Below are 144,179 nucleotides of genomic sequence, written 5' to 3' on the forward strand. Positions count from 1 at the left end.
TTTCTCTTTGCTCACCATTGTAGCGATCCCTCTTTGGTGGGGCCACAGGGTCTCTCCTTCTGGACCAGACCTTTTTAAATTCCCTATCGACTTCAAGTCCACGTTCTGCAGGCATAGAACAGGGATGGGAGGACAATGGCTATATTAATAAGCATCTTGCTCTCTGGGATGTCCCAGCCCTCAAACACTCTCTGCACCCGCAGAGCTCAGATGGTGTTGTATTTCAGCATCAACATTCACTTTTGTGGAGAGGTAGCTTCCAAGGGGGTGGAAATGGTCAAACTTTTCTAACAGTGCACAATTAAGCTGTATTTCCAGCATTGCAGAGGGATTGACTGGTGCCTTTTGCTGGAAGAGCACTTTGCTTTTCTCCATGTTCAGTGCGAGTCCTTCTTTGGACCTCAGCTTTTGCACTAGTGTAGATCTCTTTCATAGCAGCGCAGTTGGTGTCTCTCTGTCGTGGGTTGTTGTAGGTTTTTTTCGGGCTATATGGCCATGTTCTAGAGGCATTCTCTCCTGATGTTTCGCCTGCATCTATGGCAAGCATCCTCAAAAGTAGTGAGGTCTGTTGGAAATAGGAAAATGAGTTTATATATCTGTGGAAAGACCAGGGTGGGACAAAGGACTCTTCTCTGCTGGAGCTAGGTGTGAATGTTTCAACTGACTAACTTGATTAGCATTTGATCGCCAGGAAGTGCCTGGAGCAATCTTGTTGAGAGGTGATTAGATGTCCCTGATAGTTTTCCCTCTGCTGTTTTGCTGTTGTAATTTTGGAGTTTTTTTAATACTGGTAGCCAGATTTTGTTCATTTTCATGGTTTCCTCCTTTTTGTTGAAATTGTCCACATGCTTGTGGATTTAAATGGCTTCTCTGTGTAGTCTGACGTGGTTGTTGGTGTGGTCCAGCATTTCTGTGTTCTCAAATAATATGCTGTGTAGGAGAATCAGGTGACCTCATTATTATTATTATTATTATTATTATTATTATTATATAATGCAGTTCAACTGTGTTGAACCCTGCCCATAGCTGTGTGGAGAGGGAGGTAACTTATCATCATTATCATCTTTATATACAGAGCATGGGAAATAAACAAGACGAACTCCAACTTTTAGCACAACACCACACTTACAATGTCATAGGCATTATTGAAACCAGTTGGGATGACTCCTATAGCTGGAATGTAGACATTGAGGGCTATAACCTCTTTCACAGAAACAGAACAAATGGGAGAGGAGAGGGAGTAGCCTTATATGTCAAAAACAGTTCCAGAGCAGAAGAGATGCAAGACTGCTGTCTGGGAAACCAGCTTGAAAGCATCTAGATAAGAATCAAGGGAACCGGGACTCAAAAATATCCATCCTGGGTGTCTACTACAGACCTCTGAGCTAGGATGAAGAACTCAATGAAGCTTTCTGTCAACTAGGCATGGTTAGGTTCAGTCGGAATCTTCATAATTCAGAATAAATTTGGAAAGATTTGCTTTTTGAAATAATTTTGAAGTTTTTAAGGAAACCGGAAATTCCTTTGCCCTTCCGAAGCTTTTTCCGCCATTTCTGTTACGAAGCAGTAAGTGAATCGGAAATTATTCAGCTTTTCCCTGCTTCTGGTCCCTGGCCTTGGCTCAAGTTTGAGAAGCCGTTTTAAACGAGTGGATTAATTTCCTCCCTTTCCTCTCCCCTTGCTTCTGTCTCAAGCCTGGGAAGTGTTTTAAACCAGAGTGGATGAATTTCCTCCCTTTCTTCTCCCCTCGCTTCTGTCTCAAGCCTGGAAAGCGTTTTAAACCAGAGTGGATGAATTTTACCCCCTTTACTTCCCCCCTCCCCCCATCTGGAGTAAAACAACTACTTTCAAAGTAAAGACCACCCAATGAAACGGGAAATAACACTTTCAACCTTTAAGGAAGGATTCGGAAGTCTCTGAAGTTTTGACTTCGGAAGGCCGGCATGTAAGGCGTTGTGTTCTGGCACGGTTGTACCAGGAGCTCCAACTTTATTTGCTTTGTATTAAATATTTGCTTGCAGTCCAAGGTTTCAGGGATTCTGCAGATAGGTGGCTTCCTTTGGTTGCAGTCGTAGAGCAAGTCACCTGTCCATCATCGTTAAGTTTTGGTTCCGCCCCTTGTTCAGGGCAATTGGGAAGGGAAGGGAGCCATTTTTAGTTAGTCTCAGCAAGGAAAGCTAATTTAAAGGATGTGGACAAGCTTCTCCTGTACAAAAGCTTCAACCCGTAAGACTTTCTGGGGGAGAACAGTCTTAAGAGCATCCAAAGATTTCCAGGGGAACAGCCCTAAAGCTTTGAGGAATTTCGGAGGTTAAACAGTTTGGAAGACCAAAGAACTCCAGCTGGAGAATCTACTGGCCTTACTGGTAGGTCCACTCGGTGCTCGAGACGCAGTTCGATCTGGTAGCGGAGCCCACATCAGTAAGGATTAGATTACAGTCAGCCTGGGAGAAGGTAAAAAGGGGATTTTCCTTAAAGAAACAGTTATTGAAGACAATTGCCTGTCCATCGTGGACATGATTAGGAAGCCACCAGTTGCATAAAAGCCTGGAAGCATTTGTTTAACTTTATTGAAGACAAGAGAAGTTTCTGTTCGATTATTCATTAATAAAGGACTTTGTTATACTTCACAAGCCATCTAAAGACCATTTGTGGTGGGAAATCCTTGAGAACTTCTCTTCGGTGGGCCCTGCCTTCCCACTGGGCTCAAGTTGCACGTCCTATTTTAGAGGCAATTCTTTACAGGCCCAGCGCGTGACAGAACACGTTGCAATAGTCCAACCTAGTGGTGACTGTTGCGTGATCGCTTTCCAAAAATAATGACATCTCCAAAAGGTTCTGGAGATTTCCATTTTCCAAAACTGATCCCTCTGAAAGTGCCCTCCCCCCAAAAGACAGACACATAGAGACTTGGCTGGTGTGACCCTGCAGAGAGGGAAGGCAGTACAGGGACAATGCAAGTGCCGGTGCAGCTGTGCTCCTTTTGTCCTTTTGCGCTCCTCAGTCTCATCCGCTTTCACTGGAAACAGCTGCTTCCTCTGTGCAGCCACAGCATTAGGAGGAGCCCTCCCCCCATCCGCCCCCACCCCCATGCAAACAATGCCAGGGTTCCCACAAGGGAAAGAAAGCCTTTGAAGCAGCAGCAGAAGCAATGTTGCTTTGAGCTCAAAGGGCTACATTCAGCAAAGGGATCCTCTCACCATTATTATTATTATTATTATTATTATTATTATTATTATTATTTCTTGCATTTATTAACCGCCGCTCTCAGCCCTAGGGCGACTCGTGGTGGTGTACAGTACATAAAAGACAATTTACAATGAAACCAAGACAACAAAACTAACATATCACTAATACACAACATCTAAATTACATTAAAATAATCCGCTTCGTCTTATCGTGGAATCATAATCAATCTCGTAGTCGTAATCCATTCCGGTTGTCATTTCCAGTAACATGGCCCTCAGTTGAATGCCATCTCGAAAAGCCACGTCTTCAGGCCCTTGCGAAAGGCCATAAGGGAGGGCGCCTGTCTGATGTCAGCAGGGAGGGAGTTCCACAGCCGAGGGGCCACCACCGAGAAGGCCCTCTCTCTCGTCCCCGCCAGACGTGCCTGTGAGGCAGGCGGGATCGAGAGAAGGGCCTCCCCAGATGATCTCAAGGTCCTCGTGGGCTCATAGGCCGAGATGCGGTCCGCAAGGTACTTTGGGCCGGAACCATTGCAGGAGTCTACTGCATACCGTGCTGCTGTGGACAAGAAGTCTACATAGGGACCCCGAAACGCAACAGCAGCAGCAGCCTTCCTTGCCCAGGCACAAATCAAGGAACACAAAAGGCAATGCAGACTCATTCAACCAGAGAAGTTGGCTATAGCAAAACTAGGACTGGGCAGTTTCATTCGTTAATTTCGTAATTCGTTATTGATTCGTATTTAAATTAGCTTACGATCCGATATTGAGCCATGCAGGAGCAACTAGAAATCGAAACGAATTTTTCAATTTCTTTCGTAATTGGTTCGTAATTGGTTCGAAATCGTTTCGAAATTCTTTCGAAATTGTTTCGTTATTATTTCCGTATGTCTGGTGCAAGTTTTATAGTTGTTGTTTGTTTTATCAGTGATAAAAAAATAAATTATCACACCAACAGTCAACAACAGAGGGAGAGGGAAGCTTCAGAAGTTCCCCCTGTCCCATTTGGAGGGTTTTTTAGCGTATTGCGCAATCACGTCCGCCATTAACGAATCAATTCAAAATTTACGAAATTTCGTAAATAACGAAATTTTTTAAAGAAAAAAATCGGAATTCTTTTAAAAAATGAAATGCAATGGACCCCCTAAAAACGAAACGAGTTTAGAAACAAATTTTTCCGTTGTTACCCAGCCCTAAGCAGAACCCTTGATGAACCAAGGTGGACACAGAAGACTATTTGAGAGCACAGAAATTATAGACCACTCTGACAACCATCATTCCAGGATACACAGAGAAACTACTGAAATCCACCAGAAACATGTGGACAGTTTTAACAGAAAGGAGGAAACCATGGAAATGAACAAAATCTGGCAACCAGTATTTAAAAACACCAGAATCAAGGCAGTTAATAAATAATGAAAATCTCTCAGAAACCTGGCTTTTCTGATGTGCCTATGGAGAGTGACCATCCATCCCAACTTTGTTGCCCCATCTATAGTGTTGCCCTTATGATGCACTTTCCCCCATTCTAAACTGAAAGCCTTACCCCACTGTTTTGTTTTCTTAGGCTCACATCAATTACATATTTTCTATTCCTACCTCACCCACGGTTTTATCATTTTATCTTGTTCATTTGACCTGCCCAGCCTGTTCGATTTTATACTGGGTGAATTTGCTTTATTATTTCATTTTGTTATTGTAATTTATTTTCTGATGCATTTTTGTTTTTTGTATTCTGTATTTTACTGTGATGTATTGCATTTTTAAAAGGGCTTGGCCTCATGTTAGCAGCCCTAGAGAAGACAATTATGCTGGGGAAAGTGGAAGGCAAAAGGAAGAGGGGCCGACCAAGGGCAAGATGGATGGATGGCATCCTTGAAGTGACTGGACTGACCTTGAAGGAGCTGGGGGTGGTGACGGCCGACAGGGAGCTCTGGCGTGGGCTGGTCCACGAGGTCACGAAGAGTTGGAGACGACTGAACGAATGAACAACAACATATCCCACTTTTCTCTTCATTAAAATGCATGACAATACAATTTAAAATATACAAAATTTAAAACTGAATTAAACATCATTAGTATTAAAAATAATTGAGATGAGGAAGCTTCATTAGAATCATAGTATAGGGACCAAGAAACCAAAAGTAGAGTTACCCCTCCCTCATCCTAGGGAGGCGAAACAGAGAAGAGATTATTGCTAGGCTACCGCATTCATGTCACTCCTTCTCACCTGTCACCAAGGAGGCTGTCCAGACCTTGAATCGGTGTCTAGCTGCTGTGTCGGACTGGATGAGAGCTAACAAATTGAAATTGAATCCAGACAAGACAGAGGTCCTACTGGTCAGTCGCAAGGCCGAACAGGGTATAGGGTTACAGCCTGTGCTGGATGGGGTTACACTCCCCCTGAAGACGCAGGTTCGCAGCTTGGGAGTGATCCTGGACTCACAGCTGAGCCTGGAACCCCAGGTCTCAGCTGTGGCTGGGAGAGCTTTTGCACAACTAAAACTTGTGCACCAGTTGCGCCCGTATCTCGGGAAGTCTGATCTGGCCACGGTGGTCCACGCTCTTGTTACATCCCGAATAGACTACTGCAACGCTCTCTACGTGGGGTTGCCCTTGAAGACTGTTCGGAAACTTCAACTAGTCCAACGAGCGGCAGCCAGATTGCTCACCGGAGCGACATACAGGGAGCATACCACCCCCCTGTTGTGCCAGCTCCACTGGCTGCCGATTCAGTTCCGAGCACAATTCAAGGTGCTGGTTTTGACCTACAAAACCCTATACGGTTCCGGTCCAGTGTATCTGTCCGAACGTATCTCCCTCTATGTCCCACCCCGGAGTCTGAGATCATCTGGGGAGGCCCTGCTCTCGACCCCACCACTGTCACAAGTGAGGCTGGTGGGGACGAGGAGCAGGGCTTTCTCAGTGGTGGCCCCCCACCTGTGGAACTCACTCCCGGGGGAGATTAGGGCATCATCATCCCTCCTCGCCTTCAGGAAGAGGGTGAAAACGTGGCTCTGGGACCAGGCCTTTGGGCACTCTGGTAATTAAATCAGTCAATCAGGCAAGTAAGACCAGCAGGATGGATAAATGGAATGAAAAACTAGATCTAGGTGTTAACAAACACTGACCATGTAAGAGGAGAACTGGGTTTGTATTTGGTTTTAATGATTTTATGGTTATATTGTATACATGTCAACTGTAAATTGTTGTAATTTTGTGTAATTTTGTGTACGATTGTTTATGATGCAGGCACCAAATTGTGCCTTGCTCCTGTAAGCCGCCCTAAGTCCCCTTCGGGGTGAGAAGGGCGGGGTAAAAGAACCCCCAAATAAAAAAATAAAAAAATAAATGATGAGCGAATACACTCATAGACAGTAGGCATAGGTGAATTGTAACCAATCAGAAGTTGCTTGAGTGTTGTTTTTTTAATAATTGGAGTATAAAGGCTTTGTTTGGAACGTAACAAAGGGCAGGCAATCTTTGTTCTTTGGCCTAAATGGTCAAGGGCTGTTCCGTCTCAATGCTGATCAGCTTGAAAATAAAAGACTTGTTGAAAACCTCATCGGATCTCATCTCCTCCCTGCCCTCTGGGCCCGTCGCCCTAAATTGGACCCTAACAATAGAATCATAGAGTTGGAAGAGACCTTGTGGGCCATCCAGTCCAACCCCCTGCCAAGTAGCAGGAATATTGCATTCAAATCACCCCTGACAGATGGCCATCCAGCCTCTGTTTAAAAGCTTCCAAAGAAGGAGCCTCCACCACACTCCGGGGCAGAGAGTTCCACTGCTGAACGGCTCTCACAGTCAGGAAGTTCTTCCTCATGTTCAGATGGAACTACAACTCCCAAATGACAAAATCATACTTTTTTGAGTGATGGTCACTCCTTGTGTTGTGAGATGTTTCGTTGCCAAATTTGGTGTGATTTTGTTCATTGGTTCTTTTGTTTTTAAGGTACTCATTATGCACAGATCATGTATATAAAGAAAAATGTAATGTTCGTTTGTGAAACCATCAGAACTCAAAAACCACTGGGGGAATTGACACCAAATTTGGACACAAGACACCTAACAACCCAATGTAAGTCCTCCACTCAAAAAAATTGATTTTGTCATTTGGGAATTGTCGTTGCTGGGATTTATAGTTTACCTACAATCAAAGAGCATTCTGAACTCCACCAATGATGGAATTGGGCCAAACTTGGCACGAATATTCCATATGCCCAAGTATGAACACAGATGGAGTTTGGAGGAAATAGACATTTGGGATTTCTAGTAATGTAATCAGAGCCATCCAGTCATAAATATAGATAGATAGATAGATATGATTCTCTCTCTCTCTCTCTCACACACACACACAGATATAGTATCATAGATTTGAAAGAGACCCTTATAGAAGGACTATGATATGTTGCATATTCCAGAGTAGGCAAACCAGACAATCTCCACATCAACACTGACAAAGAAACTGCAAGAAATACTATTTACTCACAAGCATAAAGACATTACATATATTAGAAACCAACACTTTCTCATTACTTTATTTTCCAGATCACCAGACTGGTCCACAGCAACACGTGGCAGGGGACAGCTGGTTGATATATAGATAGATATAGATAGATAGAAAATAAGATATATAGAGAAGATATATATATATATATATATATATATATATATTGTTGTTCATTCGTTCAGTCGTTTCCGACTCTTCGTGACCTCCTGGACCAGCCCACGCCAGAGCTCCCTGTCGGCCGTCACCACCCCCAGCTCCTTCAAGGTCAGTCCAGTCCCTTCAAGGATGCCATCCATCCATCTTGCCCTTGGTCGGCCCCTCTTCCTTTTACCTTCCACTTTCCCCAGCATCATTGTCTTCTCTGGGCTTTGCTGTCTCCTCATGATGTGGCCAAAGGACTTCAACTTTCCCTCTAGTCTCCTTCCCTCCAGTGAGCAGTCCAGCTCTCACATCCGTAGGTGACTACAGGGAATACCATTATTATTATTATTATTATTAAACTTCATTTGTACCCTGCTAGCATCTCCTGAAGGATTCGATGCGGCTTACACAGGCCGAGGCCTCAACACACAACACAACAATACAATCTAAGCAAATCAAACATTTAAAAACAGAATAAAGCAAAATAAACACCAGGCAATAAACAATACACTAAAACACAATAAAACTGGGCCGGGCGGATCTTTGTTGCCAGTCTGATGTCTCTGCTCTTTACTATTTTATCGAGACTGGACATTGCTCTCCTCCCAAGAAGGAAGCGTCTTCTGATTTCCTGGCCACAGTCTGCATCTGTGTATGTATGTATATATATATATATATATACACACACACTGACACACAAATACACAGACTGTGCCACAGCAACGCGTGGCAGGGGACGGCTAGTAAATATAATAAAGAAAATGATACACAATCAATAACTATAAATAATTGAATGATGTAAAATATAAGCAATGACACATGTAACTAATGTAACTATGGTATTAGCATCTATGCTCCCAATATCGGGTCTTCCCAATATTGTATTGGGAGAAAGGCAGGACCACCTTAAAGGACCACGTTCTTTGTGGGAGAAAAGCAGCTCACACCAATCCGTCCCCAGCTGACCTCCTTGCTTTCCTTTTTTGCCCTCCGACCCACTCCGCGCTCCCTCCCTGCCAGCCCTACTGCCCTGGTCGTGACCCGGGCGTCGCCGCCTGCCCCTTTAAGGGAAAGAGGAAGGAAGCGGGCAGCGGCCCCTCCCTTGGCTGAGGAGGAACTCACCGCGCGTGCGCAGCCAGCATCCTCATTATCATCAACAACAACACTGCCGCCGCCGCCTCCACCCTTTCCCCGACGTCACGTGACGGAGGCGGGGACTCTCTGGAAGGAAAGGCGTGAGAGCGAGTGAGGGGCGACGTTTGGGAAAGAGGGCGTGGCGGAACAAGGAGAGGGGGCGTGGCTTGTAGAGAGCCGGGGAAGGAGAGAGCGGGAGGCGGGCCCTCCTCTCGCTGTGTCGCCTCGGATTGGACAGAAGGCGGGCGTTCGCTTTCTGGGTCCGCGCATGCGCAGGGGGCAGCTCCTGATTGGGCGGCGGGGACTCTTGTGAGGCGGCCGAGAGAGAGAGAGAGGTTCTTGTTCTTCTGAGGGACTTTTGGTGGCCGCCGCCTGAGGAGAAAGAGAGGGCGAGAGAAGAGAGGAGAGGCCGAAGGGAAGGAGAAGAAGGAAGGGATAAATAAAGGAAGGCCGGCCTTCTCTTTCCTTCCTTCCTCCATTCCCTCCGGCGGCGGCGGCCTGGGCGGATGCCTCGTCGCGGGTGAGAGAGAAGAGGCCTGGCGGGGGGCCCCGGGCAGGCCGAGGAGGAAGAGGAAGAGGAAGAAGAGGCCGGGGGAGGAAGAGGAGATGGCGCTGCTCGGGGTCCTCGTCCTGCTCGGCTCCTGGGCCGCCGGGGCCGGAGGTGAGCCCGCCACGGAGGAAGCAAGCAAGGAAGGCCCTCTCTTCCCTCCCCTGCTTCCTCCCTGCCCTTCTTCTCTCTTCTTCCTGTCATTCTTTGCTTTCCTGGCTCTCCTCCTTTCCTGCTTTCTCCCCTCCTTCCCCCCTTCATTCTTTCCCTCTTGTCATCTTTCCTTTCCTTCTCTTCTTATTCTTATTCTTGTTCATCTCTTCCTTCCACTCATTCCCTGCTTTCCTTTCTTCCCTTCATCATATTCTTTCTTTCATTTCCTTTCTTTCAGTTCTCTCTTCTTTCCTTGTTTCTATTCACCTCTTCCTTCCATTCCTCCCTTGCTTCCCTTTCATTTTATTTCCTTCTTACGCTTTTTCTATATTTTTCTTTCCTTTCATCTCTTCCTTCCATTATTCCCATGTTTGCCTTTCTTCATATTCATTTATTTCCTCCTTACGTTCGTTCTATATTTTTTCTTTTTGTTCATCTCATCCTTCCATCCCTCCCTTTCTTCTCTTCTTTTAATGGAAGCAAGCAAGGCCCTCTCTTCCCTCCCCTGCTTCCTCCCAGTGCCTCTTCTCTCTTCTTCCTGTCATTCGATGCTTTCCTGGCTCTCCTTCTTTCCCGCTTTCTTCTCCCCCCCTTTTGCCCTCCATTCTTTCCCTCCTGACATCTTTCCCTCCTTTCCTTCTCTCCTTATTTCTGTTCATCTCTTCCTTCCACTCCTTCCCTGCTTCCCTTTCTTCCCTTCATCATATTCCTTCTTTCAGATCTCTCTTCTTTCCTTCCATTCTTTCCTTGTTTCTATTCACCTCTTCCTTCCATTCCCTCCACTGCTGCCTCCCAGCCCTTCTTCTCTCTTCTTCCTGTCATTCGTTGCTTTCCTGGCTCTCCTTCTTTCCTGCTTTCTTCTCCCCCCTTTCCCCTCCATTCTTTCCCTCCTGACAACTTTTCCTTCCTTTCCTTCTCTCCTCATTTCTGTTCATCTCTTTCTTTCACTCGTTCCCTGCTTCCCCTTCTTCCCTTCATCATATTATTTTTTCTTTCCTTGCTTTCAGTCCTCTCTTCTTTCCTTTTATTCTTTCCTTGTTTCTATTCACCTCTTCCTTCCATTCCTCCCTTGCTTCCCTTCCTTTCATGGAAGGAAGCAAGGAAGACCCTCTTCCCCCCCCCCCCCCCCGCTTCCTCCCAGTGCCTCTTCTCTCTTCTTCCTGTCATTCATTGCTTTCCTGGCTCTCCTTCTTTCCTGCTTTCTTCTCCCCCTCTTTCCCCTCCATTCTTTCCCTCTTGTCATCTTTTCCTTCTTTTCCTTCTCTCCTTATTTCTGTTTATCTCTTCCTTCCATTCGTTCCCTGCTTTCCTTCTTCATATTTTTTCTTTCCTTCCTTTCATTCTTTCCTTGTTTCTATTCACCTCTTCCTTCCACTCCCTCCCCTGCTTCCTCCCAGCCTTTCTTCCTGTCATTCATTTCTTTCCTGGCTCTCCTTCTTCCTGCTTTCTTCTCCCTGCTCCTTCCTCAAGTTTCTTCCATTTTTTTTCTTTTCATCTCTTCCTTCCATTCCCCCCTTGCTTCCCTTTCTTCATATTCTTTCTTTCCTCCTTACGTGTCTTCCATTTTTTTTCTTTCCTTTCATCTCTTCCTTCCATTCCTCCCTTGCTTTCTTTCTTTTCATGGGAGCAAGGAAGGCTCTCTCTTCCCTCCCCTGCTTCCTCCCAGCCCTTCTTCTTTCTTCTTCCTGTCATTCATTGCTTTCCTGGCTCTCCTTCTTTCCTGCTTTCTCAGCCCCCTTCCCCCTTCATTCTTTCCCTCCTGACATCTTTTCCTTCCTTTCCTTCTAACTCACCTCTTCCTTCCATTCCTCCCTTGTGCTCCTTTCTTTCTCTCATCACTCTTACTCTTTCTTTCTTTTCACTCTTTCCTTGTTTCCATTCACCACTTCCTTTTAGTCTTCCCTTGCTTTCCTTCCTTTCATTCTTTCCTTGTTTCCATTTGCGGCTTCCTTCCAGTCCTTACCTTTCTTTCATGGAGGGAAGGGAGGGAGGGAGGAAAGGTCTCTTCCTTGCCCTTCTTCCTCTCAGCCCTTTTCTCTCATCTTCTTTTCATTCATTGCTTTCCTGGCTCTTCTTCTTTCCTGCCTTCTCCTCCCCCCTCTTTTCCCTCTATTCTTTCCCTCCTTACTTTCTCTCCCTTTTTAAAATTTATCTCTTTCTTCCATACTTTCCTTGCTTCCCTTTCTTTCCTTGCTTTCCCTTTCTTTCCTTCGTCTTTTCTTTCTTTTCATTCATTCCTTGCTTTAATTATTTCTTTCATTCTTTCTTTCCATAATTTCCTTCCTTTCATTGTTTTCTCATTTTGATTCACCCCTTCCTTCCATTCTCTCTTCCTTCCAACCTTCTGTCTTCTTCCGTTCATTCATTACTTTCTTGTATCTTCTTCTTTCCTGCTGTCTCTCCCTCCCTTTCCCTCAATTCTTTTTTATTTCTTCCATTTTTTCCTCCTTACATCCTTTCCTTCCTTTCACTCTTTCTTGTTTCCATTCACCTCTTCCTTCCATTCTCTTTTCCTCTCTTCTCCCGTTCATTCATTACTTTCCTGGCTCTTCTTCTTTCCTGCCTTCTTCTCTCCCCCTTACATCTTTTCCTCTATTTCTTTCCTTGTTTCCATTCATCTCTTCCTTCAATTCTTCCCTTACTTCCCTATCTTCCTTTCATCATGCTCTTTCTTTCTTTCTTTCTTTCTTTCTTTCTTTCTTCCCATCCAGCCTTTCTTTCATTCACTCTTTCCTTGCTTCATGCACTATTTCCTTCCATTCCTCCCTTGTTTCCCTTCTTCCTTTCATCATTTTCTTTATTTCCATCCTTTCTCTTCTTTCAACCTTCCCTTTTATTCTTTCTTTCACTCTTTCCTTCCTCCCATCTTTGTCTTCCTTTCATTTATTTCATTGGGGAGATGGTGGCGGGGTATAAATAAAGTATTATTATTATTATTATTTCTTTGTTTCCATTCACCTCTTCCTTTCCTTTCATTCTTGCTTTCCTTCCTTCCTTCCTTTCATTATTTCCTTGTTTTTATTCACATTTTCCTTCAATTCCTCCCTTACTTCTCTTTCCTCCTTTCATCATACTCTTTCATTCTTTCCTTGCATTTATTTCTTTCTTTCATTATTTCATTTCATCTCCTTCCATTCCTCCCTTGTTTGCCTTTCTTTCATCAACTCTTCTCTGCTCTGTTTTGCTAGCCTGGCCCCATTTTGAGGTCACTTGCTCAGAAAGAGGGGAAAGGAGGGGGGCCCAATGGGAGTCTGTCTGTCTGTCTGTCTGGACTGATTTCCTCTTCCTGTTTTCCCTGCTCAGTTTTTCATGCATTGCAATCCAAGCGCAGAGGTGTTCCTTACCTAAAGAAACTCTATGAAAGCACTCATGGGCTCATGGGAGTTGACAGAGAAGTGAAGGCACATCAACATGCACATCCTCTCCACCCCCCACCCTCCCCAAGTTTGTGAAGTATAAAGGTAGTAGAGAGAGTGACATCTTTTCACATTTACCCATCTGGGGTATAGGGGAAAGCAACCATTTCCACTCGGCACCAAGATTTATGTATCTGTGCAAAATAAAAGTGCGGGCAGTTCCCATTTACGAACAAGAGAAGTTCTGTAGGTTTGTTCTTTAATTGAGTTTTTCTGTAAGTCGGAACAGGCACATTTTATCAGCGTAACTTCAGCTGAAGATATTATATATATATATATACTAGCTGTTCCCAGGCACTTGTTGTTGTGGCCCAGTCTGTTGATCTGGAAAATAAAGTAATGAGAAAGTGTTGGTTTCTAATATATGTAATTTCTTTATGCTTGTGGTTAAACAGTATTTCTTGCTGTTTCTTTGTCAGTGTTGATGTGGAGAGTGTCTGGTTTGCCCACCCTGGAACATGCAACATATCATTGTTCTTCTTTAAGCGTCCCTTTCAAATCTATGACACTATACCTGTGTGTGTGAATCATATCTATCTATATCTATGGCTGGATGGCTCTTTTTCAGGAGGGCTTTGATTACGTTTTCTTGCCCTGATGAAGGGAGTTAGATTGGATGGCCTTAAGTATTTTCTGTTGGTCATGGGGGTTCAGTATGGGACGTTTGCCCCGATTCTGCACTTTAGCAGAGATTTAGGATATCTGCAAACCCATCCCTCTCCAAACACCTACCCTTTTCTCCTGGTCATGCCCAGCACTTTTTAATTTTAATGATTACATTTGGCCCTGCCATAGTTTTTAATTGTGTCATTGTGTGTTATTAATGTTATTGCTTTGTTTTGATTTATTTTGCTGTATTGTTGTTGTATTATTGTTATATTTGGGCTCGGCCTCTTGTAAGCCGCACCGAATCCTTTGGGAGATGGTAGCGGGGTACAAATAAAGGTTTATTATTATTATTAGTAGGGTTCAGAATGCTCTTTTATTGTAGGTGAACTGTGAATCCCAATGACTACAACTCCGAAATGTCAAGGTCTATTTCCCCCAAACTCCATCTGTGTTCATATTTGGGCTTATTGAGTGCTTGTACCAAGTTTGGCCCAGATCCATCATTGTGTGAGTCCACAGTTCTCTCTGGATGTAGGTGAACTACAACTCCCAAACTCAAGGTCAATGCCCACCAAACCCTTCCAATATTTTCTGTTGGTCATGTGAGTTCTGTGTGCCAAGTTTGGTTCAATTCCATCATTGGTGGAGTTCAGAATGCTCTTTGATTGAAGGCGAACTATAAATCCTAGCAACTACAACTCCCAAATGACAAAATCATAATTTTTGAGTGATGGACACTCCTTCTGTTGTGAGACGTTTTGTTGCCAAATTTGGTGTGATTTCGTTCATTGGTTCTTTTGTTTTTAAGGTACTCATTATGCACAGAGCATTTATATATATAGAGAGAGAGAGTGCAAGCTAGCTTTGGATGGTGTAAGGAAGGGTGAATACCTCTGTGGTGTTCCCTCTGTTGTCTGTACCACTGTTCAAAATATTTTCCCTCACTTTCTGTCCCTGTGAGAATTGGATTTTGGAAAATGTGGCCTGTTCTGGAAACAAGGATTGGAGATAAGGCTTCAGTGGCAACCCCCTTTCCCCTGATAATAGCTCTTCCAAGAGTGGGTTTCCCTTTTGAGGGAACGATTCCTCTTATTTCCTGTTATCTCAGCCCCATTAGGAGTAGTTTGTAAGTCGGATGTCTGTAATTTGGGGAAAGCCTGTACTAGAAGCAAATCCATCTTTTTCCCCACCCAAGCCTGGTGTGTATTCATTCATTGGAAGTAGCACAACTATTCTTCCTTTTCTCCCCTGCCCCAATATAAATAGCAATTCCTTCCACTAGATTTGTGAAATATATACCCTATATGGCACCGGTCCAGCGTACCTGTCCGAACGTATCTCCTTCTACATCCCGCCTAGGAATTTAAGATCTTCTGGAGGGGCCCTGCTCTCAGCCCCGCCCTTGTCACATATGAGGTTGGCGGGGATGAGGGACAGGGCCTTCTCGGGGGTGGCTTCCCGCCTGTGGAATTCACTCAGTGGGGAAATTAGATCATCATCATCCCTCCTCTCTTTCAGAAGGAAATTAAAACATGGATATGGGACCAGGCCTTTGGGTAATCTGGCAGACTGACAAGGACAATGATGACTAAAGCTTTGGAAACGGACTGTGATAAGTGGAATGAATGTATTAATTGGCGAAACGATGGCCACCAGGCTGGCTTTTTATTGTATTAACTAGCTGTCCCCTGCCACGCGTTGCTGTGGCCCACATGGGGGTTCTGTGTGGGAGGTTTGGCCCAATTCTATCGTTGGTGGGGTTCAGAATGCTCTTGGACTGTAGGTGAACTATAAATCCCAGCAACTACAACTCCCAAATGTCAATATTCTATTTTCCCCAAACTCCACCAGTGTTCACATTTGGGCATATTGAGTATTCGTGTAGAGTTTGGTCCAGATCCATCATTGTTTGAGTCCACAGTCATCTTTGAATGTAGGTGAACTACAACTCCAGAACCAAAGGACACTGCCCACCAAACCCTTCTGGTATTTTCTTTTGGTCATGGGAGAACTGTGTGCCAAGTTTGGTTCAATTCTATTGTCGGTGGGGTTCAGAATGCTCTTTGATTGTAGATGAACTATACATCCCAGCAACTACAACTCCCAAATGACAAAATCAATTTTTTTGAGTGAAGGACATACATTGGGTTATTAGGTGTCTTGTGTCCAAATTTGGTGCCAATTCGTCCAGTGGTTTTTGGGTTATTTTAATCCCACAAACGAACATTACATTTTTATTTATATAGATGTAATATTTTTAACTGTTTATAAATATTGTTACTATGTATTTTATTGTGTTGAATTGTAGGCATCAAACGCATGCCGGTTGGAAGCTGTCCTGAGTCCCTCATGGGGGGTTGAGAAGGGCGGGGTAGAAGTACCCGAAATAAATAAATAAAAAGAAATATATAGAGGAAGAGATTGTGCATCTTCCTCTCCCCTTCATAAGTTTATTCATTCATGATATTATTATATCAATTCTCCATGTAATGCTGCCTTGGATCATGCTAGGAGAGTTTTTAATTATTTCTCCACGCACAAATCCGAGTGGGGTCCTTGCAGGCGTTTCCACCCAATCTTTCGCTTTCACCTTCTCTTGATCTGGCCACTCCCATATGGTTCACTTCTGAAGCTTCCTGTCTTTTCTTGTTTCCTGCCCCTTTCTCACAGATAAATAGAAGAAGAAGTAAAAAGAGGGGGGAGAAGGGTGGGGTAGAAATGCATGAAATAAATAAAGGGAGAGCAGGTGGGCTTTTGCGCGCATACAATTGTAATACCCTTTGTAGAGCTCTGCCATGTATGGGACACTTTCCAGGAAGTTTCCTCAATCCAGTCTGGTTGAACTTTGAAATGAGAAGAACCTCTCAGTCCTTTTCCCAAGCACCTCCAAGAGGCTAGATTCCACCCAAAAGTTGCCTTTTTAGTCCAGGAATCTAAACAGCATAGGATTCGAAATGAATGTTTTATTAAATGGATTTCTTAAGTAGAGTGAAAGCAAGGAAGGTGCAGGTAACATGAAGTACTCAAGTTTACCACTTTCTTCGTGAATGTATGTATGTAGGAAGAGACAAACTAGATTTCTTGGAAAGTTTTTCCTTGTACTTCTGCTGATTGTCTAGTTTTGGGTAGCATTTTTTTGTCCTTAAGAGTCCATCTTTCATGCTTGGTATTTGTACTTGTGAAATAGTCCTTGAGATTGGAAGCTGTAGCTTTCATCCACATGAATGAAACAGGGTGTAAATAAACTATGACTTGTGACTGGATCATCTATATCAGTGGTTCTCAACCTGGGGTCCCCAGATGTTTTTGGTCTACAACTCCCAGAAATCCCAGCCAGTTTACCAGCTGTTAGGATTTCTGTGAGTTGAAGGCCAAAAACATCTGGGGACCCCAGGTTGAGAACCACTGATCTATATAAATAAAAAAGTAATGTTTGTTTTTTGGATTAACAGAACTCAAAAACAACTGGACGAATTGGCACCAAATTTGGACACGATACACCCAACAACCCAATGTATGTTCTCCACTCAAAAAAAAAACTATGATTTTTTTCATTTGGGAGCTGTAGTTGCTGGGATTTATAGTTCACCTACAATCAAAGAATATTCTGAACCCCACCAATGATGGAATTGAACCAAACTTGGCACACAGTTCTCCCATGACTGACAGAAAATACTGGAAGGATTTGGTGGGCAGTGTCCTTTGGTTTTGGAGTTGTAGTTCACCTACATATAGAGATCACTGTGGATACAAACAATGATGGATCTGGACCAAATTTGGAATGAATACTCAATATGCCTAAATGTGAACACTGGTGGAGTTTGGGGAAAATAGAATCTTGACATTTGGGAGTTGCAGTTGCTGGGATTTATAGTTCACCTACAATCACAGAGCATTCTGAACCCCACCAACGATAGAATTGGGCCAAACCTTCCACACAGAACTCCCATATGGGCCACACCAACGTGTGGCAGGGGACGGCTAGTTCATACATAACACATTGAAAGGGCCATACAGGGGTGTCAATTTTGTGGATTAAGAGCTTGAAAAGGTGGGGAAAAGGCTGTAAACCTGAATTGCAATCTCAGTGGGCTTCAGTCAACACAAAGTTGTGCCTCCTTATTGTTTGGTGCCAGAGCGTTCCTTCCTCCTCATTCATGTTCATATTTGAAAGTGCAGGAAGGTGTGGTTTAGATTTTGCAAACTCTGAGGTGATGTAACAGAACTTTCTGGATGAAACTGTTATCAGGAAGTACAGAAGGGTGTGTGCCTTGGAAAAAAAGCAGCTGATAAACACGGTATGAGTTGATTTGTAATAGAGTGTGCACATTGTTGTTCCTGGAGGCTTTCCAGGCCCGAAACTGATGTTTAGTTTTGGTGGTCATAAATGTTTTAGCACAAAATGTTTGCTTTCTAAAGAAAAAGCAGAAGGGAAACTTTGTTAAATCCCATGGGGTTTTGGTCAAAAAGCCAGTAGATAGTTGGTTTCAGTCAAGGTAACTGAGAACGGGGAAGTTCCTGCTTAAAGTGAGAGTTTTACAGAATTCATGCTTTTGTGATTTTGGAATATTTTAACTAGAGAAGGTGGGCAACTTGGCTTTTGTCCTGTTCAATAGTGCAAGATTTGCTTATAAGTAAACTATAATTGGTTTCAAACTCACAAAATAATAAACTGCTTCAAACAAAACAAATACTGGAATCACGCATTTTAGCTGTGCTGTATTTAATATTGGCACAGATGTAGGGTTTTTTCCCCACCTGTACTTAAAAATCTTCATCAGAATCCATCTTTATTATGTTGAGCGTAAACTGGCATTTACTAGGACACATTTAGAAGCTGCCTCCTCAGGGTCTGAAACTATTCTTGAGAAAGGATGAACTATACCAGGGATCCTCAAACTAAGGCCTGAGGGCCGAATACAGGCCTCCAAGGTCATTTACCCGGCCCTCACTCAGGGTGAACCTATGTCTGCAATGACTTGAAAGAACACAACAACAACAACAATCCTATCTCATCAGCCAAAAGCAGGTCCACACTTCCCATTGAAATACTCATAAACTTATATTTGTTTAAATTGTTCTTTTTAATTATTGTATCGTTTTAAAGTGTTTTTTCTCTCTACAAATAAGATATGTGCAGTGTGCATAGGAATTCATGTTTTTTTCAAATTATAATCTGGCCCTCCAACAGTTTGAGGGATTGTGACCTGGCCCTTGGTTCAAAGGTTTGTGGACCCCTGAACTATACTATTGGGGACCCCACGCTCTGGTGGCACAGCAGGTTAAACTGCTGAGTTGCTGAACTTGCTGACCAAAAGGTTGGCGGTTCGAATTCGGGGAGCGGTGTGAGCTCTCACTGTTAGCCCCAGCTTCTGTCAACCTAGCAGTTTGAAAACATATAAATGCGAGTAGATCAATAGGTACTGCTCTGGTGGAAAGGTAACAGTGCTCCATGCAGTCATGCTGGCCACATGACCTTGGAGGTGTCCATGGATGACACCGGCTCTTTGGCTTAGAAATGGAGATGAGCTCCATCCCCAGAGTCGAGCACGACTAGACTTCATGTCAAGGTGAAACCTTTACCTTTATACTATTGAGGATAGAGGTGAGGTTAATAGCATGGCAGCCCCAGTTTCACCTTTCCTGATAATAATATAGAGGAGGAAATCCATGATTCTAATTATGCATGTGTGCTTTGGCCACTCTTGAGTCTTACCAGTCTCCAATATAAAATATTGGAACTATCTAGCCTATAAAAGTCAAAGCTTGCAAGTCGTGTGCCATGGATTTTCCTTGAGTACAGTATGTACAGGCAATTACTATCTTGGACACCGGTTTTCTCCTTACCTCTTCTCTATGGGAGGGAAGAAGAGTGGAACCTTCTGCTTTTGCTCTAATAGAAACCCACATTCCTGGTATGTTGCGAGGCCTGAACAATGGGCCGTTAGAACTGAAGTGAGTCGAAACAAATTGGGACAATAGGGCTGCCTTAGAGATTAGTGGCTAAGGCTGCCAGTTGGAAATCTCAGTTCAGGTCTGTGAACTCATTAAGGCAGTCCATCTCAAGCCTTTCTCTCATCTGCAAGCAGTGAAATAATAATAGTAGTAATAATCGTCATCATAATTTTAATTTATCATTCACCTCACATTACTTCTAGGTTTTGTTTAATAGTCATGGCAAAAGGAGGAAGTGAACAGGTAACTTGAGATGCTCAAGTTCACTAGGCCTGTAACTAAATGACGCACAAGAAGACACCCATTAAGGATGAATGTTTCAAAATACAGTTTCAATTCCTGTTAAGAGCGAACCATGTTGAGACCTGACACAAAACCCATTTCATTCCGAAGAGGCGTAGAGCTTTTTCGGCCTATGCTCCAATTCTGTGGAACTCGTTGCCTCCATATGTTAGAGCAATATTGGAGTTGCGACCTTTTGTAAAAGCGCTCAAGACTTGGCTGTTTGGTTGTGCATTTAAGTAATCAGATCTAATTTGCCAAACAGTCATTGTTGAATGTTTTATATTGTGAAATGCTATTTCAAATTGTAAGTCGCTCGGAGCACCTTGGTGGAGAGCGACTAATTAAGAAATAAAGTGATGATGATTTTGTTTTCCTGTTATGTGCAAAAGAGAACACTTTTGGGCATCTTATTAAGATTTCTAGGGAATCTTTGGGGTGGATCTTCATACCCTAACCCCATGTTGTCTGTGTATAAAGGAGTGTGCTCATATTCTCCAGAAATGGGTAGAGTTGCAGCTAGGAAAACATGCAGGCTTTCCGGACAAGATCATCCTTGGGAGTGTTTTCTCACTTTGAGCTCAGGCTGAAAACTTACTTCACAGCCATCCAGTTCTTTGTGTGTTTCATCCGCTTGAGTATTCCCTCCGTCAGAGGCATTTCCGGTAATCGCTGCATGGGACAAGTTGGGATGGAGGGGTGTGTTCTTGGCCTGTAGCCTTTGGCTGTGGAGAATGTGTTTTTGTGGCTGTATATTATCCCCAGTGTCAAGTTGGTGGGGAACATTGTGTTGAAAGGGTTTTACTTGCGCTTGCATACCAGTTGTGTTTTGGTCTCATCCGGTCACAGTCAGGTTAATACAAGATGCTGATGAAGGCAAAACGTGATAGGAATCTGATGGAGGGAGATAAGCCATTCAATGATATATGCACTCTTTCTGATGATATAAATCTGAATTTTACTCACATATTCAAGGCTGGGATTTTGAAGGCTCCTTTTGCAATTGATCTATTTTGCTTTGACTGCCCCAGACTTGTGTGTTGAAAGAACAGGCTATTGGGGCTGTTACACAATCATAGAATCATAGAGTTGGAAGAGACCTCATGGGCCATCCAGTCCAACCCCCTGCCAAGAAGCAGGAATATTGCATTCAAAGCACCCCTGACAGATGGCCAGCCAGCCTCTGCTTAAAAGCTTCCAAAGAAGGAGCCTCCACCACACTCCGGGGCAGAGAGTTCCACTGCTGAATGGCTCTCACAGTCAGGAAGTTCTTCTAATGCAGCAGAAAACAAGTTCGCTCTCCAGCATATATAGGTCAACATTAACCAAAGGCCTGATGTGTGGGATGTTTTCTTCCTCTAATTGTTTCTGAATTAAGCATTTTATTTTCTTGCCTCTTAGCCTTATCAAAACGAGTGGGATATTGTGTTTTGTGTCTGCGACGCATGTTTACAAAACATTACAGGAAGCTTTGTCACTGCTTATAATATATACAGGCACTTTTTAAGTAAAGACATTCAGTAACTGTTATGGGCCCATTGGGAATGTTTCTCCTTTGTGTGTTTCCTCACTGTTCTAACAATCTGAGACTTTGCTTAGAACTTTGATCTAAGAAGTTTCTTTGGTCTTGCCTTGTCTTTGCCTCCCAGGAATTCCCCCCCCCCCTCCAAAAATATTACTCATAAGCTGAGCTTAATTCCCAGGCTGGAAAGGGTTTCCTCCCATTTGCTTCAGTGTAAATTGTTGAGCATTCCTGTTGTCGATAGGTTATCTTTCCTTTCCCCTCTTGAGTCATAATAATCTGTGCTTGCGCTGGCAGATCCAATAACTGCCTTTTCAAATGATATCTTACCGAACTTCTGATTACTCTGAGTCAGTTTGGGAAGACAGAGGTGCGACTTGGGGGGGGGGGGGGGCGGAGAGGAAGGAAGGATCCTTCCAGATGAATAGAGCCTCAAAGGGCACTGGGATTAGAAGAGTCAGCTTCTTGGTCAGAAAACATTAAGGAACTGGATGTGTAATGTGATGCTCAATTGTGTTCCATAAATCTGATAACTTCCTTGCCTTTTTTTGATAGAGTGATCCCCAGATTCAGTTAACTTTGATTTTAAAAAAAGCCCAGACTATCAGAAAGATAGCAGCTGTACAAATGGAAGAGCTGTGTAATATTTTTTTATTTATTAAAAACTTTTATATCCCGATCTTCTCACCTCCGTAGAGGGACTCAGACCGGCTTACAGCAAGGATTCAATGCTACTAATACAAGTTAAAACATCATACAACAATACAAGATTAAAATACATATAGATAAAATACATATATACCAAATCGCCAAGGTAAAATCATGTTCAACTCAGTCCGCATATGGGATCACTCACTTCGGTCTGTAATCAGTCTAAGCCATTATTCATTCCATAACCAGGATTTCACTAACCTCCTGAAGGACAAGAGGGAGGGGGCAGATCTTATCTCACTCGGGAGAGAGTTCCATAGCCAAGGGGCCACCGCAGAGAAGGCCCTGTCTCTCGTCCCCACGTGCTTGCGAAGGTGGTGGGACCGAGAGCAGGGCCTCTCCAGAAGATCTTAATGTCATTGATGGTTCATAGGGGAGAATAGTCTGTTAGGAATTGTGGGAATTAAAGTCCAAAACGCCTGGAGGACTGAAGTTTGCCCAGGCTTATTTTATAGAAATACGTCTCTCCTTCCACAAAGGTAGAGTTAGAGCTGAGTTTTATATACACCCATCCATAGCATACTCTCGAAATAAAAGCATTAGTAGGATGGAAGTTGGCTGCCACTGTCTCCTTTCCCAGGCCTTCAAAAAGGCCAGTCGTGGGGCCATGGCAGAGAGAATAAAGGGGTCAACGATTCTTTTAAGTTTTCCCAGGGCAGGTTGGACTCTTACCATTACTTCCTTATTTTCAGATTTGAGGCTCAATACTTCCTTTGACCTGTGGATAAGTCAATTTTTTAAAAAACTAAAATTTATCGACTTACACGTGAGCACATTGGGGAGTTTCGGGGCTTGAGAGGGGACATTGTGTCCTGTGAGCAGCTTTGTGCCATTTGTCAGGGGGAAACGTTGATGTAATAAATAATAGAGCCGAGTAACATTGGCAGAGGTGAGATGTGATGGTGGTGACTGGGTCCCAGATGAGAAACCAGTTGGGCCAGGGTTCTTGCTTCAACTCTCGTTGGGGATGCAGCTTTCCCAACAGTCTAGCAGTCTCTGCACCCAAGTCGACAATGCCCGAGGCCAAAGGAAAGCCCTCCTTCTTCCTGTCTAGCCTGCCCATCTCCTTGGCCTGTTTCCCTGGGCTTGGCCCTGCCTTGAATGGGCAGGTATTAGTGGCGGATTACCCCTGCCCTCTGTTTCACCTGTGCTGCCTTTGGTATGTGCAGATGTTGCCCAGGCAAAGGGTTGGTTTTGGTTGGTTTGAAAGCTCCAGAGGTTGGGAGATTCTCTAATGAGGCTGCTTCGCAAAAGAAAACAGAAGAGAAGCCGCCTTTCCCACCTGAGTCAACACAGTTGCCGGCATGTGCGCACTTGTGCGTTGTCTGCCTTTGAGTCGTCCCTTTTCTTCTGCCGCTGTTGTCAAAGCCACGGAAAGGCCAACGAATAGACCGGCAGCAGTCTTGTACGTTTCTGATAACATCAGAGGCCAAGATAAAGGAGCCATTTCCCTGGCAGCCAGGCCTATGAGGCAGCAAGGCAGCGGTCTCTCATCTGGCTTGGCCTGCCTTGCCAGCCCTGCACCTGCGCTGTTGTGTCTTGGGTTCTGTTGTTCGGTATTAGACACCTGATTAAAAATTAAACAAGGCACAGAACGTGCCTCAAACAAAAGCAAAATTGAAACATTAAAGCTTACATCTTGCAGGTCTCAGGTTTTCTTTACCACACCAAGAGAATTACATGTATCATATGTGAAACTTAGTGGCAACATAATTTTGCAAAGTGAGGAAATGTGGCTTCTCTTTGTTTGGTCTTTAAACAAAAATAGCCAAGGGCTGGATGCTGCTTGGATCCTCAGATCCTTAAGCATGTAGCTTTACCAGCTGGAAAATAAGAACAAATCAGAGCCAGAAAGGAAAGTGCAAATGTTGTGGCGCCAATTACCTGGATACATATATACAGAATACATTGTTTTTGCAAGCCTCCTTGGTTTGGAACAAATGCTATCAAGCGAAGCATGCACACTCATCCGGGGCTGACTCATTCTCACAGTCGGTTTTGTCTGTAAACGCAGACTTCCAAAATAAAATACTGCCTCCATTCTTCTCATGGTTAAGGGCTTTATGATCTCTTTGTCTATATTGGCAGGTTTTTTTAAAATCCCCATCCTAAAACATTTCTGGTTCAATGTTGCTCTTTTCGGCCAACTTCATTAGACTGTTTTTAATTAGGGGTTAACTTTTTTGATAGTTTTGGTAGTACAGGAAAATGAATATGCGCAAGACTCGCTTTCTTGGTTTTTGAGGGCAGTTGCCTTCTGTGAAGCTGGTCTATCACCCCAAAATTGTCTGAACACTTTCCCCCCGTTTTGCTAGGTCCTTCCAACTAGAAATGCCAGAGACAGGGCTTGGGGCCTTTCCCATGCAAACCCTTGAGCTGCGGCCTCTCCCTTCTTGAGATCAAAGTGTGGCTTTTAAAATAACGTTGGCGCCCTTTCACCAAAGGAGCAGATTAGCCCGCTGTGAGCCTGGGTGAGGCTGATCAACAGTGACTGACTCCACCAAGGTTGCCTTGCAATTTCAGCTGGGCTGGAATCCACATCCCGCTTGCTTTGTGCCTCCGGATGTACAACTTGGTCATGGCCACACTGTGTGTTTTCCAAGCGGGATGAGGAAAAGGGTTGCCCTATTTTGGAAAAGCACAGATTGTCCAGCAGTTGCCTTGAAGGCAATAATGTCAACATGTGAGTAGTACAGGCAGTGCAAGAGAACTTCTGTGGGATTGTTCATTGGCTGAATTTGTTTGTAGGTCAAACAGGCACCTGTCTCAAGTGTAACTCCAATCAATATATATTCTTTTGTCTTGGATCACATAGGGAAGCATTAATACCCCTGTGGTGTTTCCCTTACTGTCTGTGCCCCTGTTCAAAATACTCCCCCTACATTTCTGTCCCTGTGAGAATTTGAAAAATTGGCTTGTTGTGGAAACAAGGATTAGAGACCCCCTTTCCCCCTGATAATAACTCTTCCAGGAGTGGATTTCCCTTCCGAGGGGTCAATTTCTCTCACTTCCTGTTTTCTCAGCCCTGTTCTTACCTATGAGTTATTTGTAATGGATGTTTGTAACTTGGGTACTGCTTGTAGTCTCAGACAGAGTCAACACTATCACAGAAAGGTCCTATCAAAGTATGGAGTTCCCCAAGTGTTCTTTGTCTGAAAGACATAACATTCAAGACGATCGCCACCACGCAGTACTAGCTTTTGCATGATCTGAATTCCTTTTGGCAAACAAAAAGTGTTCTTGTAGAACAGGAATGAAAGGTCCTTTCGTAGAAGGGTATCTCTGTTTCTGAAATGTGCTCGAGCTGATGCCGTTCCTCACCGTGTTTCCTCCACAGGTCAGTATGGGAACCCCCTCAACAAATACATCCGGCATTATGAAGGACTGTCCTACGACATGGACTCCTTACACCAAAAACACCAGCGTGCCAAAAGAGCTGTCTCTCATGAAGACCAGTTTCTGCGCCTCGATTTCCATGCTCACGGGAGGTACGTGCTGCGCCTGGCTCTCCACTTCGCATCCATTAACCTTTGTCAAATATGAATGAATAGGGAAATGCAGTGCCTATATTTAGTTGAAACTTGAAGTTTGGGTTCTTAACTAACCTTGTTTAAATCACTTAAGGTTTTTTTTTTTTTAGGTGCAGAGCAGCATCGCCCTCTGCAGTTTTCCCTTTTAAAAGGAACCTGATTATCTCAAGTTTCTCAGAAAGTGGGCAATCTGTGGTTGGATCTAAACTGCCTTATGCATTGGACTGGGATATATGAGTTTGCACTGCCATATAAAATCCAGTTTGATGCAGTTAGTATAATCTATTCTGAAACTGCATTATATGGCAGTGTAGTTTCATCCTGTGACTAGTCCAATTTGGGGCTTGCAATGTCACTTAGACCAAGAACTCTTGAAAGGCCTTCTCAACAAGGAGGCAAAGTGGAGAAAGGAAACACACACACATGCTGGGCAGATATGTAAATTATTCCTTCCTTTCACGTCCTCCCTGAGGTGCACATGGGGCTGATAGTCTCTCAAGTCAGGACATGTTAGGTCGAACCAAAACACTGTAGAGTCTGTATCTGTAGTTAGCCTCTCACCTTGTTTGCCACTCACCTCTTTAATAAAGCACTTGAGTTCTGGCTTTCATCCAAACTCTTTTCGGAGGCTTTATTCTTCACTCATTGCTATATGTACAACTATTTACACATCTGGTCTGCTATCAGTTTATACTGATACAGAAATATACTCACAACCACACAACAAGAACTGAAGCAAAGAATCATGGTGAGAGATCCACATGGGAAGAGAGCATTATGGCAAGAAGAGTGTGCACATTCCAAAAGAGCATGCACATGACAAGAGAGTCTGCCACTTCCTTCTATACCCACAAGGACCACAGGAAATGATACGATTTTGGTCATGCTTGTCACATGGTCATGACTCAGCTGTCCCTCTAGATCCACGTCTCCAATTTCTTAAGCTTTCGGTGGAATGTGCTGTGACCACATGTCCATTAGAACTGTATTGTTTCACATGCACGAGTTACAAACAATGCAGTTCTTTCTAACACAACATTATCAACCTACCAACTTTGACACCAAGGAAGTGTCGGTAGAACAACAGCAATATCTGCATTTAATTGTTGAAGTAAATTGGGACTGATTTTTGTTGAATTTGGGCAAAGTACAGCTGTCTCCCTGTATAAGACAGCAGTGGAAGATGTCGCCTTCAGTAAAGAAAAGGACCTATTAGTACTTAGGAGGGCTTTTAGCCTCTTCCCTGGTGCTGGCTGCCGATGCCCCTTCTCTGGCTTGCTCTGGCCTTGCTTGCCTCTTGGCTTATTTCCTTTTTATTAGAATTACTCACAAGCAGATACAGCCCCGGCTGGGTAATAGGGCGGATTACAGCTAAAGATCTTTATCCCATGCTTGGCTGTCTGCCGGAAATGAAGGAGAGCAAGTTGCCCCTCTTTTCAAGTGACTAATAGAAAGGCTTGGTTTTATCTAAGGTGTATAGCTAAACCACAGAGGGGTTTTTTAATGAATCTCTTGCAAAATGTTCTTTGAAGGAAGGGAACTATCTCCGTAGATCCTTTTGCAGCTGTTTTGGCCCAGGCGGCTTTGGACTTTTCCCATCCCTTCAATGGAGATTTTGCTGGTTTTTCTTCTTCCTCTTCCTCTCTGTATAATATTAGGATCCAAACTCAAGTTCTGTCTTCCCCTTTTACAGGCATTTTAACCTTAGGATGAAGAGAGACATGTCTCTCTTTAGCGAAGACTTCAAGGTAGAGATGTCGAATAAAGAAATTGATTACGATACCTCCCATATTTATACTGGGCATATTTATGGTAAGTTTGGCCAATTTGAATTTCTTTTTAAAGGTACTGTATATACTCGAGTATAAACCTAGTTTTTCAGTCCTTTTTTTAGGCTGAAAAAGTCTCCCCCGGCTTATACTCGAGTCAATGCTATTTATTATTTTACTTTGTTGTTATTATTATTATCATCACATTTATGATTTTATTATTGTTATTATTACATTTATTATTTTACTCTATTATTATTATTATTATTATTATTTTACTTTATTATTATTGGAGAACATGTAAGCATATTTACATTGAAGAAGGTTAGAATAATGGTTTAATCAGAGTTGGACAGTCTTATCTTGAATTACAGTTTTATGTAAATATTCAAAAACATTTAACCCACTGATGCCTAAATTAATATAATTTTATTAGTATCTATTTTTATTTTGAGATTTACCAGTAGCTGCTGCATTTCCCACCCTCGGCTTATATTCGAGTCAATCGATTTTCCCAGTTTTTGGTGGTAAAATTAGGTGCCTCGGCTTATATTCGGGTCGGCTTATACTCGAGTATATACGATACTTTTGAGTAACACTTATCTTAACTATTTTGTCGCAGACCTAGAGGGCCATTCTCAGTAGAGGAAACAATGCTTTCTTTGAAAACTTCACTTCTCTTCCAAAATTGCCAAGCGGATGAACTGACTTTCCAAAATTGCTTTACATAATTTATATAGTTTTAACATATATAATCCACAAAAGAGCGATCCCTTTATCACCTAATTGACAATTGCGATGCAGGCAGAGACAAAGGACGGGGAAACCCAGACTCACTCCGTTAGAAGCCGCAGAGTCACTCCTCTTGGGATCCAAGGCTCTGCTGTCCTTTTACAATGTGAATAATTCATCATTTGGATCATTTCAAATCACTGCGAGTGTGCAAATGGTTTCGAATATGCCCCAGCCAGAATCTGATTTCTTATTTTTGAACAGCGACCTATAATTTTGAAGGCATCCTGAGGTTTTACTTACAAAAAATCAACAACCAATATGCATCACTTAGCCATAGTCCAGCGGTTGGTGGCCAGGTTGTTAACTGGAGCTGCGTACAGAGAGCGAACCACTCCTCTGTTGCGCCAGCTCCACTGGCTGCCAATAAGCTTCCGGGCACAATTTTAACCTTTAAAGTCCTGAACGGTTTTGGCCCAGATTACCTGTCCGAACATATCTCCTGCTATGAACCATCACGAAGCTTAAGATCATCAGGAGAGGCCCTGCTCTCGATCCCACCACTCTCGCAAACACGGTTGATGGGGACGAGAAACAGGGCCTTCTCGGCAGTGGCCCCCCGTCTGTGGAACTCTCTCCCTAAGGGGACATCAGGTTGGCCACCTCCCTCCTGTCCTTTAGAAGACAACCGAAGACCTGGCTCTGGAGCCAGGCGTTCGATTAGAGGCCAGCGGCAATAGGAAAAGGAAATTTGGATTTTGCGATATGGATTTTCCCGACTCGGCTTGGTTTTACTAGCACGTTAATCTATTAATTTATTGTTAAATTTTACGGATGGTGTGGTATAATGTTTTAAAATGATTTTATTGTGAATTGTAATTTTTATGGCATTTATGCTGTTAGCATCCTCTGATGCTCGTGTGAGGCCGTGCTGAGTCCCTCTTGTGGAGAGAAGGGCTGGATATAAATATATGAAATAAATAAATAAATAATAAATAGAAGCACCTTTTAATATAATAGGGTGCTTCCACAGCTTAGTTTCTAAGGATAAGGGCACACGGAACACGCGTTGCATCTTCTGCAAAGCCCTGTCAGTGGATGGATCAATATCCAAATGTTGAAGGATTTTCATTATTCAAGGCCAGTGTGACGCGAACCTTGGCCCTCCAGAATCCCTTGCAGTAAAAATGTGCTCGGTCTTTGTAACTTTTTAGGGTACATCCTGTCAGTAGGGAGCTCTGGTGGCGCAGCAGGTTATACCGCTGAGCTGCAGAACTTGCTTACCGAAAGATTGGCAGTTTGAATCCAGGGAGTGGGGTGAGTTCCTGCTGTTAGCCCCAGTTCCTGCCAACCTAACAGTTCAAAAACATGCAAATGTGTGTAGATCAATTGACATGGCTCTGGTGGGAAGGTAACAGCACTCCATGCCTAAGGCCAGATGACCTTGGAGGTGTCTACGGACAATGCCGGCTCTTCAGCTTATTTATTTATTTATTTACTTACTGTATTTGTATACCGCCTTTCTCAGCCAATCGGCGACTCAAGGCAGTTTCCAACAAATCAGTACATATAAAAACATAATACAGATTAAAACATTAAACAATTTAAAACACCACAAAAGCAATAAAAACAACATCATTAGCGTCTCATTATTATCAAGCATTGTCCAGTTCCATAGTCAAATCGTTAGATTTCCTATATTAGATACTCTGCATTTGTAAACGCTTGCTCAAACAGCCATGTTTTAACTTGCCTCCAAAACGTTAAGAGGGAGGGGACAGATCTAATCTCCCTAGGGAGGGTGTTCCATAGCCAAGGGGCCACCACTGAGAAGGCCCTGTCTCTCGTCCCTGCCTAACGTACTTGAGACGAAGGCGGGACTGAGAGCAGACGATCTTAGAGTCCTTGATGGTTCGTAAGGGGAGACACATTCTGACAGGTAAGTTGGGCCAGAACCATTTAGGGCTTTATAGGCCAAAGCCAGAACTTTGAATTGGGCCTGGTAGCAAACTGGCAGCCAGTGGAGCTGGCGCAACAAGGGGGTTGTATGCTCCCTGAGCGCCACTCCTGTTAGCAACCTGGCTGCTGTTCGTTGGACTAGTTGAAGCTTCTGGACCGTCTTCAAAGACAACCCCACGTAGAGAGCGTTGTAGTAGTCTATACGGGATATAACCAGAGCGTGGACTACCGTAGCCAAGTCAGACTTCGCAAGGTACGTGTGCAGCTGGCGCACAAGTGTTAGCTTAGAAATGGAGATGAGCACCACCCCCCAGAGTCAGACATGATTGGACTTAATGTCAAGGGGAAACCTTTACCCTTTACCTGTGAGTAGACCTTCAATTCTGAATGTTTCTCCCCCCGTCACCCCCCGAACAGGTGAACACGGAAGCTTTAGCCATGGGTCTGTTGTTGATGGAAGGTTTGAAGGCTTCATCAAGACTCACGGGGGGATCTTCTACATTGAGCCAGCAGAGAGATACATCAAGGACAAAGCGCTGCCTTTTCACTCCGTCATGTACCACGAAGACGACATTCGTAAGTGGTTCAGCTTCTCTTTGCTTTCTAAAGGCAGAGTTGAGAGGAGTTTGCTTTTTAAAGATAAAGCTGATAGCAAATCTTGAGGATTAACCTTAAGATTGGTCTAGGATACTCGTGTGGTCATCTATTCTATTGTTGAAGCAAGATAAGGATATTGGGAGTTGGAAGACTAAATTTGTGTTTATTTCTCACTTGGAAACATTGTTTAGGGTATGTATAAGGCTCACGACTCTTGGGCAAGAATGTAGTTGGGTGTTTTGTGTATATTTTCATGCAAAATTATCAGCTTTGAGGATTGTTGGAGGCCTCTTGTGAAGTCCAATACAATCAGTGTGCCTATGAACACTAGAAGGAGGTCTTGCAGGAAGGGCAGGCAGTTCAGCTCAGTGTGTTAACATTGATCCTACAATTTTCAATCTTTCTTCTCCCAGTGTTTTCAACATCTTTGGATTCTCCCTCTTTTTTGTCTGCATTCTTCCTTGATTCGACTCTCTTTCCACATACTTTTCCATCTGCTTTGAGCCGTGGAGTATTATGGATTATTCCTTGCCAAGCCTCAGCTCAGCCGGTCTTTGTTAGATGCCTCATTGTCATGGTCGCAAGTGTGGTGGGTCTTGCAAAAGTGAGAGAGAAGCCAAGGGTTGAGTTGGCAAGTGGTCACGATTCTCTGTCTGCAGTGCATGGCTTTATATAGACTTAGTTCTATAGCAGAAGTTAGTGAATAGCAAAGGTGTCTTTTCAGACACTGGTAGGAGTATTCATGCACATCCATTCCAATGCACTTTTCATAGAATCATAGAGTTGGAAGAGACCTCATAGGCCATTTAGTCCAACCCCCTGCCAAGAAGCAGGAAAATTGCATTCAAAGCACCCCCCAACAGATGGTCACCCAGCCTCTGTTTAAAAGCTTCCAAAGAAGGAGCCTCCAACACACTCTGGGGCAGAGAGTTCCACTGCTGAACGGCTCTCAAAGTCAGGAAGTTCTTCCTAATGTTCAGATGGAATCTCCTTTCTCGTAGTTTGAAGCCATTGTGTCCTAGTCTCCAGGGCAGCAGAAAACAAGTTTGCTCCTTCCTCCCTGTGACTTCCTCTCACATATTTATACATGGCTATCATGTCTTCTCTCGGCCTTCTTTTCTTCAGGCTAAATAAACCCAGCTCTTTAAGCCGCTCCTCATAGGGCTTGTTCTCCAGACCCTTGATCATTTTAGTCGCCCTCCTCTGGATACATTCCAGCTTGTCAACATCTCCATTCAATTGTGGTGCCCATTATGCATTGGTTCCCAAAGGACATCAGTCGCTTGGTTGCGGCCTCACCTAATAACATCACAATTGCTTAATACAGATCTCATGAAATGGGTTGATTCCATTTCCTGAAGACGTGAGCCCATTTACAAAGACGTATGTCCCCAAGTGAATTCCTACTGTTAATTTTGAGCAAAAATGCCTTGGGAATAAATAGCTTCATGTCTGTGTGTTTGGACGGTCTGAAAGATCCGAGCTAAATCTTGGCTTCTCTAATTTTGTTTTTGTTTGCAGTCTTCCCTTCCAGATGCCTCTCATTTAATACGAGGTTCATGGAGTGAGACAAAAGGAAATAATTCACATTTATAGCTTCCACTGTCAGTATGTAAAGCGAGATTGCACAGGATCTCTTGTGTGTTTTGTGTGTGTTTTGCTGGAAACTCCTTGACGCTGCAGGGGAGTAACAAGAGAGTAACAAGGCCGGCCTGGGTTCCAGCAAAGGCCTGAGACACAGAAGAATCTGTGTTTTCTAATGAGCAGCCTGTAGGTTGCCCATCCTTTGGTTTCTGGCATGAAAAGGCTTTTAGCGGCTTTCAGGCACAACAATGGAACGTATGTTTAGCATCACAATGGAGTCTTATTCAGAACTTAAACAAAAGCCTGTTCGGCAGCAAGTTGGGATCATCTTGTTCGCTTCCCACAAAGCCCTTTGTCTGCCTTGCTGTCGAATGGGTCAACCCTTCTGTTGCTGTTTCAAAATATGCTAACGTATTTTAGATCCACACTCTTGATCTGCGTCCCTGCCTTTTGATAGAGGCAGCGATGATAATTATTGGAACGCGTGGATCCTTTCACTCTCTTCTCCTTTCCCCCTTGAGAGGAATGGTCTCAGTCAGATGCTGCTTTGGCTTTGCAAAATGCAGAAGGGACTGGAACTTAGTGGCTAGAGCAAAGCTGGCTGAAAAGTTTTGGCAGTAAAACATAGCTTTAATACATGGGGTGCTTTTGCCACTAAATCAGCATTGAAGAGTGGTAAGAAATAGGGAGTTTGTGGGCCCATTGGATTTTCCCTGGGGTATGTTGTGTTCTTTACGTTGATTCCAATATAGTTATCTCTCCTTCTAGTGAGTCCCTCTTAGGCCTTTCCCTTTGTCTCTGGAGCCCCATGGTTGGTTATGCCTTAATTTAGCACCATTGATGCACATGGGACTTTGCATGGAAAGTGACCCTGCCGAGACATGCAATTTGTTGTTTTTGCTGATGTGTTGTTGGGCTTGGCCTCGTGTAAGCCGCCCCGAGTCCCCTTGGGGAGATGGTGGCGGGGTATAAATAAAGTATTATTATTATTATTATTATTATTATTATTATTATAGGACAGGCACACATTGACACATATATAGCACAAGGAAGAAGGGATGCAAATATAAAGCTATACCATGCACATTGTATAACAAATTATAGGTGGGCGGGGATGCGATAAACACAATGCTCAGGGTGGCATTTTGTAGCTAATGTCAGTGTTAAACGGCATATCCTTAAAGGCTTCCTAAAAACTGAACATGAGTCATTCCTTCACACAAAGATACACATCAGAGGTTTTTTTTTATTTTGCTTTATAATGCTTGGGATATATTTGTCTTTCTTACATCCTGTCCTCAGAAAAAGAACAGTCACCATTAGGTAGTTTAGAGCAATATATTATTATTACTGTTAATGGTTTAAATGGTTATTAACTGTGGAATTATTATTATTATTTTATTTATTATTGTATTTATTTCTACCCTGCTGTATCTCTCCCGCAGGAGATTCAAAGTGGCTTAACACAAAAGCATTTGCATACAATGAATATCAGGGGTCCACAAACGTTTTAACAGAGAGCCAGGTCATAGTCCCTCAAAGTGTTGGAGGGCCAGATTATTTATATATTAGGGTTGGGCGGTTTCGTTCGTTAATTTCATAATTCGTTATTAATTCGTATTTAAATTAGCTTACGATCTGATATTGAGCCATGCAGGAGTAATTAAAAATCGAAACGAATTTTTTCAATTTATTTCGTAATTGTTTCATAATTGTTTCGAAATCGTTTCGTAATTGTTTCGTAATTATTTCCGTATGTCTGGTGCAAGTTTTAGGGTTGTTGTCTGTTTTATCAGTGATAAAAAATAAATTATCACACCAACAGTCAACAACAGAGGGAGAGGGAAGCTTCAGAAGTTCGCCCTGTCCCATTTGGAGGGTTTTTTTTAGCATATTGCGCAATCGCGTCCACCATTAACGAATCGATTCGTAATTGTTTCAAAATCGTTTCGTAATTGTTTCGTAATTTTACAAAATTTCGTATATTTCGAACTTTTTTAAAGGAAAATTTCGGAATTCTTTTAAAAAACCAAACACAAAAACCCCCTAAAAACGAATCGAGTTTAGAAACAAATTTTTCCGTGGTTACCCAGACCTAATATATATATTTAAAAAACCTTAAATGAATTCCTATGCACACTGCACATATCTTATTTGTAATGCAAAAAACACTTTAAAACAATACAATAATTAAAATGAACAACAATTTTAACAAATATAAGCTTATTAGTATTTCAGTGGAAAGTGTGGGCCTGCTTTTGGCTGATGACATAGGATTGTTGTTGTTGTTGTGTGCTTTCAAACCATTTCAGACTTAGGTTGACCTTGAGCGAGGGCCGGGCAAATGACCTTAGAGGGCCGTATCTGGCCCCCGGGCATTAGTTTGAGGACCCCTGATCTATATAAATAAAATGTTATCTTCGTTTGTGGGATTAACATAACTCAAAATCCACTGGACAAATTGACACCAAATTTGGACAAAATACACCTATCAGGCCAATGAGTGACCATCACTCACAAAAAAGACTGAAAACACAGCAGAAGAGACTTAAAAATCCAAAAAACAAAAAATAAATTACAGCACATGCGCAAAACCACGTATATACACAATTACACACATAAATACACCCACAAAACACACAGACTGGGCCACAGCAATGCATGGCAGGGGACGGCTAGTATATAAATAAAAATGTAATGTTCGTTTGTGGGATTAACATAACTCAAAAACCACTGGACGAATTGACCCCAAATTCAGCAGCAAAACACATACTAATCCAATCAAACAAAAAACCTTTAAAAATGAAGGGTAAATAACGTAAAACTCCCCAAAAAGAAAAATACCTTACAGCAAACACACACACACACACACACATTTATATGTACACACACAAAAACACATACACAGACTGGGCCACAGCAATGTGTGGCAGGAAACAGCTCATTTAAAATATAACTATACAAATATTGAAACAGAATTAAATATAAACAGAACTGCAAATTCCAGGGTTAAAAACTATTAAAACTATAAATGGTGGCCTGTGGGCCAGTGGCATTTTATGACACTTTTGGCCCATAGCAAACTTGAATAAAATGATCTTCAATTGGCATAAATATTGTATGAGTCACTGGCAAATTAAGGGGGGGAAATTGCTTGTACGCACATCGGAACACAGAATAAGTTCTGGGACTATTGTTGTTGTTGTTGTTGTTGTTGTTGTTGTTATTATTTACAATGAATGACAATCTGTTCTGAAATGTAGTTTTTGCCAAGAGAAGATGGACGCAATCTTTGGCCAAGGCCTTTTCTTTCCTTGTTTTCCTCCTGATTATAGATGAGCAGAACTCATATGTTCAAATGGCATCAATATTCTTAGTTATCCCTTTCCTCTTTTGCAAATGGGCAATGCTGTGACTTTATGGGCTTTCATAGCACCCCAGTACTAGAATTCTTACTCATGAGCAATTCTTATGACAAAATATTGGACTTATTTAGAACATCTTGCCGTGTTTTTTCAAAGAAAACCCAGTGAAAATAATGTGCTGCGTTCCTCTGAGATAGATGACAACTGTTATGTGTTTTGAGACATACTTTGAGATTGACTTAAAAAAAAGGCAACCACATGCAAGGATTGTGCTTTGCTTCCCAAGCCGCCCTTTTCCTGACAATATGCCGGAGGAGGGATGTATCAGAATGCCTGAGCCGATGTCCGTAATCTGCTTTGGCCTTCCCACCCCTCTTTAAAATGGGAAAGGCTAATTGGGGGTTGATAAACAGCTTATATTTAGGCAGCTTGTGTCTTCAATGCTTATCGACGTCTGTGGATTTGGACAGGATCAGGGCTGCTTTTGAAAATATATCCGTCTCCGAGTGAAACCAGCCCAAAGAAGGCTGTGAATCAGGCAAGGAATTGGTCATCTTTCTCCTCTGAAAGACACCAGAACTTTGGGGTAGCTGTTCTCTCTTGGTGTTGTGCATATACAAGTGTTCCCTCGCTACTTCGTGGTTCATTTACCACGGACTCGCTGTTTTGCGGACGGACACACACACATATACTGTATATACTCAAGTATAAACCTAGTTTTTTCAGCCCTTTTTTTAGACTGAAAAAGTTCCCCTCGGCTTATACTCAAGTCAAGGTTGTTTATTATTTTACTCTATTTATTATCATTATTACATGTATCATTTTACTCTATTATTATTACATTTATAATTTTACTTTATTATTTTTGGTATTATTACATTGATTATTTTACTCTATTAGTACATGGATTATTTTACTCTATTTGTTACTGTTATTATTATATTTCCATTATTTTACTCTTTTATTATTTTTATTACATTGATTATTTTACTCTCTATTATGATTAGAAGGACACGTAAACACATTTACATTGAAGAAGATTAAAGTAATGGTTTAAACAGAGTTGAGCAGTCTTATCTTAAATTACAGTTTTATGTAAATATTCAAAAACATTTAACCTATTCATGCCTTAATTAATTAATTAACTACATTTATATACCGCACCTCTCAGCACGGGGGCGACTCGGAGCGGTTTACAATTGGCAATAATTCAATGCCACACAATTATAACAAATAAAACCATGTAATTGTATTGGTATCTATTTTTATTTTGAAATTTAGCAGTAGCTGCTGCATTTCCCACCCTCGGCTTATACTCGAGTCAATCCATTTTCCCAGTTTTTTGTAATAAAATTAAGTATCTTGGATTATATTTGGGTCGGCTTATACTCAAGTATATACGGTATATATATGTAGCGAGGGAACACTGTATGCCCTGGCAATGACCAGGAGGAGGGAGGTAAAGAGGGCGGGGGGAAGGCTCTTCCTCCCTCCTTGCCCTCTTTACTTCCCTCCTCCTCTTCATGGTTGCCTCTTGCCGCTCCTTGGACCCCGCAACACCTCCACCATCTACTCAATCGCAGAGCTCAAGCAGCGGCAAGAGGCCTCGGTGGTGACAAGGAAAAGGAGGAAGATGAAGGTAACGAGGGTGAGGAGGGGAGGGGGCATCCCTATTTTGCAGTTTTTCACTTATCGCGGGTGGTCCTGGAACATTACCCCCACGATAAGTGAGGAAACAGTGTACCCCCAAGAACATGGGCCAAAAAGTCTTCAACTATCTTAGGTGGGAAACAAACATTTTGGATGGGTTATTATGATGGTGGTAATGATGATTACTATTTAATTAACATTTCTAGTCATTGCTGTGGAGCCGTACTGGCTGTAAAATGTGGCTGGCACGGCTTTACGCAGATTCAAATGCTTGGCTCCAAGGAACTTTCCCAGGCATTTAGGACACAGCTGGCTTTAGAGATCTCTGCATTGCTATTTTCTCCCTTTTTGAAAGATATGAACCAGGCATTTGTTGGTGGCAGCCTTGCCAAAAGTATACGTGAAAGACCTATGGTCTAAGCATTAAACAAATTATTATTACTGTTGGGTTGTTGTAGGCTTTTTCGGGCTATATGGCCATGTTCTAGAGGCATTCTCTCCTGACATTTCTCTCCTGACGTATTATTACTGTTATTTCTTGCCCGCCTCACTCAGGGCTTGAGGTGGGTTACAACTTTGCTAGAACACATTCATCTTTAAAACATCTTTAAAACATTCTTTGAAATGGACATATGCATTTTGTGAAAATACGCTTTAATATAGAAGTATACAAAAGTATACAAAACAGAGATTAAACTTAAGATGCAAGTTTCAAATTTGTCACTAAAACCAGGGGTCCTCAAACTAAGGCCTGGGAGCCGAATGCAACCCTCCAAGGTCATTTACCTGGCCCTCGCTTAGGGTCAACCTAAGTCTGTAACGACTTAAAAGCACACAACAACAACAATCCTATCTCATCAGCCAAAAGCAAGCCCACGCTTCCCATTGAAATACTAATAAATTTGTATTTTTAAAATTGTTCTTCATTTAAAATAAGATATGTGCAGTGTGCATAGGAATTCATTCATGTTTTTTTCCCCCAAATTATAATCCGGCTCTCCAGCACTTTGAGGGACTGTGACCTGGCCCTCTGTTTAAAAAGTTTGAGGACCCCTGGTCTAGACACTCCTCATTTCCTTCTAATGGGTTGCAGTTGTGTGCAGGTGGCCCTGTTTTGATTGCAGCCGATAAGCAGGTCTCCGAGGCACATAGTTGCGCGGCTGCCAGGTTTATGGCCGGCGTCCTCTTCTCATGATCTCGCTTTTCTGTCCAAAAACAGCTGCCCGGAAGGAGCCATGCTGTTGCTACTCACCTGCAGAGAAGCAGGGAATTCAAAGCCTTGAAGCTCTGGCTCCTTCACAGCTGGACTCTCTGTGATGCGTCCATCTTCATGTTTGTACTGGAATGTGCCTCAAGTCTGTGCCGTAGCCTCTCTGATGTTCATTTCTGCTTCGAGAAAGGCTCTAGAACAGGCCTGGGCCGGCTTTGGCCCTCCAGGTGTTTTGGACCTCAACTCCCACAATGTCTAACAGACTATTGGCTGTGAGGATATTTTGTAAGATCCAGTACAAGTCCCGTGGTTTGCCTTTTAGGATATTCACATAAATACGGGCCGCAGGGCGGTTGTGCCGACCATTCTGTCTTCGAAAGAATGATGAAGTACCAAATGACTGGAGTTGAAGAGCCAACGAAACAGGTATGTATGGAGCCTTTGGGAAGCTGTTGGGTATGTTCAACAGACCCTCTCCAACCAATCAGACCTTTCAGAGATTTTTTGCAGTCATTGGTTAGGTTTCAAAGGACTGTTAGAGGCATCTTTCAAAAGCCATGCCATTATCGCACATTGCTTCCGAATGCTTCCTCAGGTCGAGTTTGTTGTGAGTCATGGATGCACCTCTGCTCTTATACACATGGGGTCCGAGATTATCCCAAACATAGGACAATAATATAAACTTTCCCCATCATCTCATCACATCATTTGATAATGCAGCTGACAATGTATTTCTGCCCTAAAAGAATTTAAAGTCCTGAGGCTATGGATTTTGAAATCGCATTTGATGTTTATCGTGTTTTCACTTTTTGTTCTATGTCTCTTAGTGCAGTGGTTCTCAACCTGGGGTCCCCAGATGTTTTTGGCCTACAACTTCCAGAAATTCCAGCCAATTTATCAGCTGTTAGGATTTCTGGGAGTTGAAGGCCAAAACCATCTGGAGACCCCAGGTTGAGAACCACTGTCTTAGTGTGTGTATATTTTAATATATGGTTGTGTTTTAACTATATTTTAAATATGTGCTTCTGTGAATGTATTTAACTATGAGTTTTGCCCTGCCTCTAGCTGAAAGGAGAGGCAGATAAAATAGTAACGAACAAGAGAGGTTCTGTAGGCTTGTTCTTAAGTTGAATTTGTTGGTAAGTCAGAACGCGGGCATTTTTTAAGTGTAACTCCAGCCCAAAACCTATCTTCTTTAGCTTTTTATAGCATAGGAGTAAACAACCCTGTGAAGTTTCCCTTGCTGTTTGTGCCTCTATCCCTGTGAGAATAAGATTTTGGGAAATGTGACTTGTAATTGAAACAAGCATTGGGGATAAAGCTTCACTGGGGAAACCTTTTCCCCCTGATTATAACTCTTCCTTCCTTGCTTCCTTCCAAGGAGGGGACTCACTTCCTTTTGTATCTACCCCACTCTTAACTGTGAGTTGTTTGTAAGTCAGGTGTTTATAACTCAGGGACGGCCTGCATTATTATTATTATTATTATTATTATACTAAAAAGGTAAAGGTTTTCCGTTGATATTAAGTCTAGTTGTGTTCAACTCTGGTGCTCATCTCCATGTCTAAGCCAAAGAGCTGGTGTTGTCCATGTGGCCACTGGCATGACTGCATGGAGCACCGTTACCTTCCTGCAGAAGCGATACATTGATTTACTCACATTTGCATGTTTTTGAACTGCTAGGTTGGCAGGAGCTGGGGCTAACAGCAGGAGCTCACCCTGCTCCCTGGATTCAAACTGTCAACCTTTCGGTCAGCAAGTTCAGCATCCCAGTGATTTAACATGTTATGCCACCAGGGTGTTATTATACTGCTACTAATAATAATATACTTGGGAACATGGATCCCATTGACTGAACTGTTCTACTAAAGGGTTTTTTCCCCTCAAAAATGTATTAAAAATTCATTGTAGGGTTTAAGGATGTTTTAAATTCCTAACTGCTGGAGCAGCAGCTGCATCCCTCCATCTCTTGGCTGCGACTGTCTCCAGGCTGCAGAATTATTATTATTATTATTATTATTATTATTGGAGCCCCCGGTGGCACAGTGGGTTTAATTCCCTGTGCTGGCAGGACTGAAGACCGACAGGTCACAGGTTCAAATCCGGGGAGAGGCGGATGAGCTCCCTCTATTAGCTCCAGCTCCTCATGTGGGGACATGAGAGAAGCCTCCCACAACGATGATAAAAACATCAAAAATCATCTGTGCTGGCAGGACTGAAGACAGACAGATCGCAGATTCAAATCCAGGGGGAGACGGATGAGCTCCCTCTATTAGCTCCAGCTCCTTATGTGGGGACATGAGAGAAACCTCCCACAACGATGATAAAAACATCAAAAATCATCTGTGCTGGCAGGACTGAAGACAGACAGGTCACAGGTTCAAATCCAGGGGGAGGCGGATGAGCTCCCTCTATTAGCTCCAGCTCCTCATGCGGGGACATGAGAGAAGCCTCCCAGAAGGATGATAAAAACATCAAAAATCATCTGGGTGTCCCCTAGGCAACGTCCTTGCAGATGGCCAATTATCTCATGCCAGAAGCGACTTGAAGTTTCTCAAGTCGCTCCTGACACAACAAAAAAATTATTATTATTATTATTATTATTATTATTATTCTCTTTATTTTATTATTATTATATTATTATTATTTATTATTATTTCTCTCTATATCTCTCCCGAAGGATACTCAAAGCGGCTCAACATAAAAACATCTGCATACAATTTAAATTATACCAATATGCAAATATATTAAACAGAATTAAACATAAACAATGTTTCTAAAAAAATAACAGTTAATATCTGTTAAAACATATTCAAAGTTAGAAACCACAGGAACCTCCCCCCCCCCCCCCCCCCCATGAATAAGGAGAATGCCCAGAAATGTGTTCTCCTTCATTGGAACGTCATTCCTGCCTCATGGGCTGTTTTGCTTCCTCTTAAGTCCTTGGATAAACTTGCTCTGTGTCAGATTAGTTGGAGGCAAATGTGATTGAGAGCCCAACGTGTGTATAGCGTGGATGGCAAGAGTGGGTTTCGAAGAGCGATAGCTGTAGGAGAGAAGGAAACCGGCACATAGACCCACAAAAGATAGCAGCAGGGACGAGGGAAGACGTCTTGGCATTTCACAGTTTCCTATTCTGTCTCTTTGCAGCAGAAATTAGTAAGCCATATGCTGGGGTAGCGGTCTGTTTTTCCTCCCACTTTATGCCAACTTGGTTCTGCCTTTTCCGATAAATCAGGCACAGGCCAACTTCGGCCCTCCCTCCAGGTGTTTTGGACTTCAACTCCCACAGCCAGTAGGCTTTTAGGAATAGTGGGAGTTGAAGTCCAGAACACCTGGAGGGAGGTTGGTCCGAGCCTGCATGAAATCACATGTAACGTTTCCCTGGTTCTGATAGTCTCTTCCTGCCTCAAACGGAAAGACTGAATGGAGTTGCCACTTGCCACCCTTGCTGTGTCCTTAGCCACCCTCGGAAGAACCCAGTGGCCCCATCCCGGAGCTCTTGAGAAAGAAGCGAGCGGCTCAAGCGGAGAAGAACACCTGCCAGCTTTACATCCAGACGGACCACCTCTTCTATCGATACTACGGGACAAGAGAAGCTGTGATTGCGCAGGTGAGCCCTTGGCCTTCCCTCCTAAACCCACTTTCCTTTCCAAAGGGGAGAACGGAGTCATCCCGAGTCCTTCTGCGGAGGCTGAGAGAGGACGGGATATAAAAGCCCAAAATCTATATAAATAAAAATGTACTGTTCGTTTCTGGGATTAACAGAACTCAAAAACCACTGGATGAATTGACACCAAATTTGAACACAAGACACCTAATAACCCAATGTATGTTCTTTACTCAAAAAAATTTATTTTGTCACTTGGGAGTTGTAGTTGCTGGGATTGATAGTTCACCTACAATCAAAGAGCATTCTGAACCCCACCGACAATAGAATTGGACCAAACTTGAGACAGAGTTCTTCCATGACCAACAGAAAATACTAGAAGGGTTTGGTGGGCAGTGTCCTTTGGTTTTGGAGTTATAGTTCACCTACATCCAGAGATCACTGTGGACTCAAACAATGATGGATCTGGACCAAACTCTACATGAATACTCAATATGCCCAAATGTGAACACTGGTGGAGTTTGGAGAAAATAGAATCTTGACATTTGGGAGTTGTAGTTGCTGGGATTTATAGTTCACCTACAATCACAGAGCATTCTGAATCCCACCAACTATAGAATTGGGCTAAACCTCCCACACAGAACCCCCATGTGGGCCACAGCAACACGTGGCAGGGGACGGCTAGTAAATAAATAAAATCCTGTGGAGTGTGGCTCTTGCTGACATATTATGTTTAGTTAAAGCCCTCTTTTCTCTCCAGCAAGGAGCCTGGTGTGTGAACATGTCATGTTCTGCTTCCCATTACTGATTGGTTGCAGAGTAGGCATTGTTTTCCTAATACTTTAATGGTTTAAATGTTGATTATTTAATTGTTATTATTTAAATTCCTTGTTTTAACTTGTGTAATGTATTTTCTTGTTTGTTGTTTATATTTTTGCTTCTGTTTTATACAGGCATTGCATGCTTGCCTTTATTATGTTGGAAGCCGCCCTGAGTCGCCTCAGGGAGATAAGGCAGGCTTCAAATAAAGTATTATATAATATGCATTTCTAGGGGTTCTGAAGCTGATAGTAGAATCATAGAATCATAGAGTTGGAGGAGACCTCATGAACCATCCAGTCCAAACCCTGCCAAGAAGCAGGAATATTGCATTCAAAGCACCCCTGACAGATGGCCATCCAGCCTCTGTTTAAAAGCCTCCAAAGAAGGAGCCTCCACCACACTCCAGGGCAGAGAGTTCCACTGCTGAACGGCTCTCACAGTCAGGAAGTTCTTCCTAAGAGCCACCGCAAACTAGCCTCCTGCGGGAGCAAACTGTGCCAGCACGTCCATGACGTCATGAGACTGTGCCTCTCTCTCCGCCCCTTTCTCTGCCTCTTTCTCCGTGCCAGAGTGGTTTTTCTTTTGCTAGGGCAGCATTGCCAGCATACTCTCGTTGTTGAATTCTGTCAATAACGAGAGTACGCTGGCAATGCTGCCCTAGCAAAGGAAAAACCACTCTGGCACAGAGAAAGAGGCGGAGAAAGAGGCGGAGTCTCATGACGTCATGGACGTGCTGGCACAGTTTGCTCCTGCAGGAGGCTAGTTTGCGACGGGTCTAATGTTCAGATGGAATCTCCTTTCTTGTAGTTTGAAGCTATTGTTTCGCGTCCTAGTCTCCAGGGAAGCAGAAAACAAGCTTGCTCCCTCCTCCCTGTGGCTTCCTATTCACATATTTATACATGGCGATCATGTATCCTCTCAGCCTTCTCTTCTTCAGCCTAAACATGCCCAGCTCTTTAAGCCGCTCTTCATAGGGCTTGTTCTCCAGGCCCTTGATCATTTTAGTCACTCTCTTCATAGGGCTTGTTCTCCAGGCCCTTGATCATTTTAGTCACTCTCCTCTGGACACATTCCAGCTTGTCAATATCACTCTTCAATTGTGGTGCCCAGAATTGGACAAAATATTCCAGGTGTGGTCTAGTACTCATTGTCTGTGGTAATGGAGTGGGAGAGAAGTCAACCTCCTTTGAAAGGAATCTTCACAAAAGGAGAGTTTGTGCCAAAGTGCCATAATGACAGCTATGAATGCCCAGAAAGTTCTTCCTTTGGTCTATAGATAAGGAAATAGGGTATCTTGTGCCCAGAGAGTGTTGTATAAACAACGGTTGTGTTTGCTTTCTTCTCCTTTAGATCTCCAGCCACGTCAAAGCTATTGACACCATCTACCAGTCGACCGATTTCTCAGGAATCCGAAACATCAGTTTTATGGTGAAAAGAATCAGGGTAAGTACTCTGTTTCAGTTGGGCCCACCCTTTTAAAGTAAGCATCTCACCTGCCATGCCTCCGCTTGAGTGTTTCCACTTGTCTCGCTGCCTCTGAATGACTCCCGTTTGCATGTCTCAACCTGTGGCGTCCTCACATCGCCTCTTTCCAAGGGATCGATGAGTTGGTTTGTGAGTGAGTCGCCAGAGCGACGCTTAGGATCCATGTGCGAATCTCCCTTTAAAGGCTGTCATTTGAAAACCTTTCTACTGCTGTGCTATAGAGAGCGTCCTGACCTACTGCAACGGCGCATGGTTTGGTAATTGCACAGTGGCTGCAAATAGGAAGGCACCCCAAAGGGGTCAACCCTTTTGCACACAGAATCATCGATTGCACTCTTTCTCCTTCTTCGAAAAAACTTTGTACCGTATATACTTGAGTATAAGCCAACCCGGATATAAGGCGAGGCACCTAATTTTACCACAAAAAACGGAGAAAATGGATTGACTCGAGTATAAGCCGAGGGTGGGAAATGCAGCAGCTACGGGTAAATTGCAAAATAAAAATAGATACCAATTAAATTACATTAATTGAGGAATCAGTAGGTTATATATTTTTGAATATTTACAAAAATGGTAATTTAAGATAAGACTGTCCAACTCTGATTAAATGATTATTTACCTTCTTCAATGTAAATGTGCTTACGTATCCTTCCCATAATAATAGAGAGCAACATAATGAATGTAATAACAACAATAATAATAAAAAGAGTAAAATAATGAATGTAGCAGTAACAACAATTATATAGTAAAATAATAAATGTATAATAATAATAAATAGAATAGAATAAAATCATTCTAAATGATAATAATAATAATAATAATAATAATAAAGTAAAATAATAAATAACCTTGACTCGAGTATAAGCCGAGGGGGACTTTTTCAGCCTAAAAAAAAGGGCTGAAAAACTAGGCTTATACTCAAATATATACAGTAAGTCTCACAGCCTCAAGAAAGCTCAGAGCAGTCTTAAGGATCCATCTCACCCGGCATACTCTTTTTGTGAATTATTGCCATCTGGCAGGCAGTACAGGGTGACAAAGGCAAGGACAAACAGACTGAGAGTCAACTTTTATCCTAGAGCTGTGGCTGTGGCTTCACTTCATGTTGATATGGCTCCATCCTGTCCTTTAGAAAGTTCAAACCTGGCTATGGAACCGTGTTTGGAGTGTAGTACAGGGCAAGGGAATGTCATTGGAACGGTTTCCGGATTATGATTTCGGGTCTACGTGCAATGTTTAACAGCTTATTTAATGTATTTGTTTGCTATTGTTTTTATTATTTTAATGCATATTGTATTTTGTATTTGTATGTATTTGTGTTTAATGCAGCATTGAATATTCCCAATTTGGAAGCCGCTCTGAGTCCCCTCCAGGGTTGAGATAATAATAATAATAATAATAATAATAATAATTTTATTTATATACTGCCCTATCTCCCCTCGGGGACTCAGGGTGATTTCCATACATGCAAAGCCATAAAAGAATATACAGAGTATTCAAACAAAAAACAAAATTATGCATGCAAAACGAATGCAGAATTAAACCAAGTTCAAGCACTATTCCATAATCTGGAATTAATTACTAAGGGCCGAGATAGTCAAAGTAGGCCTAAATCTGGGTTGTTGTAGGTTTTTTCGAGCTATATGGCCATGTTCTAGAGGCATTCTCTCCTGACGTTTCTCCTGCATCTGTGGCAAGCATCCTCAGAGGTAGTGAGGTCTGTTGGAACTAGGAAAGTGGGTTTATATATCTGTGGAGTAACCAGGGTGGACAAAGGACTCTTGTCTGTTGGAGCTAGATGTGAATGTTTCAACTGACCACCTTGATTAGCATTTGATTGCCTGGCAGTGTCCGGGGCAATCTTTTGTTGAGAGGTGATTAGATGTGCCTAATTGTTTCTTCTTTGTTGTTTTACTGTTGCAATTTTAGAGGTTTTTTTAAATACTGGTAGCCAGATTTTGTTCATTTTCATGGCTTCCTCCTTTCTGTTGAAATTGTCCACAGGCTTGTGGATTTCAGTGGCTTCTCTGTGTAGTCTGGCATGGTGGTTGTTAGAGTGGTCCAGCATATCTGTGGAATGACCAGGTCCCACCCTGGTCATGCCACAGATATATAAACCCATTTTCCTACTTCCAACAGACCTCACTACCTCTGAGGATGCTTGCCATAGATGCAGGCGAAACATCAGGAGAGAATGCCTCTAGAACATGGCCACATAGCCCGAAAAAACCTACAACAACCCAGTGATTCCGGCCATGAAAGCCTTCGACAATACATAGGCCTAAATCGTCTATGGGGGCAATGCCCAGGATAGTGCAGAACAATAGGGAGATGGAGGGAAAGGAGAAGTCAATCCTAGCCATGACTATAGTAGGGCCTGGGACAACCTTCTCAGGGCCTAATTGATGGACTATGAGAAGTACTGGGCAGGACAAGTACTCCAAAAATGACAGGGGGATGGGAAAAAAATAAAGAGCATAGCCAAAATCAGGCTAAAGGTCTGGGGACTGGGGCTAGAACAGGGTAAAAGGGCCATGAATAAATAAATTAAATAAATGTGGCATTGGGGATTCTATGGTGGTTCTGGTGGTGTTTGGGCCGTGGAGGGATGGGTGTGGTGTTTTGTGGTGTGTGCTAGGGAAGGCATTTAATTTTGTTGTGCAATAGTACAATGACAATAAAGCTATTATATTCTACTCTATGTATTTGTGTATATACTGGGTGTTGCTTGAGTGTCATTGGGACCACTGCCTGCCTACTTTCTCCCTTCTCCAGCTCTGAGAAGGAAGGAAGGCCTCCCTTTCAATGTCTTATTTTTGCTGCCTGGCAGACGGTACAGGGTGACAAAGGCAAGGACAAACAGACTGAGAGGCAGCTTTTATCCTAGAGCTGTAACTATATTGATCTCCATGGCTTCACAATGGTGTGGCTTTGGGGGCTGTGTGGTGGTGGTAATGGGTGTGTTGTTTTGTGGCATGTGCTGGGGAAGGCATTTAATTTTGTTGTACAATGTAGAGTTACAATAAAGCTACTGCATTCTTTTCTGTTTGCCTGACAATGCCCGACCTTGTTCTTCCAGATCAACACGACCCAGGACGACAAGGACCCTTCCAACCCCTTCCGCTTCGCCAACATCGGGGTGGAGAAGTTTCTGGAGCTCAACTCGGAGCAGAACCACGATGACTACTGCTTGGCCTACGTCTTCACGGACCGGGACTTTGACGACGGGGTCCTAGGCTTGGCCTGGGTGGGGGCCCCTTCGGGTAAGTGCCCTCCCTTTGCGCATTTCGCTCCAGGAGACATTGTGGGAGGGAGAGATAGAGAGGCCTCCGACAAGCCGCTCATGTCATAAGTACTGTTTAAAACCTATTCCATTTCTAGTGAGACAGGCTCCTTTAGGCACTTTCAGAGAAAGAACTAAACCCACATGCTCCAGTACTGGGTTTTATAATAATAATATTGGTTACAGAGGCCACAGGGGCCCAGCAGGTTAAATTGCTAAGTTGCAGAGCTTGCTGATTGGAAGGTTGGTTGCAGAGCTCGCTGATCGGAAGAGTGGGGTGAGCTCCCATTGTTAGTTCCAGCTTTTGCCAACCTAGCAAAAGCAGGAACTAAAGCATACAAATGTGAGCAGACCTGTAGCTGGGGGGGGGGGGGGGGGGGGGTTGCAATAGATGCAGGCAAAACGTCAGGAGAGAAAGCCTCTAGAACATGGCCATATACCCTGAAAAAACCTACAACAACCCAGCATTGAATATTAATAGCATTAAAAATAAACACTTGTTACTATTATTGTTGTTGAAGTATTGATAGAGACTTTTGTTTCCACTGCTGCTAGCTGGAGTTCAGGGATAGATAAATCGATAGATAGATAGATAGATAGATAGATAGATAGATAGATAGATAGAGATATGTACTCAGAAGCAGTTCTGAAATAAAGTTGTGCTGCTTCTATTATTAGGTAGCCCAACCTCCCTTATTCTGCAGGTCACGTCCCTCTCAGCCTCAAAAGCACTGCTTTTAGAGCCCTGTGGTCCCTCGCTGTGGGCGGCCCTTGTCTTGAACTGATATTTTTGTCTCTGCGGTTTCAGCCCAAACTTCCCAAAGTACATACAGTATGTCTGTAAATATCCTCCGAAGGCATGAGTCACTCGGCTTGCTGAGATAAGCAGATATTCTGAGGCTAAGCACTTTGGGGAGGCAAAGTGTTCTGCTATTTTGGAGGCACTTGGGTGAAGGGCGGCCCTTTAAGAGCCACAGGCAGACTCGGGGGTCAGAAGACAGTCCTTGAACCATATCCTTCTTGGATTTTGAATTTGATTATTACTACAACTACTACTACTACTGTATCAATTTTTTTTAAGTTCCTGGTTTGGAAGTGTTATCTCCTGTTTAATGGTGCAAATCTGACTTTTAAAGGAGTTTACGCCAGAAACTTCACTTTTGTGGCTGCCACAAATTACGTTAAATTGGATTATATATTTATTTACTAGCCGTCCCCTGCCACGCGTTGTTGTGGCCCACATGGGGGTTCTGTGTGGGAGGTTTGGCCCAATTCTATCGTTGGTGTAGTTCAGAATGCTCTGTGATTGTAGGTGAACTATAAATCCCAGCAACTCCAACTCCCAAATGTCAAGATTCTATTTTTCCCGAACCCCAGCAGTGTTCACATTTGGACATAATTGAGTATTCGTATAGAGTTTGGTCCAGGTCCATCATTGTTTGAGTCCACAGTGATTTCTGGATGTAGGTGAACTGCAACTCCAAAACCAAAGGACACTGCCCACCAAATCCTTCCCGTATTTTCTGTTGGTCATGGGAGAACTGTGTGCCAAGTTTGGTTCAGTTCCAACATTGGTGGTGTTCAGAATGCTCTTTGATTGTAGGTGAACTATAAATCCCAGCAACTACAACTCTCAAATGACAAAATCATTTTTTTTTTTGAGTGAAGGACATACATTGAGTTGTTAGGTGCCTTGTGTCCAAATTTGGTGTCAATTCGTCCGGTGGTTTTTGAGTTCTGTTAATCCCACAAACGAACATTACATTTTTATTTATATAGATTTATTATCGTGCCAGAAGCAAATTGAGTATACAGTTATAATGTATGAAAAACCACAAAGTTAAAACTTGTCATGATGCTAAATTTCCTTTTACCAGAAGCTTGCTACTTCGAGTGCCTCTAGTGTCGCTGTAGGAAGGTCCTCCATTGTGCATGTGGCAGGGCTTGGGCTGCATTGTAGTAAGTGGTCTGTGGTTTGCTCTTCTCCACATGTGCATGTTGTTGACTCCAGTTTGTGGCCCTATTTCTTAAGATTGACTCTACATCTCGTGGTGCCAGAGCATAGTGTGTTCTGCGCCTTCCAGGTCACTCATTTTCCGTGTACCCATGAGGGAGTTTCTCATCCGGTCTCAGCCACTGATTGAGGTTCTGGGTTTTAGCCTGCCACTTTTGGACTCTCGCTTGCTGAAGTGTTCCTGCGGCTATCTTTCATCCTTTCATTACAGGCTGATACTTCCTGACGGATATCAGGTGGTGCAACACTGGCTAAGCAGTATAATTTCTCCAGCGTTTTGGGTGCAGAAGTCCTGCATGTCTCATTAAGGGCCACATCTACTGTTTTAACGTAGTGAGATGTATTCCCCACTGGACATGTGTACTCAGCAGTAGAGTAGCCAAGCTCAAGGGCAGATGTCTTTATTGTGTCTGGTTGTGATCCCCAGGTTGTGCCAGTCACCTTTCGTACGATGTTATTTCTAGCACCTACTTTTTGCTTGATAGTCAATGATGAGAGATACAATGAAAAACTAGAGCAAAATGTCCCTCCTACTGAAACAAAGTTTTTGCAGTTTAATAAACTTTTCCCATGTTTTTATGATAGAATTAATTAAGAAATGACATTGATAACCAAGGAATAAAAATTGTATGACATAGTGGGTTATTATTATTATTATTATTATTATTATCATCATCATCATCATCATCATCATCATTATTATTATATTTATTTTTACCCCACTTTATTTCTCACACAGGAGATGACTTCTTCTTTTATTACTTATATTATATTACTTAAAGCTTTCATATTTTATTATTATTGATGTTAATATTATTATTATTGTATATTGAGTAAAAGTAAAGGTAAAAGTTTTCCCTTTGACATTAAATCTAGTCATGTCTGACTCTGAGGGTTGATGCTCATCTCTATTTCTAGGCTAAAGAGCTGGCGTTGTCCGTAGATACCTCCAAGGTCATGTGGCCTGCATGACTGCATAGAGCGCCATTACCTTCCTTCAGAAGCAGTACCTATTGATTTAGAATAATAAAATCATAGAGTTGGAGAGACCTCCAGTCCAACCCCCTGCCAAGAAGCAGGAAAATTGCATTCAAAGCACCCCTGACAGATGGTCATCCAGCCTCAGTTTAAAAGCTTCCAAAGAAGCAGCCTCCACCACACTCCGGGGTAGAGAGTTCCACTGCTGAATGGCTCACACAGTCAGGAAGTTCTTCCCAATGTTCAGATGGAATCTCCTTTCTTTACTCACATTTGCATGTTTTCAAACTGTTTGGTTGGTAGAAGCCGGGGCTAACAGCAAGAGCTCACTCTGCTCTCCGGATTTGAACCGCCGACCTTTCGGTCAGCAAGGTCAACAGCTCAGCAGTTTAACCTACTTCATTAATTATATTATTTATGTTATTATTATTATTATTTATACCCTGCTTTTTCTCTCGAAAAGAGACTCAGAGCTGCTTACATCTTCCATTTCCTTTCAGGGAGCTCCGGCGGCATCTGCGAAAAGAGCAAGCTCTACTCAGATGGCAAGAAGAAGTCCTTGAACACCGGCATCATCACTGTCCAGAACTACGGCTCCCACGTTCCCCCCAAGGTCTCCCACATCACCTTTGCGCATGAAGTGGGCCATAATTTCGGCTCTCCGGTGAGTGTGGATGCTGTGATTCTGGAGTGGATTGAGAATGTTGCGACTTGGGTCAACACTCTCCCCTGGGCTCATTCGTGGTGCAGTCGAAGGCATTGAACAACAAGGCAAATGCTTTAATCTCATCTTTGAAAGGATATTATTGACTGAAGGCTTTGCTTCCTGCATGACAGGAGGGAGCATGTTGGTTTAGAATCATAAAGGTGGAAGAGGCCCCTGGGGGCCATCCAGTCCAACCCCTTTCTTTCTGCCAGACAGGAAAAGCACAGTCGAAGCCCTCCTGACAGATGGAAACCCAGAATCCTCCTCCTCCTCCTCTTCATAATAATAATAATAATAATAATAATAATAATTCTTACTCACCTCTCCATGGCTTAAGGTGTGTTACAGAACAATTAAAACAACGGTCCTCAAACTTTTTAAACAGAGGGCCAGGTCACAGTCCCTCAAACTGTTGGAGGGCTGGATTATAATTTGAAAAAAGCATGAATGAATTCCTATACACACTGCACATATCTTATTTGTAGTGCAAAAAACACTTTAAAACAATACAATTTTAACAAATATAAAGTTATTAGTATTTCAGTGGGATGCTTTTGGCTGATGAGATAAGATTGTTGTTGTTGTTGTTGTTGTTGTTGTGTGCTTTCAAGTCAATTCAGACTTAGGTTGACCCTGAGTGAGGGCTGGGTATATGACCTTGGAGGGCCGTATCCGGCCTTTGGGCCTTAGTTTGAGGACCACTGAATTAAAATATACAACCCTACAAAAACACCACAAATACACATACTTCCATGAAAGCTACACACCAAATGTATCTCTAATAATAATAATAATAATAACAACAACAACAACAACAACACGATTCACATTATCTTTGTTCCTGGTTCCGAATGTCTTTTCCTGATTGGTTCTATCATAACATGGGAAAATTTATTAAATGGCAAAAACTTTGTCTTCTGTGGGAGGGACATCATCATGCAGTAGCACATCCTGCTTAACAATAATTTTATTTTAATGTTTGTCTATTTTTAGGCTTTACATTGTATTATACTTGTTTTAGTGTAATCTTTGAGTTTCTATTTTTAGGGAGGGGGAGAAATAATAATAATTTGGAACACAATACACCAGACATCACAATGGTGGAAAAGAAAAAAGTCTGGATTATTGATGTCGCCATACCGGGTGACAGTCGCATTGAGGAAAAACAACAGAAAAAATTCAGCTGTTATCAAGACCTCAAAATCAAACTGCAAAGGCTCTGGCATAAACCAGTACAGATGGTCCCAGTGGTCATCGGCGCACTGGGTGCCGTGCCAAAAGATCTCAGCCGGCATTTGGAAACAATAAACATTGACAAAATCATGATCTGTCAACTGCAAAAGGCCACCTGACTTGGATCTGTGCGCATCATTCGAAAATACATCACACAGTCCTAGATGCTTGGGAAGTGTTCGCCTTGTGATTTTGTGATACGAAATCCAGCATATAGATCTCGTTTGCTGTGACATACTGTGCTTTTGTGTGAATAATAATAATAATTTAAAATGATTTATTTTGTGTGGATAAGGCTAAACATTCCCATTCTTCATCTCTGTCTTAGCACGATTCTGGGACCGAATGCACACCGGGGGAGTCTAAGAACTTGGGCCAAAAGGAGAACGGCAACTACATAATGTACGCCAGAGCCACGTCCGGGGACAAGCTGAACAACAACAAGTTCTCCAACTGTAGCATCAGAAACATCAGCCAAGTCCTGGAGAAGAAGAGGAATAATTGTTTTGTGGGTACGTTTGCCTTCAGGGGGTTCCTTTGAGATGAAGGGAATCAGATGTTTGGGAAAATGACACTCGTATCATAACCTTTTAGAAAGGCATGACTTTTCAGAGAAGACCCAAAAACCCGATTGAGTAGAATCTTCTCGAGTGGTTTACAACCAGATTTAATTATGAAAGGCTATTTGGCTTCAGTTGTTAGACTGATAACCTGTTGTCTCTGATCTGTTAGGAAACAGAGAATATGCCAATACACAAAATAGCAGTGCTTGAGACGTATTTTTCAGTGCCCAAAAATATATCTACTCTCCCATAAAACAACTAGTTTTATATCATGCACTCAAGAGACAAAATGAAGTAGTCTTTGGTGAAAATAACATGTTTGGTTTACTCATAACTTCATGTGTTCAGCATACACAGGTACACAAGTTATCAGTGCAGTTACAGATGTGTTTGAGATAGTTTCTCTGTGTGCAGGGCATCTCTCCTCTATCAATAGCAGTCAAGTGTTATTCTGAGCAATCCCAAAGGCTAATGGAGTCTGAGGTCTGAGCAGTCGCAGAGCCTAATCATGTGGTCTGCAGCCCCTCCCACAACTTCTCAGGACATATAGAGCAAGGAAAGAAAGCTGCAGACCAAGAACATGCAAACAACAAGTAAACAACAGGATTATATACCAACAAATTACTAGAGGAGGCTTGAAGAAGGTTTTAATTTCCAACAGGTTGTAATAATGGGCGTCCAGTCAGGCCTGGGACTCCCAACATTCAAATGCCAGATCACTGTTCAATGGAGAAAAAGTTGCGGGCCTGAAAATAGTTGTTCTTTTATGATTTTGGGGTGCTGAAAACGAAAATGGCATTTAAAAATGTATATTGGCTCTAGTTTTTATGATATAAGCATTCACGTGATCACGTATGGTTGAAAAAAATGCATGTTGCGACTTACTCTATGGAAGATTCTAGAATATTCTAGAAAGTTTGATGACGCAGTATTAGTGCCATGTGCAAAAGCCAGAAAGCCAGAAAGTTCTCCAAAGAAAGGAGTGCTCTTTGCTTAAAGCAGGGCAGACTTTGGCTCCCCAGGAGTTTTGGACTCCCAACTCCCACAATTCCTAACATGCCTGTCTTAAAGTGTTCTGAGATGCTGCCTGTTTGGGTTTCTCAGGCATTTGTTCATTTGTTAGCCATTCAGGCTTCACAACATAATAGCGTAGGAAGTGCCAGCTGCCTCGAGCATCCCATACCAGGAAAAAGCAGGGACAGAAGTGAAAGAAGGAAGCGAGTTAAAAAGGCACCGAAAGCCTCCTGCCTTCAGGCACTTTTGGAGGGAATGACACGGGGCATGTTCTGGAAACACCCACAACTGAACCGTTCGCTGGGAAGGATTTGCTTGTTGATTCCAGCTCAGCTCCTCTGTGTGCATGCCTTCACACATGTGGCGATGTTTTCCAGAATCGGGGCAGCCCATCTGCGGGAACGGGCTGGTGGAAGACGGGGAGCAGTGCGACTGCGGCTACAGCGACCAGTGCAAAGACGACTGCTGCTTCGATGCCAACCAGCCGGAGGACAAGCGGTGCAAGCTCCGGCCTGGGAAGAAGTGCAGGTGCCAATGTGGTGATAATGGTGCCGCTTTGGCTGCCCATCAAAGGGAGCGACTTTGAATAAGCAAGGGGGCTCTTAGTAATGCTCTCCATGTCAGTCTCTAAAGGTCCAGAGTTGAGCTCATCATCATAGAATTATTGACTTGGAAGGGACCCCCAAGGGCCACCCAGTCCCACCCCTTCTGCTTTCAGGCAGGAAAAGCACAATCAGGGCCTTCCTGACAGATGGCCATCCACCCCCTGCTTAATAATAATTAATAATAGCAATTATAATAATTATTATAGAATCATAGACTTGGAAGAGACCCCAAGAGCACAGTCCAAACTCCTGCCAGTCAGAATGAGCACAATCAAATCCTCCCCCGACTGATGGCCATCCAGCCCATGTTTAATAATTATTATTATTGTAATCTTTAATAATAATAATTATTATTGTAATGTAAGGAGCCCCCAGTGCCACAGTGGGTTAAACCCCTGTGCCGGCAGGACTGAAGACCGACAGGTCACAGATTCAAATCCGGGGAGAGGCAGATGAGCTCCCTCTATCAGCTTCAGCTCTTCATGTGGGGACATGAGAGAAGCCTCCCACAAGGATGATAAAAACATCAAATCATCCGGGCATCCCCTGGGCAACGTCCTTGCAGACGGCCAATTCTCTCACACCAGAAGCGACGTGCAGTTTCTCAAGTCGCTCCTGACACAACAAAAAAATAAATAAATGTAATGGTAATAATAATTATTATAGAATCATAGGCTTCAAAGAGTCTCCCTAAGGGCCATCCAGTCCCACCCCACTTCTGCCTTCATGCAGGAAAAACACTATCAAAGCCCTCCCGGATAGCCATCTCCTGCATAATAATAATAGTAGTAGTAATAATAATAATAATAATAATAATAATAATAATAATTACACAGTCCTAGACACTTGGGAAGTGTTCGACTTGTAATTTTGTGGTACGAAATCAGCATATAAATCTCATTTGCTGTGACATACAGTGTTTTGTGTCAGTAAAATAATAATGGAATCATAGGCTTGGAAGAGACCCCAGAGGTCATCCAGTCCAACCCCCTTCTGCCAAGCAAGAAGACACCATCTAATCCTTCCCAACAGATGGCCATCCAGCCCATGCTTAATGATAATAATAATAACAACAACAACAATAATAATAGATTCATAGGCTTGGAAAATATTCAAGGTAGTTTCAAGTCCCACCCCCTTTTGCCAAACAGGAAAAACACAATCAAAGCCCTCCCAACTGATGGTCATCCAGCCCATGCTTAATAAGAATAAGAATCGAACCATAGAATCCTAGAGTTGGAAGGGACCCTCAAAAGCCATCCATTCCAACTCCTTTCTTCCAAAAGGAAGGAAGAAACAATCTGACCCCTCCCAACAGATGGCCATCCAGCCCCTGCTTAATCATAATAATAGAACCATGGAATCCTAGAGTTGGAAAGCAACCCCAAGGGCCCTTCAGTCCAACCACCTTTTTTCTGCCAGGCAGGAGGGCACCATCTAATCCCTCCCAACAGATGGCCACCCGATTAATAATAATAATAATAATAATAATTATTATTATTATTGAGCCATAAAATCCTAGAGTTCTGGTCCCCTGTTCAGAAGATTCCAACTTGCTTTCTGTTGTGAGAATTGGGTTTTTGAATATTTGGCTTGTTGAGGAAACGGTTGAATCATTGAGCTCTCAATTGAATACTGTTATTGTCATTGTGCATTGTACAACAAAATTAAATGCCATCCCAAATGCACAAGGTCTCTTCCAACTCTGTGATTCTATGTATGTTTTGTGATCTTGTGATCTGCCCTGAGGGCCCCCAAGGTGTGAGAAGGGCGGAATATAAATACTGTAAATAATAATAATAATAATAATAATAATAATACAATTATATAAAATCATAAAAACATAACGTTATTTCTAACCATAAAAACCCTTCCTGATTGGTATGAAGATAAAAAGTCTGCTATTTGTTCATGTTTATACTCCAAAGTTAGTAAGATGATCAGCACTCACTTCCACCACGTAGCCTGAAGTTGGATATAGTATATTTAAAGGCTAGAGAATTATCCAGCACCTGTTCCTCCAGATAATAATAATAATAGTAACTCTTCCAGTAGCTTTCTCTTATGAGGGATGTGTTCCTCTCCCTTCCTGGTGTCTCGGCGCCATTGTTTTTGACTGTGCGTTAAGTGGATTGTTTGTAACGCGGGGCTCTTGACCGGTGTCTCCCTTTCCTTCTGCAGCCCCAGCCAAGGCCCCTGCTGCACCCAGGAATGCGAATTCAAGAGATCAGGGGCCAAATGCCGCAATGACTCGGAATGCGCGGAAGAGGGGCGCTGCAATGGCACCTCCTCCTTCTGCCCAACCTCCAGGCCCAAGCCCAACTTGACCGACTGCAACAGGAACACACAAGTTTGCATCAACGGGGTAAGTAGGCATCTTCTCAGAAAGGAAAGTTGTGGAATGGAGCATTAATGACTTATTCTATTTGGTTAAGGCAGGCATGGGCCAACTTCAGCCCTCCCTCCAGGTGTTTTGAACTTCCAACTCTCACAATTCCTAACAGCCAATATTATTTTTAATATTATTATTATTTCTTCTATTTTATTTTTCAGTATATTATTTTTGTAACATTATGATATAATTTTAATATTTATTATTATTTTATTTTATTATTGTTTGATATTATATTATTATATTATTTTATTATAATATTATGATATATTTTTAAATATTTATTGTGATATTATGATATTATTTTATGTTATTATTTTATATTATTTTATTATTGTTTGATATTATATTATTTTATTATAATGTTATGATATAATTTTTAATATTTATTGTGATATTATTTTATATTATTATTTTATATTATTTTATTATAATTTTATTAGATTATTTGTTGATATTTTTAATATTATTATATTATTATTATATTATTATTATATTATTACCGGCTTTTAGGAATTGTGGAAATTGGAGTCCAAAACACCTGGAGGGAGGCCGAAGTTGGCACAGGCCTGGATTAAGGGGTCAAATAGAAAGTTTGTTACCCTTTGAGGATGATGCATTTAGGCATCCTATAGATTGGCTTTTATTTTATTTTGTGAAACAGGGAGACTTTGAATTTTTTTTCAAATCAGAACAACATCTATCAGAGTAAAACTAGAATACCATTCATTATTATTTTTATTATTGTTATTGTTATTATTTTTTCTTACTTGCCTCCCCTCTCAGCTCGAGGTTTTTTCTCTCCATAAGGAGACTCAAAGCAGCTAACATTCAAAACATTGCAGTACCATTTAAAATATACAATATTTAAACAATATTAATCATCATTAATATTAAAAACAATCCAGATTAAATCCATACAAACATACAAACCCGCCACAGCCCTTGGCATGATCTTAAAAACCTTTTTCTTTAAAACCCTGTCTGAATAAAAAGATTTGAGCCTGCTGAAACACATCATTATTTATTTATTTATTTTACTTATATACTGCTGTTCTCAGCCCGAGGGCGACTCACAGCGGTTCACAACAACAAGAATAGCAAAAATTCAATACCACAATATTAAAAACAATTAACAACTCAGCACATCACACAATTAATAAGCAATTACTACAATAACTTCACTATTGTCTCATCCACAAGAACGTAATCCAGATTCGTCAACCATTATTCCATTCCTATATCCATCACCGGTCATTGCACTAATTATTCGAACGCCTGCTTAAACAGCCAGGTCTTCACTTTTTTATGGAATACTATTAAGGATGGTGCTAGCCTAATGTCCGAGGGAAGGGCGTTCCGCAGCTGAGGGGCCACCACCGAGAAGGCCCTATCTCTCGTCCCCGCCAGCCGTGCTTGAGAAGCAGGCGGGATCGAGAGTAGGGCCTCCCCGGAAGATCTCAAAGTCCTGGTGGGTTCATAGGCAGAGATGCGGTCAGATAGGTCAAAACACCCAATCATTTAAAAACACTTTGGGGAATACACATATTAAAATGTATTTCCATAACATACATATTGAAATACACAAAAGTTAGACAAAGAGTGGAAGTTTAAAATTCCTCATCAAAACTGCCTGAGTAGGCCATTAAGATGCTCCCAGTTCCCAGCACCTTGTTGTCATTATTATAATGTATGTATATAGTGATATCACTGCTTCTTTGAGATCCACCAGGAAGTTCAGAATGCCTTCAGCAGTATTCCACAGTTATAGCAAAAGGTATTTGGTTGAGGGTCATGTGCTTCCTCCTCAGCAATGCGCCGGCTCCATCTGTGAGAAGTATCTCCTGGAGGAGTGCACTTGCGCCAGCACCGACGCCAAGGACGACAAGGAGCTCTGCCACGTCTGCTGCATGAAGAAAAGTAAGCCGGTCTGGATTTGGGTGCAAGGGGTTCCTCTCTCCCTCCTTAGCAAAACCTTCGAGCCACAAGGAGACAGGGGAGCACATCTTTCAGCTCCAGCATGTGAATGAGTGCGCCACATTGCCCATTCATTTGGTTATTGAGCTGTCTAAGCGTTATCATTCCAGTTGGAGATGAGTAGCATAAAGCAGAAGCTGAGGAACGCGCTTAGGCAAGTAGAAATGCTTTCATATCAGTATTATTATCCGATACGAAAGTATCAGATATTATTTATTTATATATTTATATTATATCCCACCTTTCTTCCCATGGAAATTCAAGGTGGCATCATCATCATCATTATCATTCTTCCATTCTCCTCACGGGAACTCATTGCAGCTATATTATTATTAATATTATTATTATTAGTAGTAGTAGTAATATACCGTATATACCGGCGTATAAAACGACTGGGTGTATAAGACGACCCCCAACTTTTCCAGTTAAAATATAGAGTTTGGGATATACTCACCGTATAAGACTACCCCTCTTCCAACACACACCAAATACATTTTTAAAAGCATCAGATTTGATTTCAATATTGTAATTTTCCTATTACTGTACCTCCGTCTCTGCCTCTCAGATCTTGCTCATGCGCACCTGCCGTCTTCAGGAGCGAGATCTGAGAGGCAGACGAGGAGGTACGGTAATAGGATACAAGGGCGGGCCAGACAGGTAAAAGAGTTGTGTTTTTCTGGACCCAGAGCCACTCTATCTCTTTTTTTCCATACCCCGGGCACCCCAGATGCATGCAGCTTGCTCCGCCCTTCACTTACACCTTCCCAGTGAGGCGCCCCTTCACCTCACCATTGGGACTGCATTAAGTCCACGAATCCTGATGAATGGATGTTTTTCTACCATACTTTTACTTCGTCGCCTTTAATGCTTTCATACAGTTGCTGCATACGGCAGGGACACGGCCATTGCCATTTTTGCCCCCCCCCCCCCCCCAATATGCAGTAACCACAGATTCTTCAATCCGGATTGGAAGTTTCAGCACCCACTCTATAAGACGACTCCCGGTGCATAAGACTACTCCCGCGTATAAGACAACTCCCATGCATAAGGCTACTCCAGCATATAAGACAATTTCTGTATATAAGGCCACTCCTTTGTATAAGACCACTCCCGCATATAAGACGACCCCTGACTTTTGAGATTTTTTTGGGTTAAAAAGTAGTCTTATATGCCAGAATATACAGTATTGCCTTTCTCCCCATGGGAACACACAGCAGCTATATTATTATTGTTATTGTTGTTATTATTATTATTATTATTATTAAAATATTTTTACTTGCATAACCATGCCTTTCTTCCTATGGAAACTTAAGGCATCTTTATTATTATTATTATTATTATTATTATTATTATTATTATTATTCAAGAGCTTTAGGAATGTTAGGCTAGCTAACCACCAGGATGAAAGTATTTTCATAAAGGAATGCCCTTTAGCACAATTTGTTGTTATTGTCATTGGTTTTTTTAAAAAAATTCTTTATTAGTTTATGTAGTAAGGTAAAACAGGTAGGGAAAAAAGAAGAAGAGAGAAAAGAAAAAAAGGAGGGATTACAAAAAAGTGTGGGAACAAATGTCTCAAAGGAAAGTAGGAGAGTGTTCTCTCTGTTCTTGTACATTTTTCCCAGTTTTACCGGTGTTATATACCACCTATGGATAATTTTCATTGTTGTTAGGCTGTTAGTAGGCCCGTAGCCAGGATTTTGATTCAGGGGGAGCTGAGTTTGATTCCGGGGGGGGGGGGGGGCTGAGTCTGAGTGAAAGAGGGTCTAGCCTAGCAAACCTTTTGTATCGTTACCCCAATGCCACCATGCATATGGGATATATTGAGCATGGTGATCAGATCATGATATGGATAAACATAACAGTTTAAATAATGTACCAGTAAGGCCTTCTCGTGGACCACCATGAGAATTTGGGGGGGGGGGCTGAAGCCCCCCAAACCCCTCCCCGGCTACATGCCTGGCTGTTAGGAACTGTGGAAGTTCAAGTCCAAAACAACTGGAGGGAGGGCTCAAGTTGGCCCTGTCCTGATCTAACAGGAATTTTCTTTCCCGGGATTTGAACCCATGCTCCATTGAGTCCCAGTCTCCAGGGCAACAGAAAGAAAACCTTGCTACCTCTTCCTTTGGACAGCCTTTCCAAATTTTAAACATTGTGAACCTTTTGTCTTCTTGCTTTCCTTCCTGTGATGCGCGCAGTGCGGCCAGAGACGTGCGCCAGCACCGGTTCGGACGTGTGGAAAGAGTTCTTCCAGCACAAAACCATCACGCTGCAGCCGGGGTCGCCGTGCAACGACTTCAAGGGCTACTGCGACGTCTTCATGCGCTGCCGCCTGGTAGATGCCGACGGGCCCCTGGCCAGACTCAAGAAGGCCATCTTCAACCCCGAGCTCTACGAGAACATTGCAGAGTGGATCGTGGTATGTCTCTGGGGTTGATATACAGGCCGGGGTGCCTGAGTTACAAACATTGGACTTGCAAAGCACTCCCAGGTTTATTAAGTGGAAAAATCAGTAAAGAAGATATAGAAATTTGTCAGTAAAGTTTTGTAGCTGCAAGATTAATAATACCAAAATCATGGAAGGGGGAAAAAGAGCTATTCATAAAGGACTGGAGAGGAAAATGATTAGACGCTATCCAAATGACCAAGCTGCCCAATGGCATTAGAGGAGGAAATAATGAGGACTTTGTTAGGAAATGGAGGCTTGCCTTTGACTATCTATAGACAAAGGTAGGCTTTAAAATAGCAGCAAAGGGAGGTTATTGATATAAAGATAAGGGTAGATTGTAATGAGTTCTTAGTTTCACATTGAGTGGTGTGGGGAGTCATGAGTGGTGGGGTGGGTGAGTACGGAAGGGAGATGCATTTATATTTTGCGTTTTTGATGTGTTTCCTTTATATTCTTTTACATTCCATATATCACTTTTACACAATAAAAATTCTTTTAAAAATTAGAAAAAGAAAAAAAGAACAGCGGGGTTGAAACAACAGAACGGGGCATAACAACGACATCCAGTTAGGGCCACACAATTCAACAGGAGTAACATTTTCAAACCAGGGATAGAGAATTTTCATATTTGGTTACACAAGTGTAATAAATCTGCATTGGCAAGAGGCTGATTTTCCTTTGTAGGAAGCTCAACGGAAACATGTTCTGCCCATTGTGGCTAACAGATTTGTGTAAACGTTTCTGGTGACCCTTCCGTTGAGTGAAGGGGGCCCCGTTTGGGAAGGAAGGAAGGCCTGTGCCTCAAGAGTGTTTTGGTTTCATTTGACGGCTTGTGGGTGCCTTGTGTCCCCTCTGCTTCCAGGCACACTGGTGGGCTGTCCTGCTGATGGGCATCGCCCTGATCATGCTGATGGCCGGCTTCATCAAGATCTGCAGCGTCCACACCCCCAGCAGCAACCCCAAGCTGCCGCCGCCCAAACCACTCCCAGGTCTGTGTGTGTGTATGTGTATGTGTATGTATATGTGTGTGTGGGAAAATTAGATATTAAAAGTATTTGCTGGGGGGAATTGGTGGGTAAGGGGCTCTCTCACCTAGCTCTCCACTGACTGTGTCTCCCTTTTCCCCTTAATGTGTATATTTTAATATGTTCTTTTTTGGGTGGGTGTATTTTAACTATGTTGTAAGGAGAGGTGGATAAATAATAATAATAATAATAATTCTGGAATGTTTACTGAAAAGCTCTATGTGTGTGTGTATACACATATGGTATTATTATTATTATTATTATTATTATGTTTTATCACTTTGTTTTAACTATGTTGTGGCTCTCCTCGAGCTGTAAGGAGAGGCGGGTAATAAAAATCACTATTATTATCATTATTTTTACTGACACAAAAGCACAATATGTCACAGCAAACGAGATCTCTATGCTGGATTTCGTATCACGAAATCACAAGTTGAACACTTCCCAAGCGTCTAGGACAAAGAGAGAAAACTATTATTATTATTATTATTATTATTATTATTATTATGTTTTATTTCTTTATGTTAACTATGTTGTGTCCCTCCTTGAACCATAAAGAGACGGGATAATAATAATAATAATAATAATAATAATAATGTTTTATCTCTTTTTTTTTAACTATGTTGTATCTCCACCTTGAGCTGTAAGGAGAAATGGGTAATTTGTTGTTGTTGTTGTTGTTGTTGTTGTTATTATTTTATCCCTTCGCTTTTACTATATTATGTCCTCACCTCAAGCCGTAAGGAGAGGTGGGTAATAATAATAATAATGGTAATAATAATAATGTTTTCTCTTTTTGTTTTAACTATGTTATGCCCCACCTTGAGCCACACAGATAGGGGGTCAATACGTTATTATTATTGTTGTTGTTGTTGTTGTTATGATTCCTGTGATGACAACGGTGTGTTGTTGCTGTTTGCGCTGCAGGCACCTTGAAGCGGAGGAGGCCCCCTCCGGCGGCTCAGCCCCCTCCCCGCCAGCGGCCCCGGGAGAGCTACCAGATGGGGCACATGCGGCGCTAAGTGAGGAGGATCGGGGTGGCGTTCTGTTCCGTATTTTTTCTTTCTTAATTTTTTTGCCTTGGTTCTTCCTAGTGCCTACAGTGGGAAAATTTCGCTCCAAAGAGAATCCGATGCTAAGCCATCGTGGTGATAGTCCCTGGTCTCACTTTTCAAAACCACAAAGGAGGAGGGAAGTCAAGGCCCTCGACCCGGCGGAGAGCGTCGGAAACAAGGTCCGATTGCAAGGCTTTCCTTTTGGACCGGATCGGTGGTTTCCGCCCCTTGCTCCCTTCCTCCTTCAACTCTTCTTCTTCGTGGTTGCCTTTTCTCCTCCTCCCTCCTCCACTTGCAGGCAAAATGCGGATAAAAAGTTTCTATTTTTCAACAACTCTCAAAAGGTTAGGAAGCGGGACCCGCCTCCGTGTTGGAGACATGACCGGTTTTGGGCCAATGTACATAACGGGGGACCGGGGGGGGGGGGGAATATTGGTAATATGCAGAGCATTGTTCTTTCTAATGTACCTTCTTTCTTTTTCTGTGTGCAATTGTTAAAAACACAAAAGGAGAGGGGAGAAAATAGAGGATTGCAATATGGATGTTTTTTTTTTCTTTTGTACAATAAGCCTTTGAGGATGAAGAAATCTCACTGCTTCAATTGACCTACTCAGGATATAAAAACAGAGGTTGAGGGTGGTGTCCAGCATTTGGATCATTGTGAATCACACCCAGCCCTTTCCCTTTTTTATTTCAAAAGCAAACAAAATGTGACCTGTGTTGTTCTTCTTCTTATTATTCTTGCTGATACACGCTTCTGGATGCAAGGACCCTTCCCTTCGGATCAAAAGGCTTTTCCGCCTCATTTCATGCCTTGGAAAACAGCGGAAATGCCAGAATCGCCTCTCTTTTCCCTGTTCCATGCATCTACCTTTTCTTTTTAAACCAGGAGGGTTTTTTAACGAGAGGAAGACGAATTCCCTTTCGTCTTTGGCCTGCCATTCTCTTCTATGACCAACAATATTGATATATTTTTCTGTTAGAAAGATAAGCCTGTGTTTCTATTTTTCTCAGAAGGTTGTGGCCAACTTGCTTTTTTCAGTGACACTCTGGATAAATCTTAATGTTCCGCGGTCATTCGGGCACATCGGGGAGAGAGGTGGAAAGCTCTGTGTGTGTGTCTTCTTCTGCTTTAATTTAATATGTGACTTCCAAGTAATATGTTTTTTGGCTTATTTTCAGCATGATAACTGTGTGTGCTTTTTTTGTTTTGTAAGGATAACCACTAAAAATCAAAAAGTTGCGTTATTTGCAAACGGCCCTTAAACGAAAGAGAAGTGAGGGCCGCAGCATCATTTGCAAATGGCCTTTACATAAAAAGAGGTGAGGCCCACTGCATTATTTGCAAATGGGTCTTCGATAAAAGAGAGAAGTAAGGACCACTGGATTATTTGCAAATGGGCCTTAATATAAGAGAGAAATCAGGACCGCTGCATTATATGCAAATGGCCCTTTGATAAAAGAGAGAAGTAAGTAAGGACTCAGTTCTTGTGGGTTTTTTCGGGCTATATGGCCATGTTCTAGAGGCATTTCTCCTGACGTTTCGCCTGCATCTATGGCAAGCATCCTCAGAGGTAGTGAGGTCTGTTGGAAGTAGGGAAATGGGTTTATATATCTGTGGAATGACCAGGGTGAGACAAAGGGCTTTTGTAAGTTGGGCTAGGTGTGAATCTTTCAACTGACACCTAGCCCAACTTACAAAAGCCCTTTGTCTCACCCTGGTCATTCCACAGATATATAAACCCCTTTTTCCCCAGCTCCAGCAGACCTCACTACCTCTGAGGATGCTTGCCATAGATGCAGGCGAAACGTCAGGAGAAAATGCCTCTAGAACATGGCCATATAGCCCGAAAAAACCCACAAGAACTGAGTGATTCCGGCCATGAAAGCCTTCGACAATACATTAAGTAAGGACTGCTGCGATATTTGCAAATGGCTTTTACATAAAAGTGATAAGAACCGCTGCATTGTATTGTCGAAGGCTTTCATGGCCGGAATCACTCAGTTCTTGTGGGTTTTTTTCGGGCTGTATGGCCATGTTCTAGAGGCATTTCTCCTGACGTTTCGCCTGCATCTATGGCAAGCTTCCTCAGAGGGTGACCTCACCCTCTGAGGAAGCTTGCCATAGATGCAGGCGAAACGTCAGGAGAAATGCCTCTAGAACATGGCCATATAGCCCGAAAAAACCCACAAGAACTGAACCGCTGCATTATTTGCAAATAGGCCTTAGATAAAAGAGTGGTGAGGACCGCTGCATTATTTGCAAATGGCTTTTCCACAAAAAGAGAAGCAAAGAGCACTGCGTTGTTTGCAAATGAAACAGAGAGGCCGGGAAGCTCAAACAGCACAAGATACACCCCAAAACGTTTATTACAAGTGTATATAACTGGCATTTTTTAAAAATAGATGGGATAGCGGGAGACCTAGCTAGTGCGCTTAACTGCTATGCAGGAAACGGGAGAGGGCATTGTTGGGGCCTTGCCATATTATTATTAGACAGCAAATAACGAAGAGACCTTGGGGCTTCACTAAAGAATTCAGATTTCTTCAAGAGTTTAGCCAGGGCAGTTTCCCCTTTTATGGTTTTTCTATTATTGTTTTGGAGAGGGGTTATTTCCTTTCCCTCCTGTTTTCCAAGAGTCTTAAGGTTTACACACGCATTCTCTTAAAAGCAAAGCCAGCGAGGCCAAAAAAAAAAGAAAAAAAGAAATTGTTTTAAACAAAACAAGAATATGAAAACGGGAATCTCTTTCCTTGTAAAACTTGTACAGTGACGGACTTTTTTCCACAATGAAAACAGCGCAGCTTTTTTTGTACCGGGTTTCGAGGCGGCTTTTGTACACGGACCGGCCCTCCCTCCCTTCCAGACTCATGGACTCTATACATACTTCTTCTGAAGGATCTGAACCGGTCAGAGAAACGCCAATCGTTTGCTTTCAAGCCCTTTAAAAGACACATTTTGGGGATCTCTTTCTTATGTTCCTCCTTTCAAGCTGCGCAGAGATTTGCATTTCTAAAACAGTGGCTTTTATTATTGCAACAAAAAACAAAGCAGTCAATCTTGGGACAGATGTAAATTCCTTGCTTGTCATGTTATTATCCTGTGGCGAAAAGGTTCTGACTACCCTGTTTTTTATTATTATGGTTATGATTATGATTAATTATGATGATTACTTGAGGGAGGGGATGTCCTCGGTTTAATGTTTTTTTTTTTTCTGCAAAGAGGAAAACAAAACAAAAAAAGTGCACTGAACTCTCCACTACAAACAAGTCAAGACGTGGTCAAACAAAAACAGGAAAATCAAGGCAAATGATTGCGATCTAATACTACTGTCAGTTTAATGTCCACTGTGTTTTATACAGTATCTCTTCTTCTTTTGTTTTGTTTTTTGGTTCACTTTGGAAAAATTTTTACTAAAAAAAGTTGCAAAAAAAATTAAAATAAATGAAAGTATTGTGCAAACAAATGTAAGGTTTTTTTGAAACTTGAAAATGCATTAATAAATAGATCTGATGAAAAAAAAAAAAACGAGCCGATGTCGATTTTTATTTCCTGAAAGTCTGACCCCCTTTTGCTATTTAAAAAACAGTTTTTCCTCTTCTGACTGTGGCCTCTTTTATGTATTTATGTAGGGATTTTCTATCATTTTGATTTCTTTGGCTGTGATCTGACGAATGACCTTCTGGCAAACAAACTAGTCAAATGTGGGCTAGGCAAAACTACGGTGAGGTGGATCTGTAATTGGTTAAATGGATGAACCCAGAGGGTGATTCTCCCTAATGCTGCTTCTTCATCCTGGAAGAGTGGCATCAGCAGGGTTCCGTCCTGGGCCTGGTCCTGTTCAGGATCTTTATTAATGACTTAGATGAAGGGCTGGAAGGCATGATCATCAAGTTTGCAGACGACACCAAATTGGGAGAGATGGGCCAAAACTAACAAAATGAAGTTCAACAGGGACAAATGCAAGATACTCCACTTTGGCAGAAAAAATGAAATGCAAAGATACAGAATGGGGGACAATGCCTGGCTCGAGAGCAGTACGTGTGAAAAAGATATTGGAGTCCTCGTGGACAACAAGTTAAACATGAGCCAACAATGTGATGTGGCGGCAAAAAAGCCAGTGGGATTTTGGCCTGCATCAATAGGAGCCTAGTGTCTAGATCTAGGGACATCATGCTCCCCATGCTCTATTCTGACTTGGTTAGACCACACCTGGAATATTGTGTCCAATTCTGGGCACCACAATTCAAGAGAGATATTGACTCTTAAGCTGGAATGTGTCCAGAGGAGGGCAACTAAAATGATCAAGGGTCTGGAGAACAAGCCCTGTGAAGAGCGGCTTAAGGAGCTGGGCATGTTTAGACTGGAGAAGGCTGAGAGGAGATATGATAGCCATATATAAATATGTGAGAGGAAGTCACAGGGAGGAGGGAGCAAGCTTGTTTTCCGCTTCCCTGGAGACTAGGACACGGAACAATGGCTTCAAACTACAAGAAAGGAGATTCTATCTGAACATGAGGAAGAATTTCCTGACTGTGAGAACCGTTCAGCAGTGGAACTCTCTGCCCCGGAGTGTGGTGGAGGCTCCTTCTTTGGAGGTTTTTAAACAGAGGCTAGATGGCCATCTGTCAGGGGTGATTTGAATACAATATTCCTCCTCCTTGGCAGAATGGGGTTGGACTGGATGGCCCATGAGGTCTCTTCCAACTCTATGATTCTATGAATGATAGGATTTTTATACTTTATAACAATGCATAGAACGCTCAGGGAGTGGCTTCGAAATGCATCACAAAACTACAAATTCCATACAATAGAACCATTACAGGTCCAGTGTCTAGCTGTACCTTCATGGTTTATTGGGAAGGAGCCGATGAACTTCTGTATACAGTGGTCCATAGTCCCAATCTCCGCATGTTCTCTTACTCTTATATGCAGATGATGCTGTGTTATTGTCCTTATCTAGTATTGGCCTTAAATGCTCAATTCATTGCTTTGCTGTGAAATAGCTAAACAGCTGGAAATTAGCTAAACAGTGGTCCATACTGACAGGATCCCTAGGCCCCTTCTATGCCCTGTGTCTTCCCTTCTGATGCATTTTAACCCACATAAATATCTCCTACAATGGGGTGCCTCTTAGAATAGGAGATGGATGGATAGACAGGTATGGATGATAGATGAGAGCAATGGATAGATAGATAGTAGAGTTGGTTGATCCAAGTCGTTTCTTAACTCGTAATGAAATCGTAAATAAATTACCTTTTGAAGCGATATCGACGCGTTTTGGCAACCCGGAAGTGTTTTTGCCATATCGAAGCCGCGTCCGCCATCTTCCTTACAACTTCCGCCAGTGAATCATACATGCTGGGGGCGTGGCCTTCAGGAACAGCTGTTCTTACCCACGCCCACCTCCTTCCTCTTTGCATTGGCAGCTTTGTGAGGTGGGCTTGGCTACCTTCCTGGGGACAAGTGGAGATGCGGAAGAGCTGGGCGTAGCCACGCCCACCTCGCAAAGCCCACCTCGCAAAGCTGCCGATGCAAAGAGGAAGGAGGTAGGGGTGGGTATGAATTATTTATTTATTATTTATTTGCTTTATTTCTATACCGCGTTTCTCAGCCTAATTAGGCGACTCAATGCGGTTTACACAATGTAAATTATCACAACAATAACAGTTTAAACACATCATATACAGTAACAAAATACACAATTATCAATTCATGATGCCTCGATCACAAAGCAAAATCCATTCTCATAATCCTTATGCCATTCCTATGTTGAATTTACCGTCATCCTATGTTCAATTGCGCTGATTAGCCAAACGCTTGCTCAAAGAGCCAGATTTTAACCTTCCGAAACGCCAGCAGCGAAGGGGCCTGTCTGATGTCTACGGGTAGGGCATTCCATAGCCGAGGGGCCACCACCGAGAAGGCCCTGTCCCTCGTCCCTGCCAGCCGCGCCTGCGACGCAGGCGGGACCGAGAGCAGGGCCTCCCCGGACGATCTTAACGTCCTCGTCGGTTCATAGGTGGAGATGCGTTCAGAGAGGTAAGCAGGGCCGGAACCGTTTAGGGCTTTATAGGCTAAAGCCAGCACCTTGAATTGTGCCCGGTAGCGGATTGGCAGCCAGTGGCAATATTGGCAGTATTACGTAAATACTCAATTCATTGCTTTGCTGTGAAATAGCTAAACAGCTGGAAATTAGCTAAACAGTGGTCCATACTGACAGGATCCCTAGGCCCCTTCTATGCCCTGTGTCTTCCCTTCTGATGCATTTTAACCCACATAAATATCTCTTACAATGGGGTGCCTCTTAGAATAGGAGACGGATGAATAGACAGACAGGTAGGGATGATAGATGAGAGCAATGAATAGATAGATAGTAGGTTTGGTTGATCCAAGTCGTAAGTTTCTTAACTCGTAATGAAATTGTAAATAAATTACCTTTTGAAGCGACATCGACACGTTTTGGCAATCCGGAAGTGTTTTTGCCATATCGAAGCTGCGTCCGCCATCTTCCTTACGACTTCCGCCAGTGAATCATAAATGCTGGGGGCGTGGCCTTCAGGAACAGCTGTTCTTACCCACGCCCACCTCCTTCCTCTTTGCATTGGCAGCTTTGCGAGGTGGGCTTGGCTACCTTCCTGGCGACAAGCGGCGATGCGGAAGAGCTGGGCGTAGCCACGCCCACCTCGCAAAGCCCACCTCGCAAAGCTGCCGATGCAAAGAGGAAGGAGGTAGGGGTGGGTATGAATTATTTATTTATTATTTATTTGCTTTATTTCTATACCGCGTTTCTCAGCCTAATTAGGCAACTCAATGCGGTTTACACAATGTAAATTATCACAACAATAACAGTTAAAACACATCATATACAGTAACAAAATACACAATTATTATCAATTCATGATGCCTCGATCACAAAGCAAAATCCATTCTCATAATCCTTATGCCATTCCTATGTTGAATTTACCGTCATCCTATGTTCAATTGCGCTGATTAGCCAAACGCTTGCTCAAAGAGCCAGATTTTAACCTTCTTCCGAAACGCCAGCAGCGAAGGGGCCTGTCTGATGTCAATGGGTAGGGCATTCCATAGCCGAGGGGCCACCACCGAGAAGGCCCTGTCTCTCATCCCCGCCAACCGTGCCTGTGACGCAGGTGGGACCGAGAGCAGGGCCTCCCCGGAAGATCTTAGTGTCCGCGTCGGTTCATAGGTGGAGATGCGTTCGGAGAGGTAAGTGGGGCCGGAACCGTTTAGGGCTTTGTAGGCTAACGCCAGCACCTTGAATTGTGCCCGGTAGCAAATTGGCAGCCAGTGGAGCTGGCTCAACAGAGGAGTGGTATGCTCCCTGAGTGCCGCTCCTGTTAGCAACCTGGCTGCCGAGTGCTGGACCATCTGAAGCTTCCGGGCAATCTTCAAGGGCAGCCCCACGTAAAGCGCGTTGCAGTAATCTATGCGGGATGTTACCAGAGCGTGGACTACCGTGGCCAAGTCAGACTTCCCGAGGTACGGGCGCAGCTGGCGCACGAGCCGGAGCTGTGCAAATGCTCCCCTGGCCACCGCCGAGACCTGGGGCTCCAGGCTCAGCGATGAACAGCTGTTTCCTGAAGGCCACGCCCCCAGCGACGTCCAAGGAGAGCTGTGCTTGGCCACCCCCACCTCCTTCCTCTTTGCATTGGCGGCTTTGCGAGGTGGGCGCTTGTTGCCAGGTAAGTAGCCACGCCCACCTCGCAAAGCCCACCTCGCAAAGCCGCCGATGGAAAGAGGAAGGAGGTGGGGGTGGGTAAGAACAGCTGTTCCTGAAGGCCACACCCCCAGCAACCTCCAAGGAGAGCTGTGCTTGGCCGTGCCTACCTCTCCCTTCTGCATGGAAGCTCGCCCCAAAGGAAGGAAGGGAAACTACGAGATTTTAATGGTTCTGGAGGGAGGGAGGGGCACCTTCCATTAACGAAACCAAGGAAGCGATTCGTATTTCCTGGTATTTCCGATCTTTTTTTCAAGAAAATTTCGGAAATAATTTCAAAATCGAACCGCCAGCGCCCCCTATATACAAAATGAGTTTAGAACCATTTTTTTCTTGATCAACCAAGACTATAGGAATGATAGATAGTTAAAATGATAGACTAATAAATATGGATAGAAAGAGTAATAGATATAAATGATAGAGGTGATTGATGAAAATGCTAATCAGTAGATATGGATGAGAAAGGAACTAATAGATGTGAATGATAGAGATAATAGATGAAAATGATAGATGTAGATATGGATGAGAGAGACTAATAGACTGATGGATATGGACGATAGATGAAAATGATAGACTAATAGATATGGATGAGAGAGACTAATAGTCTGATAGATATGGATGATAGATAGATAGATGCTTGGTTGGCATGACTCATGATCTATGGCCTATTAAGAACAGAACACATTTGGGCCAACTCAATCCCTCTTTGTAAGTTGCTTTATTCATCCTTTATTTCTCCTGAATCAGACTTCTCTTGGATATACATGTATGTTTGGATTTCTATACTGTTCCCAGGTCAGCTCATGGAAAGAAAGAAAAGCCATTAGAGGAAAAGACGAAGGCTTGGAAGGGTCTCAGATTCTGTGTTATCTCTGTGCCTTGCGTAGCTGTTCACACCGGACAAACATTTTCTCCTGGCCGGGATACAGACGCAAATCGTCCACCGTTTGGGAACAGAAGGTCATCCTGGAAGCAGAAGGAAGAGGGGATATATATATGGAACAATGTGCTCAGTGAAAAGACAAAATACCTCTGAGGATGCTTGCCATAGATGCAGGCGAAATGTCAGGAGTAAATGCCTCTAGAACATGGCCATATAGCCCGAAAAAACCTACAACAACCCTATAAAATATTATTAATAAATTACATAAAAGAAATATATACTGATGAAATCTTGGCCGTTTTGGGCTATGTAAAATTCACATAGGATAATTTTTCTATGCAAAATTTACCTAGGATTGTTATGCATAGAAAACTACAATATTTTCGGCAAACAAAGGGGTGTTTTCTGCCAGCGCACACACAAAAAACTTTTTCTGCCCAAATATTTGTAGAATCTTTTTTTTGCACACAAAAAATATTCTGCACAAATATTTGTAGAATATGTTTCTGTACACAAAGGTTTTTTGTGCACACAAAAATGTATTTTCTGCACAATTTTTTGTAAAATATTTTTTTGCATCCAAAAAGGCTTTCTTGCACACACAAAAATATTTTCTGCACAAACTTTGCAGAACAATTTTCTGCACACAAATGGCTTTTTTGATACATGAAAAATTAATGTATTGTCGAAGGCTTTCATGGCCGGAATCACTAGGTTGTTGTAGGTTTTTTCGGGCTATATGGCCATGGTCTAGAGCAGTGGTTCTCAACCTGGGATCCCCAGATGTTTTTGGCCTACAACTACCAGAAATCCTAACAGCTGATAAACTGGTTGAGATTTCTGGGAGTTGTAGGCCAAAAACATCTGGGGACCCCAGGTTGAGAACCACTGGTCTAGAAGCATTTTCTCCTGACCTTTCACCTGCATCTATGGCAAGCATCCTCAGAGGTAGTGAGGTCTGTTGGAAGTAGGAAAATGGGTTTATATATCTGTGGAATGACCAGGGTGGGACAATGTATGTCTGCTGGAGCTAGGTGTGAATGTTTCAACTGACCACCTTGATTAGCATTTAATGGCTTGGAAGTGCCTGGGGGGAATCTTTTGTTGAGAGTTATTTGATATCCCTGATTGTTTACTCTCTGTTGTTTTGCTGTTGTAATTTTTGAGTTTTTTTTTAATACTGGTAGCTAGATTTTGTTCATTTTCATGGTTTTCTCCTTTCTGTTGAAATTGTCCACATGCTTGTGGATTTCAATGACTTCTCTGTGTAGTCTGACATGGTGGTTGTGAGAGTGGTCCAGCATTTCTATGTTCTCAAATAATATGCTGTGTCCAGGTTGGTTCATCAGGTGCTCTGCTATGGCTGACTTCTCTGGTTGAAGTAGTCTGCAGTGCCTTTCATGTTCCTTGATTCATGTTTGGGTAAGACTGCATTTGGTGGTCCCGTAACACGAATCAAGGAACAAAAGTCCTTTGTCCCACCCTGGTCATTTCACAGATATATAAACCCATTTTCCTACTTCCAACAGACCTCACTACCTCTGAGGATGCTTGCCATAGATGCAGGCGAAACGTCAGGAGAAAATGCCTCTAGAACATGGACATGTAGCCCCAAAAAACCTACAACAACCCAGTGATTCCGGCCATGAAAGCCTTCGACAATCACATAGGATAATTTTTCTATGGAAAATTTACCTAGGATTGTTTTGCATAGAAAACCACAATATTTTCTGCACACGAAGGGGTGTTTTCTACCAGCACACACTCAAAAATAATTTTCTGCATGCAAAGGACTTGCACAAAAATCTGTTTTTCTGCACAAATTTTTGTAGAATCTTTTTTTGCACACAAATGACTTTCTTGCACACAAAAATATTCTGCACAACTATTTGTAGAATACGTTTCTGCACGCAAAGGATTTTTGTGCACACACAATTTTATTTTCTGCACAAATTTTTGTAAAATAATTTTTTGCATCCAAAAGGCTTTCTTGCACACATAAGTATTTTCTGCACAAACTTTTGCAGAGCGATTTTCTGCACACAAATGACTTGCACACAAAAATATTCTGCACAAACATTTGTAGAATACATTTCTGCATGCAAAGGTTTTTTGGTGCAGACAAAAAATTATTTTCTGCACAATGTTTTTGTAAAATAATTTTCTGCATCCAAAAGGCTTTCTTGCACACACAAAAGTATTTTCTGCACAAACTTTTGCAGAACAATTTTCTCCACACAAATGGCTGTTTTGAGGCACAAAAATTTAATATTTTGCAGAAATCTTTGCAGAATAATTTTCTGCACACAATGGGCTTTTTTGCACAAAAGAAAATTCCTTGTGATTTTTTTTGGTTGAATAAGCCATAACTGCAATTATTGAAGACCTTTCTTGCAGCAAAATAGTTCTTTACTCATTGTTTACTTTGAGAAGAAAATGAATAAAGCCAGGCATCCCTAGGCTTCAGATGTAATTCAGTGCCCTGTTTGGGAAAGGGGTCCCTTTGGGGAGCGTTTCCATGTTGTTCTTACTTCTGTTGTGTCTCTCCTGCCTTGACCCGGATGGTCTTGACAATGAGTCCTGGCCGGCGGTCGCCTTTGCCCCAGGGGATGATGGTCTGGACAGTGTTCCAGATGTTCTCCCAGATGGCAATCCCTTCCCATTTCAGCTTGATCATCATCAGCTCCCCGAGATCAGACTCCAGTGGCACCAGGAACGTGTACGTCTTGTTCCCCGTGATGCCCTCGACTCTTAATGGAGAAAAGGGGAGAATGGGGACAAGACCCCCGGGTTCAAGTATGGCCACCAACAGATTACATACTCATTGAATTGCATGGTAGTCTCTCAGACATTGCAAGCGATTGAGGGAACAGCTAACTCAAAAACCAGTGGGTGAATTGACACCAAATTTAGACAGCATACACCTAACAACCCAATGTATGTCCTTCACTCAAAAATCTTTGATTTTGTCATTTGGGAGTTGTAGTTGCTGGGATTTATAGTTCACCTGCAATCAAAGAGCATTCTGACCTCCGCCAATGATGGAATTGAACCAAACTTGGCACACAGGACTCCCGTGACCAAAAGAAAACACTAGAAGGGTTTGGTGGGCATTGACCTTGAGTTTGGGAGTTGTAGTTCGCCTACATCCAGAGAGCACTGTGGACTCAAACAATGATGGATCTGGACCAAACTTGGCACAAATATTCCATATGCCCAAATATGAACACAGATGGAGTTTGGGGGAAATAGACCTTGACATTTGGGATTTGTAGTTACTGGGATTTATAGTTCACCTACAATCAAAGAACATTCTGAACCCCACAAATGACAGAGCACACTGTAACTCCCACCAACAACGGATCTGGCCCAAACTTGGCACACAGACCCCACGTGACCAATAGAACATACTGCAGGGGTTTGAGGTGGATGGACCCTGGATTCTGGGAGTTTTAGCTCACCAACATCCAGAGAGCATGCTGAATCCAGCCAGCAGTGGTTCTGGGCCACACTTGCCACACACACCCAAGATTGCATACTTGTAGGGTTTAGGGGCTTTGAACTTGAATTTTGGGAGTTGTAGTTCACCCACACTCAGAGAGCACTGTGAACCCAAACAACAGTGGATCAGGATCAAATTTGGTAAGCACATCCCAAAGGCTATCCAGCCCAACCTTAGAAGATAGCTACATAGATAAGATAGATAGATAGGCTAGAAGGCATGATCATCAAGTTTGCAGACGACACCAAATTGGGAGGGATAGCCAGTACTCCAGAGGACAGGAGCAGGATTCAAAACTATCTTGACAGATTAGAGAGACGATTGGCCAAAACTAACAAAATGAAGTTCAACAGTGACAAATGCAAGATACTCCACTTTGGTAGGAAGAACGAAATGCAAAGATACAGAATGGGGGAGGATGCCTGGCTCGAGAGCAGTGCGTGTGAAAAAGATCTTGGAGTCCTCGTGGACAACAAGTTAAACATGAACCAACAATGTGATGTGGCGGCAAAAAAAGCTAATGGGATTTTGGCCTACATCAATAAGAGCATAGTGTCTAGATCTAGAGAAAGTAGTGCTACCCCTCTATTCGGCCTTGGTTAGACCACACCTGGAATATTGTGTCCAATTCTGGGCACCACAATTCAAGAGAGATATTGACAAGCTGGAATGTGTCCAGAGGAGGTCGACTAAAATAATCAATGGTCTGGAGAACAAGCCCTATGAGGAGTGGCTTAAAGAGCTGGGCATGTTTAGCCTGAAGAAGAGAAGGCCGAGAGGAGATATGATAGCTATGTATAAATATGTGAGAGGAAGTCACAGGGAGGAGGGAGCAAGCTTGTTTTCTGCTTCCCTAGAGACTAGGACGCAATGGAACAATGGCTTCAAACTGCAAGAGAGGAGATTTCATCTGAACATGAGGAAGAACTTCCTGACTGTGAGAGCCGTTCAGCAGTGGAACTCTCTGCACCAGAGTGTGGTGGAGGCTCCTTCTTTGGAAACTTTTAAACAGAGGCTGGATGGCCATCTGTCAGGGGTGATTTGAATGCAATATTCCTGCTTCTTGGCAGAACGGGGTTGGACTGGATGGCCCAGGAGGTCTCTTCCAACTCTTTGATTCTATGATTCTATAGATAGAATCCTAGAGGTGGAAGGGACTCCAAAGGCCATCAAGTCTATTAGAAGATAGATAAAAAAAGGTAAAGGTTGTCCCCTGACATTAAGTCCAGTCATGTCTGACTCTGGGGTGTGGTGCTCATCTCCATTTCTAAGCCGAAGAGCCAGCGTTGTCCGTAGACACCTCCAAGGTCATGTGGCCGGCATGACTGCATGGAGCGCCATTACCTTCCCGCCGGAGTGGTACCTATTGATCTACTCACATTTGCATGTTTTCGAACTGCTAGGTTGGTAGAAGCTAGGGCTGACAGCGGAAGCTCACACCGCTCCCCAGAATTGAACCTGCGACCTTTTGATCAACAGGCTCAGCAGCTCAGTGCTTTAACCCAGATAGAAGGATATAATCCTAAAGCTGAAAAGGACCCCCAAAAGCCATCCAGCCCAGCCCCCTTCTTTCTGCCATGCAGTAAAAGCACAAACAAAGCGCTCCTGACATATATCCACCCAGCCTCTGCTTAAAAGTTTCCAAAGAAGGAGTTTCCAGCAGACTCCGAGGCAGAGGGTTCCACTGCTGAACAGCTCTTAAGAAGTTCTTCCTGATAATATTCAGGTGGAATCTCCTTTCTTGTCGTTTGAACCCAGTCTCCAGGGCCACAGAAAACAGGCCTGCTCCCTCTGACGGTGTCATAATGGCAATGATTTTCCCCACATTGTGTTAGGAAGGAACAAACCATGTCGGAAAAGAGTGTGAGGGTCTCACAGGGTGATGGAGATGTCTTCCACGTCTCCCCTGCTCCCCGTCAGAGAAATTGTGAACGTCGGGTCGATCTGCTTCGGACGGAACTCGTTCACGAAATGGATCTTGAACTGGTAGTGATAGACTACAGAAAAGAGACACACAGTCAACACATAGAGTTGTCCTACCTAGGAGACCCTCACATTCTGCACAAGAGGGGGAGAAAGAAAGTGGGACACAACAGGAAGGAAAGGTCTACCAACAAATAGAACACAATGTTTGTTCCTGAGTTGTCAGTATTATCCTTTGGTCAATCTCTGTTTTGTGTATTTTCACATGTATTTTCTAGAGATATGTTTTGGTGTGTAACTTTGATAGAGGGACATTATAATATGTGTATTTGTGATGTTTTTGCTGTGCTTATGTGTTTTAATGCTTCTGTAACCCACCTTGGGTCACAAGGAGAGGCAGGTAAGGAATGAAATTGTTGTTGTTGTTGTTGTTGTTGTTGTTGTTGTTAGATGATGATGATGATAATTATAAAAATCATCATTGCCATTATCATTATCCCACTTTCCTCTCTAAACCAATGGTTCTCAACCTTCCTGATGCCGCAACCCCTTAACACAGTTCCTTATGTTGTGGTGACCCCCAACCATAACATTATTAGGTTCTTGTGGGTTTTTTCGGGCGATAGGGCCATGTTCTAGAGGCATTTCTCCTGACGTTTCGCCTGCATCTATGGCAAGCATCCTCAATACCTCTGAGGATGCTTGCCATAGATGCAGGCGAAACGTCAGGAGAAATGCCTCTAGAACATGGCCCTATCGCCCGAAAAAACCCACAAGAACCTAGTGATTCCAGCCATGAAAGCCTTCGACAATACATAACATTATTTTCATTCCTACTTCAGAACTGTAATTTTGCTACTGTTATGAATCGTTCACTGGACCAAATTTGGCACAAATACCCAATACACATCATGAGGAGACAGCAAAGCCTAGAGAAGACAATTATGCTGGGGAAAGTGGAAGGCAAAAGGAAGAGGGGCCGACCAAGGGCAAGATGGATGGATGGCATCCTTGAAGCGACTGGACTGACCTTGAAGGAGTTGGGGGTGGTGACGGCTGACAGGGAGCTCTGGCGTGGGCTGGTCCATGAGGTCACGAAGAGTCGGAGATGACTGAACGAATGAACAACAACAACCCAATACACCCAAATTTGAATACTGGTGGCGTTGGGGGGTTGTTTTTGTCATTTGGGAGTTGTAGTTGCTGGGATTTATAGTATTATTTATTATTTATTTATTTATAACTTTTGTATACCAGTCTTCTCACCTCTGTTCAGGGACTCAGGCCGGTTTCCAACAATAATATCACAAGCAATCGTTTAAAAACATCACATTCCATAATACACTAACACATTAAAATACCAAAAATACAATCATATAATTACAATGGCCAAGTCGTCACAATAAAATCGTTGTTCATCACCATCCATCCATATAGCCACGAGTTATTGACTCACTCGTCAAATGCCAGTTTCCAGAGCCAGGTTTTCACCTGTTTTCTAAAAGTCAGGAGAGAAGGGGCAGTTCTAATCTCCAGTGGGAGGGAGTTCCAGAGCCGAGGGGCCACCACCGAGAAGGCCCTGTCACTCGTCCCCACCAGGCACGCTTGCGAGGCTATGGTACACCTGTAACTCTGAACTCCACCAATGATGAAACTGAACCAAATGAACCAAACTTAGCACAAAGAACTCCCATGACCCACAGAAATTACTGGAAGGGTTTGGTGGGCATTGACCTAGAGCTTTGGAATTGTAGTTCACCTACATCCAGAGAGAACTGTGGACTCAAATAATGATGGATCTGGACCAAACTCTACACGAATACTCAATATGCCCAAATATGATCACTGGTGGAGTTTGGGGAAAACAGAGCTTGACATTTGGGAGTTGTAGTTGCTGGGATTTATAGTTCACCTATGATTTATTTATTTATTTATTTAAAACACTTATATTCCGCCCTTCTCACCCCGAAGGGGACTCAGAGCGGAGCACAGCATATACACGGCAAACATTCAATGCCTGGGTACAATACATAAACATTAAAAACATTTATCTAAATATTAAAATACACAATTTAAAATAACACAATTTAAAACCGTCCTAGCCATCCGCATCAAATCCAATTGGCCCTGTCATCTTTCCCATTGCAGCTTCATTGCTCTGTCCCAAAAGCTTGGTCCCACAGTCAAGTTTTTACCATCCTTCTGAAGGACAGGAGGGAGGGGGCCAACCTGATCTCACCAGGAAGGGAGTTCCATAGCCGGGGAGCAATCACCGAGAAGGCCCTGTCCCTCGTCCCCACCAATCGCGCTTGTGACAATGGCGGGACGGAAAGCAGGGCCTCCCCGGAGGATCTTAATCTCCGCGATGGTACATAGAGGGAGATGCGTTTGGGCAGGTAATTTGGGTCGGGGCCGTTTAGGGCTTTATAGGCCAAAGCCAGCACTTTGAATTGTGCCCGGTAGCAAACTGGCAGCCAGTGGAGCTGGCGTAACATGGGAGTTGTATGCTCCCTGTATGCCACCTGGCTGCCTCTCGTTGAACTATTTGAAGCTTCCGAGCAGTCTTCAAAGGCAACCCCATGTAGAGTGCGTTGCAGTAGTCTATCCTAGATGTAACAAGAGCATGGACCACAATCAAATTGAATTCTGAACCAAATGAATGATAAAATTGGGCCAAACTTCCTACACAGAACCCCCATCAACAACAGAAAATACTGTGTTTTCTGATGGTCTTTGGCGACCCCTCTGACACCCCCTTGCGACCCCCCCAGGGGTCCTGACCCCCAGGTTGAGAAAGCCTGCTCTAAACTGAAACCCAAAGTGGCTCAAAACATTAAAAGCAATGCAACATGGTGAACTCCCCCCCCCTCCCCATTCATTTTCTGATGAATCGTTCTCTAAATTTCTGGTTTTAGTCCAAAATACAAACGAACGAGCCACGTGTAAGCATTTGGAATTTGTGCTCTTTTTGTTCTCGTGGCCTGGGGTTTTCCGCATGATTTTTTCTACCACTGCCGATCACTTGATGGAGCCTGAAATAATAACTGCAGTGTTCTTTCCCATCGACTGCCATCAAAGGCGGCTCTTCTTCGCTGTGTTTTTGACCTTTAGGAAAGTGAAAGAGGCGAAGTTGCAGCGAGAAGGTCAATGGAAGGAGGCCAAATGAGCGACTTCTGGTCCCATCGTTTTCATGGGTTTGACCCATTCGGGGCAGCGGGAAATAGCCCTGATCTAAATCTCAGTAAGAACCCATTGAATTGGAACCAGCATTTTGGTGAAGCCCATCAGTCCAATAAGTTTGCTCTACTTCAGTGATTTCCAACCTACTTAATGCCGCAACCCCTTAATACAGTTCCTCATTTTGTTGAGACCCTGACCATAACATTATTTTCATCACTACTTCATAACTGTAATTTTGCTACTGCTATGAATCGTAAAGTAAATTGTATTTTTATTCACTGGACCAAATTTGGCACAAATACCCGATACGTCCATATGGTGTGGTTGGGTGTGGGGCGTAGGTGATTTGGTCCTTTGGAAGTTGTAGTTGCTGGGATTTATAGTTAATCTCCAATAAAAGAGCATTCTGTACTCCACCAATAATGGAATTGAACCAAACTTGGCACACAGAACTCCCATGACCAACAGAAAATACTGGAAGGTTTTGATGGATTTTGACCTTGAGTTTTGGAGTTGTAGTTCACCTACATCCATGCAGAGGGCCAGAGAAGCAGATGGCGGAAACAGAAGAACGGCCTGCCTCAGGGGAGTGTGCTCGCTCCATCCATGTTCAACATCTACACAAATGACCAACTACTGCCAGAAGGGACAGAGAGCTTCATCTATGCTGATGATTATGCCATCACTGCTCAAGCAGGGAGCTTTGAGATGGTTGAACAGAAGCTCCCCAAAGCACTAGGTGCTCTTACTGCCTATTACAGGGAAAACCAACTGATCCCTAATCCATCTAAAACACAGACATGTGCCTTTCACCTTAAGAACAGACAAACATCCTGAGCTCTGAGGATTATCTGGGAAGGAATCCCACTGGAGCACTCCAGCACACCCAAATACCTGGGAGTCATTCTGGACCATGCTCTGACCTACAAGAAGCACTGCCTGAATATCAAGCAAAACGTGGGCTCTAGAAACAATATCATACGAAAGCTGACTGGCACAACCTGGGGATCACAACCAGATACAGTGAAGACATCCACCCTTGCGCTATGCTACTCTGCTGCTGAGTACGCATGCCCAGTGTGGAACACATCTCATCACACTAAAACAGTGGATGTGGCTCTTAATGAGACATCACGGGGTGCCTGCGCCCTACACCACTGGAGAAATTACACTGCTTAGCCGGTATTGCACCACCTGACATCCGTCGAGAAGTAGCAGCCAATAGTGAAAGGTCCAAGACAGAGACATCTCCAGCTCACCCCTTGTTTGGATATCAGCCAGCACGTCAACGACTTAAATGAAGAAATAGTTTTCTTAGATCTACAGAGACACTCGCTGGAACACCTCAGCAAGCGAGAGTTCAAAAGTGGCAGGCTCAAACCCAGCACCTCAATCTGCGAGTGATACCAGATGAGAGACTCCCTCCTGGGCACACAGAAGACTGGGCTACTTGGAAGGCGTTGAACACCATGAGATGCAGAGCCAACCTTAAGAAATGGGGCCACAAAGTGGAATCCACGACATGCGAGTGCGGAGAAGAGCAAACCACTGACCACCTGCTGCAATGCACCCTGAGCTCTGCCACATGCACAAGGGAGGACCTCCTTACGGCAACACCAGAGGCACTCCAAGTGGCCAGTTACTGGTCAAAGGACATTTAATCAGCTACCAAGTTTGCAAAAATTGTGTGTTTTTTTATCTGTTTGTTTGTTTTGCTCTGTTGGAAATGTAATACAATGTTCTGGTTGCGGATGACATGATAAATAAATCCATGCAGAGAGCATAGTGGACTCAAACAATGATGGATCTGGACCAAACTTGGCATGAATACTCAATATGCCCAAATATGAACACTGGTGGAGTTTGGGGAAATTGGACCTTGACATTTGGGAATTGTAGCTGCTGGGATTTATAGTTCACCAACAATCAAAGAGAAAAGAGCAAATCACCAGGATTGTGGCGCAGCTGGCTGAGTGTCAGCTGCATTAAGATCACTCTGACCAAAAGGTCATGAGTTCGAAGCCAGCCCAGGTTGGAGTGGGTTTCCAACCATTGTGTAGCCTGTTGTCGACCTTTGCAACCCGAAAGACAGTTGCATCTGTCAAGTAGGAAAATAAGGTACCACCTTCAAGTGTGGGGAGGCTAAATTAACTGATTTATGAGGCCATAAAGAAGACTCCAGCAAAGCAGTCCAGCGGGGAAGCATGCGGGGAATGCGGAACTGCTTCATCAGCATCACAGATGGAGGATGAAAGCAACAGCTCCCCGGCGGCCAGAAAAAGTTAAATAGCCTCTGTGTATGTCTGTATATGTTGTAAGTCAAAATTGGCATTGAATGTTTGCCACATATGTGTATACTGTAATCCGCCCTGAGTCTCCTGCAGGGTGAGAAGAATATAAAAGCTGTAAATAAATAAATAAATAAATAAATAAATAAATAAATTGTGGACTCAAACAATGATGGATCTGGACCAAACTTGGCATGAATACTCAATATGCCCAAATGTGAACACAGGTGGAGTTTGGGGAAATTGGACCTTGACATTTGGGAATTGTAGCTGCTGGGATTTATAGTTCACTAACAATCAAAGAGCATTCTGAACCCCAGCAATGATAGAATTGGGCCAAATTTCCCACAGAAAACCCCCATGACCAAGAGAAAATACTGTGTTTTCTGGTGGTCTTTGGCGACCCGTCTGACATCCCCTCATGACCCCCCCCCCAGGGGTCCCGACCCCCAGGTTGAGAAACACTGCTCTACTTGGACACAGCAATAGGATGTGGGCACTTAATATAATCCACTTTGAGTCTCCTTTGGGAGAGATAAAATGGGGTAATAATAATAATAATAATAATAATAATTATTATTATTATTATTATTATTATTATTATGGTGAATCCTATTGATCCAATGAGTTTGCTTTAGTTGGAGACAGCAATAGGATGTGGACACTTTGGTGAATCTCAATGTCATGAGTGAATGAAATTGTATGATTGTAGTTAGGTTCGGGACCTATTATGGGGTTCCAAGGCTGAAGACCCCATCCTATAACTGAGGTGTGGGTAAAAGTCATTATGGAGGAGATGAAAATTGGATTAACATGTGACATGAAACGTGATGATGGAGGTAACTGCTGACATAACTAGTCAGGGAACGTTTTGGTTTCAACAGCACATGTTGATGTGGTCAGAGGCAATGACTATTTAAGTTAAGGGGGTCAGAAACAGTGGAAAAGAATAAACAACATCCGTTCTGGAATTCATGGAGCGTCCGCAAGTCTTGGCTGAATAACAAAAGTTGTACATAAGCAGACTGTGCTGGTATGGCTGTACCAAGAGCTCCAACTTTATTTTCTTTCTGTTATCTGTTTGCAGTCATAGGGCAGGCCTCCTGTCCATCATAATTAAGCTTTGGTTCCGCCCCTTGTTCAGGGCTCTGGGAGGGAAAGGAGCCATTTTTTGGTCAGTCTCACACAAGGAAGCTAGACTATAGGACGTAGACCAGCTCGTCCCGTAGAAAAGCTTCTTTTCTGAGGAGCATCCAGGGAAACAGACTATCCAGGGAAAAAGAGCTTCCAGGGAAAAGGTCCCAAGGCTCTGACTGAGAGCTCACAGCCTCTCAGCCTCACAGCAAACAGAGGGAAAACAGCCCTGAAGTTTCAAAGAACTCTCTGAAGGAGGACAGCACTACAGATCCACCGAACTCCAGCTGAAATATCTTCAAGCCTCGGCTGGTAGGTCTACTCGATACTCAGACGCATTTGGAATCGGTAGTAGGACCCACACCGATGAGGCATAGATAGTAAACAGTCTGGGAGAGGTTAAAAAGGGTTTTTTCCTACAGAGAACATTCAGTTAATTAAAGTCAGGTACCAGCCCATTGAGTACCAGACTAAGAAACTTTGGAACTCTCTCGCACCGGAGATCAGAACCGCCCCGTCTATTCTGACATTCAGGAAACGGGTGAAGATGTGGTTGTGGAGACAGGCTTTCGATGAATGAGACAGCACCCTAGGATTGTGGATGGAAGATGAGGTATACTTGTTTTTAATATGACGACTGACCACCGTAGTTTTAAATATAGTTGTTATTTTAAATGTGTTATTGTAATAATGAACTATGATATTTTACTGATTGTATATTTTTATGGTTGTAAACCAGGCTGAGTCCCTCTAAGACAGGGGTCCTCAAACTTTTTAAACCGGGGGCCAGTTTACTGTCCCTCAGACTGATGGAGGGCCGGACTATAGTTTTTTTTAAAAAAAAATCAATAAATAAATTCCTATGCACATTGCACATATCTTATTTTGCTGTGTGGAAGGGCCCTTAGAGGGGGTTCTTTCTAGCCCTCTTTAGGCAGTAATTCCAGGAGCAGAGAATGGGAAATCTTCCTATTTCTAGTCTGAACAAAATCTGGCTACCAGTATTAAAAAAAACTCTAAAATTATAACTGTAAATAAAGAACAACACTCAAACACAGGGGAACTCCAGACAAGAAACAATCAGGGCCAGCTAATCACCTCTCAACAAAGGATTCTCCCTAAAAACTGTCAGGCTATGAAATGGGAATCAAGGTGGCCAACTGAAACATTCATACCTACCTCCAACAGACAAGAGTTCTTTCTCCCAGCCTGGATCTTCCACAATTTTCCTGGTTAAAGGTTTTCCTCTGACATGAAGTCCAGTCGTGTCTGACTCTGGGGTGTGGTGCTCATCTGGATTTCTAAGTCGAAGAGCCAGCATTGTTCGTAGACACCTCCAAGGTCATGTGGCCAGCATGACTGCATGGAGCGCCAGGGCAGCCTCCCTTGGCTGGCTCAGGCTGTCCATCAGGCCCGATGGACAGCATGAGCCTGCCAAGGGAGGAGCAGGCCCGCATGGCTTACTTGCGAGTAAAGCACCTCGCGAGGTGCTTTACGCGCGAGTAGACCACGCGGAGCAGCCTCCCTTGGCTGGCTCGCGCTGTCCATCGGGCCTGACGGACAGTGTGAGCCAGCCAACGGAGGGGCACTGTGTGTGTGGGGGGGGCGCTCCTCCTCCGCGGGCCGGATCAGGGCCCTTGGCGGGCCGGAAGTGGCCCGCGGGCCGTAGTTTGGGGACCCCTGCTCTAAGAGGTGAGAAGCTCGGTATAGAAAACTTTGAAATAAATAAATAAATAAATAGATATCCTTGAAGTGTTGTTTGAACCATTGAAGATTTGTTGTTTGTTCCATAATAAAGACTTTGTTGTATCATTAAAGACTCTAAAGACCATTACTTCAGAAAAATCCCTGAGAACCTCTCTCTGAGGCGCCCCCTGGCTTCCCGCTGGGCTTAAAGTATACGTCCTATAGAAAAGTACAGCTGTTACAGGCCCAGCGCGCGACAGAATACAGACCCTTTTCCTCTTGTAAAGTGTGGCAGATCCATGAGGAATGCCGAGCCTGCCCACCCTCCACCTGCTTCCAGGATGGATCACATGATGTCCCCCCCGCACACGGCTGACCTTTGAAGGGCTCCCTGGACTGGGTCTTGAGGAAGAGCCTCCTGCTCTCAGGGAGCCGGGCCTTGCGGATGTGGAAGCCCAGAGTGTTGCAGCGGTGGCCCCGGCAGCGGAGGCAGCGGCCCTTGTCGAAGGTCTGCATGTCCTTGCACCAGAAGCCCATCATGCGCTTGTCCTCATGGCGCAAGGAGTCGATGAACAGATGCACCGAGCGCTCGTGGGCGCACTTGACCGTCTGTGCCAGGCCTGCAAGGAGCGCAAGGAGAGAGGAGGATGGAAGCATTGCTCATGGGGGCACCACCAGTTCACAGTTGAAAGAGAACAATATGAGCACACACATACACACATTCACACATGTATCCATGGGGAATATGGCCCTGGATTTTGCACTTAAGTGCAAACTCAAGATAATTGCCAACCCTACTAAAATGAAGGATTTCTGGTTGCTGTGGCCCATTGTGGAGAAATGGGAAAGAAAGAAAAGAGGAAGAGGTGGTTTCTAAGCTATCAATACACAACGAAAGTGGCAAAGTGTCAACCTAATATCGGCCCATTTCAGTGTCCTCGAGGCCAAAGGGTTCTATGGATGTGTGGAAGGGCCCTGGGTTACCTGAGTCCACACTGCCATATAACCCAGTTCCAAGTTATTATATAGGTATTGTTGTCATTATAGACATATAGATATTATTATAGGCATATAGATATTATTATTATAGATAGAAATGTTATTATTAAAGGTATACAGGTATTAGTATTATAGATGTTATTTATTTATGAATTTCATATGGAAAGCATTGCATAAATTAGTATAAAACTGATTAAAATAGGAGCATAGGGCTCAATATCTTTCGAGGAAAAACAGGAAACAGATGTATGGATATTATTACAGACCTATAGATATTATTATAGACATATAGACATTATTTTATTGGTATTTTTATAGATCTTATATAGCTATTATTATTATAGATGTATACATATTATTATACTTTATATAGATATTATTATTATTATTATTATAGATAGATATTATAGGCATATTTGTATTATTGTTATAAATGTACAGATATTTTTGACAGACAGATATTATAATAATAGACATATGGATATTATTATAGACCTGTAGATATTATTATAGGCATATAGACATTATTACAGAAATATAGATATTATGATAGACATGTAGATATTATTGTTAAAGACATATACTAGATATCATAGAGATATATGTTATTATAGATTGATAGATATTATTATGATAGATATATAGATATTATTATTATTGTAGATATATTATAGCGCAGGGTTGGTATAAAGTAAAAATGGATGGCCATCTTTTGATTCTGCCTTCCTGGACAGCCTTTGCTAACTCACAGAGCGTGCCTTTTTGCCCCTTCTTTGAATACTGGACTTCATTTCCCAGAATGCCTTCCCATAACTCAGTATGGGTGAGGTTTCTGGGCACACACACACACACAGAATCCCTGTGAGTTCCCAGCAGCCCAGCGGAGGCAGCAAGGCAAGAAGGAAAATATATCTCTCTCTCTCTCTGTCCCTCCTTCCCCCCCCCCCCTCTCTCTCTCAGCGGTTGGGTTTTTTCCCCTCGTGCAGGAGTGAGGGGCGGGGGAAGGGTTCTTTTAACACAGGCTCTATATAGGCATTTAGCCTTGTGGGGGGTAAATTCTTTCCAGTTAATTATTATTTGTTTGTTTTGAGTGGAGAACATAAATTGGGTTGTTAGGCGTATCGTGTCCAAATTTGGTGCCAATTGCCCCAGTGGTTTTTGAGTTCGGATGGTAGCACAAACTAACATTACATTTTTATTTATATAGAAGATATATACCTCTCACCTTCTTTTTCCTCTTTCCTTTTTTCTTGTTTCTTCACCTTCTTTCTTTCTTTCTTTCTTTCTTTCTTTCTTTCTTCTCCTTCTCCTACTTTCCTCCCTTGCTTCCATTCCCTCTTCCCTTTCCTTCCTTCTTTCCCTCCTTTTCCCTTTCACTTCCTCTTCTTTATTTCCCTCTTTTTCCTCCTTTCCCTGCTTTCCTCCGTGGTCCTTTGCCTTCCCGCCTCCCTTTCCTTCCCTCCAATTAACTAGTCTTTGTTCCTGTATCTGTTCCAGCAAGAAGCCTTGTCTTTGTGTTTTTGCCTTGAGAAGAAACTACCAAAGACAATCAACAAAAGATTGTTCCAGGCACTGCCATGCAATCAAATGCTAATCAAGGTGATCAGTTGAAACATTCACACCTAGCTCCAACAGACAAGAGTCCTTTGTCCCACCCTGGTCATTCCACAGATATATAAACCCTTTTTCCTAGTTCCAACAGACCTCACTACCTCTGAGGATGCTTGCCATAGATGCAGGCGAAACGTCAGGAGAAAATGTCTTTAGAACATGGGCATATAGCCCTAAAAAACCTACAACAACCTTCCAAAGACTTGACTTTTACCTTGTTTTGTGTACTTGCCTTTTGTGGACTTGTTTTTGTCTATTTGATTTTGCTACTTTAAACTTTGTCGAAGTAAAGCTTTTGAGTTCCTTCACACTTGGTGTTAAGGCTCTTCTTGGGGCAAAACAGGGCACTTCCCACTTTTTCTTCCTCCCTTCCTCCATTTTCCTCCCTTCCTTCCTCCGTTTCCTCCTTGCCTCGTTCCCTACCTACCGGTGATGCCGTACTGGACGATGTGGCTGTAGACGTGGCGGAAGTGGCACCCGGGCTGGAAGGCCCCTCCATTAGGGTAGAAGTCGAAGTGTGCCACGGGCTGCGCGATGCCCACGCTCAGCCCCATCTGCTGCTGGGTGAAGGTGTGCACCGCGTCCACAAACTCCGCGTCATCCGGAGAGAGGCGGTCCGTGGCCGACATGCCCTCAAAGAGCGGCCCTGCTGGGTCCAGGCCTGGTGACAGGGAAGCGCATGGGTTCAGTGCACTTGCATTGAGCAATCCAAGGAATTCAAAATGATCTTGACAGATTAGAGAGATGGACCAAAACTAACAAAATGAAGTTCAACAGTGACAAATGCAAGATACTCCACTTTGGCAGAAAAAATGAAATGCAAAGATACAGAATGGGTGACGCCTGGCTCGAGAGCAGTACGTGTGAAAAAGATCTTGGAGTCCTCGTGGACAACAAGTTAAACATGAGCCAACAATGTGATGTGGCGGCAAAAAAAGCCAATGGGATTTTGGCCTGCATCAATAGGAGCATAGTGTCTAGATCTAAGGAAGTCATGCTACCCCTCTATTCTGCCTTGGTGAGACCACACCTGGAATATTGTGTCTAATTCTGGTCACCACAATTCAAGAGAGATATTGACAAGCTGGAATGTGTCCAGAGGAGGGCGACTCAAATGATCAAGGGTCTGGAGAACAAGCCCTATGAGGAGCGGCTTAAGGAACTGGGCATGTTTTGCCTGAAGAAGAGAAGGCTGAGAGGAGATATGATAGCCATGTATAAATATGTGAGTGGAAGTCTCAGGGAGGAGGGAGCAAGCTTGTTTTATGCTTCCTTGGAGACTAGGACGCGGAACAATGGCTTCAAACTACAAGAAAGGAGATTCCATCTGAACATTAGGAAGAACTTCCTGACTGTGAGAGCCGTTCAGCAGTGGAACTCTCTGCCCCAGAGTGTGGTGGAGGCACCTTCTTTGGAAGCTTTTAAACAGAGGCTGGATGGCCATCTGTCAGGGGTGATTTGAATGCAATATTCCTGCTTCTTGGCAGGGGGTTGGACTGGATGGCCCATGAGGTCTCTTCCAACTCTTTGATTCTATGATTCTATTAATTATTATTATTATTATTATTATTATTATTATTATTTACAGTATTTATATACTGCTTTTCTCACCCCGAGGGGGACTCAAAGCGGTTTACACATAAGTAATGGCAAAAATTCAATGCCAGTACAAAAAATTACAATTAGACACTACAATTAGACATAAATTAAATTTAAAAATACATCCATGAGCAATAAAACCATCATTAAAACAATAAAACAGTCTCATCCATCGAATTGTCGTTCCAGTCATTGTCTTTCTGAAATGCTGCATACATTTACTTCTACTGCCCGAAGGCCTGGTCCCAAAACCATGATTTAATTTTTTTCCTAAAAGCCAGGAGGGAGGGAGTGGATCTTCCCTCATTTGGGAGTATGTTCCATAGGCGGGGGGGCTACAGCCAAGAAGGCCCTGTCTCTCGTCCCCGCCAGGCACATCTGAGCTGTTGACGGGAGCGAGAGCAGGGCCTCCCCGGATTATCTTAGATTACAAGGAGGGACGTATCATATCCTCTCGAGCACCTGACTGTACTGATTATGGTTCCATTGTAATGTTAAAGCCAGAGCCAATCTGGGAGCTGAAGGGTTCTCTCCATACCTGTGATGCGCCCGATCTTCTTTGTGCCGCCGATTGAGCTTCCGGCAAAACCCGCCACATGGGCTCCAAGGCTGTAGCCAATCAGGTGAGCGTTGCTTCGGGAAAACCCCACGGATTCCTGAGGAAAGGAGCATTATGGAATTATGTCACAGGACTTGTAAAGTGCCTTTGTGTTAATGGAGCACATGGCGTGCAAGCGTTGGGCGCATGTCCCAGAAGCCAAGAGCAGAAAGGAGCAAAGGGAAGATGCACCCTATGGACTCCAATGGAATGCTCACCTTTTGGGGCTAAATGACCTTTCCAAAAGGAGGGTACACATGAGATTCCACTATCTAACATTTTGAAAATATTCCATTCCTGGTTTGAAAGTGTTACTCCCTGTTTAATTGTGCAGTCTTTACTCTGAAAGCAGTTGTTCTTCACCCAAAACCTCGTTTTTGTGGGTTGAGACTCGATGTGCTGGTACGGCTATACTAGGAGCTCCAACTTTATTTTCTTTCTGTTATCTGTTTGCAGTCATAGGGCAGGCCTCCTGTCCATCATAATTAAGCTTTGGTTCCACCCCTTGTTCAGGGCTCTGGGAGGGAAAGGAGCCATTTTTGGGCAGTCTCACATAAGGAAGCTAACTATAGGACGTAGACCAGCTCGTCCCATAGAAAAGCTTCTTTTCTCAAGAACATCCAGGGAAACAGAAACAGAAATTCCAGGGAAAAGGTCCCAAGACTCTGAGAGCTCACAGCCTCACAGCAATCAGAGGGAAAACAATCCTGAGGTTTTCAAAGAATTCTCTGAGGGAGGACAGAACTACAGATCCACAGAACTCCGTCTGAAATATCTACAAGCCTCGGCTGGTAGGTCTACTCGATACCCAGACGCATTTGGAATCGGTAGTAGGACCCACATCGATGAGGCATAGATAGTAAACAGCCTGGGAGAGGTTAAATAGGGTTTTTTCCTACAGAGAAAGTACAATTAATTAAAGTCAGGTGCCAGTCCCTTGAGGACTAGACTAAGAAAGCCTTGAAGTGTTGTTTGAACCATTGAAGACTTGTTGTTTGTTCCATAATAAAGACTTTGTTGTATAATTAAAGACTCTAAAGACCATTACTTCAGAAAAATCCCTGATAACCTTTCTCTGAGGCACCCTGGCTTCCTGCTGGGCTTAAAGTATACGTCCTATAGAAAAGACAGCTGTTACAAGCCCAGCATGCGACAGAACACTCAATGATGAGGGATACTCGTTGGAAAGTGAGAGAAAAATGTGTTGCTGCAGGATGATGTCCTTCCCACAAAGTTTTGGCAGTTTAATGAACTTTCCCATGTTTGTTTGTTTTTTATGATAGAACCGATTAGGAAATGAAACTTATCACTCTGGAACAAAAACTGTGTTACAGGATGTTCTCGTCATACATGATGAGTGCCAAAGGGGAAGCTGCTTCAGGAGCTCCTCTTTGAGAACATCATCTCTCACTTAATTGCATTGACTCAGTTCTATGGAATTTTGGGATGTGTAGTTTGGTTTCAACACTCTTTGGCAGAAAAGGCTCAAGGCCTTGTCAAACTACATCATGACTCCATAGCTGTTCTGTCGCGCGCTAGGCCTGTACAGAATTGTCTTTAAAACAGGGCGTGCAACCTTTGCCCAGCAGGAAGCCAAAGAGAAGCTCTTAGGAATTTTCCACCACAAATAGTCTTTAGAGGGCTTGTGAAATATAACCAAGTCTTTTATTGAGGAACAATCAAACAGAAACTTCTCTTGTCTTCAAACAAATTCTTCCAGGCTTTTGTGCAACTGGTGGCTACTAACTGTTACTTTACTTTAACTGGTGTCTACTAACTGTTACTTTAACTTTACTTTCTAACTTCTCCCAGGCTGACTGTGAACTTAAACCTAACTGATGTGGGCACCACTACCGGGTTGAACTGCGTCTCAAAGCACCGAGTGGACCTACCAGCAAGGCCTGTAGTCTCTTCAACTGGAGTTCTTTGATATTCAAAGATATTCCCTCCGAAATTCCTCAGAGCTTTACGGCTGTTTCCCTGGGAATCTTTGGGAGTCTTTGGATGCTCTTAAGACTGTTTCCCCCAGAAAGTCTTAAGGGTTGAAGGTTTTGTACAGGGGAAGCTTGCACACGTCCTGTATATTAACTTTCCTTGCTGAGACTAACTAAAAATGGTTCCCTTCCCAATTGCCCTGAGCAAGGGGTGAGACCAAAACTTAATGATGATGGACAGGTGACTTGCCCTACGACTGCAACCAAAAGGAAGCCACCTATCTGCAGAGTCCCTGAAACCCAGGGCTGCAAGCAAACATTTAATACAAAGCAAATAAATTTGGAGCTCCTGGTACAACCGTACCAGCACAATAGCATGCGACCAAGTGGATTCATTCTGCAGCATCAATACATTCCAAGGTTTTTCTTTCCATTGCTGGAAGCTTTGGTGCTCCGACACTTTTGTTTTGAAAGAAGGAATCCTAAGTGAGAAACAACTGCAATGCAAACCCTTTGGGGTCAAATGACGAAGAGAGCACTTTCTGCGCATTAATTTTGGCAGCAAATTTCTTGCACTCCAGAACCGAAATGATACCCTCTGACTTTAAAACACACCACACATTGAGTGAAAAACCAATCCTTTTTATCGAAGCTGAGTAAAATAGCCAGTAGAAAGAAATGCTTGTAAAAATAGGAGAATTTCAAAATGTAAAAGATCAGAAAATGCAGTAATTCAAAGCAATGTCCACAAAAGATATAGAAACAATCCAAGCCAGTATTTATCCAGACAGGAATCAACAGGTTGCAAAGATAACCCAGAAGGTGCTAGACCACAGCAAAATGCTAAAAATCTCTATAAGAACAAAACCCCTTGAACAGGATTTCCATGGCACGTGAACATGATTTCCAAACGATGCCTAATCTAACAGGCTTTCCCTTGAATTAAACCTTATATCCCAAAGCCCAAAAATTGGTTTCGTTTCCCCCTGCTCTTACCTCTTATCTGACAAAGCCTTTCGGAGCGACGTAAACATTGAGTTTGTTTTCAATCCTGGCTGAACTCTAGCTGCCTATTTTTCAACTCCCTTTCTGGCTGCTCATTAAAATTTCTAGGTGTCAGATTGTTTTCCAAACTCAAATTTTGAGAGCTCACAGAAAGAAGGAGTAAACCATTATCCTTAAGCCCAGCAGGAATACTCTCATGAGAAACTGTCCTTTGTACTGGGGCCTCTCTGTCATTGTCTGCATGAAAATAATTGACCAAACCATCTCCATCTTGCACCTCAGCCTCAGCACCATCATTTCCCTCATTATGTCCCACATCAAGAGCATCATGATCCTGAGCATCATGAAACACAAACACAGGCTGATTCCCAAAAATTACTTGTTTTGGTTCCAGGGTTTTGGAAACTGATGTGTGCATGAGATCTGATGGCGCATGAGACTCGAGTCAGGGCGATCTCCTATCTCTCACCTCCAGCCACTTGAGGAACTGAGCGATTTCCTGGCCAATGTCTCGCGTGTTCTGCACCGCGATGGGGTAATGCGCATGCGCCAGTGACAGCCAGTCGGCGATGACCACGTTGGTGTGTGCCAGATGGGCCTTCAGTGCTTCGGCCAGCTTCCAAATCCAGCCCTCGAGTCTCCCATCCACCTGCGCAGGAAAGAGAGCAATGCATTATGATGCCTTAAGCCAAGACACAGTTTTCCCCAAAATAAGACCTACCCCAAAAATAAGACCTACCCTCTGAAGGTTATTTCGGACCGAGCAATGTTTTTACAAAGCCTGAAGAAGGCTAATGTTAGAAGGTCAAAAAGGACTGAGCAATGTTTGCACGTTGCCTAAAGAAAAGGGAGTTTCTGGGCTCTTAGCACAACTGTTGGTATGGATATCCTCAGTGGTCTGAGGTTCAGGGAATTTTTAATAGTATACGTTGCAATTTATTAGTTTGTTTTGAAATGTATAATTGGTTCATTGAGTCTATGATGCTCTTGTCAAATGTTATGCTTGCAATTTCTGTTGCTTTTAACACTGTATGTCGCTTTGAATCCCACTCAGGAGAGATAGATAAATATATGAATGAATGAATGAATGAATGAATGAATGAATGATACTAGGCTTGGGCGGTTTCGTTCGTTAATTTCGTAATTCGTTATTAATTCGTATTTAAATTAGCTTACAATCCAATATTGAGCCATGCAGGAATTGTGTGAGGAGTAATAAAGATTCGAAACAATTTTTTCAATTTATTTCGTAATTATTTCATAATTATTTCGTAATTATTTTCGCATGTCTGGTGCAAGTTTTATAGTTGTTGTTTGTTTTATCACACCAACAGTCAACAACAGAGGGAGAGGGAAGCTTCAGAAGTTCCTCATGTCCCATTTGAAGGTTTTTTTTAGCATATTGCGTAATCTCTGCCATTAACGAATCGATTTGTAATTTTACGAAATTTTGTAAATTTCAAAAAAATTTAAAGGAAAATTTCGGAATTATTAAAAAAAACGAAACGCAAGGACCCCTAAATACAAAACGAGTTTAGAACCAAATTTTTCCGTGGTTACCCAAGCCTAATACCCCTCAAATTAGACCTAACCCTAAAATAAGACCCACCCTGAAAATAAGACCCATGCCCAAAGTAAGGCCTACCCCACCCAATGCCTGGGTCCCAAAGACGCCCAGCTCTTACCGACCAGCCGTGGACGATCATCACCAGTGGCAAGGAGGCATTGAAGCGGCAGGCACGGAGGCTGGCCGGATCCTGGAACTCCACCAGGCAGCCACCCTCGTTGCCCTCCTCCCGGCGGTCCGAGAAGAGAAGGAACTTGGTCTCCAGGCCCGAGCGGGCGCCCTCCGCCCTCCGCCACCCCAAGGCCAAGGGAGGCTCTGCAAGGAGGAGGAGGGGGAGATGCTTAGAGGGGTAGGTAGATAGGCTGGCAGACAGGCAGATAGCAAAACAGATAGATCTAGAACAGTGTTTCTCAACCTTCCTAATGCCGCGACCCCTTAACACAGTTCCTCATGTTGTGGTGACCCCCAACCATAAAATTATTTTCATTGCTACTTCACAACTAATTTTGCTACTGTTATGAATCGTAATGTAAATATCTTATATGCAGGATGTATTTTCCCATGATCAACAGAAAATAATGGAAAGGTTTGGTGGGCATTGACCTTGGGTTTTGGAGTTGTAGTTCACCTACATCCAGAAAGCACTGTGGACTCAAACAAGCGGGTGTGCCTGTAGCTCAGTAGGCCTCTGTGTTAGTTTGCCTCAGTTGGAGAAAGGTCTCAGTCTGTGATTTTGTCATTTGAGAGTTGTAGTTGCTGGGATTTATAGTTCACCTGCAATCAAGGAGCAGTCTGAACTCCACCAATGATGGAATTGAACAAAACTTGGCACACAGAACTCCCATGACCAACAGAAAATACTGGAAGGGTTTGGTGGGCATTGACCTTGAGTTTTGGAGTTGTAGTTCACCTACATCCAGAGAGCACTGTGGACCCAAACAATGATGGATCTGGACCAAACTTGGCACAAATACTCAATATGCCCAAATATGAACACTGGTGGAATTTGGGGGAAATAGACCTTGACGTTTGGGAGTTGTAGTTGCTGGGATTTATAGTTCACTTACAATCAAAGAACAGTCTGTGTCCCACCAATGATAGAATTAGGCCAAACTTCGCACACAGAACCCCCATGACTAACAGACAATACTGTGTTTTCTGATGGTCTTTGGCGACCCCTCTGACACCCCCTCATGACCCCCCCAGGGGTCCCGACCCCCAGGTTGAGAAAAGCTGATCTAGAATCATAGAGCTGGAAGGGACTCCAAAGGTCAGCCAGCCTAACCCCATGACAGATAGATAGACAGATAGATGGATCATCTATATATAGATGTAATGGCCTTGGCCCAGTTTACCTGTTCGAATGTATCTTGCTTTACCACCCACTGTGAAGACTAAGATCTTCTGAGGAGGCTCTCCTCTCGGTCCTGGCATGTTTGGTGGGGCGAGAGAGAGGGCCTTCCTCCTCAGTGATTGCCCCCCAGCTATGGAACTCCTTCCTTGGCGAGATTAGATCACCCCCTCCCTCCTGTCCTTCTGAAGCATGGGGAAACCCTGCCTGTGGGACCAAGCCTTTGGGGCAATGCAAGGAGGCAAAATTAGGAAACGCACTCCACTGACTGGAGCCAGCATGGTGTTCTTGAGATGGTTTTAAACAACTGATTTTAAAGTAGGTGTAACTGATTTTAGTGTTAGTGTGTATTTATAGTTATTTTATGTCCTGGCATGGAATGTTGTGTTTTGTCCAGAGCCCCCTTCAGGGTGAGAAGCGGGGAATATAAGTGTTTCAAATCAATCAATCAATCAATCAATCAACGGATGTATAGATAGATAGAACCCTAGAGTTGGAAGGGGCCCCAAAAAAGGCCTTCCAGTCCAGCCCCCTTCTGCCATAATAGATAGATAGATAGATAGATAGATAGATAGATAGATGGATGGATGGACGGACGGACGGACGGACAGACAGATAGAGACAGACAGATTAAATCCTAGAGCTGGAAGAGACCCCAAAGGCCAGCCAGTCTAACCCTATGCCAGGTAGGCAGGCAGGCAGATAGAGAGATAGGTAGGTAGATAGATAAGTAGGTCGGTAGGAAGGTACAGAGGTAGGTAGGTAGGACGGTAGGTAGGTAGAGAGGTCAATAGGTAGGTAGTTACAGATAGGTAGGGAGGTAGGTAGAGAGGTAGGTCACTAGGTAGGAAGAGGTAGGTAGGTAGCTAGATAGGTATAGAGGTGGGTAGATAGGTAGGTAGGTAAAGAGGTAGGTATGTAGAGAGGTAGGTCAGTAGGTAGGAAGAGGTAGGTCGGTAGGTAGGTAGAGAGGTAGGTAGCTAGATAGGTATAGAGGTGGGTAGATAGGTAGGTAGGTATAGAGGTAGGTAGGTAGAGAGGTAGGTCAGTAGGTAGGTAGGAAGAGGTAGATCGGTAGGTAGGTAGAAAGGTAGGTAGCTAGATAGGTATAGAGGTGGGTAGGTAGGTATAGAGGTAGGTAGGTAGAGAGGTAGGTAGGAAGGTAGGTAGGTAGAGAGGTCGATAGGTAGGTAGAGAGGTAGGTGGAGGTAGGTAGGGAGGTAGGTAGAGAGGTAGGTCAGTAGGTAGGAAGAGGTAGGTAGGTAGGTAGGTAGAGAGGTAGGTAGCTAGATAGGTATAGAGGTGGGTAGATAGGTAGGTAAAGAGGTAGGTAGGTAGGAAGAAGTAGGTCGGTAGGTAGGTAGAGAGATAGGGAGCTAGATAGGTATAGAGGTGGGTAGGTAGGTATAGAGGTAGGTAGGCAGGTAGGTAGAGAGGTAGGTAGAGAGGTAGAATTATAGAATCATGGAATCATAGAGTTGGAAGAGAACTTGTGGGCCATCCAGTCCAACCCCCTGCCAAGAAGCAGGAAAATCACATTCAAAGCATTCCTGACAAATGGCCTTCCAGCCTCTGTTTCAAAGCCTCCAAAGAAGGAGCCTCCACCACACTCTGGGGCAGAGAGTTCCATGGCTGAACAGCTCTCACGGTCAGGAAGTTCTTCCCAATGTTCAGATGGACTCTCCTTTCTTGCAGTTTGAAGGTAGGTAGGTAGAGAGGTAGGTAGATAGGGTAGGGACCTCCAAAGGCCACTCAGTCCAAGCTAGCTTCTTTCCCTAGGAGTCTTTTTTTGACTCTTAAGACCTTTGGGGACCTGGAAACACACACATTTTAATACATGTCTTTTAGAGACTGCGTTTTAGATAATGTGCATTGCAGGTAATGTTTTATGCTGATGTGTTTTTAGCTGGGTCATGCCCAGCCTCAAGCCACGAGGAGAGGTGGGTAAGAAATAATAACACTAATAATTCTTGTTATCTTCGCCATTTCGTTTGGATTGTCTCCAATAAATCATCCTATGTCTCATGCTATTCTAGTTGCAAATGGGAACACAACTAGATCAGATCCACTACGTTCATCTCAATCAGCTGCTTTGCTTCTCAATAATAATAATAATAATAATAATAATAATAATAATAATATCATTATTGTTATCATCATTGGTAAATCACCCATTCTAGTAGTATATTATAATATTATAATGTAATACAATATAATACTTGTAATAATAATACAATATTATAATTATATATTTACATTACATGTAATATTACTAATAATATTACAATATAATGGTATAGTGCAATATAGTAATATATTATACTGATATTGTATTATGCTAATCTATATAAATAAAAATGTAATGTTCATTTGTGGGATTAACAGAACCCAAAAACCACTGGAAGAATTGACACCAAATTTGGACACATGACACCTATCAGGCCAATGTATGTCCTTCACTCAAAAAAATTGATTTTGTCATTTGGGAGTTGTAGTTGCTGGGATTTATAGTTCACCTAAAATCAAAGAACATTCTGAACTCCACCAATGATGGAATTGAACCAATCTTGGGACACAGAACTCCCATGATCAACCGAAAACACTACAAGAGTTTGGTGGGCATTGACATTGAGTTTGGGAGTTGTAGTTCACCTACATCCAGATATCACTGTGGACTCAAATAATGATGGATCTGGACCAAACTCTACACGAATACTCAATATGCCCAAAAGTGAACACTGGTGGAGTTTGGAGAAAATAGAATCTTGACATTTGGGAGTTGTAGTTGCTGGGATTTATAGTTCACCTACAATCACAGCGCATTCTGAACCCCACCCATGACAGAATTGGGCCAAACCTTCCACACAGAACCCCCATGTGGGCCACAGCAATGCGTGGCAGGGGACGGCTAGTAATATAATATATTATATGAAAATATAGATTGTAAGCCGCTCTGAGTCCCCTTCGGGGTGAGAAGGGCGGTATATAAATGCCATAAATAAATAAATAAATAAATATGGGAACACAACTAAATCAGATTCACTACTTTGCATCTCAATGACAAATAATAATAATAATAATAATAATAATAATAATAATAATAGATCTAAATCAGATTCACTACTTTGCATCTCAATGACAAATAATAATAATAATAATAGATCTAAATCAGATTCACTACTTTGCATCTCAATGACTAATAATAATAATAATAATAATAATAGATCTAAATCAGATTCACTACTTTGCATCTCAATGACAAATAATAATAATAATAATAATAATAATAGATCTAAATCAGATTCACTACTTTGCATCTCAATGACAAATAATAATAATAATAATAATAATAGATCTAAATCAGATTCACTACTTTGCATCTCAATGACAAATAATAATAATAATAATCATCATCATCAAAATCGATAAAACATCCTATTTATCCTGCCATTCTGGTTGCACATGGGAGCACAACTAGATCAGACTCCCTACGTTCATCAACTGTTTTGAGTTGCAATCAATAATAATAATAATAATAGCAATAATAAGAATAATGCTATCCCGCTTCCCTCTCTTCAATGGGGCTGCAATGCAACCTCTTTGCTGACCTTTCCTCTTCCTTCCATTAGGACTCCCTTGGTTGGCAATGCCACCGGTTGCAAGGAAGGTGAGCAGGATCCATGCGCCCTTCATGCTGGCCTTTCCCAATGGAGGGAAGAGTGGTCAAAGCAGAGGGACCCGGTTGATCATCAATGCACGGTCAATTGGTAATTATTAACCCTGCAGAGAAAGTCCAGATTTCCCAAAGGAACTCCATCCTAGTCCCATATCTACAAATATACACAAACATATATGTATGTGTGTGTAGTGCTTGATGCACACAGTTTACATTCATGTGCATCTGCACCCGTTCAGTTGGAGTTTTCATCTTGTTTCTCTCCTCCAAATGGGCTTTTTGTATAATCTCGCCAGAGGTCATTCATTCTCTTTGGGTTGACCTTCCTCTGAAAAGATTGCAAAAAGGGCTTCAGGAAACGACAGCCAATTTGGTGTTTTGGGACATTGACGCAAAAGGGAGGGGAACCGGTCCGTTTTGGGTTATAGTCCGTACTGAGGAACCAGAGATTAAGAAGAGGACTGCTTTGAGTCTCTCTTAAGAGACGGAAACAAGATAATAACTACAAGATATTCATATTATTGTATTGTCGAAGGCTTTCATGGCCGGAATCACTGGGTTGTTGTAGGTTTTTCCGGGCTATATGGCCATGTTCTGGAGGCAATTTTCCTCCTGACGTTTCGCCTGCATCTGTGGCAAGCATCCTCAGAGGTAGTGAGGTCCATTTTACCCATTTTATGGCCATGGTCTAGAGGCATTCTATATGGCCATGGTCTAGAGGCATTCTTTCCTGACGTTTCGCCTGCATCTATGGCAAGCTTCCTCAGAGGTAGTGAGGTCTGTTGGAACTAGGAAAAAGGGTTTACATATCTGTGGAATGACCAGGGTGGGACAAAGGACTCTTGTCTGCTGGAGCTAGGTGTGAATGTTTCAACTGACCATCTTGCTCTAGGCACTGTCAGGCCATTATATGCTAATCAAGGTCAGGAAGTTCTTTGGAGGGAACTTTGTTTAAGAAGCATGAAGACATTTGGAAACTGGACATCACTTGCATCTTAAACCTCAGGATTTCCATGTCTCTGCAATTAAAAGCACAGCAAACAAGATCCAAAGTGGAACTGATGTCATTTGCTATTAATTTACTAAAAATAGCAGGACCTTATTCCTTCCCTTCCACCACCCACCATTATTCTTGAATAATAATAATAATAATAATAATAATAATAATAGCATTTGGTGTCAGAAATAAATAACAGGCAGAGAATAAGGTTAAAATATGATTTATCAGATGCATTTCGCAGGCAGAATATGGTTGGTTTTGCATGTAAATCCACCGCAGAAGGATATGGGCACGTGGATCGAAAGAAGAACAGTCATGGGTGCGTCTACATTGTAGAATTAATGCAGTTTGAATGCCACTGATGAGCGCTATGGCATCCCAGGAGTTATAGTTTGACCAACTCATTCACCTTCTCTTCCAAAGTGTGTGAACAACCACTTCCAGAATTGCACAGCATTGAGCCCTGGCAGTTAAAGTAGTATCAAACTGCATTGATTCTGCAGTGTAGTTGTACCCAAAGCGAAGATGTATTACGGTGTCTCTTTTCCTCCAGTTTTATTCTCGTCTCTATATTCGGAAACTTGAATGCGTTTCTGGGGGGCTTTGGATGTTTCCTGCGGATGGAAAGAAGGAGGAAATTAAACCCAAAGAGAGGCAAAAATAATATAACACATATATTTGTTTGCAAAGAGTCCAGCCTTAGACAGTGACGATGAAAAGTGGGATCATGACGAGGATGATGTTATGGTGATGGTGATCATGGTGGGATGGTGAATATGTGATGATGTTGATGGTGATTTTGACTGTTGATTGTGATTTTGACTGCATCAACAGAATATTCCTATAAAAGATTCTAATAATGCTCAAAGTGTGGCAGACCTGAGGAGTCCGTTCTACCCGCTATGCTCTGCTCCATGTGAAGGAGAGAGATAGTGTACCTATGGAGAGTGGCAGATCTGCACGGGAGAAGTCTGATCACTTTGGGGCTTCTTTCTCAAGGGAAGAGGAAGAACTGCACTTTTGAAGTCTTGGAGTTTGTGCAGGGAGTCAGGTTCTGCTGTATGGAAAACAGAGATCTGGTCCTTGGCATTGTGCTTAGGGAAAGAAGTTTTGGTGCTATGGAAGTTTTGGTACTATACGTTGGCAGGCTGCAGGAAAGCAGGGTCTGGCCTAAGAGGTGCTTCTCCAAGGAGAGAGAAAAGGATATGGCAATATTTTGGATGCATGTGGATGAATGCGTGTACATGTGTGTGAATGTAGAGTGAAAATGTAATTCCCCTTTGTTTGTTTGTTAACCAATGTAATTGCAAATCCAATGTAGTTGCATAGAATCTGTATGTCCAATGTCATTCTTTGTCTAAATGTTTTTCTATAATCTGATATACCCTCTCACACTGGAAAAGAACCTATGCTTCAAAGTCATTGAAAAGTCATTCATGACATTTCCACCTAAAGCCAAGGATGCCGTCCAGGTCCTGAACCCTTGCCTGTCATCAGTAATGTACTAGATGAGGGCGAATAGGTTGAAACTAAATCCTGATAAGATAGAAGCACTCCTGGTCAGTTGTAAGGAAGATCCATGTATAGGGTAGAACAGACTCCTCAGGTCTGCCACACTTTGAGCATTATTGGACTGAATCTTTTATACAACCTGTGCTGGATGGATGGGGTCCCAATCCCCCTGAAGATGCAGGTCCACAGCCTGGGGGTGATCCTGAACTCAGTGCCGATCCTGGAGCCTCAGGTGTTGGCCATGGCCAGGAGCGCCTTTGCACCATTACATCGCCAGCTGCACCCATACCTTGAGATGCCAGACTTGGCCATGGTAGTTCACGCTTTGGTCCAGTGGTTCTCAACCTGTGAGTCCCCAAATGTTTTGGTCTACAACTCCCAGAAACCCCAGCGAATTTACCAGCTGTTAGGATTTCTGGAAGTTAAAGGCCAAAATATCTGGGGACCCACAGGTTGAGAAACACTGCTCTCGATCTCACCAGCATCGCAGGCATGGTTGGTGGGACGAGAGAGAGGGCCTTTTCGGTGGTGGCCCCTCGACTCTGGAACTCACTCCCTAAAGACATCAGACAGGCCCCAACCTTGGCAGTCTTTAGGAGGAGCTTGAAGACGTGGTTGTTCCAGTGTGCCTTCCCGGAATAATGATTCCATAGCACTTTGTCCTCCAAAGCACTTTACACTTTTTAGATCTGCTCGTATGCACTTTCACAAACGCCACTGTCACCTTTCGTCCATGTCCCAGCATTATTTCCATTTTAACTGTACATTTGGCCTTCCCACTGTTTTTAATTGCGTGTTGTCTTATTGATAATGTTGTATATTTTATTGTCTATGTTTATTTTAATTGCTTGTGCTGTTGTTATTTTGCTTGTATTGTTGTATTCGGGCTCGGCCTCATGTAAGCCGCACCGAGTCCCCTGGGGAGATGGTAGCGGGATACAAATAAAGTGTTGTTATTATTATTATTATTAGTCGCATCCCACCTGGACTACCGCAACACGCTCTACATGGGGCTGCAATGTAAATAGATAGATTGGAAGCTTCAACTGGTTCAGAGGTTGGCAGCCAGGTTACTAACTAGAGCTCCGTACAGGGAGAGAACTACTCCCCTGTTATGGCAGCTCCACTGGCTTCCAGTTTGCTACCAGGCAAAATTTAAAGTGCAGGTCATTGCCTTTAAAGCCCTAAACAGTTCAGGTCCAGAATCGTTTGCAAAATGGTAATTAATATTATTATTATTGATTGATTTTAACTATTAATGTTCAATAATATGGAAAGTTTTTAAAGATTATTGAACCTCTAATATAGGGTTCCTCAAAGGGCCAGGTCACGGTTCCTCAAACTGTTGGAGGGCTGGATTATAATTTGAAAAAAACATAAATGAATTTCTATGCACACTGCACATATCTTATTTGTAGTGCAAAAAAACCCCTAAAAACAATACAATAATTGAAATGATGAACATTTTTAACAAATATAAACTTATTAGTATTTCAATGGGAAGTGTGGGCCTGCTTTTGGCTGATGAGATAGGATTGTTGTTGTTATTGTGTGCTTTCAAGTAATTTCAGACTTAGGTTGATCCTGAGCGAGGGCCAGGTAAATGACCTTGGAGGGCCGTATCCGGCCCTCAGGCCTTAGTTTGAGGACCTCTGCTCTAATACTTGTTTAGTTACAGTTTTTAACTATTTGTATGTATATTTTTAAATATGTTGTCAGCCACCTTGAGTTCGTCCTGGAGAAAGATAGCATAGACAGCTCCGAAAAAAATAAATCAATATAGTTAGTAACTCCCAAAGACTGATAATGGTGCAAATAACAACAACAATGTAGTTAGTAACTCCCAGGAAGCTGGTCAACCAAAACACACAATAATAATAATAAGAAGAATAATGAAGATACAATGATAATACTAATATTATAGTATAGAATGCTCTCCCTAGAGAAATCAGGCAGGCGCTCTCTCTCACTGACTTTAGAAAAGAACTAAAAGCTTGGAGGTGGAAGCTGGCTTTTGAAAATGGTTGACTACTTCTCATTATGAAGGTGGTCTTTTGCCTTTAACACTATTGGTTTTTTACTGGTTTGCCTTCATGGTGCAATATGTTTTAAGGTAAGGGTAAAGGTAGTCCCCTGACATTAAGTCCAGTCATGTCTGACTCTGGGGTGTGGTGCTCATCTCCATTTCTAAGCCGAAGAGCCACCTCCAAGGTCATGTGGCTGGCATGACTGCATGGAGCGCCGTTACCTTCCCGCCGGAGCAGTACCTATCGATCTACTCACATTTGCATGTTTTCGAACTGCTAGGTTGGCAGAAGCTAGGGCTGACAGCGGAAGCACACGCCGCTCCCCGGAATCGAACCTGCGACCTTTCGATCAACAAGCTCAGCAGCTCAGTGCTTTAACCCACTGAGCCACCGGGGGCACCCAATATGTTTTAAACCCGGTACAATTTAACCTGTGTATTTATTTATTGTGTGATATCATTTTTGATTTTGATGGAGCCCCCGGTGGCGCAGTGGGTTAAAGCACTGAGCTGTTGAGCTTGTTGACCGAATGGTCGCAGGTTCGATTCCAGGGAGCTGCGTGAGCTTCCGCTGTCAGCCCTAGCTTCTGCCAACCTAGCAGTTCGAAAACATGCAAATGTGAGTAGATCAATAGGCGGGAAGGTAACGTTGTCAATGGACAACCCTGGATCTTCGGCTTAGAAATGGAGATGAGCACCACACCCCAGAGTCGGACATGACTGGACTTAATGTCAGGGGACAACCTTTACCTTTTATCATTTTTGATATTTTTTTGTTTATGATTATTGGTTGTATATCATGTCTTGTCTTTTTGGTTTCTGCTTATGTATTGTGACTTGGTTCTGTTGTGTGCTGCCCCGAGTCCTTGTGGAAAGGGGGTGGGATATAAATAAAAGTTATTACAATAGCAACAACAACAACAACAACAACAGCAACAACAAACTAGTTTGTAACTCCCAGGAGGATTAGAAAGGAGAAAGATAGAGGTGCTTTTTACAAATGCTTCTCAATGTGCTCTTTTGGAGGGCCTTTTTGGCCGGACCTTGGACTTTCCCCAAGAAGAGAGAGAGAGCGGAGTGAGTGAGCAGAGGGCAAAAGGCCCTGGCTGCTGGGCAGAGGCAGAAGCAGCAGCAGCAGGAGGAGGATGCTGCTGCTGGGCATTTCCTAATGCTACCCCCCCCCCCCCCCGCCCCAGCCAAGCAAACAAAGCAGGCAAACACGGGCAGCCAGTGCCTTTGCACCTTTGACTCTGCAAACAGGTCCAGGGCCTCTTGGTAGGACTGGGTGGCCAGCTCTCGGTGGCCCAAACGCAGTCGGAGGGAGCGCAGCAATTCCCAGGCCCTTCCTTCTCCAGACCGGTCACCTGCAGGGAGGAAAGTGGACAGATAAAATGGAGAAAAGGAACTCTGCAGTTCATTGCTTGCTGCCTTGTTTTCCACCTCTGTTTCTTAGATCTCTGCAAATCAAGGTGTTTGGCTTCCTGCATGCATGGATGGAGAGGCCACTGTCCACATCTTCCATTATTATTATTATTATTATTATTATTATTATTATTATTTATACCAAGCTTTAGGAGCCCCCGGTGGCGCAGTGGGTTAAAGCACTGAGCTGCTGAGCTTGTTGATCGAAAGGTCGCAGGTTCGATTCCGGGGAGCGGCGTGAGCTTCCGCTGTCAGCCCTAGCTGCTGCCAACCTAGCAGTTCGAAAACATGCAAATGTGAGTAGATCAATAGGTACCGCTCTGGCGGGAAGGTAACGGCGCTCCATGCAGTCATGCGGCCACATGACCTTGGAGGAGTCTACGGACAACGCTGGCTCTTCGGCTTAGAAATGGAAATGAGCACCACGCCCCAGAGTCAGACATGACTGGACTTAATGTCAGGGGACTACCTTTACCTTTACCTTACCCAGCTTTATCTCTCTCAAAGGAGATTCAAAGTGGCTTAACATAACAGCATCAGTATACAATTAAGAATATACAAATATGCAAACATTAAAACAGAATTAAATATAGACTATATTAAAAAGTTAACAAATAATAACACTAATATATTGTCGAAGGCTTGCAGGGCTGGAATCACTGGGCTGTTGTAGGTTTTTTGGATCCTATATGGCCATGTTCTAGAGGCATTCTCTCCTGACGTTTTGCCTGCATCTGTGGCAAGCATCCTCATAGGTAGTGAGGTCTGCTGGAACTAGGAAAAAGGGGTTTTATCTCTGTGGAATGACCAGGGTGGGACAAAGAACTATTGTCTGTTGGAGCTAGGTGTGAATGTTTCAACTGACCACCTTGATTAGCATTTGGTGGCCTGGCAGTGCCTGGGGCAATCTTTTGTTGAGAGGTGATTAGATGTTCCAGATTGTTTCCTCTCTGTTGTTGTGCTGTTGTAATTTTAGAGTTTTTAAAAAACTGGATGTTTGAACCCATCGACATGTCTTTATCACTTGTTTTCCTCCAGGGGCCATTATTACATCTCATAGGTCCTTAATTCTGACCAATCCTTGGCTGCCATTTTCCCTCCCTTCCAATCCCGGCACGAGTCTTAGCCTGCCCTTTTTTCAGCTGATCAGGGGAAGGAGTGGCAATTCTGAATATAGTTGCCAGAACTGTGTAAGATGTCTTGCATTTCTCTGTATGTTTACACTTGTACATTTTGAAGCAAATTGCTGTACTTGCATCCTTTTTGGCTGAATTGTAATAAACCTCTGTGGCTTGTTGGTTTCTCTGTCTTGGCCAATCTGGTTTAGCACATGCTCGCCGAGCACGGATCCTCTTATCCATGGTCCTAGCTAAATCACTGCATATGCTCACCAAGCACAGATCATTTTATCTGCGGTCCTAGTGAAGTTGAACATGACCCCCCCCCCCCAAAGATAGTAACTTATAGTTTTGCTAAGGACAAGAACACCAGACTGGATAATAAGGGTTAAGCCTTGGTCAATTTGCCAAGACACTAACAACAACAAGGACCCTTCCCATGTTAAATAGTGTGTACATTTAATCAAGGTTTTATCCCCTATGTTTCATATATGGCAGAAGGTAGCACATTTATTACTGAGAAACCACCTCTGTTTACACTTATGTACTCTCTTGAACTTCTATGGGACTCTGGTGGGAGGGATAAGTGGGTATATTTTCTGTATCATGATTTCTATATTTCTATATTTCTCCCTGTGTACCTGACCTTTTCCTGACCCTTTTGCCCAATTCTCCTTTATTGAATAATGTATAAAAATACAAGGAACCACCCTCTGTGACCCTGGAAAGAAGGAAATACTCAGTTGAAAAGACCCTTATGAAAAGATGCTTTTTGCATGAACAATGACAAAGGATCGTGACCTTTGGGGCTTGGAGTTGGCCCCCCAAGGGAAGCGGCCACTTGACATTAATGGTCATATCTCAATAGGACAAAGGAAGCCTTCGGAAAGCCACCCTTTGTCCTGATCTGTTACTCATTTAAATCTCCTTCCACTGAAACTTCAGCCAAAATTCCCTCATTGTTTCTATATCTCAGCACCCAGAAAATCTGGATCTGGCAGGCTTGCCAGACATCAACGTTTATTACAGCCAATCAAAGACAATAGGAAAGGCTGGCTCGCAGGTTCCCAGGACTCACTGGCCGCTTGGACATTTCCTATCTTGAATAATCCTCTCAAGAATCCATTGTTTCTCTCTCATTCTGCCTCCCTCTCTCCTGATTCGTCAGGGCGCTGAGGCGGCAGAAGCCCAGCGATTGGCCCAGGTGCTCAGGAGGCGGCCAAGCCTCCTCCCAGCTGTAGGGCTCCAGCCAATCACCGTCGAGCTGGCAGAGGGGTGGGGAGCAGGAAATTCAAACCTGATCGCTCTGTTTCTGTATAAAAAAGGCTTTTATTTGTGTACATGTTATACTCAGCTTGGTGAAATATTGCTGCTTTGCATCCTTTTCAGATGAATCGCAATAAAATCATCTCAGTGGCGCTTCCTTCAACTTTGGTGAAATTTCTTTCGGGAACTTAGGAAAATCTTTTAAATTGTGGCTTCTCTTTCCTCACCATTGTAGCGAGCCCTCTTTGGTGGGTCCGCAGGGTCTCTCCTTCAGGGCCAGACCCTTTTAAATTCCTCCTCGATTTCACTAGCTAAATCATTACAATAACCTTTAATGTCTTATACACCTTGGGCTCAGGACCACAGCTCCATATATCTATGTGGAGAGGAGTTTGCAGAGAACAAAATCCAATTTCTGGGGTTCAAAGGGTTTCTTACCTGCCTTCGCGAAGGATTTCTGGGCCTGGAGGCAGTAAAATTCTGCCATGTGAAGGTTGCCTGCCTGTCCATGCGCCCAGGCCAGGTTGTAGAGGCTCTGTGCATGTGCCCCGAGATAGTGCTCCCCAAGGGATTCTGCAACGAGGAGGAGGAATACAAAGGACAATGTGATCCTATGACTCAAAGAGCAGTTCCAGCAGAAGGCATTGGAAAGCAAGCAGAACTCTGTTTCAGGGTCAAGGGCAAGAAAAAGCCAGGGGTTCTTATTTTTGAATACGTTTTTATGGATTGTAGCTGTGACTTTTTCCATACTATCAATATTTAATTCTGTCTTAATGTTTGTATATTTGTAGGTTTTAATTTGTATTATTTTGCTTTTAATGTAAGCCGCTTTGAGATTCCTTTGTGGAGAGAAAAAGCGGGATATCAATAATAATCATAATAATAATAATGACAAACCCAGACACTTGGACCTGAAGTGCATGTGTGCTGCAATGTTATGTACATGTAATAAATACAACTATAATAATACATTCTAATACTAATAATAGATAGTCTTCTTGTGGAGAGAAAAAGCGGGGTATGCATATAATAATAATAATAATAATAATAATAATAATAATAATAATAATCGCGCAGACAGACTACAAATAGAGGCACAACTCTGTGGACTGAGGGCGGCTTAGAAGCGGGACCAAGACCAGGACATACAACCAAATCCACCAAATAAAAAGCAATTAGAGACTTGTAATAACATATAACGGTCCAATTACAACACCATTAAAAACAACAAAGTATAAAAAACAGTGTTAATACTAAACCAACCCAACAACCAGTGACCAGGAATATGATGGACATGTTCAGACTAGAGAGGCTCGGTGTGGACTTGAGCAACAAGCAGATTGCAGGGCCAGAGAGAGGGGTAAAGAGCTGAGTACAACCTTATCAGTAAACTGGGCATTCATAAACAGGGACTAACCATCATCAAATTCACACTGGAACATTCACGTTTTCAAGTGCCAGTGGGAGGCGAGCAGAGTGGGGGCCTGCCAAATCTCTTTGGGGAGGGTGTTCCAGAGCTGGGGGGGGGGGGCATGTCACATTGCCAGGGCTCTGCCTTATTTAGGTAGAGATGAACCAAACTCCCAGTTTTATCAAACAGTTTAATTAAAACAGCACTTACTTGCTGGCTGTTTTAATAGACCAAAATATAAAACATAAAGATAGCACTCAGCCACAGAATAAACAAAAACTGTTAGCAAAAGCTACACCGTAGTCAAAGGGTCCAGACCATTGGTCAGACGTCAAGAGTTTAATAAGCAAAGTCCAGGGATCAAGAGTCTATACCAGGGGTCCTCAAACTAAGGCCCGCGGGCCGGATACGGCCCTCCAAGGTCATTTACTTGGCCCTTGCTCAGGATCAACCTAAGTCTGAAACGACTTGAAAGCACACAAAAACAACAACTATCCTATCTCATCAGCCCAGAGCAGGCCCACACTTCCCATTGAAATACTAAGAAGTTTATATTTGTTAAAATTGTTCTTCATTTTAATTATTGTGTTGTTTTTAAATGTTTTTCGCACTACAGATAAGATATGTGCAGTGTGCGTAGGAATTCAATCATGTTTTTTTCAAATTATAATCCGGCCCTCCAAAGTTTGAGGGACTGCGACCTGGCCCTCTGTTTAAAAAGTTTGAGGACCCCTGATCTACACCATAGTCAAAAGCCAGTCCGAAGATTCAAGGTTCCAGGGTTCCAAGGCTTCAGGAGACAGGTCAGGATACCAAAAATCCAACAGACCTGGGGGAAAAACCAGCAGCATCTACCACCAAAATAGAACAATACTTTTCTCCCAAAGATCGCTTCCAAGGCTCGCTCCTTATATCCACAAACAGTTGCAACCTATCTCTTGCATACTTCCACCCTTAATTGCTTTCACCCATGAACTCTTACTTACAGATTACTAAACCCTTTAGAACTAATACTTACATTAACCCTTCCATCACCAAGCACCATCAGCTGCAGAACATATGACAGGCCACCACCGAGAAGGCCCCCTTTCTCTCTTGTCCCCACCAGGTGTGTTTGACGGAGGTGGGACCAAGAGGAGGGCCTCCCCGGCAGATCTTATAGCCCACACCGGTTCATACGGGAAGATGTCGTCACGAAGATAGGCAGGGCCTAAACTGTTTAGGGCTTTGTAGGAGATCACCTGCACCTTGATTGTGACCGGAAACGCACAGGCAGCCAGTGGAGCTGCTCTAGTAGGGGCATCACCCGCTCCCTATAATTAGCTCTAGTTAGCAACCTGGCTGCCGACCTTTGCACTAGTTGCAGTTTCCGGGCCATCTTCAAGGGCAGCCCCACATAGAGTGCCTTGCAGTAATCCAGTCTAGATGTAACTAAGGCATGGACCACCATGGTCAAGTAAGGCTTCTCGAGGTACAGTAATGAACAAGGCACAAGGCTGGCAAAAAGATAATGCATTCCAAGATACGAAGACATTGCCACTATCCCCAAGCTTGTGTTTCATGCACAAGACAAGTAATGAGCCATGAAATTCAAGGCCATTTGAAAAGGTGTTGTGTTCCAGAATCTAACATATGGGCCGTTTCTGGCCCCAGTGGCTCCTAATGAGGCCAGCCAACTCACTCACTCATTCACTCACCGTAAAGGTTGGCTGCCTGGCCGTGGAAGTCGAGGGAGCGGGTGAAGTGTCCCCTGGCATTGCAGACAGCGCCCAGGTTTTGGAGGAGGACGGCCCTGCTTTGCGCCGAAACCTCTTCTCTTCCTCCGTGGCAGAGATGCAGGGCCTCCTGGAAGCAGCCCTCGGCCTCCGCAAAGCAGCCCAGCTCCGCGTAGTGCAGCCCCACATCGTTGTAGAGTTTGCCTACAGGTTGAAGGAAAGCATTCATGTCTCTACAGCAGGCATGGGGAACCTTCGGCCCTCCAGGTGTGGTGGACTTCAACTCCCACAATTCCTTGAGGCCAAGGTAAGCCTTTGGGGCGAATGCCGAGCCTCAAGGAATTGTGGGAGTTGAAGTCCACCACACCTGGAGGGCTGAAGGTTCCTGACCCCTGCTCTACAGTATTCCCATGTCATGCCTCATTGCATTGCAATGTCTTCCATTTTTGTTTACGGACCTCATCCTATTACTCCGTTTCTGAGACCGTTTTGAGGACGATTCCCAACGGGTCCCATCACACGACGTTTGCTCCCGTCCTGCCAACAGGCCACAGAAATGAAGTCTTTCCATATAATACTCTCACTGTAATATTTGGAATACTATGGAGTTTGAGGAGGAGGACTAGTGAACGACAGTCAGCGAACACACCTCCAACCGGATATTATCATTGCTCTCTGGCCCTGGTGGGTCGGCGCCATGGACATTATTGCAATTAAAGTTAATTTTAAATCTGTTAATGAACCTTTGGGAATTCTGTCCATTGAGGTTCATCTTTGTGTGGTTAGGTATAATTGGATGGTTTAATTGTTTGTGTAATTTTAGGTCTTAAGTTAGTTATTTATTTACTATATTTGTATACCGCCCCTCTCAGCCTTCCGGCGACTCGAGGTGGTTTACAAGGCAAAAGTCAATGCCACAAAAACACAAGTACAATACAAAAACGTTAACATCCATAAAATCATAACAACAGCAATAAAATATAAGTCAATAAATACTCATTAAAACATTGTCCAGTCCCATCGTGTAGTTGTTCCGTTTCCTATGTCCGTTACTCAATATTTACAAATGCTTGCTCGAATAGCTATGTCTTGAGTTTTTTCTGAAATGTTTATTGCTTATTGTGTATTTTCTGTTTTTGAGTTTATTTTAACTGTTTTGTATTGACTATTTGTTATTGCCTTTGTTTATTGATGTGCTGTGGGCTTGGCCTCATGTAAGCCACACCGAGTCCCTTGGGGAGATGGTAGCAGGGTACAAATAAAGATTATTATTATTATTATTATTAATATTATTATCATCATCATCATCATCATCAGACAATCTGATCTTCCTAAGGAGGGTGTTCCATAACCGAGGGGCCACCACTAAGAAGACCCTATCTCTCGTCCCTGCCAGACATACCGTATATTCCGGGTTACAGCACAACTGGGGCTATAAGACAACCCCCCAACTTTAACAAACAAAATACAGAGTTGGGGATATACTTGCCCTTTAGGACGACTCCCCAAACCAGCCAGGTGGTTTCTGTCCTCGGGCCTCTGGGCTGCTCAGGCCGCTCTCCTTCTTCCTGGCCAGGCCTTGCGTGAAGTGCCTCTTCTCTCACAAGACAACGTTGTCTTGCGGGAGAAGAGGCGCTTCTCGCGAGGCCTGGCCAGGAAGGAGAGTGGCCTGAGCAGCGCAGGAAGCTGCCTAGGGGCCCAGCCGCCAACAAAGGAGAGGGCTGGGCCTGAGCAAGGAAGGCAGCCAGGAAGGACGGGGAGCCAAGGCGGAGGAGGAGGAGGAGGAGGAGGGTAGCTCGAAGCCAAGGCAGCCATAGTATGTAATTTTATTATTAATTTTATACCCGGTGTACTAGACGACCCCCAAAATTTTATAGAGATTTTACATGCCTAAAAGTCGTCTAGTACCCTGGAATATACGGCACTTGTGACGAAGGTGGGACCGAGAGCAGGGCCTCCCCAGATGATCTTAACATCCTAGATGGTTCATAAGGGGAGATGCGTTAGGACAGGTAAGTTGGGCCAGAAGCGTTTAAGGCTTTATAGGCCAAAGCCAGCACTTTGAATTGTGCCGGTAGCAAACCGGTAGCCAGTGGAGCTGGCACAGCAGGGGTGCTGTATGCTCCCTGAGAGCCATTGCTGTTAGCAACCTGGCTGCATCCGTTGGACAGTTGAAGCTTCTGGACAGTCTTCAAAGGCAACCCCACATAGAGCGCATTGCAGTAGTCTATACGGGAAGTTATAATTAGACGTTAGATGTCAGTTTGATTTGGGATAATGCATTCATGTTTGTCCCCGTCTCGAGGCATTGGATGCTTGCTTGCCCCTGTGTTTTTTGCTTGTTGGAATCCACCCTATAGCCGAGGGGAGAGAGGGCAGAATCCAAATACAGTCTTCTTACTGTTACCTTACTATTATTTTCTGTTGCTCAAGGACTGTTTTTGCGTGTGATTGGGAAACCAGGCTGCATCCCATCAGCAATTATAGGATGAGTTCTCTAGATTTGGTGGCGCACAAGACTCGAACCAAGACTGCCATGAAAGCCTGGCTTGATGGGAGACCCACCTGTCAATCATACCTTGTAGCTTCCGGTCAGACATCTTTGCGCATGCAAGCCTGGCTTGATGGGAGACCCACCTGTCAATCATACCTTGTAGCTTCCGGTCAGACATCTTTGCGCATGCAAGCCTGGCTTGATGGGAGACCCACCTGTCAATCATACCTTGTAGCTTCCGGTCAGACATCTTTGCGCATGCAAGCCTGGCTTGATGGGAGACCCACCTGTCAATCATACCTTGTAGCTTCCGGTCAGACATCTTTGCGCATGCAAGCCTGGCTTGATGGGAGACCCACCTGTCAATCATACCTTGTAGCTTCCGGTCAGACATCTTTGCGCATGCTTTGCGGCCTTCCTCTAACAGCCCGAGGATCTCCTTTGGGGGAAACGTGGCACTCCTTAAGCCGTACTTGGCCGCTTCCCTGCACGCCATGCCAGCCTCGTCGACTAGCCTGGCCTTTTGGTAGGCCTGTCCTGCAGAGTGGAAGCACCCAGCGGCCAAAGCGGCTTCGTCCATTGAGGCCAAGCAGTAGCCCCGCTTGACCTGGGCCTCCGCAATGCTCTTGGGGTCATCCTCGCTGCATCCGTCAATGGCCTTCCTATAGAAAACCTCTGCTTTCCTGTACTTTCCCATGCGCTCGTACGCAACGGCCACATTGAAGCAGAAGTCAACATCATCCTCTTGCACGACCCCAGTCCTTTGGGCTTTTTGCAGGCAGCGGAGGGCTTTCCTGGGCTTTCCGGTGGCAACATAGGCTGCCCCGAGGTTGAAGAGGCAAAGGCAGGAATCCGAAGCGGAGCTGGAGAGCAGGAAGGCCTTCTTGAACATGGACAGTGCTTGGGCCTCCTCCCCAGACCCAAAAAGCACCCTTCCAGCCGCCAGCAGGCTTTGGAGCTCAGTTTGCGTGGGCTTTGGAGGATCTTGAGTCTGTTCTTCTTTGCCAAGCAGAGGTTGGGACCGCTCCATCGGGAAGCTGCAGAAAGAAACCACATAAGTGGCACAGGATAAAAAGGCCATTCTTGGCTGAATCAATTTGAGGATAGGGTCTGGATCGAGGAAACAAATAGTCCCACCCGGCTCTTCTATGATCAAGCCTCATTTGGAAAAAGAGGGGCTGAATGGCCATCTGTAGGGCGGGATCGGATGGGGTCTTCTTTTATAGCAGAAGGGTTGGAATGGGCAGCCCTTGGGGGTGTCTTTCAAGTCCATGATTCCATGGTCTTAATTATTATTCATCGTTATTGTTGTTGTTGTTATTATTATTATTATTATTATTATTATTATTATTATGCAGGGGCAAAATGGCCATCTGTTGGGATTAGAGCTTTGTTGGTGACCTTCTTGGCAGAAGGGATTGGTTGGACTAGATAGCCCTTAGGGGTATCTTCCAAATACATGCTTCCATAGCATTTGTTGTTGTTGTTGTTGTTGTTGTTGTTGTTGTTGTTGTTATGCAGGAGCATCTGCAGAGAGGGGTTGGATTGTGACCTTCCTGCCTGGCAGAAAGAAGGGGGTTGGACTGGACGGCCCTTGGGGTCTCCTCCAAGTCTATGACTCCATGGTTCTATTATTATTATTATTATTATTATTATTATTATTATTATTATTATTGCTACTATTATGCATGGCTGGATGTCCATATGTTAGGAGGAGGGCTTTGATGGTGACCTTCTTGTATCTGCCTATCTATCTATCTATCTATCTATCTTTGTGCATATCTATCTATTGACCTATCTATTGCTAGATGTGTCATTCCATCCATCCATCCATCCATCCAGTGTTTATCTGTGTGACAATCTGTCTATCCATCCATCCATTCATCTATGTGTTTATCTGTCTGTCTGTCTGTCTATCTATCTATCTATCTATCTATCTATCTATCTATCTATCCACCCATCCACCCATCCACCCATGTGTTTATCTGTGTGACTATCTATCTATCTATCTATCTATCTATCTATCTATCTATCTATCTATCTATCCATCCACCCATCCATCCATCCATCCATGTGTTTATCTGTGTGACTATCTATCTATCTATCTATCTATCTATCTATCTATCTATCTATCCATGCATCCATCTATCCATCCATGTGTTATCTGTGTGACTATCTATCCATCCATCCATCCATCCAGTGTTTATCTGTGTGACAATCTGTCTATCCATCCATCCATTCATCTATGTGTTTATCTGTGTGACTATCTATCTATCTATCTATCTATCTATCCATCCATCCATCTATCCATCCATGTGTTATCTGTGTGACTATCTATCCATCCATCCATCCATCCATCCATCCATCCATCCATCCAGTGTTTATCTGTGTGACAATCTGTCTATCCATCCATCCATTCATCTATGTGTTTATCTGTGTGACAATATGTCTATCTATCTATCTATCCATCCACCCATCCACCCATCCATCCATCCATCCATCCATCACTCCATGTGTTTATCCGTGTGGCTATCCACCCATCCATCACTCCATGTGTTTATCTGTGTGACTATTTATTTATTTATTTATTTATTTATTTATTTATTTATTTATTTCGGTTTCTTCTACCCTTCCCTTCTCACCCCGAAGGGGACTATCCATCCATCCATCCATCCATCCCTCCGTTTATCTCTATCTATCTGTCTGTCTGTCTGTCTGTCTATCCACCTAGATAGATAGATAGATAGATAGATAGATAGATAGATAGATAGACAGACAGACAGACAGACTAGATGAGCCTTAGGGGTATCTTCCAAATCTATGATTCCATAGTATTATTATTATTGATGCAGGGGTGAATGGCCATCTGTTGGGAGGGCTTCAATGGTGCCCTTCTGGGCAGAAGGCGCCAACTCTAGGCTCCTGTGACCTGTGAATGCTTTGTCAATATGTGCGTGAAGACACATATGCTTCGCCCTGGGCCACCTCACTTTCTCAATTGCAATTCAAATGTCCCAATGCATTTCTCCACCTTTGGCTTCCCCACTTGACTTCGGCTGACCTCAATGGCTGCAAAGGACAAAGCGGTTTGGGCCCCATTGAAGAAGTCTTGCATTCATGTCTTGCTTGTTTCTCATGGTCAATCCATTTCAAAAGGAGATGGAACCCTGTGTGATTCTCCTTATTTTGAGAAGAACGTGGCTGGGTTTGCGAATGCAGACTCCAAAGAAGAGGAGGAAAGAAGCCTTTGCAGAGAGAGATCCATGTCATGCTAGACCAGGGTTTCTCAACCTTCCAAATGCCGTGACCCCTTAATTCAGTTCCTCAAGTTGTGGTGACCCCCAACCATAACATTATTTTTGTTACTATTTCATAACTGTAATTTTGCTACTGTTATGAATTGTAATCTAAATATCTGATATGCAGGAGGTTTTTTCATTCACTGCACCAAATTTGGCACAAATACCCAATACACCCACATTTGAATACTAGTGAGGTGGGGGGAGGCAGATGATTTTGTCATTTGGGAGTTGTAGTTGCTGGGATTTATAGTTACTGGAAGGGTTTGGTGAATATTGAACTTGAGTTTTGGAGTTGTCATTCACCTATTTCCAGAGAGCACTGTGGACTCAAGCAATGATGGATCTGGACCAAACTTGGCACAAATACTCAATGTGCCCAAATTTGAACAGTGGTGGAGCTTGGGGGAAATAGAGCTTGACATTTGGGAGTTGTAGTTGCTGGGATTTATAGTTCACCTACAATCAAAGAGCATTCTGATGCCCACCAATGATAGAATTGGGCCAAACTTCCCACACAGAACCCCCATGACCAACAGAAAATACTGTGTTTTCTGATGGTCTTTGGTGACCCCTCTGTCACCCCCTGGTGACCCCCTTAGGGGTCCCGACCCCCAGGTTGAGAAACACTGTGCTAGACCAATGTTTCTCAACCTGGGGGTTGGGACCCTTGGGGGGGGGGGGGGTCGGAGGTTTCAGAGGGGTTGCTGAAGACCATCAGAAAACACATATTTCTGATGGTCTTAGGAATCTCTTGGCATAGTCGTTTGGGTTCACAATGCTCTCCGGATATAGGTAAACTACATCTCCCCTAAATCACTGTCAATTCATCTCAAATCCCTCCAGTATTTTCTGTTGATCATGGGAGTTCTGTGTGGGAAGTGTGGCCCAATTCTATTGTTGGTGGGTTTCAAAATGCTCTTTGATTGTAAGTGAACTATATATCCCAGCAACTACAACTCCCAAATGTCAAGGTCTATTTCCCCCAAGCTCCACCAGTGTTCTGATTTCGGCATATTGAGTATTGGTGCCAAGTTGCTCCAGATCCAGATATGACATAGGAACAAAAATAATTTTCTGGTTGGGGGTCACCACAACATGAGGAACTGTATCAAGGTTGGAAGGTTGAGAAACACTGTGCTAGACTTTGTGGCCACAAATTCCATAAGCCAATGACCTGTGATGCACAGATGTGGCAAATGCATTTACAAGGAAATATATTTAAATATTAATGTGCAAAGTTAATTTTATTGGTGCCATGGGTAACCATTGGTAGCTGCAATCAAAAGTCACTAAAAGTGCGGCGAAGGGGGAGACCCCCTTCTCTGAGCCATTCCTGGCCTATTTTAACTTTGAATAGGTTTTAATGGTTTTTAACTGGGAAATTTTCAATACTATTTATATTTATTTCTGTTCTAACGTTTGCATATTTGCATATTTTAAATTGTATGCTTTTATTTTAAGCCGCTTAAAGCTTACGCAGGGTATATATAAATATAATAATAAATATAATAATAATAATAATAATAATAATAATAATAATAATAATAATTTTATTTATACCCCGCCACCATCTCCCCAAGGGACTCGGAGTGGCTTACATGAGGCCAAGCCCAACAACACATCAAAAACAACAAGCAATAAACAAAAATAACCAATACAATTAATATAACTCACAGCTAGACAATAACACACAAGAATTTGAAAACCTATGGCTGGGCCAGGTGCAATAGTTAAAACTTTAAAAATAAATGCTGGACATGAACAGAGGATCTATTTAGTAGGAGGGTTTTAAACCAAAAGTAGAGAACAACTCAACGGGTAATTAAAGTGATTCTCTGGGTATTTTGCAGGGGATTGTTTCCTTTATTCAGGGAAGGCACACTGGAACAGTCACGTTTTCAAGCTCCTCCTAAAGACTGCCAATGTGGGGGCTTGTCTGATATCCTTGAGAAGGGAGTTCCAGAGTCGGGGGGCAACCATGGAGAAGGCCCTCTCCCTCGTCCCCACCAATCACGCCTGCAAGGGAGGTGGGAGCGAGAGCAGGGCCTCCCCAAATGGACGAAGAGATCATGTGGGTTCGTACACAGAAATGCGGTCACGCAGGTAGGCGGGTCCCAAACTGTTCAGGGTTTTGTAGGTCAGAACCTGCACCTTGAATTGGGATTGGAAAATGAATTCAGCCAATGGAGCTCCTTAAACAGAGGGCTTGACCGCTCCCTGTAAGTCGCCCTAGTAAGTAGCCTGGCTGCTGCCCATTGGACCAATTGAAATTTCCGAGCCGTCTTCAAGGGCAGCCCCATGTAGAGTGCATTACAGTAGTCCAATCTGGAGGTGACTAAGGCATGGACCACCCTGGTACGGTTGCAGCTGGCGCACGAGTCTTAATCATAATCATCATAAGCTTGACCGCTCCCTGTAAGTCGCCCTAGTAAGTAGCCTGGCTGCTGCCCATTGGACCAATTGAAATTTCCGAGCCGTCTTCAAGGGCAGCCCCATGTAGAGTGCATTACAGTAGTCCAATCTGGAGGTGACTAAGGCATGGACCACCCTGGTACGGTTGCAGCTGGTGCACGAGTCTTAATCATAATCATCATAATCATCATAATAACACTGTTCTACAAATTTTCAGTTTTTCTCAGTTGCGGAAACGAAATGTGCCGTTTCTTAATAAATTTAACATGCTGAATTCAAATATAATAATTAAATGTGTTGATTGGCTCTGGTTTTTATGCAACAGCTATTTCAATTTTCTCCACAATAGGTAATTCGTTAATAATAAAATAAATCTACATTCTTATCTCCAGTCACGCTACAATATATACAGTGTAATTACTACTAAGTTATTACTATCTTAATAAAGGAGGAGGTACGATTGAACAGCCTCCCTTCTAACTTGATGGAAAATTTGGTTCCTAATCGGCAGCCTCCATTGCAAATCGGCTAGTTCTTTTAAAGATTGGGAACTGGGATAAAATCTCCTGAACACTGGTTCTTTTCAAATTGGTAGCAACAATAAATCATCCCTAGGCTCCCCTGCTTCTTCGCAAATTGGTGGCAGACGACGGGATACGTTTAACAACTGATTAAGTGCCTTAAGACTACTTTGAGAATAATTTGTGAGGTAAAAGTTATTGAAATATGGCTACCAGACGACAGAAAACTTGTTGAGGAAACAGAGGGAGACCAAGAAGGAAGTTCGGGCTCTGAAGCAGAAACAGAGCCAGTGCCTGTGTCAGAAATGGCTTTTAAGTACAAACTAGAGATGAAACGATTGGAAATAGAGGCAAGACAAAAAGAGAGAGAACAAGAGACAAAACAAAGGGAAAGAGAGTTTGAGGAAAGACAAAAAGAGAGAGAACAGGAGATAGAATTGAGAAGAATGGAAATTGAACTGCAAAAGCAAAAATTAGCTTTGTCTCAAACATCCAGTAACATCCAAGAAGGGAGCTCTAGAGTGGATTTTACAGATTCAAGTTCAGGACTCTGAAAAGAGATAAAAACCAAAGTTTCGCTCAGGTGGCCTCTAGATTGTCTCAACTGTTCGATAGTTGGCTAAGGACGTCTGAGGTGGAAAATTACCAACAACTGAGAGAACTTTTAAAATTGGAACAATTTTTCCAATTGATACCTTCCGATTTTCGCTGGCTGGTACAGGATCGAAAGCCGTCCACTGTAGTAGAGGCAGCGGTTATGGTAGATCAAATAATTACCCTAAAAGAAGGATTCAAAAGGGAAGATCTGCCAAGTGATAAAAGGACAAACAGGCAGCCATTTTACCAACATCAAACGCGCCCACAGCAAGGAAAAGGTTCTGCAATAGAAAACCCCTCCTGGAGGAGGCAAAGTGTAACAAGTCAAACTGCTCCTGAGGGAAAAATGAGGTGTTTTCAGTGTGGAAAGTGGGATCATATAAGGTATCAATGTCCCCTTTTAAAGAAAAGAGAAAACAACCCTCTTTGTTAATAAAGTAAAAGAAACAAAGAAAACAGAACCAAATACTGTGTCAAAGGAGAGTTCGGAAACAGAGCCTCAAGAGAAACAATGTTTGTTCATTTTGTCAAACACCCCAACTGAGGATTACTTAGAATCCATTTCCATTGACAACAAAGACATGAGAGGATTTCGGGACACAGGATCCGATGTGTGTATTATACATCCAGATATAATACCTCAGAAATTTCAGCATCCTACCTCTGAAATGAGATTAAAAGGCTTGGGACCTGCAATACCAACAGCAGTAGTGTCTTTGCCAATAGAATATGGAGGTTGGAAGGGTATGTGGGATTTTGCAGTCAGTCCAGACATACCATACAGATGTTTAATTGGAAATGATCTGGCTAAAAAGATTGGAAACTGGAGAATGACATGTGAGGAGGAAGAATATAACAGCAAAAGCCCTGATCAAAAAGCCATGTGTTTCGCCATACAACAGGATGGGGATGATAATCCAGAATCCAGCGCTATGGTTGCTGAGCTTATTAAGAAGACAGGAGGAGTCAGAGAAATTCAACAGGAACAAAGAGCAGATGAATTTCTAAAACCTTTGTTCGCTTTGGCTCAAACCCCCACAATATCAGCAAAAGGGCAGCCCTCCAAGTTTGTGTTAAATAGGGCTGGGCGGTTTTGTTTCGTTAATTCGTAATTCGTTAAAAATTCGTTATTTTTTTTGTTAACGAAGCGATAACGAACCATTCTGGAGCAACTTAAAAACGTTTCGTAAATGCTTCGTATTTCGTTATGTATTCGTTTCGTTATTGGTTTGAGGTCGTTTCGTTATTTTGTAAATATCGAACTTTTTTTAAGGAAAATTTCAGAATTCTTTTAAATATCGAAACGCAAAAAACCCCAAAAAAACGAATCCATTTTAGAAACAAATTTTTCCGTTGTTACCCAGGCCTACTGTTAAAGAATGGTGTCTTGTATAGAGAAACCAGAAACATGAAGTCAACAAAAAGATCAATGACATTTAATCAGATTGTAGTGCCTCAAAGTTTTAGAGAACAGCTGATGAGGGTGGCACACGAGAACCCTCACGGTGGACATCTGGGCGTGAGGAAAACCACAAAGAGAATCACTACAAACTTTTATTGGCCTGGCATGTTCCAGAAGATCAAAGAGTTTTGCCAGTCTTGTGATATCTGCCAAAGATTGAGTACTGAAAGGGATAAAATTAAAGCTCCCATGATCCCTATGCCGGTAATTGGAGAACCATTTTACAGAGTGGGCATTGACATAGTTGGTCCTCTTTATAAGCCAAGCAGACGTGGTTACAGATACATTCTAACCATGATTGACTACGCCACAAGATATCCAGAGGCTGTAGCTCTAACTAACATTGAGACAACAACGATTGCAAATGCACTGTTATCCATTTGGGGAAGAACTGGTTATCCTAGAGATTTGGTTTATTTATTTATTTACTTTGCTTGTATACCGCAGTTTCTCAGCCCGTAGGCGACTCAACACGGTTCACAACATAGCAAAAACAGTCATAACAAAATAGCAATAAACGATTTAAAAACCATGAAAGCACAAAATACAGTAGTGGCACATCAATAACAACACAACAACGTCTCGTAACTAGAATCGTGATCCAAATCGTCGTCTATAATTCAATTCCTATATTCATCATATTCATTGCACTGTTTATCTGAATGCCTGTTCAAACAGCCAGGTTTTTAGCTTTTTTCGAAACACCATTAACGTCGGAGCTGATCTTATGTCCATGGGAAGGGCGTTCCACAGCCGAGGGGCCACCACAGAGAAGGCCCTGTCCCTCGTCCCCGCCAGCCGTGCTTGTGATGCAGGCGGGATCGAGAGCAGGGCCTCCCTAGAAGATCTTAGAGTCCTGGTGGGTTCATAGGCAGAGATACGTTCGGATAGGTAGCTTGGGCCCGAACCGTTTAGGGCTTTAAAGGCCAACGCCAGCACTTTGAATTGAGCCCGGTAGCAGATCGGCAGCCAGTGGAGCTGGTGCAGCAGAGGAGTTGTGTGCTCCCTGCGCTCCGCTCCTGTTAGTATCATGGCTGCCGAGCGTTGGACTAGCTGGAGCTTCCGAGCCGTCTTCAAAGGCAACCCCACGTAGAGAGCGTTGCAGTAGTCTAGGCGGGATGTAACAAGAGCGTGGACTACCGTGGCCAAGTCAGACTTCCCAAGGTACGGGCGCAGCTGGCACACGAGCCTAAGCTGTCCAAATGCTCCCCTGGTCACCGCCGAGACCTGGGGTTCCAGGCTCAGCAATGAGTCCAGGATCACACCCAAGCTGTGAACCTGGTTTCTGATTTGGGAACTCAATTTACTTCCAGACTTATGTCAAAATTGCTTGGGTTATGTGGAATCAGACACCTGACTTCAACAGCTTATCACCCACAGACAAATGGACTAGTTGAAAATCTGAACAAGACTTTAGTCAAAATGATAAAGTCTTACAGTCAAAAGAAGCCATACGACTGGGACGTCAAACTACAACAACTGTTATTCGCCTACAGGACCGTCCCTGATGACAGTACTGGCTACAGTCCGTTTGAATTGCTATATGGAAGGAAAGCTCGTGGTCCATTAGACCTGATAAAGGAATACTGGGAGGAAAATCCAGCAACAGATCCAGTTCCAGTGTCGGAGTACCTAAAGGATCTTCAATCAACAATGCAACTGGCTAGGGACATTGCACAAGAACATTTGCTTGCAGCTCAGCAAAGACAAAAAGACTATTATGATTCTACTGCTAAGCCAAAGATCTTCAACATCGGAGATGAAGTTTTGTTTTTATCTCCCAACAAAACCAACAAACTGCAATTAGATTGGTCGGGACCCTGGAAGATCACCAGGAAACACAACCAAATAAACTATAATATTTATGATGAACATTCAAATGTGGAAAGAAGAGTTAATGTAAACATGTTAAAGCCTTATGTTGGAAGGTCTGCTAATGTTCATTTTGTTGTTTCGGAAGAAGAATCCGGTCCCTTTTCTTTTTGGGAGGGTGATCGTGAACAATACAAAAATTTGGATCTGGTATTAAGTAGGTTGAGGGAAGCAGAGTTAACTATTAAAGCTTCCAAGTGCAAGTTAGGGTACAATACTACCAAGTATTTAGGACATTTAGTGGGAGGAGGTTGTATCCGACCTGACCCTACTAAAGTGGCAGTTATTCACCAGTGGCCAGTGCCCAAAACAAAAAAACAGTTTTAGGGCATTCCTTGGATTGGCTGGATACTATCGTAAATTCATTCCATCTTTTAGTGATTTGGCAGCCGCTCTTTCGGATCTTACCAAAAAGAAGAACCCGAATCAGGTAATTTGGACTCCAAATTGTCAAACAGCCATGGATCAATTGAAGAAAGCCATTACTTTGGATTCGGTCCTAATTGCGCCGGATTTTGATAAACCTTTTATTCTAACATGTGATGCATCAGATACTGGTATGCTGGTCGCTTCTGTGGTGAGAGAATCTGCCATCTATGAAGACGTTGCCCAGGGAACGCCCGGATGTCTTGCAATCCTGCGACATGTGCCTTTCATCTCAAGAACAGAGAAGCATCCCGAGCTCTGAAGATCACCTGGGAAGGAATCCCACTGGAGCATTGCAGCGCACCCAAATACCTGGGAGTCACCCTGGACCGTGCTCTTACCTACAAGAAGCACTGCCTGAACATCAAGCAAAAAGTGGGTGCTAGAAACAATATCATACGAAAGCTGACTGTCACAACCTGGGGATCACAACCAGACACAGTGAAGACATCTGCCCTTGCGCTGTGCTACTCTGCTGCTGAGTATGCATGCCAAGTGTGGAACACCTCTCACCATACTAAAACAGTGGATGTGGCTCTTAATGAGACATGCCGCATTATCACGGGGTGTCTGCCCTACACCACTGGAGAAATTACACTGCTTAGCCGGTATTGCACCACCTGCCATCCGCCGGGAAGTAGCAGCCAATAGTGAAAAGACCAAGGCAGAGACATCTCCGGCTCATCCCCTGTTTGGGTATCAGCCAGCACGCCAACGACTTAAATCTAGACATAGCTTTCTAAGATCTACAGAGACACTCGCTGGAACACCTCAGCAAGCGGGAGTCCAAAAGTGGCAGGCTCAAACCCAGCACCTCAACCAATGGCTGATACCAAATGAGAGACTCCCTCCTGGGCACACAGAAGACTGGGCGACTTGGAAGGCATTGAACAGACTGCGCTCTGGCACCACGAGATGCAGAGCCAACCTTCAGAAATGGGGCTACAAAGTAGAATCCTCGACATGCGAGTGTGGAGAAGAGCAAACCACTGACCACCTGCTGCAATGCAACCTGAGCCCTGCCACATGCACAATGGAGGACCTTCTTGCAGCAACACCGGAAGCACTCCAAGTGGCCAGATACTGGTCAAAGGACATTTAACCAGCTACCAAACTCACAAGTTGTGTATTTTTCTGTTTGTTTGCTTTGTTCTGTTAGACTGGTTGTTCTGACACGACAAATAAATAAATATCAGATACTGGGCTAGGAGCTGTCCTAAGCCAGTTAGATGTAGAGGGTGAGGACAGACCTATTTTGTTTTTGAGTAAAAAATGGCATTCCAATGAATATAACATGTCAACGATTGAAAAAGAATGCTATGCCATCATCTGGTCAGTTAAAAAATTAAAGCCATATTTGTGGGGGAGAAAGTTTACCTTACAAACAGACCATGATCCATTAAGATGGCTAGACAATGTAAAAGGTACGAATAACAAATTATTGAGATGGAGTTTATGTTTACAGGATTTTACATTTGAAATTAAACATGTTTCAGGTAAACGAAACATAGTTGCAGGCACCTTGTCTAGAATTTCATATGGTTAAAGCTTTGTATATATGCATTATAATGTATTTAACCATATTGTGATTGCCTTTCAGAAATATTGTGTATTTAAATATTGTTGGATAATTTGTGGAATTATTTTTGCCCATTCCGGGACTGAGAATGGCCCAAAAATAACTTTTTCTGGATGGGAAGGTGTACAGGAGTTGATTATAAATTGTATCAATGTATTGTCGAAGGCTTTCATGGCTGGAATCACTAGGTTCTTGTGGGTTTTTTCGGGCTATAGAGCCATGTTCTAGAGGCATTTCTCCTGACGTTTCGCCTGCATCTATGGCAAGCATCCTCAGAGGTAGTGAGGTCTGTTGGAATTAGGACAATGGGTTTATATATCTGTGGAATGGCTGGGGTGGGGCAAGGAGCTCTTCCCTGCTGCAGCTAGGTGTGAATGTTTCAACTGATCACCTTCATTAGCATTTGAAGGCCTGCCTGAGCCTGGGAAAATCTCTTGCTGGGAGGTGTTAATATGTGCCTGGTTGTTTCCTCTCTGTTGTTTTGCTGTTGTAATTTTAGAGTTTTTTTAATACTGGTAGCCAGATTTTGTTCATTTTCATAGATGCAGGCGAAACGTCAGGAGAAATGCCTCTAGAACAGGGTTTCTCAACCTGGGGGTCGGGACCCCTGTGGGGGTCGCGAAGGGAAGTCAGTGGGGTCACCAAAGACCAGCAGAAAACACAGTATTTTCTGTTGGTCATGAGGGGTTCTGTGTAGGAAGTTTGGCCCAATTCTATCGTTGGTGGTGTTCAGAATGCTCTTCGATTGTAGATTAACTATAAATCCCATCAACTACAACTCCCAAATGTCAAGGTCTATTTTCCCAAAACTCTACCAATATTCACATTTGGACATATTGAGTATTCATACCAAGTTTGGTCCAGATCCTTCATTGTTTGAGTCCACAGTGCTCTCAGGATATAGGTGAACTACAAGTCCAAAACTCAAGATCAATGCCCACCAAACCCTTCCAGTATTTTCTGTGGGTCATGGAAGTTCTGTTTGCCAAGTTTGGTTCAATTCTATCATTGGTGGAATTCAGAATACTCTTTGATTGTAGGCGAACTATAAATCCCAGCAACTACAACTTCCAAATCACAAAATCAACCCCCTCCCAACCCTGCTAGTATACAAATTGGGTATTTCTGCCAAATTTGGTCAATTGAATGAAAATACATCCTGCATATGATATTTACATGACAATTCGTAACAGTAGCAAAATAACAGTTGTGAAGTAGCAACAAAAATAATGTTATGGTTGGGGGTCACCACAACATGAGGAACTGTATTCAGGGGTCGTGGCATTAGGAAGGTTGAGAACCACTGCTCTAGAACATGGCTCTATAGCCCGAAAAAACCCACAAGAACCTATAAATTGTATGATTTTAACTGTATTTGTGTTTAGATTGGCTGCAGTAATGCGAGAGCGGCCTAAGTCAGAAGAGTGGGTTGCCAGGGAGACGATGCAGGAGAGAGCGAAGTGGGAGGAGGAGTTTAGAGGGGAGAGTTTGAAAAATGACAGTTAAAAATCAGTTAGGGTTTAGGTTTAGAGGAGTGAGCAGTCAGGAGTTAAGATTTGAGGGTGAGGAGTTGGTAGAGGAAAGATTAGGAGGTTGTAGCTGAAAGAGAGTGAATTGTGAAGCAAGGTTTCGAGGCTTTGGAAAGCCAGATTAAGCTACTGGAAGTTTCTTAGGCTAGAGAGGCTGATAAGGGAAACATAGCCAGTATTCCGTTAGTCTAAGGCAGTGATTCTCAACCTTCCTAATGCCGCGACCTCTTAGTACAGTTCCTCACGTTGTGGTGACCCCCAACCATAACATTTCCATTGCTACTTCGTAACTGTAATTTTGCTAATGGAAATATCTGATATGCAGGATGTATTTTCAAATTCCAGATACCCAATATGCCCAAATTTGAATATTGGTGGGGCTGGGGACGGAGGATTGATTTTGTCATTAGGGAGCTGTTGTTGTTGTTCATTCGTTCAGTCGTCTCCGACTCTTCGTGACCTCATGGACCAGCTCACGCCAGAGCTCCCTGTCGGCCGTCACCACCCCCAGCTCCCTCAAGGTCAGTCCCGTCACTTCAAGGATGCCATCCATCCATCTTGCCCTTGGTCGGCCCCTCTTCCTTTTGCCTTCCACTTTCCCCAGCATAATTGTCTTCTCTAGGCTTTCCTGTCTCCTCATGATGTGACCAAAGTACTTCAACTTTGTCTCTAGTATCTTTCCCTCCAGTGAGCAGTCGGGCTTTATTTCCTGGAGGATGGACTGGTTGGATCTTCTCGCAGTCCAAGGCACTCTCAGAACTTTCCTCCAGCACCACAGTTCAAAAGCATCTCTCTTCCTTCGTTCAGCCTTCCCTAAGGTCCAGCTCTCACATCCGTAGGTTACTACAGGGAATACCATGGCTTTGACTAGGCGGATCTTTGTTGCCAGTCTGATGTCTCTACTCTTTACTATTTTATCGAGATTGGAGCTGTAGTGGCTGGGATTTATAGTCCACCTCCAATCAAAGACATTCTGAACACCACCAATGATTAAATTGAACCAAACTTGGCACACAGAACTCCCATGCCCAAGAGAAAATACTAGGAGGATCTGGTGGGCATTGACCTTGAATTTTTGGAGTTGTCATTCACCTACATCCAGAGAGCACTGTGGACTCAAACAATGGTGGATCTAGACCAAACTTGGCACGAATACTCAATATGCTGAAATGTGAACATTGAAGGAGTTTGAGAAAAATAGACCTTGACATTTGGGAGTTGCAGTTGCTGGGATTTATAGTTCACCTACAATCAAAGAGCATTCTGAACCCCACCAATGATAGAATTGGACCAAACTTCCCACGCAGAACCCATGACCAAGAGAAAATACTATGTTTTCTGATGGCCTTTGGCGACCCCTCTGACACTCCCTCGCGACCCCCACAGGGGTCCCGACCCCCAGGTTGAGAAACACTGGTCTAAGGAAAGGCTACAGAATAACCTTATTAAGTATCTGATCAAGGGAGGATCAGATAAGGGAGATACCCCTGTATTGAAACTTTGTTTAGTAATAAGTGCTTCACCTCAGGAAGATACGGTGTAACCTGAAAGAGTGTAACATTCAACTAACCAAGCATTATTCTGAGTTCTATAAGAAAAGTTACAACTTGCAACCACACGCTTTGTGCTCAATAAATTTGTTAACTTTTGTTTGAAGACTGCCTGATCTCCATCAATTCTGCGTCCAGTGTGCCATTGCTCACAATATTATAATTTACCTCACGTGGCGGCAGAAATGCAGGGGAAAGTAACCAAATAAATCTACATTCTTATCTCCAGTCACGCTACAATATATACAGTGTATTTATTTTTATTTATCGTGTCATCAGCAACCATTGTATTACAATTCTAACAGAGCAAAACAAACACACAGATTAAAAAGAAAAAGGAAAAAACACACAGATTTTGCAAATTTGGTATTTGGTTAAATGTCCTTTGACCAGTATCTGGCCACTTGGAGTGCCTCTGGGGTTGCCGCAAGAAGGTCCTCCATTGTGCATGTGGCAGGGCTCAGGGTGCATTGCAGCAGGTGGTCAGTGGTTTGTTCTTCTCCGCACTCACATGCCGAGGATTCCACCCTGTAGCCCCATTTCTGAAGGTTGGCTCTGCATCTCGTGGTGCCAGAGCGCAGTCTGTTCAGCGCCTTCCAAGTCGCCCAGTCTTCTGAGTGCCCAGGGGGGAGTCTCTCATTTGGTATCACCCATGAATTGAGGTGCTGGGTTTGAGCCTGCCACTTTTGGACTCTCGCTTGCTGGGGTGTTCCAGCGAGTGTCTCTGTAGATCTTAGAAAACTATGTCTTGATTTAAGTCGTTGACGTGCTGGCTGATACCCAAACAGGGGATGAGCTGGAGATGTCTCTGCTTTGGTCCTTTCACTATTGGCTGCTACTTCCCAGCGGATGTCAGGTGGTGCAATACCGGCTAAGCAGTGTAATTTCTCCACTGGTGTGGGGCGCAGACACCCTGTGATAATGCGGCATGTCTCATTAAGAGCCACATCTACTGTTTTAGTGTGGTGAGATGTGTTCCACACTGGGCATGCATACTCAGCAGCAGAGTAGCATAGCGCAAGGGCAGATGTCTTCACTGTGTCTGGTTGTGATCCCCAGGTTGTGCCAGTCAGCTTTCGTATGATGTTGTTTCTAGCGCCCACTTTTTGTTTGATGTTCAGGCAGTGCTTCTTGTAGGTCAGAGCACTTGCAACCACACGCTTTGTGCTCAATAAATTTGTTAACTTTTGTTTGAAGACTGCCTCATCTCCATCAATTCTGCATCCAGTGTGCCATTGCTCACAATATTACAACTTACCTCACGTGGTGGCAGAAACACAGGGGAAAGTAACCAAATAAATCTACATTCTTCTCTCCAGTCACGCTACAGTATATACAGTTTAATTACTACTAAATTATTACTATCTTAATAAAGGAAGAGGTGCGATTGAACAGCCTCCCTTCTAACTTTTTTTTTATTATAATTTTTATTGCAAAAGATTTTAATATATACAACATAAAATGGGGCGTGGGGGTGCGAAGGGGATAAGAGGTGGGGGTGGGGGGGTTGAGAGGAGGGGAGGGAGGAGGTGTGGGGGAGGGTTGAGATTGGAGGGGGTAGGGAAAGGGGAAAGAAGAGAAGGGGGGAAGGGGAAGGGGATTGTTCCAGAGTGGGTTGACTTCCCATAGTCTTCAAAGGTAAGAGTCTTTTGGTATTGTTTTCTTGTGAAAAAAATAATACGGCGTGACTTAAGAAAGTTTAGTGTTTCTCTCAGATGCTGGCTAGGTCGATTGACAGCGTTAGTTTCTTGTTTGTTTCGATGTATTCCTTAAAGCCCGTCCAGTTTGTCTTCTTAGATGAGTTGTTTAAACGTTGTGATAGGCAGTCCATTTGGATTATTTCTCACAACCTACGGATGTGAGAGCTGGACCTTTTAAGATCCAATCTTCCGTTGCGGGTATTTCTTTTTTCTTCCATAGCTTGGCTAGCGTTATTCTGGCTGCCGTGCTTAGTAGAAAAATACTTTGTCCTGATTGGCATTGAATTTGGCTAAGGAGATACCTAAAAGATACAATTCTGGGAGTTGTGGGAAGTTAATGTTTAGTATTTTTTGTATAGCTAGGTGTATTCCTCTCCAGTATTTCCTGACTTTTTTGCACACCCACCATTGGTGGAAGTACGTTCCTGTCTCTTTTTGGCACTTCCAACATTTATTACAGAAGTTTTTACTGAATTTAGAGATTTTCACCTGTGAGTAATGCCATCTAAAAAACATCTTATGCCAATTTTCTTTGAGATCGCTTGCTACTTTGTACTTTAATTTGGTGTTCCATATTTCCTCCCATTGTCTTGTTAAAATGTTATGGCCGATATCTTTGGCCCATTTTACTTGGCAATCCTTAATTTGTTCGTCTTCCGTTTCCCAGCCTAGCAGTTGTTTATGTACTATTTTAATTAGTTTTTTTTCTTTTTGTAGTATTGTTTCCCAAATTCCTTGTTTCCGGCATAACCCTACCTTTTCATCTTTTTTAAAATGTTGGAATAATTGGTGGTGCTGTAACCATGTAAATTTGGGATTCAGGTGTTTTATTTCCTCTATGGATTTTAAGTGTAGTTTTTGATCCTCGCCAACTTTCAGGATTTGGTTATAGGTTAACCATTTTTCACTGCCTATCTCTCTCTTATGTAATGCTTCTATTGGTGAGATCCACATGGGGGTTTTATTGTAGAGTCGTGGTTTGTACAGGGTTAGTCAAAATGAATAGGCCAATAAGAAAATTAATTGTAGCCGAATGTATGTTTACTGTAACCAAACCACAGCTACGTAGCGACAGATAAACTATCAAAGTTTTTTTTGAGCAACACACATGTACGTTAATGCCGCTAGGCGTCGCTAGGAGTCGCTGTTTTCAAAATGGCGGAATCAGGCAAAGAGAAGGCGTTTTGTGTGATGACATTTGCTAAAACAATGTCAGTAATTACGGTCCAGCGAGAATTTCGAGCCAAGTATGGCAAGGAACCACCTCATCGACATTCCATTGCGAGGTGGGTAAAGCAATTTGAGGAGACGGGCTGCTTATGCAAGGGTAAAACCACAGGACGACCGCGTGTCTCCGAAGACACAGTGGAATCCATTCGTGCATCCTTTCAACGAAGTCCCCAGAAGTCGACAAATCGTGTTTCCATGGAATTGAACGTTCCGCAAAAAACTGTGTGGCGCGTGTTACGCAAACGTTTGCAGTTCAAAACTTTGATAATTTATCTGTCGATACGTAGCTGTAGTTTGGTTACAATAAACATACATTCGTCTAAAATTAATTTTCTTATTGGCCTATTCATTTTGACTAACCCTGTATTTCTCCCATGTTTTAATTAGGGCAGCCCTTATGTAGTGGTTGTTGAAGGATTTTTCTATTTTTCTTTTGTCGTTCCAAATATATCCATGCCAGCCTAATCTGAGGTCTGAGCCTTCTAATGCTAATAATTTGGGGTTTTGGAGGGTGCATCATTCTTTGATGGCTACTAAATTGCATGCCTCATAGTATAGTTTTAAATTTGGTAGCCTCCCTTCTAACTTGATGGAAAATTTGGTTCCTAATCGGCAGCCTCCATTGCAAATCGGCTAGTTCTTTTAAAGATTGGGAACTGGGATAAAATCTCCTGAACACTGGTTCTTTTCAAATTGGTAGCAACAATAAATCATCCCCAGGCTCCCCTGCTTCTTCGCAGAGGCACTATACAAAAGTAACAATTACTGACATGATTGGTTGGTTCCCGCCAAATCATTGGCACTGCGAAAGGCATGGAAGACTTTTTCCCCTTCAGCCACTAGACAAGTCTCGATCCACATGAATTACAGCAGATGTGGGGCGCCCAACTTTTGTCTTGGTCTCCTATTTCACACTCAAAATACAACTTGTAGGCTTTCCTAATCACTGCTGTTATTCGTCTCTTTTTGTGATTCAAAAGTAACTTCGCCGCAAACATAGCAGAAATTATCTGCTTTATTTACACACGTGCGAGGCATAACTACAGTAAAAAGAACAATGTAAAAACGATGTTTAACGATACTGTCTGAGTCTTCAACTGACTGACCCTCACCGTTCAAAAGTCTGGCCTTATAGAGGGCTTTCTGGCTTTTGCACACAGCACTAATACTGCGTCATCAAACTTTCTAGAATATTCTAGAACAGTGGTTCTCAACCTTCCTAATGCTGTGACCCTTTAATACAGTTCCTTATGTTATGGTGACCCCCAACGATACCATTATTTTCATTGCTACTTCACAACTATAATTTTGCTCCTGTTATGAATTATTTTGTAAATATCCGATATGAAGGATGTATTTTCATTCATTTGGCACAAATACTTGATACGCCCAAATTTGGATACTGGTGGGGTTGAGGGGAGGATTGATTTTGTCATTTGGGAATTGTAGTTGCTGGCATTTATAGTTTACCTACAATATAAAAGACCATTCTGAACTCCACCAATGATGGAATTGAACCAAACTTGGGTCACAGAGCTCCCATGACCAACAGAAAATACTAGAAGGGTTTGGTGGTCATTGACCTTGGGTTTTGGAGTTGTAGTTTACCTACACCCAGAGATCACTGGTGTATCGGGACCAAACTTGGCATGAATACTCAATATGCCTAAATGTGGACACTGGTGCGATTTGGGGAGGAGACACCTTGACATTTGGGAGTTGTAGTGCCTGGGATTTATAGTTCACCTATAATCAAAGAGCATTCCGAACTCCACCAATGATAGAATTGGGCCAAACTTCCCACACAGAACCCCCATGACCAACAGAAAATACTGTGATTTGTAATTGTCTTGGCGACCCCTCTGACACCCCCTCGCGACCCCCCAGGGGTCCCGACCCCCAGGTTGAGAAACCCTGTTCTAGAATCTTCCATAGTGTAAGTCGCAACATGCATTTTTCAACCATATGTGATCACGTGATTGCTTATATCATAAAAACTAGAGGCAATATACATTTTTAAATGTCATTTAAAAGTTTTCAGCACCCCAAAATCATAAAAGAAAAGCTATTTTCTCCGTTGAACAGTGTAATCATCATCATAATAATCATCATCCTTATGGGGAAGGGACTGCACTTTGAGGATTTGGGGCAGGAACCCAGCCATGGAAGAAGAGCTATTATCCTTTACTGACCTCTTGGAAAAGGAAGCAGTTTGGACTGGACACCAGAACGGTGGCTGAGAGGAACCCTCTTTCCTCTCTGGGCAAGTGTTTGGGCAAAGAGACGCCTCCTTTCTTTGTCTCTTCCTGGTTGCTAGCAACAAACCTTGCAGGGATGCCGCTATACAAGGCCATAATGGGTCAGAGAAGGAGGGATCGTGAGAAAGGCCAAGGAGGAGCAGAGAGGAAGTGCCTCATGCAGGAGTCACTTTAAGGAGAGGTGGAAGGAAAGAGAAAAGGAAAGGAAAAAAAAAAACCAGAGTGGAGGTTGGAAGGCTCTGCATTTTGCTGATACATCACACAGTCCTAGACACTTGGGAAGTGTCCGATGTGTGATCCACTACAACACCCAGCAGAGTGTCTGCTGTGGACTCATAGAATCATAGAATCAAAGAGTTGGAAGAGACCTCATGGGCCATCCAGTCCAACCCCCTGCCAAGAAGCAGGAATATTGCATTCAAATCACCCCTGACAGATGGCCATCCAGCCTCTGTTTAAAAGCTTCCAAAGAAGGAGCCTCCACCACACTCTGGGGCAGAGAGTTCCACTGCTGAACAGCTCTCACAGTCAGGAAGTTCTTCCTCATGTTCAGATGGAATCTTCTCTCTTGTAGTTTGAAGCCATTGTTCCATTGCGTCCTAGTCTCCAAGGAAGCAGAAAACAAGCTTGCTCCCTCCTCCCTGTGGCTTCCTCTCACATATTTATACATGGCTATCATATCTACTCTCAGCCTTCTCTTCTTCAGGCTAAACATGCCCAACTCCTTAAGCCGCTCCTCATAGGGCTTGTTCTCCAGACCCTTGATCATTTTAGTCGCTCTCCTCTGGACACATTCCAGCTTGTCAATATCTCTCTTGAATTGTGGTGCCCAGAATTGGACACAATATTCCAGGTGTGGTCTAACCAAAACAGAATAGAGGGGTAGCATTACTTCCCTAGATCTAGACACTATGCTCCTATTGATGCAGGCCAAAATCCCATTGTCATCTTGTGTTTCTAATAATAATAATAATAATAATAATAATAACAACTTTGAGAGCCAAATTGACAAAGAAAAAACATGGCTGTGGCTTACAAATGGAACTTTGAAAAAGGAAACAAAGGAGGGCCTGATTCTAGCAGCCCAAGAACAAGACATTCGAACCAATGCCATCAAAGCCAGAATTGAAAAGTCGACGACAGATCCCAAGTGTAGACTCTGCAAGGAAGCAGATGAAACAATAGATCCCATCCTCAGCTGCTGCAAGAAGATCGCGCAGACAGACTACAAGCAGAGGCACAACATCGTTGCTCAGATGATTCATTGGAACCTGAGCCACAAACACCATCTGCCTGTGACAAAGAACTGGTGGGATCACAAGCCGGAAAAAGTTACAGAGAATGAACACGTCAAGCTACTCTGGGACTTCCAAATTCAGACAGACAGAGTTTTGGAGCACAAGACTCCTGACCTCACAATCGTGCTAAAAAACAAAGTCTGGATCATTGATGTTGCAATCCCAGGCAACACAAGGATTGAAGAGAAAGAACCGGAAAAGCTGACACGATATGAGGATTTAAAAATTGAACTGCAAAGACTCTGGCACAAGCCAGTCAAGGTTGTCGCAGTGGTGATCGGCACACTGGGTACAGTGCCTCAAGACCTTGGCCTGCACTTAAACACAATTGGCGCTGACAAAATTACCATCTGCCAGCTGCAGAAGTCCACCCTACTGCATCATTCTCCGATATATCACACAGTCCTAGACACTTGGGAAGTGTCCAATGTGTGATCCACTACAACAGCCAGGAGAGAGTCTGCTGTGGACTTATCTTGCTGTGTTTCAAATAATAATAATAATAATAATAATAATAATAATAATAATAATAATAATAATATCCCGCATCATTCTGCGATACATCACACAGTCCTAGACACTTGGGAAATGTCCAACGTGTGATCCACTACAACAGCCAGCGGAGAGTCTGCTGTGGACTCTTCTTGCTGTGTTTCTAATAATAATAATAATAATAATAATAATAATAATAATAATAATAATATTCCGCATCATTTGGCGATACATCACACAGTCCTAGACACTTGGGACACCATAAAATTATCCAGCAAGCATGTGGGGAATGAGGAAGTACTTCATCGGTGTCGCGGAAGAGAGAGAAGAAAGGTCACCTTCAACAGTCTGGACTAAAACCCAGAGCGGATTCATTATTATCCCTGCTGTGGAAGACGCCGAATGTCTTTGGAGGCATCTACCATGCACTGTCAAATAAGCCTGGGCAAACCTGGGCCTTCCCTCCAGGTGTTTTGGACTCCCACCATGCCTACCAGCCTCAGGCCCCTTCCTTTTCCTTTTTCCTTTCCTTTTCCACTTAAGCAGCTGAGGGAGGGAAAGGAGAGGCCTGAGGCTGATAGGAATGGTGGGAATTGGAGTCCAAAACACCTGGAGGGAAGGCCCAAGTTGGCCCAGGCCTGCTGCGGAATGAATGCGCTTTGGTGACACTTTTGACTAGAAAACATGGCTTGTGTCTCCCCGCCAGAGGTCGCTCTTGGAATGCAACAGAACCAAGCCCAGATTACAGCCCAGGTAAAGGATTCTGAAAACTGGAAGCAAAGATGGCTCTGGCAATGCATATGCATCTCTGCACACTGGGCTTTCACAACAGGCTCTGCAACATTTCACACTGGGCTTGCACAAGGGCAGGCACACCAGCAATACTGGACTTGCACATGAGCATGCACACAATTTCGCATTGGGCTCGCATGAAGGATTGTGTACCATTATGCACTGGGCTTACATGAATCATAGAATCATAGAATCAAAGAGTTGGAAGAGACCTCATGGGCCATCCAGTCCAACCCCCTGCCAAGAAGCAGGAATATTGCATTCAAATCACCCCTGACAGATGGCCATCCAGCCCCTGTTTAAAAGCTTCCAAAGAGGGAGCCTCCACCACACTCCGGGGCAGAGAGTTCCACTGCTGAACGGCTCTCACAGTCAGGAAGTTCTTCCTCATGTTCAGATGGAATCTCCTCTCTTGTAGTTTGAAGCCATTGTTCCATTGCGTCCTAGTCTCCAGGGAAGCAGAAAACAAGCTTGCTCCCTCCTCCCTGTGGCTTCCTCTCACATATTTATACATGGCTATCATATCTCCTCTCAGCCTTCTCTTCTTCAGGCTAAACATGCCCAACTCCTTAAGCCGCTCCTCATAGGGCTTGTTCTCCAGACCCTTGATCATTTTAGTCGCCCTCCTCTGGACACATTCCAGCTTGTCAATATCTCTCTTGAATTGCGGTGCCCAGAATTGGACACAATATTCCAGGTGTGGGCTGGTACACCTTCAACACTGGGCTTGCACGAGAGTAGTGGCACTGTTGTATATGGGACTTGCACTAGGACAGGCACACCATTTCATAATGGGTTTGCACAAGGGCAGGTGCACCACTGGGCTAGCACAAGTCCATGTGCATAGCTTCATATTGAGATTTCTCTACAGCAGATGCACCTCTGGTCACTGAGAGCGCACAAGGGCAGAGACACCATTTAACAATGGACTTGCACAAGGGCAGGTGCACCACTGGGCATTGGGCTTGCACTAGGGCAGACATACTGTTTCACAAAGGGCTTGCAGGTGAACCATTGGACACAGGTTGGATGAGGGTAAACACATTGCTTCCCAAAGAGCTTGAATGAGGGCAAGCACACCCTTTGGGTCTGCAAGAGAGCAGGCACACCATTGAGCACTGGGCTTTCACAAGGGCAGATCCACTGTTTGTGGCACCATGCAGGGGTGGCTCGTCCATTACGCGAAGTAAGCGGTCGCAGAACACATTTTTTTGCCAGGGGCGCAGAGGCGCCTCTGTAAATGCCCCTTGTCCGCCACTTGAGGAGCACCCCCTCAGCTCACAACAGCCCTAGCAGTCCGGGGGGAGCCTCGTCTTTCTTGCCTCGCTGCCGGGCGATCCTCTTCCCAAAGGGGCCTGGCCCTTGAGCCTCGCCTAGCCCCTCTCGTTCCTGCTCCACCTGGCCACCGGGTGCGTGAGCAGAGCTGGTGCTCAATCGTTCTCGGCGTTCGAGCCCTTCCCCATGACCGGCTCCCTTTCCCGATCCCCCAGTGCTCCACCTGCCTCCTCTCCTCTCCCCAATCCGTGGGTGGGCCAAGGGGTGGAGCCACTGCGCCTGGCCCGCTTCGGTTCCAGAGGCATGTCTGAGGACCCCAGCGTGCGCACCAAAAGTCGCCTCTTCTCCTGACTTTCTCTTCAGTCATTGGGACCAAGAGAGAGAGAGAGAGAGAGAGAGCACCTCCGGCTGGAAGTATCTCCCACCTCCGCTCCCTCCTTTGTTTTTGCGCCTACCTTCAGGAAAGGTGGGCATCTCCACCTCTGTCTCTCTCTCTTGGTCCCAATGGCTGAGGAGAAAGTCAGGAGAAGAGGTGACTTTTGGTGCACACGCTGGGGTCTTCAGGCATACCTCCGGACCCAAAGCGGGCCAGGCAAGGGAGCAAGTGCTGTAAGTGTAGTTACTGGGATGTATAGTTCACCTACAATCAAAGAGCATTCTGAACTCCACTAATGATGGAATTGAACCAAATATGGCACACAGAACTCCCACGACGAATAGAAAATATATATCAATGATTGGTTGGGGGGGGGGCATGCCAAAATACTGTTTGCTTACCGTTGAAAATTACCTAGGACCGCCTCTGGCAACATGCAGGTGCGTATCCGCAGGGACTCATCCCTGAAGGTCCTGGGGAGAGAGGGAAGCATGAGTCACGGTGACACCACCCCCTCCTCTAAGCACACCCACCCTGAAGTCGGTAGGAACTTTAGGACACATTAACCTATTTATTAGGAAAAAATACAGGAAACCTGACTAAGCAAACAGACTGGACAATAATTGAAGCTCATATAGAAAAGAAATACAAGGAGTTGTAAGCTATAAAGGGAGAGCATATATACAAAAGAGACAATGTGAGCAGAATTAAAAGAAAGTACCCCTCGTTTTTGTTTTTGTTTTTTCCCCTCTCTTTTTAACCTCACTTTTTTTCCTTTCCTTTCACTTTTTTTGGAAGGTAGTAATTTTTTAGTTTTTTGTTGGACTTTAAATTCTATTGTATTCTTTTTATACTATTTTCCTGCTTTTCTCTCCTCTCCCAATTTATTCCCCCAGTTTCCATGTAATCATATAAATGCTTAATAAAATTATTTTTTAAAAAATAGTGATTACTTAATCCTGGTTTTCCTGTTGCCATCAGATAAGACACAATGAGAAAGGCTGGGGTGGATGTTTGCTGTATAGAATCTGGAATGTAAACGGTTTCAGAGGGGAAAAGCCCTTCCGAGGGTCTTTCCGCCCCCCAGGGTGATGTGATCAAAGGTGCCAAGACGAAACCCTTTCATTGAGTGGACCAACTCCAAGGCTCAACTTAAGGTTTCCAATTTTATGTTTCCATGCACAAGTTATCATGATAAGAGTCCTTTGTGATTGCTAATTGTCCTTTCCGCACAGCTGGTAGCTTCCTTGATGTGTTTCCCCAAGAGGGAGGGGAAGGGGCGATGGGTTGGGTGCCAAGACAAAAATAAGGGAAAATACATGGGGAAATATAGGAATCCAAAGGAATTCATATTAGGCATCCCTTCCCACCCTCTGCCCGCCAGAGAAATTGATTGAAACAATAACTTTAATAAAACATGTGTCCATAGTTCATACTGGAGAAGTTCAGGCGCGAAAATGAGTTCTTTAGAGCCAAAAAGAATTGAAGAAAGTCCAAGAGTCACAAAAGGAGCTGGGTGATTTTCACTGAGCCAAGAAATGGATTCCTGCAGCGCTAGGATCGAGACTTGTCCTTGGCCCTTGGAAAACTGTAACTCTTTCCAAGGGCTGGAGCCCAGGGACCAATCTGCTCCCTGAAAACCTCCTGGGGTCCTTGCTGTTGTTAGTGTCTTGGCAAATTGACCAAGACTTAATTTATTTATTTTATTTATTTACAGCTTTTATATTCCGCCCTTCTCACCCCACAGAGGACTCAGGGTGGATTACAATATACACATATATGGCAAACATTCAATGCCAATTTTTGACATACAAACATATACATACAAACTTAACCCCTATTGTGCAGTCTGGTGCCCTTGCCCTTTGCAGAACTATAAGTTACCATCCCTTATTGGGGGGGGGGGCATGCTCGACTTCAACCCCACACCCATTCACGTGAAGACTTGTGGCCCCCAGCCAGCCAAGTAGGTGAAGAGACGCGGGGCCAGGTCGCGGGCAGGGTTCATGGCGCAGCCACAGTTGATGGACATGGAGGAGCTGAGCAGGATCACCAGGAGCCCCACAGCCAGTGGCTCCAGCCCCCGAGGGACCCCCAGGTTTTCCCGATCGAAGATGGCAAAGACCCCCAGGAGCAGGAAGCAGGTGGACGTCACTTGCAAGGAAGTGATATCGAGCTGCTTTTAGGAGGATCTCCCCAGCGGAGGAGATCCCAGAGGACTGCACCAAAGAGAGTCCTTAAACCTTGGTGAGGCCAGACGAAGCCAATTTCAGCAATAAAAATATTTAAAATAATAAATCCCCACAAAAGTGGAAGAAGTTCAGCAACCGGGGTGTTTTATTAGCGATTCAGCTGCTATCGGATGCATTGCAGGAATCATTCCACCACAAGCATACTGCTAGGCATTTTACAAGCATATTTATAGACAAAATACAGCAAAACCTTTTGAAATTCCCGCCCGCCCCTCTCCGCCCGGCTTCGCGCTGATTGGTTGACAGCTCAAACAGCTGGGAGGAGGCTTGGCGGCCTGCCTCGCCCTGGGCCAATCAGCAAGTTCCTCTGCCTCTGAGGATGGACGAATCAGAAGCAGGCAAGGCGGGACGACCGCGGACAATGGGGGAAATGATGGGATTAGGGATAGCCGACCAGCTGAGATGTGAGGCTTTGTCTTGGCTGGCAAGGTGTGATCTCCATCAGAAAGGCTTTCCTGTCCTTGATGCGTTTTGGTTGAGGAAAACAAACAGGATCAGGCGGCGGACCTCAGTGGGGTCAATGCTGCCCCTTTGTAATTTCAATCTTTTTTCCAAAGTCTCATAGACTTCCCCATCTCACTAGTCATGCTCAGAGGGTGAGATAAAGAAATCATAATGGCTATTGTTTCATGCAGATCAACAGATGAGTTTCGAGAGGGGCAGGGGTCCTGCCTCAAGCATTTCAACAGTCCTGGGTCACATTTTTAAGGGCAAAAGTCAGGGGGTAAGACAGGGGGACAAGCAGTGTTTCATAACAAGATACATACATTCAAATCATAAGCATTTCATAGCAACACAACCCCATCCTTGTCCCACATCCCAAGTATGTTTAATAAGAGGATTAATTTTCATGAAGAAGCCTGAAGTCCAATGTTTTAAAAGGTCTTTGAGGAAAGTTCATGAGGGAGATAGTATGTACTGAAGTCCTAAGACATGCAGGCAGAGTCCATGATCATTGGGAAGGCTGGCAGATGAAACCCCAGCTGTGCTGCAACTGATTCACACTTTGGCCCTTGGGAAACTACAACTCTCACAAAAGGGAAGAAGCCCCAAGATCCAGCCATTTCCCAAAAAGCCTCGTGGGGTCCTTGTTGTTGTCAGTGCCTTGGCAATGTGACCAAGACTTAACCCTTGTTGTGTAGTCTGGTGCCCTTGCCCTTTGCAGAACTATAAGTCACTATCCCTTATTTGGGGGGGGGGGTGCCCGACATCAGAAGCAAGCAGGAAAGCAAGGAAGCAAGGGAGGGCCAGGTTCCTAGGGCCACACCTGGGGTCCCTTGTGGGCCCCAGCGAGCCTGTATCCCTTGCTTGGCCTCCTTCCTCCTTTCCTTACCTGGTCAGCAAACCCACTGGCCAAGGACAGGTACTCCTGGGGGTAGGTGGCAAAGATGTGGGCCGGTGGGGCCGGTGACGTTGAAGGACCCTCCGGTGAAGGCCATCAAGGCCTCTGGGCAGGGGGCAAGCAGAGAAGGAGGTGCCGGTCAAGTCCCACCACTCACCCAGGGCAGCTTTTGGGCCTTGGCCACCCTCAGGGTAATGGGGCCCATGGCCCTCCCCAGCCTCGGCTTCCCTGGCCTTGGCATCCCCGTCTTGCTTTTCACCCAAAGCAATGGAAAATTCAATAGTGGATCTACATCTCCCAGAATCTCCCCATTTGAACTACAAGTCCCATGATCCACCCATTAGGGCTACATCTCTCAGCCTCCTCAATTTGAGTTACATCTCCTAGTATCCCCCAGTTGAACTACATCTCCTATAACCATCCATTTAGACTACATCCCCCATAATCCCACTATCTGAACTACACCTCCCAGAATTCCCCCATTTGGACTACATTCTCCAAAATCCCACTATCTGAACTATATCTCCCAGAATCCCCCATTTGGACTCTATCACCCATAATCCACATTCTATTTTTTCCCAGAGCCCTTTATTTGAACTACAAGACCCATGGCCCCCCAATTAGGTCTATATCTCCCTGGAATCCTCAATTTGGACTATGCCATAATCCCCTGGTTGAATTACATCTCCCAGAATCACCTATTTGGATTATATCTCCCAGAATCCCACTTTTTAAACTGTTTTTTCCCCAGCATCCTTCATTTAGACTACATTTCCCATAATCCTCCCTCCCAATTGGACTATATCCATTGTTTAATCTCTGTTTCGTGTATTTTACTACATATTTTATAGAAATACACTTTAATATGTATCTTGATCATAGAACGTGGACTTGACATGCCAACTAATTCAATTTGTACTATTTTAAATGGTTTTTAATCTAATTTTAATGTTTTAACTTATGTAATTGTTGCTTATTTGTTGCATATGTGGGGCATTGAATTGTTGCTTGTTGTAAGCTGCCCTGAGTCCCCCTTCGGGGCTAAAGAAGGGCGGGGTAGAAATATTTGAAATAAATAAATAAATAAGTAATAAATTGTATAGCAATACATTTTAATACGTTCATTTGTAGCATTGATGTTTAGCTGCAACCCAGCTTTTGCGCTTTCTTCTTTCCCCTTGGACAGAAGGCTCCTCAGCTCCTCCTCACTTTCAGCCATCAAAGTGGTATCATCTGTGTGAGGAGGTCCGTTATTAAACTGCTGCCACCAATTGTAACGATGACCGTTTTAATGCCACCGAATACCACCAATTGTGAAGGCGCGCGTGGTAAAGCACCTACTGCCACCTTATCTATGAGGGAAGCCGGGCAACGATCAATATCAGCCTAGGAACTATTTTATAAAGGGACTGTTTCTGGCTGACTTTATTATTGCAGGCCGTTCAACTTAGAAGAAACTGTATCAGGCAAGGCTTAAGGAAAAAGTAACAAGTT

At 43.4% G+C, this 144,179-nt stretch overlaps 2 protein-coding genes across 2 annotated transcripts; one reads left to right on the top strand and one right to left on the bottom strand.

Annotated features, from left to right (window-relative positions):
- Window positions 1-9,249: 9,249 nt before the first annotated feature.
- Window positions 9,250-67,070, top strand: ADAM10 (ADAM metallopeptidase domain 10). Its single transcript, XM_060755693.2, has 16 exons — window positions 9,250-9,637; window positions 25,509-25,659; window positions 27,395-27,513; window positions 30,579-30,737; window positions 38,890-38,993; window positions 42,031-42,180; window positions 44,350-44,442; window positions 47,564-47,747; window positions 51,260-51,423; window positions 53,027-53,210; window positions 54,653-54,803; window positions 57,062-57,245; window positions 59,084-59,192; window positions 61,448-61,668; window positions 62,561-62,687; window positions 63,651-67,070. The coding sequence occupies exons 1-16, from the start codon at window positions 9,583-9,585 to the stop codon at window positions 63,743-63,745; spliced, it is 2,250 nt and encodes a 749-aa protein (XP_060611676.2). The 5' UTR covers window positions 9,250-9,582; the 3' UTR covers window positions 63,746-67,070.
- A 5,153-nt stretch (window positions 67,071-72,223) lies between these two features.
- LIPC (lipase C, hepatic type) lies at window positions 72,224-100,505 on the bottom strand. The gene is made up of 9 exons (XM_060755692.2): window positions 100,389-100,505; window positions 95,548-95,744; window positions 94,332-94,511; window positions 90,864-90,981; window positions 89,154-89,387; window positions 86,494-86,736; window positions 77,782-77,902; window positions 74,935-75,153; window positions 72,224-72,486 (listed from the first exon to the last, which is right to left on the bottom strand). Exons 1-9 carry the CDS (start codon window positions 100,471-100,473, stop codon window positions 72,387-72,389), a joined length of 1,497 nt encoding a protein of 498 aa, XP_060611675.2. The 5' UTR covers window positions 100,474-100,505; the 3' UTR covers window positions 72,224-72,386.
- Between the last annotated feature and the right edge of the window lie 43,674 nt (window positions 100,506-144,179).

This window comes from Anolis sagrei, chromosome 9 (assembly GCF_037176765.1).
Source record: "Anolis sagrei isolate rAnoSag1 chromosome 9, rAnoSag1.mat, whole genome shotgun sequence".
NCBI lineage: Eukaryota > Metazoa > Chordata > Lepidosauria > Squamata > Dactyloidae > Anolis > Anolis sagrei.

Excerpts from the sequence above, each read along its gene's own strand:
- ADAM10 (XM_060755693.2), top strand. The coding sequence starts at position 9,583 with ATGGCGCTGCTCGGGGTCCTCGTCCTGCTCGGCTCCTGGGCCGCCGGG. Across the intron at positions 27,514-30,578 it reads TTATACTGGGCATATTTATG|GTGAACACGGAAGCTTTAGC; the intron begins GTAAGTTTGGCC and ends CCCCCCGAACAG. Across the intron at positions 59,193-61,447 it reads CGTCTGCTGCATGAAGAAAA|TGCGGCCAGAGACGTGCGCC; the intron begins GTAAGCCGGTCT and ends TGATGCGCGCAG.
- LIPC (XM_060755692.2), bottom strand. The coding sequence starts at position 100,473 with ATGAAGGGCGCATGGATCCTGCTCACCTTCCTTGCAACCGGTGGCATT. Across the intron at positions 94,512-95,547 it reads TGATCGTCCACGGCTGGTCG|GTGGATGGGAGACTCGAGGG; the intron begins GTAAGAGCTGGG and ends TTTCCTGCGCAG. Across the intron at positions 72,487-74,934 it reads GCAGGAGAGACACAACAGAA|GATGACCTTCTGTTCCCAAA; the intron begins GTAAGAACAACA and ends TTCTGCTTCCAG.